Source organism: Mytilus galloprovincialis, chromosome 4 (genome assembly GCF_965363235.1).
Source record: "Mytilus galloprovincialis chromosome 4, xbMytGall1.hap1.1, whole genome shotgun sequence".
Lineage (NCBI taxonomy): Eukaryota > Metazoa > Mollusca > Bivalvia > Mytilida > Mytilidae > Mytilus > Mytilus galloprovincialis.
The window spans coordinates 16,657,949-16,802,127 of NC_134841.1; the positions used below are offsets into that span (position 1 = coordinate 16,657,949).

The following is a 144,179-nucleotide window of genomic DNA, read 5'->3' on the forward strand; positions in this document are numbered from 1 at the left end:
TAAAATAACCAAATACAGCTGGATGGTTCGTTAAACCAAAATAATAATTTAATGAATGAATTGGGGTGGAAAATACGTTGCGTTATATATCAATGGTAGCAGTTAAATGGAAGAATTAACGGATTTTGTTTTAAATATTAACATGCATAACATTGGCACTCATACCACATCTTCATATATATATATATATATAACTAGTTAGTATTACAAATTAAATTAATCTTAAAAAAAATATTATATATGTTGGTATAATAAGTCGGAAATGTTTGTTGATATTTCTATATAAGGCGCCGCAGTGCATATCTTTAAACTAAACCAAGTGAAGGAATCAAACATATAAGAGAAAAAAATAAACTTTTAAACTTCTGTATAATATCGATAGTTTACCTTTGCCGTACCTGGTAAAGTTTTCCTCAGTTCTTTTTCTAATTCCACAACTTCATTTTCATTTAATATTTGATAAATCATAATTCCTTCATGCAATACACATGTATAGTATGTCGATTATACCTGACGTAAAGGTATACAAATGTATTTGTATATATTTTTACCTGTTTTCACGTGACCAATATTTGATCTTCAATGGACCAGGTAGTATTTTTTAAGACGATCACATGTCCTTGCCATGTTCTGTTAGTGGACAGATTTAACAATTCGGTCACTGTACTGTAACGTAAACTTGACCCATTGATAGACCCTGTTTAAACAAGATAACTTTGTTTTTACTATCCTTTCCGAGTCCTGTGATATGACTCTGAATTTATAAACGAGGTACCCCCAATTTGTGTATAGGGTATCATTTTTGCATATGATTGTATACAGTTTGTTTTACATGTAAATATATATCGTGAACTGTTGTTTTTGTTTGTTTGATGATGAATCACTGAACATGCTAATTTACCTTTTTTTATAATATTTGTATAAGGAGATGCTTTTTTTCGGAAAAAATCTAGGGGCTAATTTCTATTTTTTTAAAGTTCAAATCAGGGCCAATTTCAGGGCAATAATTTCCATACTATAATTAATGATTATTATAGTGTAACAGCCTGATTTGTACTGTTAGAAGAAAATAATATTATGTCCTAAATTATGAATACTTATAAATTACAAGATTTTATCAAATTTCGCAAACGTTTAAAAGGAACTTCCAGACAAAAACAAAATTCGAATGAAAGGACAGCAATTCAATTATAGTTCAAGATCATTCGAGGCAAACGTTTACATAACATGTATAACATGTGCAATATTGAACAAGTTTTGTATTCAAATGCAATCAAGCATTTCCCTAAAGAATATTTTGATTATATGAATATCTGTTTAAAAATTTTGAAATGTAGTTTAAATATACCTCTATAAAAAAAAGCCTGTTCACTATTCCAAATTACTGTGTTCCATTTACTTTCCTATTTAGACCTTGTGAGAACAACACAAATATGGGAAAGTGTCCTTGGCTATTGTTATCACGAACAATAGGTATATACGTAAAGGAAAAGGATGTACTTTACATCAATGAATCAATGTTCCAAACAATGCCTTTAAATGCATGGAATTGTGGAAGTGCAGACAATGCAATCCGCGAAATAAACATTGTATTGCACATGATGTTTTATAACGTTTAGGGAAATTCATTGCATATCCAATCGGTCTTTTTAAAGTATACATGCTTACTTAAAAGTAAACCTAAACGCAAATTTAAAATAGGGTTTTCAGGTGGGGAACTGAGATCATCATCAAAAGAAACTAGATTTCAAGTATAATTTCCCGTTTCTCGTCGCATCATTGATTATTAATTTATTAATCAAATAGCTTGATTGATTGCCGTTCGTTAAGGTGGTATGGGAGTCTAAAATAAAGATGATAGAATTTGTTCATACTTTGCCAAAACGTAGTATCTATTGAATCAATGTTATGTTGAAAAAAATAATAAAAATGATAGGTCACCGCGCATTTTCTCAAGCTACAGGACGTGACAAAATGACACATTTTGTATGGATTATACAGGAAAAAAACACCATTTTGTGATTAGAAACTAAACAAAATGATAGAATTGTTAAATACTTCAGGAAAAGATAGCTTTCAGACAATGCTTTGAGAATATCAAAAGAAAAAATAGGGTCACCGTACGTTTTTTCCGGCTAAAATACAAAATAGGAAAATTCCATGTAGAATCCTTCAGAAAATGCACTGTTTTAGAGTTATTTCCCCTTAAAATGCCAATTTAAAAAAACAAAAAAAAAAAACAAAAAAAAAAAAACAAAAAAAAAAAAATAACCAACATTTGCAAAAATATTAATATGTAAAAGTTATATTCTCATAAATTGGTTCTTTTGAATGAAAATTCACATTAAATATCTGCATTCCTGCATCAAATTTTGCTAACTTAATAGAAAATCTGGACCTTTGATTCTCTGTTTTTTTTCAATCAAAGATGGAGGAAAACACTCATACCACCTTAAACGTCCAGCAGCGAATATTTCAACAATCTACAGGGTGAAATGTAAGGAAATTTGGAATGTCATTGAAATAAGGATATGTTGGTTCGGGTAGAAGTTTTCATAAACAAAAGGTTACCTTGGTCATTACAAGTGTTCGTGAGCAAACAGTGAACAACGCATTCTCCTAACAAGGACATTGAATTTAACGCCCTTATTATACTCGACTGAAAGTAAACACACATCCCTTGCATGACTGTATAAGTTTAAGGCTTAATGCAGGTAATCATATTTCTCTAACCTAGTCACCCCTGGATAAGACGAATAAGATTTATTGTAGTCAAAAGTCATTTGAGATATTCATTCAATTTATTTATTTAAATATGCATATTACACATTTTTACGTTGAGGAAATATAAATTAAAGTTATTGTAGTCAAAAGTCATTTGAGACATTCATTCAATATATTTATTTGAATATGCAAATTACACATTTTACGCTGAGGAAATGTGACAAAAATACAGTATCCTTTTAAAAAAAAACCCGCACCCCAAAAAATCATAATAATATTGAGAATGGAAATGGGGAATGTGTCAAAGAGACAAAAACCCGACCAAAAAGCAGACAACAGCCGAAGGTCATCAATGGGTCTTCAATACAGCGAGAAACTCCAGCACTCGGAGGAGTGCTTCAGTTGGTCCATAAACAAAAATTTATACTAGTTCAGTGATAATGGACGTCATACTAAACTCCGAAATATACACGATAACTAAAATTAAAAATCATACAAGATTAACAGAGGCCAGAGATTCATTCAGTATCCAAGATTTGAACATATTGTCTAAAATTGACCCTGCTTTGAAATAAAAACAAAAGAAACAAGCCTTACCTTTTCCGAAAAATGCATCTTCTTACAAATATTTAGATAAAAGCATGTTCGGTGGATTCATTATAAAACCAAAACAAAAGTGCAGTGATAATGAACTACTTGATTTCGATAGCATCACTTTTAACCTTAATTATTCTCAGTTTTGGTCTCTTTATTTACCCTATCGTCCAGTAATTTCAGTTGAAAACACAGACACTATTCTATCACATCTAATTTGAAGTAACAATAATCTGGTGTTGTATCGAAGTATGTTTATAAGAGGAATATAATTGAAAATGGACACGTAGAATGTGTCAAAGAGACAACAAACCGACCAAAGAGCAGAAAACCGCCCAAATGCATTTTTATTTCTTTTTACTTGTAGAGTAAATTTAAAAGTCACAGTACATTTCCCTTCAAAGCAGCACTTAATCGATTTTATCTATTTTATCTATATTCAGATGCATTTCTATATATACATATATAAATCTTATTTTGTGTTTTAGGGGGAGGGGATTATTTTTTTACTACCCAGTACTAGACCTTTTCAACAATTGTCTACACCTACAGTTGAACACGACTACGACAGGTAAGATGTGAGGGGTCATCTAAAAAATAAAAATTGAAAATAATAGTTTCGATCACTATTGATTTTATATTGACAACAAGTATATTGCCTTTCAAAAAGGGCTAGTCGTCTCTTAGCTGATGAAAATGGAAAGTGCTATCGCTTTGTAGATTAATTCATTTACTAGAATAGCCACGTGCATCAATCAACAAATTTTACCACACACGTGAGGTCACACGTTATGAAGTAGTATATATTATCGTTTAACGTTGTTGTGTACGAAACTCCAGAAGATTCGGCTATTTATAGAAAAAAGTAGAAAAAACGAAAAAATAGAAACGATTACAAAACCAAAGCTATGTCAAGCCAAAGAGAAATAGAGAAACAATTTCTGACCCCTTGACAACAATATAAAATATAGTAATGACAGTGTAACATATAAAATCAACGATATTTGATCAACACGAACCCAATTAAACTTCACTACTAAGAAATTTCCCGCTTCTTGTAAGAAACCCAGTGGTCAGTTAAAAGAACTGGGGAATGACTAGAAACGATAAAGTTACAACGTATTTTGTTTTTCTGGACACGTAAAATTATATCGGTCCATCAGTTCGTGAGGACGTCCATATAACTAGACGAAGGATAACCTAAGTCATTTGAGTCCAAATCCCTGCTTAGCACTGTCCAAAGACAACAAACTCTTCAGTAAATAACGTGTTGAAATATAAATTCCAAACGCAGGTATGTATATAATGCTTATATGATTTTACATCAGAAAGAGAGAAGTCAATAACAGTACCCCCCCCCTTTTCCCCAATTTATCAAGGAAATATATCAGCCTTGACAATGAAGCGGCGTAGTCCCTCGTTGATAAAAATTGGTTTTCCTTTGACCTTTCAAAACAATATCCCCCCCCCCCCAATTATTGAACTTTTTATATCGTGTAAAGTTGAGATCGGTTGGAAAACACCAACACGACCGTGTATACAAGAGTGTAACGGACGGACGACAGTCATGTAATTATTTTTCATAAGTTCTAATAAATTTTCAGATACAAATTTTATCGTTATTGGCATGCAGCATAATCTTAAACTTGATGAAAAAGATGATCAGGATGCGGAATGATTTCAGTATTTTTTTTAATCAATTCAACGTGAAATAACGTGTAAATACATACAATAAGTTTATGATATGACAGAGAAATATATCTATTTAATTTGTTTGTTTGGTATATCTTCTGTAGCTATATAAATGTATAACAGCCAAATCGAATTTATATACGTATAGTGATTAGCAGACCGTTTCTGTATTTGAGACGACCCCCTCCATTTTACCTGTATATGTATCACCTATGTAGTTCTATCATGTCTAGTACTAGTGACCATGTATATGTATCACCTATGTAGTTCTATCATGTCAAGTCCTAGTGACCATGTATATGTATCACCTATGTAGTTCTATCATGTCAAGTCCTAGTGACCATGTATATGTATCACCTATGTAGTTCTATCATGTCAATTCACGTCTTTCTATTTCATTATAGTGATATTGATATTTCATTTACGTATCTATATGATATAAAATATTAAATAACAATTCAAGTTTATCATTAAAATAGTCTTGGATAAAAGCAATTTGGGAAAATATATGATACATTTACAAAAGATAATAATTTTTCAGTGGGATATGAATTAATTAATTAAAGTACACAATTTGAGAATATTTGCCAAATCTGAACCAATGTTTTCACGATGTTTAAATGTTGTTTTTTTTTAATAACGTTACTTTTGACATGTACAGCATGTTATCGGTACAACCTTTTGATAAAGGCACTTTTGACATGTACAGCATGGTATCGGTACAACCTTTTGATAAAGGCACTTTTGACATGTACAGCATGGTATCGGAATAACCTGCTATATTTAGATATGAATCAACAAAGTAAAAATCCGTTACATTGACTGACATTACTTTTATCATTGCATATCTAATATTATCAGCAAACGTGTTTCTGTAAATTTACATTCTTAAAATCATTCTTCAAAGATTTTAAGTCTTACTGTTTACGTTAAAAGTGTCAGTATTTCTCTCATCAAAAAATACTGAAAACCCACCATGCAAAACTCAAAGCAGATTAAATCGGCCTAGTTACATGTAGCCTAAAAAATAACAAAACATCTGTCTTTGTGGCAACTGTAAATTACTCGAATACCAATATAATCAAACTTTGAAGATGCTAACTGAATAGTGAGACCAGGCAAGACAATGGACGATTGGAAAAATTAAGATATCACACAAAAAGAAGCCTTTGCGATACCAAGACAAAATGGAAATATAAACAAACTATAGTTCCCAACAACGAGGATAGAGGCCTCTTTTAAAAGGACAGGACATGGACTAAAATTTCCGCTATAAACGGGGGTATAACCATTACATCTTCTAAAGACAAGTGTTTAATAATCCTTGGCAAATGCTATGGGTATATGTCTCCTAAAGTAAAGAATCGTTGCTATGCATTTTGCCGGTGGGCTATTTTCTCTTTGGAGTGCAGTATTGGGATGTGTATATATATATATATATATAGTAGTGTGTATGGTTTTTTTTAACAGGTACATGCTAGCATCTAATAATCAACAATAAATATATAGTAGTAGTACAATAAATATTTATATAGCACAATAGAGACTAGATGAATAACAATGAGAGTAATAACTAATTGTATTAGAATCACGTTTAAAAATTCGAAATTTAAAAAATTTAGTGAAAGAATGTTATCAAAAAGCAATAAAGTATTTCGTATATTGGCACAGACTTTTTTTTTTTTTTTTTTACCAAAAAGGAGATACTAATATGACAATATATTCCTTCTTCTAAACGTTTACAGAATTTTGTGTTTGATATTTCATGTTCAAGCTAATTCATTCACATACATTTACCCTTTCATGCCTACATAAGCTTATAATAACATTTTAGCGGATTTTTGTCTGCAAGGACATGCCCAATATATATATGAAAAGTAACAATGGTAGTGATATCTATCATGCTGTTCTTTCATGTTTACGTGGATTCATTTGTTTCATTGGTAAAGGTTTTCTCTGAGGATCACGTAAACCTGTACGTTCCATTTCATGTACACGACGGTCATCTCTTTCAACATTCGCTCCACTGCTATACCAGTGTTTTCTTGGAATTTCTCTCGGCTCTCTGCGAATATCCCGTGGTTCTCTGTGCATTTCCCGAGGGTCTCTAGGATAAGTTTCGTATGAGGTATGTCTCCGTTGATAAGAATCATCAGCATAATAATCGCCTTCGTATTTTTTGGTATAAATGTCATGATGTGGTGCTTGTCTATTTGGAGAGAAAGAGCGAGGGTAGACTGTTGCTCGCCTTCCATTTGAATAAGATTTATTTGGGTCATACATATAACCTTGATGTCTTAACATAGGAGATGGTACATCCGGTGAAGCATAAACATTGTATTCACCGTTTTCTGCTTCTATAGTCACTTCAGTCCTTGGAATCATTCTATAAGTTTTATGGCAGTTAGCCAACACAGAATCAGGAATATCCCTGAACGACACATTTCCCTCTTTAATTCTAATGGACACCATTTTCCCATATTCTAGTGTTCCTTCTATTTTAAAGTTTGTTGGATATTGTCTTCTATTTGTTGTGTATTGTGGTCGGGGTCTGAACATTTCAGAAGGTGGTCCTGGTAGTCTTTCCCCGTTGGGACCATAGTAGAGGTGAGTTTCATTCCCTTGACCGCCATATGGTTGAGCCATCTGACCTTGTGGTGGCATTGGTGGTTGTTGGGCAGCCATGTTTGGACCCTGTGGTGGCATTGGTAGTTGTTGGGCAGCCATATTTGGAACAGTTGTGTATGAAGGATACGGTAAAACATTACTTTCATTAACTAGGTTTGACGTTGGACTATTTTGATATCCACGAGGACTCTGATTATAATACTGACCTACGTATCCACCATTTGAATGGTCCCTTGGGACGTTCTTTCCAACATTATATGAATACTCGGTGGGTCCAAACATCCGCGGTGGCACATCGGCCAAATTAGAACTCATGTAATTGTTTTTACCAACACCATAAGCAAATGCCGGAAGATCAATTATAGGTCTAGCACCAAATTTTGTGTTGACAACTGAACCGGTTTCACTTTGTGCTCGTGATACCGCCATGAATTAATATAATATCAGATGAATTATCTTATAATATTCCTAAACTGTTTTATATTTCACCATTTTTTACTGTCATTCACCACACTATGTTAATCCAAATGTTCACTTCCTATACTCCTCTCTTTTAAATGTCAAATCATAGTCACTTCAAAAACTTTTCCATTATAAGATGAGTAGGTATGACAGATTATCGTTTGACTTTGACATATATTTATACAAACTGCATTAACACATCCATTAAGTATCTTATAACTTTGGCCCCCACTTGGCTCACCTAGGTTTTAATCTGTCTTCATGAGCTCCCATTATTGACAAAGGAATATAAGATTTAAATCCGTTCTAATGAATTTCTTACTGTAAACAATCGAATAAGTTTGTCGTATTTCGATATTTTCACAGAAATTTGTACTTAAAACTATCCTTTTCTAATTTTTATCTATGTTTAGATCATATCCTTTTAAGCTCAATCATGATGGAGCTTGTTACTAAATAACAGGGTTATAAAATTCAAATATATGAATACAACTTATTCAATACAAAATAACTTGCACTGTATATATACATTAAGGCCCTTAGATTTAACTTCTTTCAATATTAAAATGGGAGTAAATATATTGTATTCATCATTTCTGTCAGTGCGGAAATCTATGTAATGGTATCCATGTAGAGATATGTAACGCTCCATGATTTCTTTATAATGGTATAGATATATTGATTGATTTTTATTTTCAATGAAATAGGGTCTCGGATTTCATAAAAGTACCGCATACTTTTGTAGAAAACATTGACAATTATTTAGCTAATTGAAATAGTTGACAGTGTTTGTTTGTAATAGAAGTTTGTAAAATCTATTTTATCATTGTATGTTACTGGGGATTTTTTATTTAAATTCTTCAGGTGTCTGTTTTATGTTATTTTTGTACACCAGTAATACCACGTTTATTGACGTCATGACTCTCTATGGTTGGTAAATTCAATGCTTAATATCATACCAGTTTATCTGTTAATTAATAAATTCCTTTTATGTCACTGTTTTACTTGGTTGTCAAAAATGTATCTGCACGTGTTAGTCTAGATGTATGTTACTTAACAATTAATATATATTTGAAGTGCAAGTAAAAGGCATAGCATGTGGTTTATTGTAGTTCTGAGGTAATAACTTGGTCTTATAATTTCACTTCAAAGTTGATAGATCGTTTAAACAATTGAAGCTTGATTATGTAATATGGACTATGTTTTTGAAAAACCATTACATAAAGTGTGTTGGGGAGTTAATGTAATGGAATTATTCTCCCTTCGTTTGATGTGTTTGAGCTTTTTATTTTGTCATTTGATTAAGGACTTTCCATTCTAATTTTTCCTCAGAGTTCATGCATTTCTTTTGTGATTTTACTTTTGTTTCTCCCCTCAGAGCGGTTGAATGTTTGTCTCCTGGTAAAACATAAATAAAACGATTTTTAGCAGAATTAATGTTTTCAAATCTTCATAATGATGGACTGTTTTACTTTATATTTCAGTTGATCATCGATCATTTGTACAATATTTTTTAAATGTACGCAGTGCCGCTAGTTAAGACGTAGTTTTGTATTGCAAATAGTTTGCAACATCGACGAAATTGTATTTACCGATATACATTTTTTTCTTGTCTGGTCTTTGATTTAATGTATATATCTTTCAGTACAGCGTCAGTAGTTGGTGATTTGCTTTCAATTTATTCATAGTTCATCACTGTCTAATTTACAGTCGAGAAATAAGCCGTTCTTGCATAAAAAAAAAATATGGAAATTCGGGTACTGATACAACAGTATTTCCAAATACCAATGATCTGTCGTTAATTATTCTTGATAAACATTTGAACAATAAAATGAATACAATTTTTATGACAACATTAATGCACAAAATACAGTGAAAACTATGGTATTTACCAGTGGAAGTGCACTTACGTTCGTTCAGTCGTTAAAATTCAATAAAGAAGTAAAATAATTGTCTCCAAATATCTTAGAGTAACATTTCTAACAATTCATGTTCCTGCAAATATCAATCGGTATACAGGTTGTATTTCTGTTAATATAGACAATGCAATATCCCATAGGAAATACTTTTTGCGGCTAAAACTGTGCGACTTTTATTATGTTGTTTCGTAAAAATATTATATCGTAGAATGGAAAGTTATCACCAGCCCAGTAATCAGCACTTCTGTGTTGAAGTGAGTTATCATTGATATGTTCATAATTATAAATTTACTGTTAACAAAATTTTGAATTTAAAAACTAAGGCTTTTCTACCTCAGGAATAGATTACCTTACGTAGCTGTGTTTGACAAATTTAAGTCCTCAATGCTCTTCAACTTCATATTTTATTTGGTCTTTTTAACTTTTTTTGTTTCGAGTGTCACTGATGAGTCTTTTGTAGACGAAACGCGCATCTGGCGTAAAAATGAAATTTCAATCCTGGTATCTATGATGAGTTTATTTATAAGCTTAACTATTTTATTCAAAGGTCAAAATATAGGGCTTTGCGGCACATTTTCAACATTTACATGCACCGAACTTGTTAGCGTTTAAATGTATACTAAAAATTTGTAATACCCCTACCTTCACTTTGATTACTTTAGAATTCCATTGTCACAGCATAAATATGTTTTTTTTATACGTGTAACATTCCCGAGATATGTCTCTATATGAGATGAAACATAGAGATCATATCTTGGAACCAGTACGTAAACAAATCAAACATATCTAACCAATAGAGGCGTCGTTTGAGAAACAGTTGTATTTAATACAAATTAGAGGAATAGGTAGCTATAAGACCATGTTTAATCCATCATTTTCTACATAAGAACATACCTGTTCTAAGTCAGGAATGTGATACTTGTTATCCATTCGTTTGTTGTGTTTGATGTTCTTATTTTGTCATTTTATTATATTAGGGAAAAAGTAAAATCACAAAAATACTAAGGAAAATTCAAAACGGAAAGTCCCTAATCAAATGGCAAATTCAAATGATAAAACACACCAACCAAATGGACAACAACTGTCATATTCCCGACTTGGTACAGGCATTTTCATATGTAGAAAATGGTGGATTGATACTGGTTTTATAGCGCTAAACCTCTCGCGTATATGAAACAAAGACGAAAGATTGTCAGAAGAACAGTCAAACTCATAGATTGAAAATAAACTGACAACGCCATGGCTAAAAATAAAAAGACAAACAGACAAATAATAGTACAGAAGACACAACATAAAAACTAAAGACTAAGTAACACGAACCCCATCAAAAAACGGGGGTGATCGCATATGCTTCGTAAGGATAAGCAGATCCTTCTCCACATGTGGCACTCGTCGTATGACAGTCGCATCAAATTCCATTATATTTCAACGATGCGTGAACTGATGCAGGCACGTTCCGTTTTGAATTTTCCTTGGAGTTCAGTATTTTTGTGATTTCACTTTTTACAACCAAAAAAAAAAAAAGATTTCTCCAAACTTTTATTTGTTTTGTGTTTGCACCTCTTACAAACCAGTTCTGTGTGCACTTTAAGGAACATTTTTCATACATTCATATATAACAACCTTTTCGTTTGGGTAAAGTAAATATAACTATACCAAATATATATATACTTATCTTTAATGGATCGTTGACAAATCTTACAACAAAGTTTTATCTTAATAATGTTAGTTTGAAAGGTTCGTGTTTTAAGTAATAATTTTTTTTTAAGATCAATAACTTATATCAATAAGCATAAGCGAAACAACACTGAGTAATACATCGAAATAATTCATCCAAAACTGTAAAAAATCTGTGATTTTATTTTTTTATTTTTAAGCTTCAAACATATTTCGCCAATTTAGATCTACAAAACGCCGAAGGCACCGAATTAAACATTAATCCCTTAAAAATAATACATTTTTCATATTTCAATATCAACAGAAGATATATATGCATATACAGTATGTCAATTAACCTGTTTTACATAATGAATAGAAAACAATGATACACAAAATCTGATAGTTCGATTCTTAGTTAATTATTTTATAACTCTTTTCTCCTTTAATGGAACTTGAAAATGTCCTGTTATGAATACCTTATTTTTAAACTACTGCAACAGATAAAACACTACCGTTGGCTCTCTATATCCTGTTCTGAAACATCATCCATTTCGAAACTGTTAGATCTTTTATCCGTATATTCATCTTCTCCTTTTAATATTTGAGTATATTCTCCTTTTAATATTTGAGGATATATACAATAATCGTCTCCTTCTGCCTCTATGGTGATTTTAACTTTTGGTACTATTCTATAAGTTCTTTTTAAATCAGACATTAAGAAATCTGGTATTTCACGAAATGAAATGTTTCCACGTTTAATATTAACCGAAACCATTCTCCCATATTCCAATATTGCTTCTATTGAAAAATCTGTTGGATAAACTTTTCTGTTACTGAGAGATTTTATCTGAGGTGGTCCGGGTAACTTTTCTCCGTTTGGTCCATAATAGTGATGGATTTCTTCTGGGCTAGAAATATATGTAGGTCCCGGATGAAATGAAGATGGTCGCGGCACAAACGCATTATAGATATTATTCGGATACACATAATCAGCAGGAACAACATTAGATGGTCTCAGATGTGGTTGTTGTGGTTTCATCATTTCTCTCTGAGAAAACGGTCGCACTGGTTCTGAATAGTAACTTGGAATAGATACAGAGTTACTGGTATACATGTTCTCACTACGATTTTTTAACATCATATCATCCACTGTGAAATGTGGAACGTATTGCGTAGATCCTCCCTCTCCCAGGACTGGTAAATCTATGATGGACCGGTCTCCGAATTTTGTATTTACTACTCCTCGCGAACTACTTCGTGTTGACATTTTTAGAAAACATTTTTGACTGAAATCCTACATTTATCTTTTAAATCTCACAGAAAGAAACTAAAAGATTACTGAGATATTGGTTTTGTTTTGTTTAAATTTCACATGATCAATAAATCAGTTTTATCTGTCATTTCAGACTACGTTCTTCATTTAATAAATTCTGTTTAACTATGGTTTTATCTCTTGTAGTCTCAAATGATCCAGTTATAAACAAAACACTGTGAAAATTAAAAATTACTCAGGTTTATAATTTATAATAATACGTATTTGTCTTCAGTTTACCGCCCAGTGATTGTTTTGTCTCGCTAATGCACGCCATGGTTGTCAGGAAATAATAGTACATCGAAACTAACTTAGGTCTTTTATGTGTATATCAACTGTATTTCAAAGAATGTTTCATAATTTAACTTGAAAGCATGTGAGAGGATTGATAGAATAATACCTTTTAGCTGTTTAATGTCTATTGTTACCTGTTACCTGTTACCTTCTGTAATTCCCTCCTCAATCAAGATATCCTGGAGGTCATCCAGTCACTATACAGTTAAAAAAAATTCTATCTACCATTGACAAATATCAAAAATGATAAACCCTAATCTAGTAAAAAAAAGGGCTAAATATAAATAAGGCACTAATTTGAAGAGCATAGAGGACTCAAAATTCTGAAAGGTATTGCGTGCCAAATGATACAGCTAAAGTGTTAAACATGCGACCAAGGTTGTCAGTTTTGTTCATCATTTTTTATCCTCTAGGTACTATCTGGGACTATTATACTAACAACAGATCGATCAGTTTCCAGTCCCGTTAATATAATAGTCACAGGTACTATTTAATGGTCTACGGAAAAAGGTGTAAAACAAAACAAACATTATTTCAAAAAGTCTTTTTATATCGAGAAGTTGGGATATTTTTATGTAGACCTCTGAACTAAAGTCTCCTTTGTGTCTTCTTCTTCTGTTTTTTCTTCTTTCAAGGAAGGAATCGAATTCATATAATTTGAATGTGTATGGTCCCGCGAAAACTCTGTACAGTACCGGGCAACACAGCAAGTCTTCTCAAATGTTTTTACATTTAAAACATTCGCCAATTTATAAACTATTAATACATGATGTGCTGATTACGTCAATCAGAATCTGCTTTCAGGGCACCTCTGAATCCATCTATCGTGTCAGCCGAGGTTGTTTTAACTGGTAGTTGATTCCTATCCCTGATTGTTTTTTGGAAGAATGACTATCCATAGGTTTCAGTTTTTTTTTTTTTTTTTTTTGTGGTAAAAGTGGCCTATACCTCTGTTCCGGCTGTCGTTGGGTATTATATATTGTTGTCTGTCTATATCTATTAGCTCGTGCTGGATTTTTTAAAAATAGCATACATAGTCTGTTGGTTTTCCTGCGTTCTTCCAAGCTTTCCCTCTGTAGTTGTTTAACCATGTGTGTTACACAGACAGGTGTTCGGTCTGAGTAGTTGTTATTGACAAATCTTTCTGTTGTTTTTTTTTTTTTTTTTAACTTTTTCTAATGATTTGATTTTTTTTTTTGCTGGATGGGTCCCAAACTAGCTGTGTCCATGTCAGGATAGGTTGTTGCTGATGGTAATGACTAAGTATTTACTGGTGCGTAAAAGCTCATTTGAGGAGTAGGGCTATCGTTGGCAAATAGTTTGGTTTCTGAAATTATTTGTTTTGACATAAAAACATTCAATACTGATATATACCGGTATATGAAAGAAAAATATAAAAAGAAATATTCCAAGGTCTGAAAATTGTAGCTGTAAGGCATGTTTACTAAGGTAATCCGGCAGTTTTTGATGATTTGACTGAAAACACAGACAATGAGACATGGCGTTAATTTAAAGACAGATTGATATATCTATGAACAGACTGTAGTAATTGAATCAATCGTAGATATACTTGCCCGACTGCTTAAAGAATGGAACTAAAAGGTAGAAACATGTAACTTAATCTTTGAATGTCAAATAGTTTGATGGTGTCTTTTCGTCCTATATTTCTTTTTTTTTTAAGTGCTAACACTAACTTCTCTTATATATCTATACTACAGAAGTTCTGTCAAGTTCACAGCTTCCTTTAATTCAGTCAGTTTGACGTTTGCATTCGATATATGACAAATAGGAATATATGATCGTAATCACTACTAGTGTATGGTAAGGAAGAGAGAAGAGGAAAAACCTCTCTAAACTTTTTGACAAAGCAAACAAAAGTAAAAGAGGACACTGACTTACTAGGCCAAATAATTATGACGTCTGGCAAGGCTATTTTAATTTTTTTTTTCTGGGACGCCTTCCTATGTCGTAGGAAGGCGTCCCAGAAAAAATTAAAATAGCCTTGCCAGACGTCATAATTATTTAGATTACAGACTTACTACTAGAGTTTTGCTTTTTAATCGTGCATGCATCCGATCAAATGAATCAATAACTATAACCTATTAGAATTTAAATGTTGTAGGCTTAAATAAGTAACAAGAAGTACGCAATTGTCCTATCCCTTTTAACTTACAAGAATCACTTGTATTTAAAAGTTGAATTTCAATGAAGAAAATTGAAATCACAGATTTCACTGTACTTATAACTGTATGCGGACTACTTGTATAGATCCGTAGACAGTCGGAAATTGGCTCTGTACTTAGTAGTTTAATTGAAGAAAACAATTTTATAACATATAATTAAAAAAAGATATAAAAATCTTTATAAATATAAAAAAGAAGATGTGGTATGATTGCCAATGAGACAACTATCCACAAAAGACCAAAATGACACAGACATTAACAACTATAGGTCACCGCAAGGCCTTCAACAATGAGCAAAGCCCATACCGCATAGTGAGCTATAATTAAAAGGCCCCGATAAGACAATGTAAAACAATTCAAACGAGAAAACCAACGGCCTTATTTATGTAAAAAAATGAAAGAAAAACAAATATGTAACACATAAACAAACGACAACCACTGAATTACAAAATCATTATTTTTTCATAGTTTTTAAAAGAAAAAAGGTGCCAATGTTAATATTATGAATAATCTAGAGAGAATCATTTCCCGCCAAATTTCTATTGACTTATATATCTAAAAACAAGCAGACGGACCTTCACTCCCGCCCCCTTCTGCTTTTTTAATTCCTGTATTCGTGCACTATCAATTAATAGTCTTTTAAAAGCTTGTTGTTTTGAAACAGAGAAGCGAACGTCCTTAAAATTGTTACAATGAAATGCGGAATCTGAACACCACCGATAAGTTCCGTTTATTATAATAGACAATTCAAACATTTAAAAGACTAAGATGTCAACCTGGTAACGGACGTAAACTAAAAAAGCTTGAACTAAAAAGAGATATTAAAATGTAGCTGATCTTCAGTGTATAATGCACATTTGTAAACAGCAGCGTGACCCAACATAGTTATCATTTAAAGGGGCATGTATGTTGAGACTGTAAATAAACGGGAAAAAACGTAAACAAAGTTTATATCCACTCTAGCGAGTCCACTGCATGTTTATTGAATGACGTGTTGACCATTTGCTAGTCGTTTTGTAGACTACAACGCTGTTAACCAACACTTTATTTTATATATGCAAATTAATGCACAGACCTACAAAAATATTGAAGTAACCCTAATCTGTATCCTAATCCCTTTTCCAAATCAAGCTGTGTCCCTGTGAGCATATCTTAAAGGCAAACACAGCCTGTGTGTACCCACATATTGATTAAGCTGAAAGACATAGAAACTTTCTGACAAAGATAATACTTCTTTTTATGCGTCCGATGTCTTACAGAAAAGAACAACAATTTACAGAAAAGAGCCGAAAAGGATAATTTTGTTTATCGAATGGGACTAGCAAATTGCAATTTTTTTGTTTATTAAAGGGAAATTGCAAATCATTAAAGTCTATAAATGAAAAGATATGTTCCACAAAAGTTTCTTATTATTATTGAAACTTATTGCGACAGGATTACTTAAGGTTTATTACCCTTTCTGTAGCCATACTAGTTAAGATAATTTCAAACTGAAATAGTATCAAAACAGCAAAGATTATATATATTATAGAGATGGGCCAATTTAAACTTATACCAAAGGGAAACACCGTGCAATGCATGATTATTTATTGTTGCATTGCAGTTCATAGAAAAAGGAGATTTTTTTGCAAATAAAACCAAGATTTTTGTTGAAAATCTACAGACTTGAATACAGATATTTTTTTTTTTACCAAGAATTATTAACAAAATTTAAATTTCATGTTTATATAGATATAAGAAGATGTAGTACAAGTGCAAATGAGACAACCCTCCATCCAAGTCCCAATTTATAAAATTTAACCATTATAGGTCATAGTACGGTCATCAACACAGAGCCTTGGCTTTTACCAAACAGCAAAATACACTACAACCATTCAATTTTGAAAACCAACGGTCTAATCTATGTAAAAACGAAAAATGCTTATAAACCACATCAACAAACGACAACTACTGAACATCAGATTCCTGACTTATGACAAATAATTGCAGCGGGTACCAAACCTTCCCACTTATCTGAAACAATAGTGTCACATCACAACACAAAAAGACGTACTATAATTAATTGAAATGGCTTAACTTAATCAATAGACATAATAGATTTGATTATAAAATAGATGTGTATGTTCATTTCGGTTCTTTTCTGTTAATCATTGCTCTTTTCTGTAAATCATTGGACCACTTTTACTGTTTAATTTATCAGACATCGCTTTACAATCAAATTTTAACCAAATCAACTTGTATAATATTCTGCTTCTAGTAGAAGCATATTCAATATTATATTGCATGTATAGAAATACATATTTGTAGGACAGAAATAACCCCACAATATTTCTTTTTGTTAAAAGTGTTATTTTGTATGTGCATATATATATTATCAATTTCTCATCATAATAATGGCGTTTTAATTGGATTCAATAAATAAGAGTGAGACTTGACCAATTGGAGATAATTATCCAGCAACCAAAGTTAACCAGTTTGATTTGTACAACAAGAAGCTGTATTTTTATATAAAGAATTTTAGATACATAATATTTTTGAAAATATTGAAACAAAACAAAAAAAACAGGTGCATGATTTAAGATAATTGAATTCCATGTTCATGCATTTTCTTGTAAAGGACATGGAAGTATCTTCCTTTCAGTTCAAGTTATAAACAGGATTAGGAAAAAGATTCATAGTATGCACTAATGACTACATGTAACTTAGTTATACATGTAGAGTGCTGTAAATAGACACTATTGTGATGTTTTTATAATGCCAAAAATGCCACACGGTTATAATTGCAATAATTAAAAGTCGCATTTTTAAAAAGTTATAATATGAATTGAACAGGATTTTTCTCAACATGGCAAACTTAAAAAAATCACATTTTAGTCTAAAATGACAAAATCGCAATAATAAATGCATGCAATAATTTCTGAATTTATAGTACTTGAAATGTTACTTTCTTTTACAGATACAATAAGAAGAGATGGCAACGTTTGCTGATGCTTCAAGCCTCAGTGGCACCTTTGACAGATCTGAGAAATTAAGAACTCCTGCATTATTTAGCTGTGCAGCAAGAGTTAAAATTCCTCAGTTGGGAGCAGAGGATTCACAATTGAGCTTGCAGTTACCTCCCAAGAAACAAGCTCAGACTTCAATAGTGTTTCGTTCTTTTAGTCAGCCAGAACCTGTAGATAGAAGATATTTAAAGAAAATTAGTTCTGATTTACATTTTGGCGAGGATGTTGTTAAAGACAGATGTTTCCATATGTTACCATATGACGAGAAGTACTTGTTTGAGGCTTTGTCATTGGATGGTATTGTTGAACCTCCAGGAAAAGCTAAAATTCCACCCGGTAGACATGATTCACGAGGTACTGATAATAGACACATGCCATGTAACCTAACAAAATCTACAAAATCTCATTTAAAACCTCTCAAGAGAAAGATTATGGAGAAAGCCAAACAAATGCATGACGATGCTATCCAGAGAGCTGCCATTGATGAAGAGAAAAGAAAAGCTGAGGCTATTCCTGAAGAAGAGGAAGAGCTTGAGGTCAAACAGAGTTTCTTTATCACAGAACCTCAATTACAGCCTCCACAACCAAGTTCTGTTAGATATGTACCTCCTCCTACTCATTGGGAGCTACCAAAAAAGGAAGAGGCGCAACCAGACAAAAAAGAGGTCAAACTACAACCAAAACCTAAACCTTCTACAAAATCAGTGATATCTAGAGTGAGTAAAGGAAGACATGTAGTTCCAGAGGAAAAGAAAGAAGATGATTGGGATGCCTATGTCTTGTCAAAATTAAGTAAAAATATAGCCCAAAAACTTGTGCATGAAGGTATAGCTGATCCAGAAAGGAAAGAAAGGTTATCCAAATTGTTGGAAGCTCAGTATGGAAAGGCTGATCTAAATAACTTCTTCTTAGATGAAAATGACTTGCTGGATGTACATGAAGAATTGGAAAAAAAGGAGAGGGAAAAAGAAAAAGAAAGTAAACCTAAAAAGAAATGGAAGAAAAAAGAAGCTTCGTAAGTTTAATAAGCCACATGTAGCTTTCTTATTGCGAAGTGAAGGTAATATATACATAATGCAATCTTGATCACGATAAACTGATTTTGTGACTTACAATGTAATTATCTCAAAAGAAAACCAGTGATAAGTGCTAACCTGAACAAATTTCTAACAATAAAATAGCTTTTTTAATGTTTTGTATGATGAATTATTGTTAAGTTTTGACTTTTCTTCACATGTATAATGATTATGTTTTTTTTAGAGTACTACAACGTGTATACAACATGCAGGAAGTTGAAAGAGAGGCCAATGATCCCTATTCTGATGATAACAAAGCTCCATTTTACAGACAGCCCATAGGTCTTAGAAGAGTTATCAAAGAAAGGGAAAAAGAGGAAGCAGGTATGTTTTTTATCAAAGTTAAATCAAAAACTTGATTGTTTTGAAAAAAATGCATGGAAGAAATTATTGGTTCTTTACCATTTTGTTTACTGCCAGTCAGTTCAAATTCTGTATAATTATAAAAAGTGTGCTAGCATTTCAATATGCATACTAAAAGCTAAAATGAGATCACACTCACAGAAACAGCCAAGCCTATTCATAAGTGAAGGTCCACTACCATCTCTATCAGCCCTTTTAGTTTAAACATATTTATTTATAGTGGATTGGGAAACAAGTTTTGCAACTTATATTAATCCCTTTCCACTTTGCGGGTGCCAGTGCCTTTGATTCCTTTGTTCTATCATATGACATTGAACTAGTATAATAGGGATGTAAAATTATTTTAAAATCTGTTGACTTTTTTTTACATGTCATGCTTAAAACTTTAAGAGGGTTTGAGGTTTACACAATTTTACATTCAAATTTAAACTACTAGAACTTTATTTTTTAAGGCTGTTATGAACTTTACTGTTATTCAGAAGAAATGTTTGTAATCCACTGCTATTTGAAGTAGCCTATAGCTGTTTTCGGGGACTGAAAATGACTGCTACAGCTTTCATGCTGAGATTTTCATTTTATATACCTGGGTACCAGTATTAATGAGGTAGTGCAGAAATTAGCATTGTAGAATTTAATTATGGGAAAAAGTCTCAAAATCTCTCTATTGGCCTGTAGGTTAAATTCTTATAGGCCCCTGAATATTTTTTTAATGCATGTGTTGTTTGGCTTTTAGAAAATTTGTCAACATTGTGATTTTAATTTCATATAAAAAGTTATATTATCTTCATTCTTCATTTTTGGGGGAAATGATAGTAATATACTTTTCCTGACTATTGCCATTTTCATTTCTTTTCAATATTCTGCAGAAATGTGAAGTTAAAATATAATTTGACATTTAATTGTGCTTCATTTACAAATAGCTGCCAGGGGTAATTAATGTGTTCAAATGATCCCTGTTGTGAAAAATTGCCCTTATGTACAAAGCTTCTAGTCCTTTATATGTTTAACATTAAGGAATATAATTTGCGTTTTAATTATGAAGAGTCTAAATTGTTCATTTATTTGAACAAAAACTAATTTTCTCATTAACAAATGTGTGTTTGAGTGACATATCAAGTGAATCCATATTGTAGCACAATGATTGCTTTCACATACATTTAATGATATTTGTTTCAACACAGAATCACTTGGAATAGGTATGAATGTGTACCTATTATCCATTGTGTATGATTGTTTCCAGCATTTTTATTTTTTTATTTTTGTGCTTTTATCCCTTTATTTAAGATAAATATACGTTATAATACCTATACAAGCCAACTAAATTTGTTTTTTGTTTGCTGTTACAAAAATGACCTATTCTCAAGACATTTTGTTTGCTGTTACAAAAATGACCTATTCTCATGACATTATGAAAAAATAGAACAAGAACATTGCATTAAAAAATCCTTTCAATATTTATTCGAAAACATATAAGAATAATCATGCAACCTTTCAGAATTTGGAGTTGAGTTACAGCAAACTAAAAATATATTTCACCATAGCCCAAGACAGATGTGTTGCCAGAATATATATCTTTAGTTAGTTCAGGCTTATTTTTACCTCATGCTTTATCACTGAATAGATGAAAACAAAATGAATCTGTTTTGCTAGATAGTTAATTTCAAAACATTAACAAGGTATCCAAATCAATGAAATAAGTCAAATTTGTTAAAAGTTAAAAAAAAAATCAGTTTTAAGTGCACAGTTTCATATTATAGTCTAACACATAGGAAGTACAAATTAATATAAACCACCAATGAGACAGTAATACAACAACAAAAATCCCAAAGACTTATTGAGATCATCTTTTATTATGTAGTGTGTGTAGCAAATGTAGTTGTGTTCCTATGTATTTATATGTTTATTTAGTATTATGCATTCCCTGACTATAGATATGTTGTTTAATGATATATAACTGTAGTACAAAAGTAGGTGTCTGGTGACAACAATCTTATTTGGTAGTTTAGCGATTATTTGGTTTTAGAACATATCTCATTTATTGTAACATATTAAGGGTTTGAATTTATTTTCAAGTTTCCAGGAATGATTGCTTATTTTATATTATATTTAGTGTACAGGCAAGCTGGTGGTTAGTATATAGATTGGACTATATGTCAACTAATATACCATGTATTTGAGGGACTAGAAGGTTGTGAGGGACTATTCGTCTTTTCACATGCTCACACTATATTTCATCACTTTCTACGATAGATGGGCAAAGTCATGAACCATTTATCTCATCTCTATTGTATTCTATTATCTCCCCTTAATTTTCCATGAAAAAATCATCAGATGACTTCTTTTTTTTCAAGCTTTGAGTTTAAAGGATTACTGGGTAAACAATTTTTTTTCACATATTAGTAATTTTAATGAAACAGTGGTTAATCACAACTTTTTATGTATATAGACCGTTCAGATTTAGTTTATATTTCGGTTTTATGGCAGATTTTAAACCATTCTGGTTCATTGTTGCGTTAATTTGTATATTGAACTTTGCCTTATAGTCCTTCATTTACACTAGAGGGTAGCAGTGTTAACAAGTCATCTTTTAATCTAGAAAATGACGATGTGAATAAGATTTAGTAATACAATGTTCATGTAGAATTGAAAAATAATACCTAAAATAAATTAAACTGTTTTTGATTGAAAGGCGCATGATTATGCTTCTTAATAATGTTATAATTATTTGCAGGAACAATAACTCATTTATAAAGACTTGGTTTTGGTGAAGTTTTTAACCAATGGTGTTGTAGGTGTTTGAAAAATAACTTTTGAAGTTTTTAGAAACAAATTGGGTCAGATTTGAATTTATAAAGCTTAAAATAAGTAGCAGGATAATTATTTCATACAGATTATTTTCCAATAGTAAGCCATTACATTTCATTGCATTACATTAACGTCTTCTGTCAGAGTTTTGGGGTCTTGGTTATGGTTACATTTCTCTCACTAATTCATTTTATTTCATGGAGAAACCATTTAGTAATTAAATGCAAAGTTTTACATATATATATATATATATATATATATATTCATTATTTTTTTTTATACTTTACATATTATATACATTCACTTATTTGATTGAGTAAGTAATTATTTATAACATGCAGTCAAGATTCCAATGATTCTCATTTTGTACTTTTATGTTTAAGGTGTTATAAATAGAACAGCTGATATTGAAATCCCTGAATACAAAGCCTCACCACCTCCAACAATTAGGGACCATGTCAATCCTAAAGTGGGAGATAAACTGTATGAGTCAGACAACAGATTTATACAGGAATGGCTGACAGGTTAGTATACAATCAGGAGTTGTACAATATACAATGTATATACCAATCTAAACGTCAGAAGTCAATTATACAGGGGAAAAAATGGAATGCTAGTTTAAACATATTTATTTATAGTGGATTGGGAAACAAGTTATTACAACTTATATTAATCCCTTTCCACTTTGCAGTGGCGAGTGCTGCCTTGTAGCGGCATTAGCTTTCTCTTTTTCAGAATCTACAAGGTTGTCTTTTAAGTGCAAGAGATATTGTTCTCTCTTAACACGGTCCAGCCATTTATCATCCCCTTCCGAAAGACTATCATCCTTTCTCAAGACCATACTCGCAAATGGTGTTGCTGAAATATTCTCCACAGAACGGGGATTTAACTTAGAACCATTGTGATTCCAATGCGCTGACCACTACATTGCAGCTCTCCGTGGAAGGTTGGCTAACATCTTTCCATACAGTCATGATATAAATTATACCATCCTTTAATAATCTTAAAACATCTAGAAAAACAATCTGAGACTAAGACAACCCATAAGACAGCCTGAGGCAACAAAATATTCAAAATTAGAAAATTAGAAATTAGAACACAACACTCAAGTCACATACATATCTTGAATAGTCTTTCTTAATAAAGATGTGAACCCAAAATTTAGACATAAATTAAATCAGTGATATTAATGTAAAGAAATGTTCTAACAGTTTGGACTACTATAAGCAACTTTGAACATTTCAACAAGTATTCAAATATAAAGTCTAAAACAACACAGCAACCTAAAGTAAAAGTCTTTTTTTTAAATGCAAAAATAGCTATTGATTTATAAATGGAAGGTCTTTTATCTCTGTGTGTAATTCAAGAAATCTTTAAATGAGTTTTAGTAAGAATGAAAGCAAATGATGGAGTTTCCTCCTCTTAATTGTTCATTTCTAGTTAATTTCTACCAAATTCAATCAAAAAGGAAAAGAAAGCATTGAACTTGAGTTTTGGTATTTCATGTTTTCACCACTGACTGATTCTAAGCCAGATTAACACTTAAAGCATGACATATAATTAAACATATAACTAAAGATTATTTGCATGGTCTTTCATGAGGGGGGTAGGACCTTTATCAGCACTCCGGGATTGGGTGTTTTTAAGCTCGGGATTTCGGGATCGACCCTTTCTGGATTTAGGAATTCTTTATTTTCGATTCATGATGTCAGGATTTATTTTTTTTTAAATTCGGGACCTCAGGATTTCATGTTTTTAAGCCAGAGATTTTAGGATCAGGACCCTCCTACCCCCTCTTTCATGGGGGTAGGGTTAAAGTTTATTAGGTCCTAAATTAAGAATTGTCCAAGATTTTAGAATTTTTAAAAAATCAAAAAAATCAGTTCTATAGTTTATATGAATTATAAAATGCAATTTCAGGAAACTTTACAGAAAATTGATTTATTATAGGTGCTGAGCAGGTTTACTCCAAAGATAAAGAGAAAATAGTCATGTCATCAACAAGCCATTACAAAAAGTTCTACAAGACTGATCGGCCAAAACCTGCAGACGGGTGGTATCCAATGGAAGAAAAGGAGACATACAGAACCCAGTCTCCCTCACCTACACCTAGAATGAAGAGGGTAGAGAAAGGATTCAAACGTTGGAAAGCTTTACCAGAACCAACAGTCAGTACCCATTAATTTGATTTTGCTATAATGTTGTATTTATTTTTTAGATATAATTGTTTATAAATGAAGAAAACAGATCTAGAGTAAAAGAAATTAGAAATATTAGGAGAAACTAGGCATAGGCTTCTTTGCATAAAACAAATTGAATGAAAAACTATCATATGATATAAAATATAACATCAAAATTCTGTGTTTATTAAAGTCAAGCTGAGTCATTTACTCTATCTTTGGGCTGGTTGAAGTAATTGAACTGAGCCCCAAAAGATGCTGATATTGGCCAGCATCATGCAGGTGAAGTGGGTACCAGTCAGGGGTCAAAATTAGCGCTAGTCCGGTGGTCCGGGACTAGTAAAATTTGCGTCGGACCAGTAGATTTTGTCAGCTGGTGGTCCGGCGGACCAGTAGAAATTTGTCGATAAAAATCACTGATTGCATTGCAATCTCTGTTTGTTTACAAAACAATTTAGGCCCTACCTGTGAAATCAATTACACGGTACTGGGGGGTATTACAATTGATCAAGTTAATTAATATCTCGGGTGAGCGTCCTTCACAACAATATAAAATGTGGAAATTTTTGGAAGGAGTTAAACCGCCGGACAAAAAAATTAAGATAACTGAAAATCAAAAGGAAGATCGAAATAAAGTATACGAAAGTGACAAAAGGAAACGCAAATACCAAAAATCATGGGAAAAAGATCGTGAATGGTTGCATTATATGAGTAAATCGGAATTTAATGAACTGTATAATATGTGAAAAATTTGCTGTGACAGACCTAGATAGGAAATGTATTTTCGTAACTGGATCGTCAAATTTCAGATTGGATTCTGAAAATCATTGAGATTACCAAAGCCTTTATCAAAATCAGAATAAAGACTTTTCCTTTGTTACTGTCTAACTTATGTAAACGAAGGCATCAAAATAAAATTAAACATCTGTCATTTATATTAGTGTTTGTCAAATTAATGTCATTTTTGCAGGACCAGTAGATTTGGAGCCGGACCCGTAGAGTTTTCAGTCCACTGGTCCGGCTGGCAAGTACACAAAAAAGCTTAAATTCGACCCCTGGTACCAGTACTATTTTTGTGTTCTTAACTCCTGTTCAGTTTGCAATTAGAATTGGTACAGCTCATTTCAATGCAAATTATTTGGTTTACCCCCACCCCATAGCTTATATAGTTAAAGTTTTGTCATTCTTATTTTAACAATTGCATATTACTATCAAATAACATACAGACGAGACATGATGGTTATATCTCTGTGTCATCTGCATATTGTAAATGCAGAACACCCAATACTGTTTTACACAGTTATTAAAAGTATAAAAGTTAAAAACTATATGACAAATATTTTCACAGTCTATGCATTTTGACTATAAAGAGTAAATGCTTTTCTCAATAGGATGGAGAAGCCACATCTATGATACCACCTGGATTTGATCCAGAATTTCACAGGTCTCCTGATCCTTCCACTAGACGTCTGACTAAGCAGAATGCTTCCTTAGTACAAGTCAGTAAGTAGTCACGCGCCACCTGTTAATTTAAAGAACATTATTAGTTTCATATAGAACTTGTTGTTAGATAGTCATAGATAGTTTATTGTTATTACTATAAGAAATAAGTACTAATTAAGAAAAATTGAAAAAACAAAAAAAGTGCTTAAATTAAAAAAAATGGATGATGATAATGAGCTCTGTATATTATTAAATTCAAGACTTGATCATGATTCAAATGAGGTATTAACTTAAATCTCTATATAAAACTGAAACTGAGAACTTTTATGATCCATTAAAATATTTATGATAATCATTGCTTGTTTCTGTTGTATACATAATGCATTTGCAAAGAACATATAGCATTTAACATTTTTGCATTTCATAAGAATTTCCAGAAATTTCAGACTCTGACAATATCATGTACAAACCACCAGAAAGGAAAAAGTCTGGTAAAATATTGTTTTGCTGCCATTCTTGTGGATATATCTTACTGACACAGTTGCCACTTTGTTACTGTTTTATTGGCAACTTTTTAAGTTACTGTTAGAATGAGCTACTTTTGTGGCTGCTATTCAGTTATCTTGTCAGAATGAAATATCTTTTCACTCTACAGACGCTTTTCTATTTTACTGTTTATTTTTGTATTTTTGCATGACTGTTTATCTACAGAGCTTGTTGTTTGTTTGAATTGTAGCTTTCATCTTCTATCTGAGGAATGATGGCAAATTTTTTGATGGTTGTATTTACAATCATAAATGCAAACACATATATATCATGTATATACAATGTATCTGCTAGAATCTTAATCGTTCAGCTTCAAGAGAGATTTTTCAGAAATCTACACTAAAACGTATCAATACACAAAACATATAAATTTGTTCACCACATAAGCTCAAATAGATTATGAATTCAATAAGCTTTATTTCCTACTTAATTTAAGAAAAGACATATTAGAATGTTGACTTTTTCATGTTTTGATAGGAGAGATATTCTAAAACATTTGCCTCATATTGAAAACGCAGTATATTTTTGCCATTTGGTGAAGAAAAGCATGACACTTTCCTTTGATAATTTTTTACCACTTAATTAACCCATAGTTTAAGAGGTCTGTTATTTATAAAAACAAACTGTGATATCACAATAGAATCAATTGTTAATTGTCTGTGACAATCAGAAAATACTTGCAATAGATGTGAAATTAATAAGTTGTGCTAAGAAAATGATAGAATTTTCTGTTTAGGCATGCAATCGTAAACAATTGAATTACACTATATTAGTCCCCAAATTGACATTGGTATTAAACTGTGTTGAATTTTTCACAATACAAATATTCTCATTTGATGTATTTTTAGGCATGCAATTGTAAACTTTAATTGAATTAAACTATATAGTCCCAAAATTGACATTGGTATTTGGCTTTTTGAATTTGTCTGAATACAAATATTTTTATATGTTTATACTGGATGATATAATTTAAGTTGATGAATGGAGACAGAGGTATCACCTGAGTGGACAGTTATTGGACAGTACTCCGGACGACTTGATTCGAGACATGGGCGACATCCAGTCACATGTCAGACTGCAGGCTATAGCTACACTAAGTAAAGTAGCAGAATACAAGGCTGCAACAGAAGATCCCTTTAATCTGGCCTTTAAAGACATACCATTAGACAATCCTTACTCTCGGAACATTCCAGAGAAGTTGTATGTAGCATTAGAGTGTCTGCTGGAGGATTCTAATGATAGAGTTAGGTGTGCTGCAGCTATAACTCTGTATTCATTGAATAGGCCATGTGATAAGGTAATGAATGGATCATTTATTTGTTCAATTCTCAAACAATCATTGAGATTTTTAAGGTTTATACATCTATACATTGTACCTATACCATAACAGTAAATTTTCTGTGAAGAATAGTTAAATACGATATAAATAAATGTTAAGAAAAAGTCACATTTGAAGGCTCATTTAAGGCTGATAGAGGAAATAATATTAATAACTTGCATACAAATGTGTCAATAACAGACAAATTTAACACTATCTGCTAAAAGATTGGGAATGTAGGTCAACAATTTTATAGAATTTTGCATAAGTACATAGATTTTTAACATGTAAACTAGTCTACCAGGTATATGAAAAGAACACTTTATGAATTGGTAAATCAAAAGCCCCTTTCTTGGATAACCTGGTTGAGGAATTATCAAAACCATAAATTTGAAAGCCTGTAATGTATTAGCTCTGAAAGAGCTATATGTGTATAACAAGTGGGACCTTAACAGAGTAGTTCCAACCAACTCGGTCAACTTTGCATATTGCAGCTGGAATCTAAATATTTTTTTTATTTATCAATAGAAAATAATAAGGCTGAAAAATTAATGGAATAATGATACCGTTATATATTTCTATTATGTGTTCATTTTCAGGCCAAAGACATCATGTATGGAGCAATGAAAGGAGAATCTCGTATAGATAGATGGGCTGCAGCTCAGTGTCTGTCTCACTCTGGTGTATGTAACTCACTGATAGTAGGGGAGATAATCCACCAGCTACTGACCACAGAGGACACAATTAAACATGAGAGAGCTATTTCTCTGCTTGGAAAACTAAGTATTTTCTCTGTAAGTGTTAAAGTTTAATTTGAGAGGGTTATATAAATACTTTGAAAATTTAGTATACTGCGTGTTTATGTGATGGTCAACCTTTTAAAAAAATTATGTATGTTGTGTTAGTGATAGTTAATTTTTAGGGTAATTAATATCTGCTAGAAAACCTAGTATATTCTGTTATTGATTGATAACAGTGTGATACCACAGCAGCACATATGGGCTATGTCCCAGCAAAAAATATTTTGTCAAAATAACGTCATAAAAAGTTAGTCAAAAGACCAATCACATAGGTTGTTCAAACCAATATTATTTTTATGCCCCACCTACGATAGTAGAAGGGCATTATGTTTTCTGGTCTGTGCCTCCGTCCGTCCTTGCGTCCATTCGTTTCAGGTTAAAGTTTTTGGTCAAGGTAGTTTTTGATGAAGTTGAAGTCCAATCAACTTGAAACTTAGTACATATGTTCCCCATGATATGATCTTATTAATTTTAATGGCAAATTATAGTTTTGACTCCAATTTCATGGTCCACTGAGCATAGAAAATGATAGTGCGAAGTTCAGGTTAAAGTTTTTGGTCAAGGTAGTTTTTGATGAAGTTAAAGTTACATAAACTTGAAACTTAGTACCCATGTTCCCTATGATATGATCTTTCTAATTTTAATTCCAAATTAAGTTTTGACCCCAATTTCACGGTCCACTGAACATAGAAAATGATATAGCGAGTTGGGCATCCATGTACTATGGACACATTCTTGTTCACATATATAAATATGAGAATATTTTGCATAAACATGAAATACAAAAATAGATATAATTCCTTGTTAATAAAAAAATGTGTTATCCTTGAATTGAAATATTTGTCATTTTAGATTCTAAGTTAAAATTAGAATGAATATATACAATGCTAAGATCATCACCTATAGCTTTTGCTATAGAAATGAAAAGTAAATACCATGAATTTATTTGAGAACAAAACTTGATACAGCAATGTGAATTCAAGTAAAATTCACTTACTGGGATCTTATTCAGCAAGAGTATGTAAACATTTTTAACCGGATTTTTGTGACAAAAATGTCGGTTATTGATTTGGGGATGTACGGCGGTCGGGCGGGCGGGCGGGCGGGCGGCAATCAAATATTGTCCGTGCATTAACTCATGAACCGTTCAACCAAAGCTTTTAAAATTTTAATATGACAACTAAATGAAGGTCAAGTTCAATAATGGCGATTTTGACTTTTACCGTTCAGGAGTTATGGTTCTTGAAAGATTGGAAAAATGAAGTTTCCAGTCATGTCCGTGCATTTACGCATGGACTGTTCTACCAAAGCTTCCTAAATTTTAATATGTTGTTACTGATGACAAAATGGAGGTCAAGTTCAATAATGACGATTTTGACTTTTACCGTTCAGGAGTTATGGTTCTTGAAAGATTGAAAAATGGAGTTTCCAGTCGTGTCCGTGCATTTACGCATGAACTGTTCTACCAAAGCTTCCCAAATTTTATTATGTTGTTACTGATGACAAAATAGAGGTCAAATTTAATAAAGACGATTTTGACCTTTACCGTTCAGGAGTTATGGTTCTTGAAAGATTGAAAAATGGTGTTTCCAGTCGTGTCGGTGCATTTTCTCATGAACCATTCAACCAAAGCTTTTGAAATTTTTATATGTTGTTACTGATGGCAAAATAGAGGTCAAGTTCAATAATGACGATTTTGACTTTTACCGTTCAGGAGTTATGGTTCTTGAAAGATTGTAAAATGGCGTTTCCATTCACGTTGTTGCATTTACTCATGAACCATTCAATCTAAGCTTTTCAAATTTTAATATGTTGATACTGATGACAAAATGGAGGTCAAATTTGATATTGAAGATTTTCACTTTCACCATTCATCAGTAATGGTTCTTGTGATATTTCCAGGACACAAATAAATATTAATAAATCCAGTTTGCTGTCGTTGTGACAGCCTCTTGTGTAAAAGCTATATCTCAGTCAGATAGATATTCTGCAACATAGTGTGTCACAACAATATTATATCAATCATTTCAATAAAAACATTGTTTTAAGCCATTCATATCATCTTTGTGAGTATAGGAATGAAGGGAATTACACAATTCTCTAACTTTAACATATTGATTGTGCATTCTACTTTCAGCCATTGGTACATGGAATGACAGCTGAATTATTAAACAGTTCAAGCTGGAGACACAAAGTGATAGCCTGCAAAATATTACCAACATTGCATGGTACAATTAATAAGGTATAAAGCTTTAGAAGTACTTTGTTTTTTTTTATTTTATTCTAAGGAATTAACAGATAATTTATGATAATTTATTCTCTGTTTTTATAAGAGGTTGTATTGCCAAAACTTTTATTGTTAATATTGTCTGTTGTCTGTTGTGGGATTTTGTCTTGTTCTATATTGGCTAATGGATTATTGACATTATTATAAATTCCTAGTAATGCATCTGCACTTGTTATTATTTGAGTTTTCAATCAGGACACATTTATTTATCAATTTGATAACAATCAACCCCTGTATGTAATTCAAAACAATTAAATTAAAAAAATACCTGTAAGATAAACTCTTGTTTCATCAGGAATTTCTGATTAGACAAAGGAAAAAATACCATTAAGAAATAATGACTTTGGCCATTGGCAAGTTCTATGAATTGAATTGGGACAGATACATTGACACATATGTTAAATTTTATTATTTAAAGCGTGAGGCATGCCGAACTTTTTAAATAATTAAAATTTAACTGTTGAGTGTGGAGAAATATTGTAATACACAAGTTACAATGTTGAAAGCTGTTTCTCTAATGATCTTTATCCTTCCTTTTCAAAGATTTAAGGAAAGTTGTGTACTTTTGTTTTGACATCATCAGGCATGGTCGCCTTTTTTCATGACGTCACAATTCAGAAGAAAACAAGAAAATTCAACGTTACAATTTAATTTCAACCAATCATTTGCCAAGAACAGATTTTTCACTAGTGAGGAGAAATATTTTTCTCACACCGGTCAGGAAATGTGAAAATAGCACAAACAATTAGAGAAATTCCCTTTTTAAACAATTTTCATATCATAACAACACTTGCTGAATGTTATAACCAGTTTCGATAGCTTGTTTATATGTATTTAATTTTGTAGGACATTACAAGTAAATTATCTGATTTAATGTGGAATGATTGGCACACTGATGTAAGGAAGAGTGCGGCTCAGTGTCTCGGTAAAACTAGTCATGGAAAGGAGGTTCATGACGACCTGAAGGAAAGACTCACTATAGATAATGAAGAAATTAGACTGGAGGCTGTCAACAAGATTGGACAGTTAGGTAGTAATAGGTTTTAAATGAAGGATAGACATCAAATGTGTCCGGGGAAATCTTCAGACTGATAAATATTTGCACACTGTGGAATTATTTTTATTCGTTGGATACCAATTCTTGTTGATTTCTTTGGTATAGGTTAACCACAAAATAAAACCTTCAACGAAGAACAAATTTTCAATTGACATTTGTGTTCATTTTGACAAAACCATGAAAATGCAATTTTCCCTCAATTCATGAAAATTGATATCCATCAAAATATATGAATCCACAGTAATTCCTTTAAATTATAGTCCTTTATAACTTGACTTTAAATCCATGCATGATATAAAAAAAAAAAAAACCTATATGACCAGACACATGGCATTTGCTCATTAAAGTAATTACAGAAAAAGAGAAATATTTAAGTTAAAGTTGTTTTTTTAAACATCTGTTATAAGATACACTGTACAAATGATTTATAAATTGACAATGGGAGCTTTTTTAATGTTGTAGATCAAATCCGTTTGTTGTATTTCCATTTTACTAATACTATATATTTTCTATGTTGTAGGTATAATGACAGCTAAGTTGTTACCGACTTTCCTGAAGTGTTTTGAGGATGACTATATATCTATTAGATCAGAAGTCTGTATAACATGTGGTAATATTGAACTTAGAGATGAAGTAGTGTTAGAGAAATTGATCCTTCTAGCGACCTTTGATCCCATCTGGAAGGTGAAAGCATTGGCATTCCAGGGTATGTACAACATATGATATTACACAGTTGATATATTTTAACATATTCTGTATCTTTAGAAATTAGAGTGATATTTTCAATGATAAGAAAAATTATATGTTATGGCATGAGCATTGTTACATAATGAAGATTCCCTCTATTACTGTAAACCAACTTATTTTGGCAAGCGATTTATATTCATGATTTTCATGAGAAGAAAAATAGGATGGAATGGACTAATCGCAAGATAAAGTATCCGTCAGAATAAGTTGGTTTACGGTAACTGCATACATTGAATATTTCAGTATTTTGAACTACTTAACACAAACTGTCTCTAAAAATAAACTTTATTTGTTAGATTAGTTTAAACAATATTTTATTCAAATAAATTGAATTGGATTGGGCAACAGTCATAGTCCATGTAAGCCCTCTCCACTTTAATTGTTGCAGCCTAAATACAAACAAATCAATTAAGCTTGCCAATTATTTTGATCCTCTTAATGTTATAATTTAATGAAAACAAAATGTATGTCTAGTATAATTTATGGTTATCCCTTTTTACTGCATTGCTTTGAACTCAAATTCAGAGGATATCATGTTTATTGAAAATTGTCTTGCAGCAGGCGATAGAAAAAATCAACAAATCTATATATGCTCCTTCACATTAGTCTATGGATTGTAAACATCAACAGGCTTTATGCATTAAGTAATTGTATAGATCTATTGTATACACAGTCAATTTATAGGTGGACTTTACAAAAACACACTGGCAGTATAAGTAGTTATTGGTAATCCCACAGTTCACAAGAATTCATGAAATCTTTGCTATTGCAGATATTCACTCTTCAATAGCAAATTTTCAATATGATCCTCACTTTGAAAGTACCAGACTGATCAAACAATAGGGTACATGTTACTGAAGGTTTCAATCCTATAATGAATCTGCTATGTAGGAGGTTTATAACTAGATAAAGTGTTGTTTGATGACCAATACTGAAGGTTTCAATCCTATAATGAATCTGCTATGTAGGAGGTTTATATCTAGATAAAGTGTTGTTTGATGACCAATACTGAAGGTTTCAATCCTATAATGAATCTGCTATGTAGGAGGTTTATATCTAGATAAAGTGTTGTTTGATGACCAATACTGAAGGTTTCAATCCTATAATGAATCTGCTATGTAGGAGGTTTATATCTAGATAAAGTGTTGTTTGATGACCAATACTGAAGGTTTCAATCCTATAATGAATCTGCTATGTAGGAGGTTTATATCTAGATAAAGTGTTGTTTGATGACCGATAAATCACCATACAAGTGTTTTCCAAGTCTTTCCATGTAGAAATTCCTCACCTTATGTTTTCTATATTGCATTATATTTCCTAACTCGAATATAAAACTCAAGTCAGTGTTTCCAAATTATTACTTACCAACTAATGAATTTTTGCAGCATATGTACTAACTCTCAGGGCAATATTTCTCTTTTATCCCCCACTTACAGGCCTTTCTGTTTTTATACGCCCGTCGTCTTTTAGACGGGACGTATTATGGTATACTGTTGTCCGTCCGTCCGTCCGTCGTCCACACTTCAGACAATAACTCAAAAACACTTTCACCAATTTCCATGAAACTTAAGTGAATTGTTTATATCTATTGACGTAAGCTCCCTTTCGTTTTTTTTTAATTTCAGATTTTAAGTTTTGGATTTATGGGGCTTTATTCATAAAAAAAGTGGGATTTTCAACACTTCGGACAATAACTCAAAAAGGCTTTCACCAATGTCCATGAAACTTTGGTGAATTGTTTATATCTATTGATGTAAGCTCCCTTTCAATTTTTATAAATTTCAGATTTTAAGTTTTGGATTTATGGGGCTTTATTCATAAAAAAAGGGGGATTTTCAACACTTTGGACAATAACTCAAAAAGGCTTTCACCAATGTCCATGAAACTTTGGTGAATTGTTTATATCTATTGATGTAAGCTCCCTTTCAATTTTTATAAATTTCAGATTTTAAGTTTTGGATTTATTGGGCTTTATTCATAAAAAAAGGGGGATTTTCAACACTTCGGACAATAACTCAAAAAGGCTTTCACCAATGTCCATGAAACTTTGGTGAATTGTTTATATCTATTGATGTAAGCTCCCTTTCAATTTTTATAAATTTCAGATTTTACATTTCCGTGTTATGAATTTTTATGCTTAAAAAAGGGGGGATTTTCCAATTTTGGGACAATAACTAACACTTTCACAAAATTTTATGCAACTTTGATAAATTGTTTATATCTATTGACATAAGCTCCCTTTCCATTTTTATGAATTTTAGATTTTACGTTTTTTTAAGTAATGAATTTTTATACTTAAAAAAGGGGGATTTTATGAAACTTTGGTGAATATATTAATGTAACATCCCTTTTGATTTGTATATATATTTCTAGTTGATCATATAAATTCATTTAAAGCATAAAAGACAAGTTAAAAGAGCAACGGACGTATCATGCGCTAAAGCGCAGCCCTTTATTCTGTTTGTCCGTCTGTCCCACTTCAGGTTAACGTTTTTAGTTGAGGTAGTTTTTGATGAAGTTGAAGTGCAATCAACCTGAAACCTTGTACACATGTTCCCTATGATATGATCTTTCTAATTTTAATGCCAAATTAGAGTTTTTACTCCACTTTTACAATCCATTGAACATAGAAATTGATAGTGCGAGTGGAACATCCTTGTACTATGGACACATTCTTGTTCATGTATATAATGCTTTGATATTTTTCTTTGTAGCCTTAGGCAATATTGGAGTCATATCAGAAGAAATTACCGAATGTTTATTATGGGCTGTCAGATATGAAGAGAAGGAAGCTGTCCGGGCTGAGGCATGTCATACTATTGCTGTATTAGAATTACAAACAGAAGAGGTTGCAGAAGTTCTTCAAGAAAGATTTTTAGTGGAATCAAGTCCAATAGTCAGAGAGTGAGTCATTCAGAATAATCATTAAAACAAAGATACTATTTATATGTAAAATAGTACCATTTGGTGTATGTAGGCAACATTTTTAACATTGATAATAATTGGGCATTTTTTAGCTGATACACTGAAAGAAATAAGAATGACTCATTTAACAAAATATAATTGCAAATTGTTTATAGAAAGAAATTACTAAAAATTAAACAAGTTAAAGTACAACCACTAAGTATTTGAGGTTAAATTACTGCAAATTTGAAAAATACTAAACAAAAAAGGCTAAGAGATAGGAAACGGCAGTGTAATACTGCATCTTGAAAGGGTTTTGTCAAGTAATATAGTGAAGAGAGTAAAATGAAGATAGGAAGATGAATATAAGTACAATATATATAGACTGTGAATTTACTTTTATGGACCTTAAATGTGGAATTGGTTTTACTGTGAGTTATCTGTTAAGAACCATTAGTGTGGTATTTGGTTTACAGGTTGTACCAATTTATAGTAACTAAATAAAAGTTTATATTTACAGTGAAATAGCGGCTACATTGAAGATGTTTGGTATTAGTGCTACTGAGGATATGGACATGGTTACACAAATAAAAAGTGAAGTCCGTAAACTATGTACACGTAACAATATTGCTAATCAAATTGTCTTAAATGAAAAAGATCAACAAAAAGAGGAAAATCTGGCTCGTATGATATATGAATCTGAGAAAGAAGTCAAGGTACACCATTACAGAATTCTCTATTGCTTCTTTCTGCACTTAACATTGTAGATAACTAATATTAACATTTTCCAAAATATGCATCAACCCTCACAGGTAAAATTGTTTAGTATTTCTCTATTTGAATATCATGCAATCTTTAGCAATTGATACGTTGAGCCAAAGTAATACAATCTTTTCTTGTCATGGTTTTGAATAGCCTCTATTTCCTCATATTCAAACCTATAATAATTTCAAAAGAAAACACCATACTATTCAACCTCTTAACATCATATTTACTAATCTTACATATTTGCATATTGATGAATTGTACTTCTTTACCTGTTTACTAATTGTAAACCTTTTTCACAAATATTACAATCTTACATCTTCAGATATGTATACTAAAAGTTCATTTTAAATATGCATATCCAGGTGTGTTGATAAGTCGTTATCCTAAGGCTATTTTTTTGTTATTTTTTCTGTAGACTTAGCTTTCATTTTTTATTACCATGCATTGTCAAACTTGGTAACTCGTAATTGTTTCTAAGTAACTCAATGTACGATGCTGTCCCATATTGAACCTTCTGACCTTTTTTTGTATAAAATTAAATTTCAATGGCGTCAAAATCATGTGATGTCAATTCGTTCTACCCAATCAAATTGCTCTACTGTCAATTAGGGGATTTTTCAGTCTACGGCAATTACATTATTTCTTTGTGGGATATTGCTTTAAAATAGTTTGCAATAATTTTGAGTTTTATTCAACAGGAAACCTCATTTTTTGCCATCCCTTACGACATCAATGAAATTTTGTATGAATATTTACCTACAGTCATGATGGTCAGAATATCGATCTTTTCATAATGAATAAAAAAAAAATTCTATGAAAAATAAATGTAAATTGTTTTTTATTAACCTTCTCTATATTCCTGTACAAAATTATGGCACGGACATCGTTTTTTCATATAGTTTTCCTTTCATTTTGGTTGGGCTTTTTTCGCGGGAAAATCGCAAAAGACGTAAGGAGCGTGTCATTTTAAAATTCCTAAAAATACGATTTGCTTGACCTGTGTTGCCTGCCACAAGACTGGTGACGCTGAATGGAATGTACACAAAGCAATGGAGGCCGGAAGTGGGATATTGTGAAGTTCTAGAATGTTTTTAGATATTCGGAAGTCAGGATTGAAACAGGCATTAGAAAATTGGCATTTTTTTAGCAATAATTGAGAACAACAATGAAAACTTACCTTTAGAAATGTTTTTTTATTCAAAAATGCACAAAAAACGTATTCTGCACTGTTTTTCTACGCCAGAAGTAGCATAGTGACGTCAATGCGTAGTTTCCCCGTGTGTTAAGTTCAAACACAAATACCTAACGAACTGACAAGATGAACGATTTTAGACTACGGTAGGATATACTAATTGTGTATCTAAGCATATCTATACTATTTTTTTTACAAATTTGCATATAAAACAATTTTATAAATTTGCATGTATACTAATTGTACATTTTTGCACATATATGCTAGTTGCACTTCTTTGCACAAATGATAATCATACTTTGTACATGCAGACTAATTTTACACCTTTGTATAATCACTGTACTAATATGTAGTAGTTTTTAGTTCACCTGGCCCGAAGGGCTTTTCCCATCACTTGGCGTCCGGCATCCGTCGTCCTGCGTCCGTCGTCCGGCTTTAACTTTTACAAAAATCTTCTCCTCTGAAACTACTGGGCCAAATTTACCCAAACTTGGCCACAATCATCATTGGGGTATTTAGTTTAAAAAATGTGTCCGGTGACCTGGTCAACCAACCAAGATGGCCGTCATGGCTAAAAATAGAATATAGGGGTAAAATGCAGTTTTTGTCTTATAACTCAAAAACCAAAGCATTTAGAGCAAATCTAACTCGGGGGTGAAATTGTTCATCAGGTCAAGATCTATCTGCCCTGAAATTTTCAGATGAATCGGACAACCCGTTGTTGGGTTGCTGCCCCTGAATTGGTAATTTTATGGAAATTTTACTGTTTTTGTTTATTATCTTGAATATTATTATAGATAGAGATAAACTGTAAACAGCAATAATGTTCAGCAAAGTAAGATCTTCAAATAAGTAAACATGACTGAAATGGTCAGTTGACCCCTTTAGGAGTTATTGCCCTTTATAGTCAATTTTAACCGTTGAGTAAATCTTAGTAATCTTTTACAAAAATCTTCTCCTCTGAAACTACTTGGCCAAATTAATCCAAGCTTGGCCACAATCATCATTGGGGTGTCTAGTTTAAAAAATGTGTCTGGTGACCTGGTCAACCAACCAAGATGGCCGCCATGGCTAAAAATAGAACATAGGGGTAAAATGCAGTTTTTGGCTTATAACTCAAAAACCAAAGCATTTAGAGCAAATCTAACTGAGGTAAAATTGTTTATCAGGTCAATTTCTATCTGCCCTGAAATTTTCAGATGAATTGGACAACCCATTGTTGGGTTGCTGCCCCTGAATTGGTAATTTTAAGGAAATTTTGCTGTTTTTGGTTATTATCTTGAATATTATTATAGATAGAGATAAACTGTGAACAGGAATAATGTTCAGCAAAGTAAGATTTACAAATAAGTCATGTTACCGAAATGGTCAGTTGACTCCTTTAGGAGTTATTGCCCTTTATAGTCAATTTTTAACCATTTTTTCGTAAATCTTAGTTATCTTTTACAAAAATCTTCTCCTCTGAAACTACTGGGCCAAATTAATCCAAACTTGGCCACAATCATCTTTGGGGTATCTAGTTTAAAAAATGTGTCCGACGACCCAGCCATCAAATGAAGATGGCCGCCACGGCTAAAAAAAGAAGATAGGGGTAAAATGCAGTTTTTGGCTTATAACTCAAAAACCAAAGCATTTAGAGCAAATCTGACGTGTGGTAAAATTGTTCATCAGGTGAAGATCTATCTGCCCTATTTTCAGATGAATCGGACAACCCATTGTTGGGTTGCTGCCCCTGAATCAGTAATTTAAAGGAAATTTTACTGTTTTTGTTTATTATCTTGAATATTATTATAGATAGAGATAAACTGTAAACAGCAATAATGTTCAGCAAAGTAAGATTTACAAATAAGTCAAACATGATCGAAATGGTCAATTGACCCCCTAAGGAGTTTTTGTCCTTTATAGTCAATTTTTAACAATTTTCATAAAATTTGTAAATTTTTATTAACATTTTCCACTGAAACTACTGGGCCAAGTTCATTATAGATAGAGATAATTGTAAGCAGCAAAACTGTTTAGTAAAGTAACATGTACAAATTAAACACATCACCATCACCAAAACACAATTTTGTCATGAATCCATCTGCTTCCTTTGTTTAATATTCACAAAGACCAAGGTGAGTGACACAGGCTCTTTAGAGCCTCTAGTTTGTATATACTATAATCCCACTTCTTTGCATATATCATAATCATACTATTTTACACAATATATATATATATATATATATACTACTCTAACATCTTTTTATATACACTAATCAAAATTCTTTGCACACATACTAACTGTTGCTTTCTTTTTTTTAACACAGCACTTTTTCCGTAAAAAGCACCCATATAATCATGCTAAGCTTAGAAATGCAGGACAAAAAAGAAAAGCTTGTCACTTCGCTATTAGCTATCATCATTTTCATATAACTTTATATTACACAATGTAAGTATAATTTGTAATTCATGTATAATTTAATTTTCATATATTAAAAAGAAAATAAGTCTTCTAAAAATATGTGTGTTTTCAATCAAACAGCTGATTGACTTAATCCTTAACATTTTCTCAGTGATGAAATTGAGTTATCTTTCTTGGACCAAAAAGTCTTGTAAGAACATTTTTCCATGGCACAAAACTTGACAAGAAGATCAAAGCATTCATGATTTAATAACATACTGTATGAATTTTAAGTGATCAATGCCTATTTATGAACATATTGTTATATAATTTTTCAGAATAATGATGTATCTACTGAATCCTTGAAAAGGCATTTGTAATATGACTATTTAACCAGAAATAAAATGTATAAAAACAATCTATCAATCAACCAACCAACTTCACAAGTTCACTTGTATATTTTTTGGGTCTAATACATGGCATAATCTATTATGTGATGTGTCATTTAGAATACTTTTCAACAGTCCTACAGTCATATATTAAGGGCTGATATAACATATGATAACTAATTTACCAAGTTATTCCCCTTGAACCTTTATCATATTTATGCAGCCACTTTTTATCTCTACATAACTCACTTTTTTTTAGTGAAGTTTACAATTTTCTTCAAAGCTTCAAGAACATAACCGTAAATATGATCTGCTCTATCTCTAACTTATTTCCACTCAAATTGATTTATTGTACATTTTTGTATTTCTATTTCATATTTTTCAACAAATTGATATCCATTCATGTATAGTTAGGTGTCAGACTACCAATTCACCCACTCCAATTTATAACATATATTAAAAAAAAGTATATTTTGAGCCTAAATAATTTGTCCATGAGTTAGAATTAAAATTTTAAGATTAACACACTATTATATATACTTAAAATATACAGAAAACTAGGAATTGTTTTATAAGCAGTATGTTGCCTTCCAAACGTTGGTGTTTTGCTACAAGACTTCAAACGTGGTTTGGAAATCATTTAATAGATACTTTTAAAAAGTTAACATAAGAAGCATTGATAGTTGGATTTAGTTTACTGACCTTAACCATCAGTTCATCATGATTATAAAGAAATTTCAAAATTATATTAAATATGCATTTGAATCAACCTTGTGAAATATTTTAACAGGAAAATGAAAAAGAGAAAGAACCCATCATGCAGAGAATCAGATCAATGTCTCAGGCCAGTAGTCGACCAGAAACACCGGCTCCCAAGATTGTCATTGAAACAGAAACTCCAGCCTCACCTGTACCCAGCAGAGAGGGAGCAGTATTTACACCTACTGCTGAGGAGGAGCTAGATACAATATTATCCAGGGAGGAGTCTACTGCCACACCAGATACAGTAACCACTACACCCGGCCTCAAATCACGCACGGAGAATGAGGAAGATGAAGATGAATCTAAATCGAGGTTGGAGAAGATTTCTGAACGAGCTGACAGTGGTAGTCAGTTATCACAGTCTCTTACTGAAGAGGAAGTCAAGCCAGTCAGTAGACCAGGGAGCAAGGTCAAGTTCTTAGAGGTCGAAGAAAAACCATTGACTGCACCATCTAAATCCAGTGGCATGGGTTTGGGTTCTGAAATCAGGGCTTTTAGTAGAGATGCTATAAAAGAACGTGAAAAAATCAATCGAGAGGCAAGGAACACATTTGCAGCATTTGATGAGAGGTATGCAGATTTAACTGGTGATTTGTTACTAGTAGACAATGCATACTTAGGGAAGCTACCCAGTGAAGAAAAAATAACTTCTGTATCCATTATAAATGAACCAACACCTACATATGAACTAAAAGCTACAGAAGGCCAGGCTGATGAAGTATTCCCTGTAGATGATGATTGATCAATAACAATATATAGTCTATATGTAAGCTTTTACAAGAAAACCAAGTGTTTGTTCAATGCTCAATTAAGTAACAAAGAAATGAAACCAGATTATACTTTTTGTATTTTGTGTGTAAATGTTAACTGGAATATATATTGTTATCTTATTTGATTTAACTAAAAAGAAAAATCTTAAACTCTTTATTTTGGTAATTTTCATTTGACTATTATTGTGATATGAATGCATTTAAGAAAGTATAAGAGTTTTACATTTTATTACTAAATATCTAGCAGCAAATTTTTGTAAGCACAAGCTAATAGATAGAGTCTTGGATTTAAGACTTTGGCCTTTTTCTGTAAGTTAAGTTTTTTCAATTATTGTTTTTATCAAAACAAACAAAACCTTAAACCTGCATTTATTTAGCAATAGTTTACATAGGAATGTGTTGTTCAAGAGGGTTAGTGTCATATAAACCAATATTGAAAGTTTTCAGTTAATACTCTTTTTGTTTAATAGTTCTGAAAACTACTTAATTGAAAAGCATCGTTTCATATTATTTCTTGAGACTAATGTTTAAAATGAGTGCCAACTTCTTCTCTGATAAACAACTGTCCTTATGAGAAAAAATGTAGCATTGATGAATACCTCATACCTGTTAAAAAATATAAAATCATTCATCTCAAAGAGGGGAGAAATATTTGTAAAAAGCTATTTCTCATCTTTAGAATTGATTTAGAGCAGTACAAATATACAGTATACGTATCTTTCTCACTTTTTCTGAGATCATATTTTAGTTGCTTAATTGTTGACAGAACACTGGAAACTGGAAACTATTAACTCATACTTTAATACAGTACTCTAAACGAATTTGTACTTAAATTTATTGTTTTCATGAATGAATATAATATGTTGATTGTATATTTTTAAATAGATAGTCAGTCACAAATGTAATGAAATTTGTAAAAAAACGAATGTATTTTTTTTCTCCCACAATGCATTACTACTAGTACATTTTGCCATTGAAAAAAGCCAGAAGAATATATATATTTGAAGACCATCTCAAATTGTGGACTTGTAAGTGTGTCTGACTTAGTCTGTCAGCAGTATACAACCAATTTCAATGTGTTTTTGTAAAGTTAATAACCAGATTTACTGTAAATTCCTATTAAGAAACACTGTTTTATATTGTTTGATCTGAAGTGTATTTAATTTTTTAATGAAATCCTAACCAAATGGTAAATATTTTAATTTTGTATTCTCTGTGATATTTTGCATCTGTGATATTGTAAATCTCATTTGAGTCATTAAATGAAGATTAAATATATTAATTGAGATAGTTTTTATTTCTTTGAGTATTTGGTTTATTTTTTTTCAGTAATACAACTAAAAGGTAAATAACATTGTGATTAGAAACCAGTAACATCACTAATGTTAATCAAAATAGACATCTAGAGGTTCAGCCTTAAACAGGCCTCCAAGTTCAGGACTAAGTTTAAATCAAAGACATGCTGTAGATAAATTCAACAGGCATGATGAAATATTTAAAACATACTCTAAATTATCAATAGAAAAAATAACATGAAAGAACAGTGACAACAACTGCCAAAGTTTCCAGTAATTAAAGTGGCTTTTGCTTTATTATTTCTACTTTTACTTTTTGGACACCATTATAGGTCAAAACACAGTCTTTAACACAGAGCCTTGGCACACACCGAACAGTAAGCTATAAAGGGCTACTTAAATGACTAGTGTAAAACCATTCAAACTGGAAAAACAACAGTCCACTCTTTTTAAATGAAGAAACGAGAAACACTTATGAACCATATCAACAAACGACAACTACTGAACATCAGGTTCCTGAGTTAGGACAAGTGCAAACAAATGCAGTGTTTACTCAAATTAACCATCACATTTGCAGAAATGAAACTTTTGGTGAAGGAGAAATATATTTTAGATCATTTTGAGCCAAAATTTACTTTGTCTATGAGTTCGCATTTAATATTGAGTGTTAATCCGCTCCAGTAAACTAATTTAAGAGAGGGTTATTTTTAGTAGTACTTGTTTTTTCTTACAAGACTTTAAAGGTAGGTTGAAAATTGACATGTAAAATGGTACATGTACAATTTAGGATATGCCTGGTTTCTATGTAGTAAAACTTGAGGTAAGATGTTAACCCTTTCCTCCATAATGAAGCTTTTTGACGCCACCCTCTTTACTCCATAATGACGCCTTTTGACGCCTGTGTAGTACCTCAGTTGAAACGCTTTGACTACAAAATGTCTGCATCAGACTTAAAAAAATTAGCATCCAATATGAAAAGGATATTCATAAGAATATCTGATTTGAATTTCATTGATGAAATATTCATTTTCACAATGCATTAATACTTTAAACCCGATGATTTTTTTTTTTTTTTTTTGTTAAAAAAATCCTATGCAAATCAAGTATGTAAGAAAATAAATTCCATGGAGGAAAGGGTTAAGAAAGCTGTGAAAATTGCAAAATTTGATTGAATAGATGGTGAATTTGAATGGTCTGACATCTATTTAATCACAAAAGAGTGAAGAATGATTTCCAATTAGACAATTATCCATCGTATACCAAATGACATGGATGTAAGCAGCAATATGTCCACACATAAACTAACATAAATTAACCACAACTGAGGGAGAAGTGCTCCATATAATGAAAGGAGATGTGCTAATACTTATACAACTATCAAACACCAATGACTTACTTACTATATGTAGTTCTCAATGAACAGACCTTATCACAAACATAACCATGTAAACTATGCAAAAGTTTCAATGTCATGATTTGACTCCACCAGAACACCTTAGTCACATGATGGAGCAGTCAAAAACAAAAGCTTGTATTTAATCTTGGGGTTGTCACTGTTAGTATGCATACTGCCAATCAATACTGTTCATTTAAGTTTGTTTACCTCTAACAAAACAGTTTGATCAAAATTCTAGGCAATTGCTTGATTGTGGTTTCTCCTTCTGAAATCCAGTAAATGTAATGGGACACCAGGAAATAATTTGTTCAAGTTTTCTCTTTCAAGGCAATAAATTGAGACATAATCATAACATTAATGTTTGATTTTATTAATGACAGATTGTAATAATAACATATACATAAACAAAAAATATCTATCAAGAATTATTAATCATTAAAAATTACGTAAATATGAATGGAATGTAAATATTCTGTTCAAGGACGGAACAATTCTATCAAGGACGGCATAGACAAAAATGGAATGTAGAAAAATACAAATTTATCAGCAGTTGGACTATCTCAATGTTATACAATGATGAGATCAACAACATAACTAACATACATAATATGAATGGATGGATCATAAATTCATGGAGAGAATGTGTTTAAAATTGCCTAGACATACATTGGGTAATGTTAAATTGCCTAGACATACATTGGGTAATGTTAAATTGCCTAGACATATATTGGGTTACATAGGTAGCCTCAAAAAAGATGATAGCTCATAAAGAGTTGTAGTGCACTCATACTTTCAATAAATTATAGATCTAGTTACGGTAGATTATTGCATATGAAAACTTCCTTCCATATCTGTGGTAAGAGAATGAACTAGATATCCAGGATATGACCAAGAACTCATGCGTCTCAAGTGCTGTATATTTAAAATCATAAATAAAATGGAAGGTGACAATTGATCCCTAAAGCATGCAATTGCTGTAAAACACTATACAAACCATTGACAGGATCTACTGAAGCAGCATAACACACACAAACCAATATTGCATATATTGAGTACATTTCTGAGTAGTCTAAATATTTTAACGGAGTAAATATATTGCAGATAGTATATAATAAAATCCTCAAAGGTATTGCTAAATGGTGAAGCATTTTGATAAACTTTTCTAATTGAATAAATTCATAATTTAATCTGCAGTATTAAGCTTATTTATCACAATACCAGTAATTGTATCATAGTATAAATAAACAAGAGGCTCTCAAGAGCCTGAATCGCTCACCTTAATTCATTTGGTTAAATCTCTCATCATTTAGCCTAAGTTTGGCTGAAATTGATACAGCAGTTTCAAAGGAGAAGATTTTTTAAAGTAAGTCAACATGATGAACAAATTGTGAAAAAAGTCTTTAAAGGGCAATAACTCCTTAAGGGGTCAATTGACAATTTTGGTCAAATTGACTTAATTGAAGATCTTACTTTGCTGAACATTATTGCTGTTTACAGTTTATTTCTATCTATAATTATATTCAAGATAATAAACAAAAACAGCAAAATTTCCTTAAAATTACCAATTCAGGGGCAGCAACCCAACAACGGGTTGTCTGATTCATCTGAAAATTTCAGGGCAGATAGATCTTGACCTGATAAACAATATTACCCCATGTCAGATTTGCTCTAAATGCTTTGGTTTTTGAGTTATAAGCCAAAAACTGCATTTGACCCCTATGTTCTATTTTTAGCAATGGCGACCATGTTTGTTGATAGATCATAACTTCGGATACAATTTACAAACTAGATACCCTAAGGAACATTCAATTAAAGTTTGGAAGTATTTGGCCCATTAGTTTCAGAGGAGAAGATTTTTGTAAAAGATTACTAAGATTTACGAAAAATGGTTAAAAATTGACTATAAAGGGCAATAACTCCTAAAGGGGTCAACTGACCATTTCCGTCATGTTGACTTATTTGTAAATCTTACTTTGCTGAACATTATTCCTGTTTACAGTTTATCTCTATCTATAATAATATTCAAGATAATAACCAAAAACAGCAAAATTTCCTTAAAATTACCAATTCAGGGGCAGCAACCCAACAACGGGTTGTCTGATTCATCTGAAAATTTCAGGGCAGATAGATCTTGACCTGATAAACAATTTTACCCCATGTCAGATTTGCTCTAAATGCTTTGGTTTTTGAGTTATAAGCCAAAAACTGCATTTGACCCCTATGTTCTATTTTTAGCAATGGCGACCATGTTTGTTGATAGATCAAAACTTCGGATACAATTTATAAATTAGATACCCTAAGGAACATTCAGTTAAAGTTTGAAAGTATTTTCAGAGGAGAAGATTCTTGAAATAGTTAAGACGACAGACGACGACAGACGACGGACGACAGACGTCGGACGACGACGGACGCCAAGTGATGGCATAAGCTCACTTGTCCCTTCGGGACAGGTGAGCTAAAAAAGCTACATAATAATTTTTGTACAAACATAGTAAAATAAAATATGATATTCTGAAGAAAAAATTTTTGGTTATTTTGGTTATTCGGTTATTTCACATTTGTGTGTTACTTTTACATACAAAGTTTCATTGAAAACAATTAAAATAAAAGCTTTGCAGCCGTTCATTACAATCATGCTCACTTGCAAATATTTGATAATTTTGCATTTTAACATTCATTAAAATGACCCCTGTGAACTTTTCCAAAAGGTGAAATGATAATTTTCTGGCACTTTATAAAGTGGTTCGACATGAAAGGTACTTTTTCAGGAATGAGTGATGGTATAAAGGAAACAATAACTGTTTAATCTAATTCAACACACCATTTCTTAAATAACACAATGTTTCACATTTTATGATAATTATGAATAAGCTCACTCACTTCTATTAAAATAGAAATTAATGATCATTCAAATACAACAATGTATTACAGACGAATAATTTAATAACAGTGCAATAGTAATTAATACCAGTAATAATTATTAACTAACACACAACAACTTGGACACAAATTCACTATTTTAACACATTTACTAAAAATATAATAAATTGCAAAGAATATTTGTCTAAACTGTGGTATAGGTGTAATATATCACTACTTAGTAATATTAATATTATATATGTCAAATATTAGGTCTACAAATGAAATTTGAAAACATAAAAAACAAAATTGTATTTATTTTAATCTTTCAATTTCATTTGAAAAATAGGAGATATAAGGTAAACATCAATGAAACAGCAACCCAAAAATATGAGAAAATAATATGTTCTATAAATATAGACAAGTGTTTTTAAAAATGTGTCGAGTCCTGAATCATCCAGGTGTCTAATAAAGATTTGATTCACATTGAATAAATTTATCAGACTCGCTCACGAATTAGTCAACACAAAATTCCCTATTACGGTACATGTACATAAGAAATGTAGCCTTAGTGGACAGATAGATCTTTTTTTCCCTCTAAAAAGACAATGCTGTCATGTGAAAATAAGAAGAAATTACTATAATGATTTATAATTTAATTCAAGAAGTTTTAGTCTCCTTTCTGCTTTTGTTTGTATAAACTTACAATGTTTAAATTAATATATGACCCCCAACTGTTTATGTCTGCAAGGGGTTGAGGTAAAAAAAAATATCAACATTTTTCTCCAATCACAAGATCAGATTAACAAATCAGGAAGTCCACACTAAACTATTTAAGTATTTGTATTCTTCATTTAATTATCTAAATAAGGAAAGAACGAAAAGACAAACAGGCTTTAATCTCACAATTTTTTTCTTAACATAAATCAATTATTCAGTTTAATTCAACAAAAATTCTTTTGACACCTAGTTGCTACACTCTAATGCCAGGTAGCTGCACTTCAGAAAATTAATTAAAAAAACCCCATTTCTGAACAATTAAATCTCCATGTGTAACTATATAATACAACCAAACATCATAGTTATTACATGTCTTACAGGATCACATGCTCTCTTAAGATAGAAATTTTTTTTTTAAATGTTGTAAAGGTCTTACATAGTTTTTCTTTTAATTTTGACTCTGTGAGAACTTTAGGAGGTCAAGGGTAAAAAATTATTTCCAGTTAAACTTGAAAGGTAAAGGACAAAATCAAACCAATATATGCAGGATTTGGTAAGGTTTCCAGTGTCTTGGTGATCAAATCACAACCCAGACCAGGATTTGGTAAGGTTTCAAGTGTCTTGGTGATCACAGAATTTGGTAAGGTTTCCAGTGTCTTGGTCATCACAACCCTACCATACATTTTTGATTTCTCAGTTAGCTTTTTTAAATTGTATATTCAATATATATTGCATACATACAACAACACACTGGATTAATATATACAGATCCGTTCCTTTTGTATTTGGGAATAAATTAAGTAAAACATTAAAACTATATTTATAGAGTGCAATGGTATGTACCACATTCATACCAGTGTTATACTACTTTAATAAAATTCTTTTGATACGATTTAATTTGTGCACAAGTTTATACAATTCTCTTTTTTTACATAATATGTTAATTTTAAAGTAGAAAATGTAAGTCAGATAATGCCATTTCTGTTTTTTCCCTTAAAAGATGATTTTTATTTGGATGCTTAACTGAAATGAATGCCAATTAATTAGAAACAGAAAGCATTGTTTTTGTTTTAAATAAATAATAACCTTAAAACGAAACGTTTTTTTCAATTGAAAATATTAAAAATTTTGGCTCATGACCTTGAACATAAAAAAGTTATATATATATATATATATATATATATCAGAATAAATACAAAATATTAAACATGGAAAACAATCTGAAAGGACCATGTTATATTCATCTTTAATGATTCAAATGGTAAACTATAAAATTTCATCCTTGCATATAAATTATTCATATTGTGCAAGTGGTAGTCATCCTGAATAGTTGTCAATAATGGAGTTATTTTACTTCCTGGATCCATTCATCTTTGAATTTGAATTAGCTACCTCAATGACTGAAAAAAGAAGCCGATTCAAAGAAATAAAAGTTCGATGACTCTGTGTTTGGCACTCCACTGCTGTTAGTATATATATTATATTGCAGTTTTACCCAATGTCAAATGCTAAATCAGGTCAGAAATCAGATTTTTATTCCTTTCAGTCCTTTATATTCAACATGTTCATCCAGAGAGCGCAATATACGCTGAAATAAAAAGAAAAATAATAATTGCATTTCCTGTCAGGACTTGTTCATTACAAAGTACTACTTGGTGGTTTTTAACGACCTTGACAGGCTGTTGAATAAGCCCTCCCACAGTCTGGTATAATACATTTCTGACCTTGAAAATAAATCCAACATGTGAATATACACAGACAAAAGTTGAATGAATACATATAAATAATAACTGTATTTGCAAATGGCATACATAGTATGTGTAAAGCAAATTATTAATCAAACAAGTCCTATTTTTGACATACTTTTACTTTATTTTTGTAATTCTAAAACTGCTTTAAATTATAAGAATCAAATTAATCTTTGACTTGAAATTATGACAAAAGAAATATATGATATTGCAAAAAATGATGAATTTGTTCAAACCAAATGACATCAATTGCTTCCGTGTATCTAGCTTGATAAACTGTCTATCTTTAGTACCTCTGAATTGATTGCAAAATTCTGTAGTCAGTATATTAGAGAAACCAATCTTTTATCCACTGGCATGGATTAATTGTCATCTAGCTTATGTTTGAAGACCATAATAGATATCAGAGTATGTTTGTATTGTCATCTAGCTTATGTTAGAAGACCATAATAGATATCAGAGTATGTTTGTATTGTCATCTAGCTTATGTTTGAAGACCATAATAGATATCAGAGTATGTTTGTTTTGTCATCTAGCTTATGTTAGAAGACCATAATAGATATCAGAGTATGTTTGTATTGTCATCTAGCTTATGTTAGAAGACCATAATAGATATCAGAGTATGTTTGTATTGTCATCTAGCTTATGTTTGAAGACCATAATAGATATCAGAGTATGTTTGTATTGTCATCTAGCTTATGTTTGAAGACCATAATAGATATCAGAGTATGTTTGTATTGTCATCTAGCTTATGTTTGAAGACCATAATAGATATCAGAGTATGTTTGTTTTGTCATCTAGCTTATGTTAGAAGACCATAATAGATATCAGAGTATGTTTGTATTGTCATCTAGCTTATGTTAGAAGACCATAATAGATATCAGAGTATGTTTGTATTGTCATCTAGCTTATGTTTGAAGACCATAATAGATATCAGAGTATGTTTGTATTGTCATCTAGCTTATGTTTGAAGACCATAATAGATATCAGAGTATGTTTGTATTGTCATCTAGCTTATGTTAGAAGACCATAATAGATATCAGAGTATGTTTGTATTGTCATCTAGCTTATGTTAGAAGACCATAATAGATATCAGAGTATGTTTGTATTGTCATCTAGCTTATGTTTGAAGACCATAATAGATATCAGAGTATGTTTGTATTGTCATCTAGCTTATGTTAGAAGACCATAATAGATATCAGAGTATGTTTGTTTTGTCATCTAGCTTATGTTAGAAGACCATAATAGATATCAGAGTATGTTTGTATTGTCATCTAGCTTATGTTAGAAGACCATAATAGATATCAGAGTATGTTTGTTTTGTCATCTAGCTTATGTTTGAAGACCATAATAGATATCAGAGTATGTTTGTATTGTCATCTAGCTTATGTTTGAAGACCATAATAGATATCAGAGTATGTTTGTATTGTCATCTAGCTTATGTTAGAAGACCATAATAGATATCAGAGTATGTTTGTATTGTCATCTAGCTTATGTTAGAAGACCATAATAGATATCAGAGTATGTTTGTATTGTCATCTAGCTTATGTTTGAAGACCATAATAGATATCAGAGTATGTTTGTATTGTCATCTAGCTTATGTTTGAAGACCATAATAGATATCAGAGTATGTTTGTATTGTCATCTAGCTTATGTTTGAAGACCATAATAGATATCAGAGTATGTTTGTATTGTCATCTAGCTTATGTTTGAAGACCATAATAGATATCAAAGTATGTTTGTATTGTCATCTAGCTTATGTTTGAAGACCATAATAGATATCAGAGTATGTTTGTATTGTCATCTAGCTTATGTTAGAAGACCATAATAGATATCAGAGTATGTTTGTATTGTCATCTAGCTTATGTTAGAAGACCATAATAGATATCAGAGTATGTTTGTATTGTCATCTAGCTTATGTTAGAAGACCATAATAGATATCAGAGTATGTTTGTATTGTCATCTAGCTTATGTTTGAAGACCATAATAGATATCAGAGTATGTTTGTATTGTCATCTAGCTTATGTTTGAAGACCATAATAGATATCAGAGTATGTTTGTATTGTCATCTAGCTTATGTTAGAAGACCATAATAGATATCAGAGTATGTTTGTATTGTCATCTAGCTTATGTTAGAAGACCATAATAGATATCAGAGTATGTTTGTATTGTCATCTAGCTTATGTTAGAAGACCATAATAGATATCAGAGTATGTTTGTTTTGTCATCTAGCTTATGTTAGAAGACCATAATAGATATCAGAGTATGTTTGTATTGTCATCTAGCTTATGTTAGAAGACCATAATAGATATCAGAGTATGTTTGTATTGTCATCTAGCTTATGTTAGAAGACCATAATAGATATCAGAGTATGTTTGTATTGTCATCTAGCTTATGTTAGAAGACCATAATAGATATCAGAGTATGTTTGTATTGTCATCTAGCTTATGTTTGAAGACCATAATAGATATCAGAGTATGTTTGTATTGTCATCTAGCTTATGTTTGAAGACCATAATAGATATCAGAGTATGTTTGTATTGTCATCTAGCTTATGTTTGAAGACCATAATAGATATCAGAGTATGTTTGTTTTGTCATCTAGCTTATGTTTGAAGACCATAATAGATATCAGAGTATGTTTGTATTGTCATCTAGCTTATGTTTGAAGACCATAATAGATATCAGAGTATGTTTGTTTTGTCATCTAGCTTATGTTTGAAGACCATAATAGATATCAGAGTATGTTTGTTTTGTCATCTAGCTTATGTTTGAAGACCATAATAGATATCAGAGTATGTTTGTATTGTCATCTAGCTTATGTTTGAAGACCATAATAGATATCAGAGTATGTTTGTATTGTCATCTAGCTTATGTTAGAAGACCATAATAGATATCAGAGTATGTTTGTATTGTCATCTAGCTTATGTTAGAAGACCATAATAGATATCAGAGTATGTTTGTATTGTCATCTAGCTTATGTTTGAAGACCATAATAGATATCAGAGTATGTTTGTATTGTTGTGTTTTGTAACCTTGCTTATTCCTGTCACAGTATTTCTTAATTCATTTGGTTTTTTTTTTTATTACTGAAGGTGTAATACCACCATTGATTTTCCCCTATTAGTCTTTCTTAAATTTGCACTTTTCAAAAAAATGTGTGATAATTTCTCGTTGCATTGAAGACCTGTTGGTGACCTTCTGCTGTTGTCTGCTCTATGGTCAGGTTGTTGTCTCTTTGGTACATTCCCCATTTCCATTCTCAATTTTACACTTTATCTTTGTTTCCAATAAAGAAATACTTGGCATGAGTAAAGTTTTATCTTGTCCAGTACTATAGAAAAATTTCACATAACATTTCATTGCATACAATAAAATAACCATCACTGGAAGTAAACCAATCAAATTTCTCCCCTTATCTAACCTGTGTACAAGGTTTAGGAACCATATGCATGTAACCTCAAGTTTACAAAATATTCTAAAGAAACCCCAAATAAAAAAATAATAGTGATTTGAAATACCCAAGACATATGTTTATGAAACAGTAATGTTTTACTGCAATAAAATGTAGGATTAATTACTTACAACTGTCATATACACGAGGGAATATTTTGTTTTGACCTATTTTCGTATACAACCGGAGGTGACGTACCATGATTTGGTGGTATAAACCTGAACAATTTTGTTAAGTTTTTAATAAAATTGAACCTAAATGCATATCTTTATAGTTTACATTCTATTAGCATACCCTTTTTTCCATTGCCTGTGCCATCTGATAAGCTGTTTTCCCATACTGAAAATGAAATGAGCCATCTATCATACGTGTGAAAATATATTACTCATAACATTGAAAACAAAAATATTTGTCATTTTTCATTTGTACATAAAGAACAATAAGAATGAGTGTAGTTAACATTATTTTTTATACTGAAATTGACAAAAAAAGTATGTAGAAGAATCTCTGGTTTCTAAATTTCACTTTCAGAATTCAGTGATCGGGAAGGACGTGCGCCCTGCGCCTATAGTGTATATTGACAAGAAATGGCGCATACAGTGACAAATGTAAGCGCCCACGTGGCACACGATATTTTCACTTCGTTTCGAAATGTTTAGATATCGTCAAATGAATTTCCGATCGTGTTCCGTGCCGCCATGTGTGTGTACACAACTGTGTAATGTTCCTCCAATAATAGGAGTACCTATATATTTTTGGGACATCTCGGGTGTTTCCCTATCATAATAGAACCATGCGATTTAACGTCTCGGTGTTTTCCTATCGTAATAATAGAACCTTGCGGTCTAACTGATAACCCGAAAAACGTAATTAACCAGCATTCATGATATATTTGTTTATAAACAACTTTAAATTTGTGAAATTTGGCTAGTACAGACGAGATTTAACTCTAATAATAATCTCATTTAGTTTAGCTTGTTATTATTTCGATTGAAGAACCCCAAGACTTTTTATGAATATAGTTTTTGTCACCATAAAAGACGCCTAACTGTCCTTGTCATTTTTTAGTCTTTGGCTCGTTTTCACATTTTGTAAACATGACTTTAGCAATTTGTTGTTATGTTCTATGAATTAATGGTACTCTATACTGTTATTCTTGTCACCGTGATGAAGTTATAATAATACAAGAAGTGCAGAGGAAATGCCTGAAATGTCCTCTGATACGGAACGTCTAGAATAAGTATGGTATCGACGAAGACCCAAATTTAATGTACAAAAAAAAACATGAACATGAACAAGGCAACAGTACCAGTTTAAACATTGTAAATAAAGGTTGACTTAAATATTGTTGGGGTTGGAAGAGGTTATTGTATATTCATTGAAATTGAAATTATAAAATCCCAGGAACAATATCCATGATTTTATTTAAAATCATAAAGGTAAGTATCAATACCTCTTTGCCAAAATATACTGATAATTTTTTTTTACAGAAGTCAATTAAAATGGCCCAGTCATTTGACAATATGGCCCATTATTTTTTAAAATGGCCCATTGAATTTATTTTTGAGGGGCCCTGGGCCCATAGTGAAAAAAAAAACCTTCCAGATCACTGAGAATTGGGCTAACAATGATAATACAGTAAAACCTGTATAAACCGGCCGGCTATGGGACTATGAAAATGGGCCGGTTTGGACGGTGAGCCGGTTTATTCAGGTTTCCGTTTTGACTGGAAGTTAATGACTTGTGACGTCCGATATTTTGCATGTAAAAGTTCTCTCTGATTGTAAATTATATCTGATAAATTAAAATACTTCACCTCGTTTTTCATTGTTTGCATTTGCATCATAATGCTCACGTTTTTTGAAGGGTCAGACGAGAGTTTCGATTTACTTCCATGAAACGTAATTTCGTCACTATCGAAACGTTGTCGTGCAGCGTACAATACCCATTGATTGTTGTCATCCCAGTGTTTTTCATTATCAAGGTCATTTGTTTAGGGGTTCACAACAGGGAATCCGTGACTTCGAAATTACGATGTAAATTTCTTACTCCGCGATTTAAATTTGTTTATTACAACGTAATTTCACTCCGAGATATATTCGCTGTGTCTTTTTTCTTTTAATTGACACGTTTATAATGTTTTAATAAATAATACAGCTCACTACTGTACGATTGTAAGTTCACAGTTTAACACCTGACTACTTGATTACCTGAAAAGCCATATTGTATAAACAAATATGTTTTGATTGCATATCGATCATTGAAATTAATTAGACAAACCGGTTTTGACAGGTAATAATTAATGTAATTAAAAGTATTAGAACTTCATAATTAGACCGGAATTCGGAACACACAGGGTCCGGTTTACAAAGGGTACTTTCACAAAGACTTTGAAGGGGAAAAATTGGGACTTTCATTTTCGGCCGGAATGGACAGGAAACCAGTTTATTCAGGGTCAGGTTTAATCAGGGTTTGACTGTATGTTTAAAAGTATTTTATAGAACAAACTTTTTGTGATTTAATATATGAAATTTGCTGACAATAAGGTTGTGTTTCAAAAACTGTCCTAGGTCGCTTTCATTCTGGAAAATTTGTATATTACTCCAACAGCTTAGCTTTGGTCTTCTTCCTAAATTGCTGTATGATTGAGAAGCAGCAAATGCCAATTTTTAAGTATTAGTTATGACTAATTGAAGGAATAAACCCGGATCTTCAGATGTTCAAGGTAAGTGTAAGGGTGTTCAAAATGGTGATGGCTATACAAGATGTCTACACATTTTTAAATGACCTAAAAAATCCTGTCGAAATTAAAACTTCCTATGCTTACCTCATTTTTGACTGTTAAGTCTGCATTCCTTTTTAGCAGTAGATCGACAAGTTCAAGATGACCGTTAATTATAGCTATCATCAATGCAGTTTTCCCATCTCTATCTTGTATATTTATGTCAGCACCCTTACTGAGTAGTGAATAGGCTACATCTCTCTTACCACTTACAGATGCTGGAAATTAAGAAAAAAGAATAGATATAGATGACCTTTAAGATCATATTAAAGTAAAGAAAGGCTGACCTGTATTTTATTAATTTTACATTTTGGACATTTTTTAATTAAAATTAAATATGCAGACAATTCAATTTACTGTGGATTCATTTTTATTCATTAGATACTAATTTTTGTGTATCGGTAGTCAACCACACATTAGAATGTTTATTGCGTAAAAATCAAGTGGAAAGGGAGGATTTAGTTCATCATAGGAATTGAAATTTAGATTAACAAATTGATGAATGCACAGATGTACACACTAGCCAAGGAACCTAATACTACAGCAACTGCATAAAGCTTGCAAAGCCTTTAAAGTTCCATATATAGAAAACTAATTTAGTAGTAGAGTGTGAATGCATTGGTTCCCAAGGATATTTCAAATCTTTTGTTTTCATATAAGAATTACTAATGTATAGTATTATCTTTATCATTATTGTCATTACAATTAATATAAAGTATTTCTTCAATAATAATTTCTGTGATCTTCAAGTTTTGACTACTAACCACATCTTAACAATGGTGTCCATCCACAATTATGATCTGGGATATTAACTTCAGCTCCATCCTGTATCATCCATTCTATTAAATAAGTATTTCCTCCATCAACTGCCCAATGTAATGAAGTAGATCCACCTCTGTCAAAATCCTCATATCTAGCCCCTGCTTCTCGTAAAATCTTCACAACTTTTAACTGACCAGCATAACTAGCTAACATAAGGCTGAAAAATATAAAATGACAAATTAATCAACAAATGAAGAAAGGAGTTATCTCCCTTATCATAGTTGCGTTTCAAATTAATTTATTTTAATTTTGGGCTTTTTATTATCTTCATATAAATATTTAATTTTCTTTCTTATAGTATTCTAGTTTGCAGTTCCGGAAAGTTAACTGTACGGTATGTCCTTTATGTCTGAAAATGTTATAAAAACCTGTGAAATCATAACTTAAAGGAAACCATTTTTTATCAAAGCTAGACATCTTGTCAGTCAAAGAAATACTGATACCATGGTTAATATAATAGAACTGATCACTTTTTGGGTATCTGAGACACTTGACCTTAGATTATGCAACAATTGAACAATTGTTGTCACATACAACAATCCCTTTTGCTTTGTGATGTCAGACTCTTTCTTATATGATGTCAAAATTTTACAGAAAACATCTGTTATGTCTAGTCACAGCAGATAATTAGTGATAATGTGTATTTATGTATACATCATCATAGAAACTTTCATTGATTTCATTACCAGTATTTACTTATACTTATCATTAATTACATAATTTACTTTAAAATTATCATTAATAACACTATTTACTTGAGAATAATCATTGATTTCAATATTTACTAAGAATGCATTATTTACTTAGTAATCATTATCATCATTGAACACTTTAATTACTTACGCTGTTTTCCCTGCATCATTTTTAGAATGGACATCAGCACCATTATTTAACAAACATTCTACAACTCTGAAAGAGAGTAATTATTCCTTATTATTCAGCACGTTGCAGCATATGTACATAAATACAGATAGAAATATGTTGTTAAGGGTCGATAATTTACTTCTTGATCTTATATTAATTTATTGATTGATTGAGTGTAAGTGTTTAACGCCACTTTCAGCACTTTTGGCTATATTGTGGTGGCAAGTTTTTGTTGACGAAGGAAGATGGGGTTCACTGAGGTTATCACAAACGTTGGGGAGGATTACTAGCAATTCTAGTTATTAAGATATCCAAATGCACATGCCAACTGACAGCATCAGTGTTGACAATCGTGTGATTACTGTAGATGAACTATTAAGATCACTTGGCCATCATTGGCCCTTAAATGGTTTTACTGTACGATCACTTGGTCATCATAGCCCCTTAAATGGTTTTACTGTAAGATCACTTGGTCATCAAAGCCCCTTAAATGGTTTTACTGAAGATCACTTGGACATCAAAGCCCTTTAAATGGTTTTACTGTAACTAAGATCACTTGGCCATCAAAGCCCCTTAAATGGTTTTACTGTAAGATCATATTTAAACCATCTGCAGCTATCCTGACTTTCCCAATTATAGTAAATTACATCAAATATTTGAAAAAGAACATTGTTTGGTAGAAAACATGATATGCATTGAAATAATTAATGTTTAAATATGGTAAAATAAACCAAGAAATTTGAAAATAATTTAGAAGTTTAAGGTTGCTTGGTAATTTTTTTTACTGAGTAACATACAGAAAATTTACAAATGTTATACATAGTCATGAACAGAAGATGTTGTATTTTGCCTCTCCCTTCTACTTACTCAATAAAACCTTTCTGTGATGCCTGCATCAAACCAGTAAAGCCATATTTATCTGGAACATCTATTTTCACATCTCTGCAAAAGGGAACAAAAAACAATCTTTTAAAATATATAAAATATAAAAACTAAACGACAAGCTGAACAACATAGGGTTGTCACTTGGCTGGAATTACTGTTACCTTGTTAATTAACTTTTTAAAATTGTGTATTATTGTCAATCTTCAACAACTGCTTATAAAATATTCTAAATGTCTGTTTCCTTTCCTATCAAATTATACATTCAGGAAAGAAAATCCTTACATGAATACAATTTGAAGTTCTTATTATTTGATCATATACTAATTGAAGCATTGCAGTACAAAGTATGATATTTTGAAGGAATTTTACTTGTCTAAAGGGGAAAAAATCTGCAATATTTACTCAACAAAACCAAAAATTATACAATGTAAATGTCTTCCTATGACATTACAATACAATCTAATTAAAATTAAATCCTTTAATTAAAGGATTTAATTTTAATTAGATTGATTACAATACATATATATATTTATTCTATTCCTAATTTATAGATTCAGCAATTATCCATAAAAAAAGGTCTGGGAAACTGATATTTCAAGGAATTTTCTATTTCCAATGGGCCACAACTTCTGTGACTTCTCATGATAAGACACTGTACCAAATAACCAATCAATAAAATAAAGCATTACAGGGAAAAAACTGAAAACTAGAGAGATAAACAAACTGACAGACTGACTGACAAACTGACTGACTGACTGACAAACTGACTGACTGACAAACTGACTGACTGACTGACTGACTGACATAGGCCAAAATTAGAGTCCAATTCGTCTTTGCTTGTATGGCTAGTAAAGCAACTAATAAAACGGAATTATTGAGGACTGATATCATCCATTCCTAAATCAATTTCTCTTAGATATACCTTAATGGATGCCCTCAGATGAACATTAAATAAGGTGACCAAAGTTTGACACTTCAGAATAGCAAAGCTGTCATTGACCTTTTGTCTGACTTACAAATCTTAGATCTCCCACACAGAGAAAGTTTATACAAATTATTGACCTGACATCTTCTTTTAATGACTAAAAAAGTGTAAAATCAATGGAGAATATTGTCAAAACACATCCATAAATTGATATTAGACTTCTCCTTAATACAGGACACGACCAGACATAAACAGTTGACGTTAATAAATTGTAAATAAAACTTGATCTTTGAGTAAAAAGTTTAATAGATAGATAATAATAAATAACTAAAAATAATAATTTCTGCTGCGTAAAAATCATGCTTTACAGTTTTCACCAATAAATATCTTGTAAAAGGACATGATAAAATATTCAATATTGTGTACTTTCACACTGTGAACAATTTGAATTATTAAGTTAGATTTAAGTGTATTGATACATTTGAGTATGAGTATGTTATTAACACCCATAAATATTTACGATGTTAGCCAATTCAAAATGTTAACTGAAAAATAATGTAGCATCCATTTATAGATTGTAATTCTACCATTAAGCAAGCTAACCAAATTATATATGATCCATTTCTAATGTCTAACCTACTAGAAATTCAAAGCTTTTCCAACTCACAAATTACTTTGAAATTTGCAGTTTAAACAAAATATCTTTTTAATGTTTAGGTACTTTTAAACTGGACATAATGTCTATATCAAAATTATGTTTGTCATACAAACACTCTTTCTCCTACTGTGTCAAAACATACAATCATTTTTTTTCTACCAAACAATTCTTGCCTTTAACAAAACTTAAATAACACTGTATTAACTTTTGTTAAGAAGCTCAACCAATGTAAAATCACAAAAACGGTTGAAACGTTAACTTTAACCAATGTAGTACTCACCTCCCTTGGTAAAATCTAATGTCAAATTTCAAAATGTTTTATATTTTCATCAAGACATTGTTCATTAGGTGGTGATTTTTTTACTTTTGTTTTGAAATGACTTTGATATTTTACTGTTTGTCAAATCTGTACAATAACAAACACAACTCATGTTACATATTTTTGCCACAACATATCAGCAAAATCCTTTGCTAAGTGAGTTTATTGTCTTAAAAGGTGAAACTTTTACCCAAAGTACCATGTATGCAAACTTCCTATAAGCTGTTGAAGACAGAGAGTGCAACCTACAACTGGCTTTCTAGCAGACGTAATGCCACTCTAACCAATGAAGATGATTGCATGCCAAGAAATCTGGGGTAAATGAAGTTCAAAGAAGGATTCATGACATTCCTTTATTTTTATCCCAATTTTGATGCTATATTTTACCGAATTTTCTTATTATTAATTGTTTTGCACATTCACTCTTGCACTCAGTGCAAATTGTTTGTGAACATTATAATTTGTAAAAATCCTATCAAAGTGTTGTGTTAATATTTTCAGAGACCAATGATATCTGTAGTAAGTATTCCACAAGCAGGAAAGTGTATTCAAGTTGATGTAAGATGAGAATTGCAACAGTTATATGTGATAAAAGATAGATTTTACTAAATATTTACTTTCTCCCTGATCTGTAAATCAAAAATGGCAATAACCAATGAAAACCTATTGTCTATTTCAGAATTGATATCAATACTTTGTCTGAATATTGAAAAACTGGAAAAATTGAAATAAATTGTAACAAAATATATAAGGGGTATCCTGTTGTTGATACTTTAAGGTGTTCGACAAAACATATGCCATGTAAAAAGATTTGTCACACTTAATTTTGCATTTGCTTTCAAAATCTTTTTTAAAGAATTACTGTGCTCTCAAATGAAATCTATGGTACTGATTTAACCAGGTTTTGTTTTTAAATTTTGATTCATTATTGTAACAAATAATTGTACTGAAATGGTGTTCTTCAATATTGTAAAATGTTCTTGTCTTCCGAATCTGAAGTTCAGATATTTATAAGGGGTATTAAGTCCATTTAATTTATAAAATCAGATTCAGTTTTCCCTCCAAAGTTATACTAAGTGAAAGAACACATTCTGAAGTATTGTTTTGTCTTTTATATGTTTTATTTGAATGAAAGCCCATAGTAAAGCTTACCCTGTGTCTAAAATCTTTTCAATTTCCTCTACATCCTTTCTCATAATAGCTCTATGTAAATGTTCACCTGTCAGTGGCTCCTCTGAAAAACAAACAATAAAAGTTAGAAGATAAGTTCCATCAATGCCATGAATTGTAAGGAGAAAAATAAGTCATCTTAAACCTCATCACACATCAAAATATGTCTCCTCTTAACCAAGTGTTCATGTTGTGTAGTACTATGATTGTCTGTGAGATGTTTTATTTTACAATAAAACTGTTTCAAACTTGTTAGTTTCCTATTGAGAGTAGCATATAATTTACTATCACTACAGACTCATCTTAGAGTGTTAAATTATCACATGTTATTTGGTGGGTTGCACTAGCTTTCATTGATAATTTAACATATACTAACCTTTTTCCATATTTTTATAAATTGACATGTCAAAATCCTCTTGCTAAAATTATAATAGTACTGTAGAGTGAAAATGATTTTTAAAACCTTAGATGATAAAACATGTTTTCTTAAATATAAAAAAATTATAAGCTAAATAATTCACTTTGGAATGTTTTCAAAAATATTAGGGAAAACGAGCTATTCAGATATAGACATATAAAGACACTACGGTACATAAAAACATTTGATCTAGTATTAGCTCATAATCTGAACAAATGTTGTCCAAACAAGTCTATAGCTAGGAATAAACACATCAGAATTAACATGATTAACTAATTAGATTAACAATGATTAATGGTAACTGGTACTATTCTACAAATTCAACAAATAACATTGAACAATTACCTAACATTGCTCAACTTTTTTTTATGATCATTCTTATAATAAAAGATTTGGACCAAATAAAATCATAAATTACAAAATCTTATCAACTTTGTATCTACTTTAATTAAAGCACTGTAAGACTTTTATTGAAACTTAATTTAAAATAAGTGCTTAAGTCCTTTGATATTATGACAAAAGATTTTAAAAATTTAATTTCAGTATTTTGTAAAGCCCAGGATAATAAGTGGCCATGAAAGTATGTTATGTAAACTTAAGGTGATTTTAGTAATATTTCCTAATATTAGTCTGTAAACAGTTAGTACTTCCTGAAATGCCAGATTTGTTGGAGCCATATATGATTTCATTAAATTAAGTTAGATTTTATTTTGGATTATCTATTCTTTTTTAAGATGTTTTATATTTAACAACATTCTCTTTGATGGTTGATGCATTCTAATATTATACCTATCTTATATTTCATCAGATAAGGACTTTATTTTGAGTCCTTATGCTAGCAAAATAATAAACTTTAATAAAGAGAACTGAATAATCTCTTTTAATTTGATTTTTCAAACTATGAACGAAGTTCTACATAATGTGTCAAGTTTTATTTATTACCAAAAGTGTAGAAAAATGAAGAATGTCTTAGTTGGGAACAATTTGACAAAGATACTTCAAAATTGGAAGAAATCCCACATTAAACTCTACATGTACCTCAGAGCTTTTTCAGTTGTTGGTTTGTAACTTTGTGTCGTATATTCTATCTCCTTTTTCTTGAGTATTACATGTAGTAAAGTGCTTGACATATATGAGATAGAAACTTTTGTTTTTCTTGAGTATTACATGTAGTAAAGTGCTTGACATATATGAGATAGAAACTTTTGTTTTGTTGAAAACCATAGTTTTGTTTTGTTTTATAGTGTCATTGGGTTGCTGTATCATTGATATTTTAATAACACACACTCCTTTTATTCATAATAATTGTAAAAAGTTCTTTGTTTTGAATGAAACAAGAATGTGTGAATAATACATGGATGCCAAACTGGAACTATTATTTTTTACTGTGTTAAGTGGACTGTGAAATTAAGGTCAAACTTCTAATTTGGCATTAAAATTAGAAAGAAAATTAGAAAGATCATATCATAGGGAACATGTGTAAAGTTTCAGGTTGTCTGTTGATTGAACCTCCAACTTAATCAAAAACTACCTTGACCAGAAACTTTAATCAGAAGCAGGACAGACTGACAAACAAACAAACGAACGGACAAACCGAAGAACAGACCTAAAACCATAATGCTCCTAAGTGGGGCATAATACTATGAGTTTTTCTATACTATGATTTGCAAGTATATAATATTTGTGAAATATCTAAACACATGTTGTACTTTTTGCACTTTATTGACTTAAAAACTTATATATACTGATTGAGATTCATGCAAATGTAAGAGTGATTCAAATCAGATTTTACATGGTTTTATATCATGGGGCAGAAAACAGAGAAAAGTGGCCCATGCATTTACACAATCAGATATTTCATTCATACAAGTTCATACTAAAGTGACCAGAGGAAAAGTGGCCCATGCATTTACACAATCAGATATTTCATTCATACAAGTTCATACTAAAGTGACCAGAGGAAAAGTGGCCCATGCATTTACACAATCAGATATTTCATTCATACAAGTTCATACTAAAGTGACCAGAGGAAAAGTGGCCCATGCATTTACACAATCAGATGTTTCATTCATACAAGTTCATACTAAAGTAACTAAGATATGTAAGTGAATTTAATTACTTTCTTCTTCATTATATCCCAATATTTGTATGGTAATCCTTGATATCAAAATTGACATATAAAGGATCATTATAATATATCTCACTAAGAATGTAGCCTGATGTCCTATATTTAGGACAACTTTATATGGCACTTCACGTTCTATAAACAGGTATAACCTATCACCTGTTAACTTGTCAACATAGAGAGAAGGGCCTATCACTGAGATATAAAAGGACTTTTAGAACCAAATTAATTGTCGATTCTACCCAAGACAACAACCATTAAAACCTGCTTTGATATACTTAATATCCCTGCTTATTACTGTATCTGTGTACTATTTTATTAAATGAATGTTAGAAACTTCCAATGTAAACAAACACATTGAAATCTAATTTAAATGGTCATATAATTTTCATTTTATGAGTGTTGTTAAGGTTAAAGGGATCATTAAGTTCTCATATACCTCACGTTTCATTGGCATGGTGCAATGAAAACAGATATGAAAATACCTTGAATAAAAGTAGGGAAATTAGTATCAGAAAAATTTTGTAGATTTATCTTTAAGTTGATTTTTCTTTTGCATACCTAGTGTCATTATCTGGCTTTTAAGCAGGTAAACAACAGGTAAAGTGACATTCCAAACCTGATTAATTTGTGTCTGATAATAACATTATTATAACACCCGCTTGTGAAGAATACCATAATCATCATATCAAATTACATGAAAATCAATGAAGAAAACAGATTGAATAGAACCTGATTATTTCCTTGGAACATAAATGGCCATTCTCATAAAATTCTATCAATTTTGTATAATTCTTTTTACAATTAGTTGATAGATGCATTTGTATTGTAGCTGTAATTAACGGACTTTTCTTGAGCATTTGTTTTTGATTTTGATCGTTATGATTTTCTGATAGTCACACTGCCATCCTATTTAAAGTCATAACATTCAGTTAGACCATAAAAAATATTTGATTTTACAATTAGATTCATTTTCCAAGGTTGTTCTACATAAAACTTTTAGATATTTCAGTGCAATTTACAAACATAATTGACATTTGCATTACAAGAACATCAACTTCAAGATAAATGTAGATCTCATGACAACAGTGCTATGTTACATTTAAGTTTTTACTCCCTATGTACTCTGACCAAAGGACATCTTTATTTGATAATGAATTCAAACTTACTGTTACAACAAATGTTAAAATTAAAATTAAAATTGACATAAAAACAAATAAAGGTTTAAGGACAGTGTCATGATTTGGTTGACTGTTGTGTTACAGATGACCATGGATATGCACCACTTGGCATAGCCACTACAAATAAACCATGTCTTTCTGTCCTCCATTGTAAGATCACTGATGTTACTTACAATGAGAAACACAACAGATACTCACAGTGCACCCTTCCTGTGTACATGAGATTACCCCTAGTTTTAGTGTGTTTTATGTTGTTTTATCAGTCACTGTGTACTGTTTTGTGGAATTTTTATTTGTGGTATTTTTTGTCGATTTTGATGTTACTAAAATTATCGTCTTATATTGCCCTCAGAGTATTTTCTCCCTCTTTTTTGTAATTTTCTCCCTAACAACATGCAAAAGCTTAATCTGATTTCAAATACATGTACATTAGTCGTTTAAAACATCACAGGTTCTTGAAATAGTATATATTATCAATGTTTGCACAAATGTTGGACAAAACACAAGATTGTCAAATGATTTAATTGCGACATTGAAATGACAAATCTTACTTGTTGTTGATACATTGACATGAGCACTCCATTCACTGTTTCCATAGTTATTCATAAATCGTATTCTATAATGGTATTCTGTCTGATGGTCCAGTCCTGTAACTGTATGTCGCTTACCATAACCTCTGTAAATATAAAACAATAAAATACAGTATTGTTTACATTAGTACATACATGTAACAAGAATTTCCCTTTCAGAGCCTCTGTAAATGTAGATATGGTTCCAACTAAATGTGTCAATACAACACAAATTGGCCCCTCTTGCAAAAGAAACTATGCAGAATAATGGTATGCTATTTGGTTGAGGCAAGGTAAACAGTGTGGAAACATTTAACTGCAAATTCAGCAATTTTTCCATTTAGAAAGGGGCATAACTCAAGAACAATGAAAGTGAGCTACCCAACTTTGAGCTTGATTTGTGTTTGGTGGTCATAAGCATTGTGTATGAAGTTTTTGTAACATTTGGTTGAGGCTAATTTAAGTTAGAGGACAGTAAATAATTTTGGGACATACACACAAGGTTGAAAATATAACATGAATGTCCCTATCTTTTAGTAGCTGGGGTAATCAAATATTTGATCAAGGAGTAAGAAAAAAATATATATCCAATTGAAAGTTTTTGTAATTTTACATGTAACCATATTAATGAAAATAATCCAGCTTTTGGTAACTCTAATGGAAAAAAATTAGAAATTGACAGTCAGGAAATAGTTCAGATGTGCTATTAGAATTCACTGCATGTATGAACTATATAACCATAGAAAGCACTGATGTTACATAATAGATTTAATACTTAATGCACTTTAAAAATATATTACATCTCTCATCTTCCATTAAAACTTGCATTTAACCTTGGTATCAGTCAAGCTGCATTATTCTTTTAATTGAATGTTTTTAAGTATGAAATTGATCAATAGGCCTTCATTGACTCTGCACCTAAAACATCACCTGCTAATGATGTTTCCAAGTTTGGAGACAATGAAAAGGAAATTTCACAAAATAACAAGATCTCTGTGTGGGGTATACGATCCTTATGATTTCTTATAAAAGATCGTCTATCAAATAAAGGCTCAAATGTTGAATATATCCAATCAATAATTTACAATGTGGATCTGCTGAACATTACAATAAATACTTACAATGGAATTGGTCACGTCAGAATGATTTGGTAAAATATAAAGTTAATGTTCCGTAGATCATAAAATAAAACGTGATACTCATCAAATTTTCTATCATGAATAGATAATTAAATATGAATTATTAATTAGCATGGTTTAAATATCTTTATTTTGTGTTAAGTACAACTATATATATGCAATCTAAATCACAGTCCAAATGGGATTTGAAAGTACAATGTAATATTTAAAAAAAAAATATCTCTTTAAACAGAATCATTTAAACCAACCTTGAGCAGCGTATTTTTTAAGAGCTAAAATTATGTCTGATGTTCATAAAAGGACAAGCTTCAATCAATAAAATGTATAAGTTAGGAAATATTAGCACGGCCAATACATAAACAAACTTAATAGTAGTTGGTGTCAACATTGGGTGTCAACTTTTTAGAGGTTCAAAAATTTCTTTTTCTTTGAATAATAAAGAAGGTGAATGATTTTCCAAACAGGATTTGACCCCCTAAAGCTCTAAATTTAATTTAAAATGTTTGAAGATCCATCTATCTTAGAATTAACAGAATGAATATAGATAATTGTCTGTTTTCTACAAATGTCTGTGTCTTTTATGGTCAAACTTTAAATACTCCAGCTGCTAAATCAGTATCCATTATAAAACTATCATGCTACATTCCAAACACTAGTTTACATGAACTACTTATTTTTATTCAATTCCATGTGAAACAATGAATCATTAATAGTATGAATTAAACCTAGAATAAATACAATTAAAAGAAAAAGTACTCTTTTACTAAAATAACCATAAGTAAATATGTCATGACAATAGGTAATTGGAAGAAATAATAAAACCCATTGTACTTTGTACTTTCTCATAAATTTTCAATAAATATCACCTTAAGCTGACTCTTGGTCAAAAGTACAAATACATATTTATATGATCAAACTGTGGCTGGTCAAATACTGGTCAAATATTGGAAAGTTTGTAACCATATGGTGGGTCCATTCATTTTCACATGATTTTATAGTGATTAAATATTAAAGAAGCAAGTAAAAAGCAATTAAACTATCTTAAGATCTACTTTATTTATCTTTGGTACAGAAAATTGATAAGGAATCAATTTACATGATTTCCTTTTCAATTAATTACAAGATATATTGGTTGAACTGATTGGTATCATGTTAATTAAATCAAGTATAAATCTTATTGCAACAACACATCAATAGTCTATAGCAACATGTAATATGTTAAATAATCATTCTTATAAACCACTTAATCTAAGTCTAAAAAAACAAGAGTGCACACACTGAAATGTCTGGCCTTCTTTACTAATCATTGATACTATGTTGATAGTCCTAAATATAAAGCTTTATTACAACTGTCACATAAACTTAACATTAACCAAACTAAACATTGACCAATGATCCATGAAAATGAGGGCAAGGTCAGATGAATTATGCCAGGCAGACATGTACAGCTAACAATGTTTCCATAAAACAAATATAGTTGACCTATTGCTTATAATTTAAGACAAGAGTGCACACCCTGAAATGTCTTGCCTTCAATACTAATCATTGATATTATGTTGATAGTCTTAAGTATAAAGCTAAGCTTTATTACAACTGTCACATAAACTTAACATTAACCAAGATAACTAAACAAAGACCAATGAACCTTGAAAATGAGGTCAAGGTCAGACGAACCATGCCAGGCAGACATGTACAGCTAACAATGCTTCTATACAACATATATAGTTGACCCATTACTTATAGTTTAAGAAAAATAGACCAAAACACAAAAACTTAACACTGTGCAATGAACCGTGAAAATGAGGTCATGGTCAAATAAAACCTGCGCAACTGACATAAAGATCATAAAATATTTCCATACACCAAATATAGTTGACCTATGGCATATACTATAGTATTAGATAAAAAGACCAAAACTCAAAAACTTAACTTTGACCACTGAACCATGAAAATGAGGTCAAGGTCACATGACATCTGCCCGCTAGACATGTACACCTTACAATCATTCCATACAACAAATATAGTAGACCTATTGCATATAATATGAGAAAAACAGACCAAAACACAAAAATTTAACTATAACCACTGAACCATGAAAATGAGGTCAAGGTCAGATGACACCTGCCAGTTGGACATGTACACCTTACAGTCCTTCCATACCCCGAATATACTAGCCGTATTGCTTATAGTATCTGAGATATGGACTTGACCACCAAAACTTAACCTTGTTCACTGATCCATGAAATGAGGTCGAGGTCAAGTGAAAACTGTCTGACAGACACGAGGACCTCGCAAGGTACGCACATATCAAATATAGTTATCCTATTACTTATAATAAGAGAGAATTCAACATTACAAAAAATTTGAACTTTTTTTTCAAGTGGTCACTGAACCATGAAAATGAGGTCAAGGACATTGGACATGTGACTGACGGAAACTTCGTAACATGAAGCATCTATATACAAAGTATGAAGCATCAAAGTCTTCCAACTTCTAAAATATAAAGCTTTTAAGAAGTGAGCTAACGCTGCCGCCGCCACCAGATCACTATCCCTATGTCGAGCTTTCTGCAACAAAAGTTGCAGGCTCGACAAAAAATAGACCAAAACACAAAAACTTAACACTGAGCAATGAACCGTGAAGACAAGGTCAAGGTCATATAAAACTTAAACAACTGACATATAGATCATAAAATATTTCCATACACCAAATATAGTTGACCTATGGCATATAGTATTAGATAAAAAGACCAAAACTCATAAACTTAACTTTGACCACTGAACCATGAAAATGAGGTCAGGGTCAGATGACATCTGCCTGCTAGACATGTACACCTTACAATCATTCCATACAACAAATATAGTAAACTTATTGCATAAAGTATGACAAAAACAGACCAAAACACAAAAACTTAACTAGATAACCACTGAACCATGAAAATGAGGTCAAGGTCAGATGACACCTGACAGTTTGACATGTACACCTTACAGTCCTTCCATTACACCCCATTTACTAGACCTATTGCTTATAGTATCTGAGATATAGACTTGACCACCAAAACTTAACCTTGTTCACTGATCCATGAAATGAGGTCGAGGTCAACTGAAAACTGTCTGACAGGCATAAGGACCTTGCAAGGTACGCACATACCAAATATAGTTACCCTATTACTTATAGTAAGAGAGAATTCAACATTACAAAAAATCTGAACTTTTTTTTCAAGTAGTCACTGAACCATGAATATGAGGTCAAGGACATTGGACATGTGACTGACGGAAACTTCGTAACATGAGGCATCTATATACGATGTATGAAGCATCCAGGTCTTCCACCTTCTAAAATATAAGGCTTTTAAGAAGTAAGCTAACGTTGCCGCCGCCGCCAGAGGATCACTAACCCTATGTCAAGCTTTTTGCAACTAAAGTTGCAGGCTCGACAATAAAAAGGACTTTTATTAAACAATGATGATTAAAATTACCACTCAGCAATGTTTTTAAACATATTTATTTATAGTGGAATTGGGAAACAAGTTATTGCAACCTATATTAATCCCTTTCCATTTTGCGGGTGTGAGTGAAACTATAACTTGATCCTTAACTCATCATGGTTAACTTAATACATGCCAAAAAGCAAAGATCTAAAGGTTTTTCTGTATAACAGTCTTTTACAACAATTTATCTTAGACAAAAAGCTTGTAATTTCTGCTAAAATTAGCAGAGCATAACGAGACTTGATCTGTAATTCACCAGGGTTAACTCGCATATATACCAAAAATAAGCCCAATATATGAAGGCTTTAGATAGAAATTGTGTATAGTAGTTTATTGCTGAATGACAGACCGCCAGATAGATGGAATGCCAGAATGATGGAATACCAGAATGACAGACAAGGGTAAAACAATATGACCCTGACATCTTCAGGACTATAAAAAAGGTATTTAAGAATTCAATATCCTAAAACACACTAATTTCTGCAGATGATATTTTTACTTCAACATTATTTTTCAGTACACCCAAAACTACATGTATATAGACAGGTAATCAGGCATTATATCTAAATTAATGTGTTATGCCAAGTAAGTTAGGATATTTGTACACCCCCCTTTTTTTAAATTTTGATTCCATTTGACCGAATTGACCAACCACTCAGTACATTTCAGAAAAACATAAAATACTGAAGGTAAATATTGGTATTGTGTTTATATGACGTATTTACAATCTTTATTTCACTGCTTCATAGGACATATTCCAAAGCTAAAAATATATGCTTACTTCTGTAGACCTCTAGACCTTATCAATATTAAAACAGGTTATCTTATATGTCTGAAAGATTATACCTTAACTATACATGCAAAATAGGAATTAGCATATTCTTTATGCCTCATTGAGGCATGTTATTCATTTAGAAAATAGACTGTTTTTCTGCAATCCTGCTCTGGTTAACCAATAGATTTCAAATAATGAAAATCTGCATCATTAATTTGATATGAAAAGATCATCTTCCAAAACAGTTTTGTTTATGATTGCATTGGTATTGGATATCCATTCAACTGTTTCCAAAAACTGAAAGTCGAAATCATAATCTGAAGTCAAGTGTACAGATTAAAACAGTATTGAAACTTTTAAAAGTACATGTATATATATATGATGTACATATATTGGAAATATTACCTTTAGCTTGAAATTTATTACTCTATTAAACTAAAAAAGATTTAATCATAGATATAATTCTATCATTCAACAAACTGTGAAAAGTATGCATAATATTTACTTATTGACTTTGCAGGGGCTTGCAGACCAACAGGAAGTTGTAAAACTGTGTTGAACATATATATATCTTAATCTTGAAAAATGATTTTTCATGTGAGATTCATATACCATATATACCTTGTTCCAACATGAATTTATTAGGTATGGAAGAATGTTAACATCAAATTAAAAAGAAACACTTTAAAAATATTTGTTGACAGAGTTATGTATCGCGGCTGTCGCCTGTATGAACTTTTGATAATATGATGCAAATATTGAAAACAAAATGAAAATATGTTTAACATGTAAACTATAAAAACTTATTTTCAGAGTTAAGTCCCAAACAAACTAGTTAAACGGCCTAGCCAAGATCAGATGTGCATTTCATATTGGGTCTATGTTATAGGCTTGTAAAGACAAGAAGATAAACTTTACATAAGTAATACATATTTGAACTGAAGAAGAGAATGATGGGTTTCACAATGAATATCAAATATCTTGTATAGGTGTAACCGTTTTGAAAAAAAACACTAAAATACACGCTGAAAATGGGCAAAATTTCACGTTATGTTGTTTCATTTAAAATTTCACTGTTTTTATCAATTGATAGTTAATAAGTGAACTTAATTTGAACTACATTATTGGTTCACTGTTATAGACAATTTATTCATCTTTCTTTTACTGGTTGTTGCAACAAAAAATCTTTAGTGGTTACAAAGTTATGACAAAAAGTTGAATACTATGCGCTTGTTATGCAATTTTGTACTTTTGTTTTTAGCTTGCTCAGTGTAGTGATAAAAGAGAAAAATAAATCAAATTTATGCTATTATGTGTTTTGTTTTCTCTTCCAGTATATACATTATCAAAAACTACCTCATTTATCAAAATTGCAGTACCCTAGCTGGAGATATATGCCATCAAAGTTGGATATACAAATAAAGTGAAAAAATGTCTTGTCCGTAGACATGCATTCTCTAGTAAACTGGAAGCATTATTACATTAATGTTGCATTGCTAAGTTCCTGTTCTTTTGTAGATATGAAAACACTACTAACATTTTTTTCTACCATGTATAAATAGAGGAAAAAATTCAAAAAAATGTCAGAATGTCTTGTCCGTAGACACATGTCTTGTCCGTAGACATGTCTTTTTATCAATATTGCTTGGCTTTATGGGTCTTAATTAGTCCTATGTGTTGTTTAAACTTAGAAATATCTTATATTTAATAAATAAATGGTAATTTAAGTGTTCTCAATTTTTGTAAAATTACTTTACAGGAGTGGATTTTAAAAAGTGTCAGATTATCAGTCATAAAAAACATACCTTATTTTACTTCAATATTGTTTATTCCAGTTGCTGCATACCTTAAAAGATTAACTAAATCAAATGAAGAAAAAGTATTTCTCTCTCTCTAACTTTATCTTTTGCATTTCAGTATTAACAGCAGATGAGGAAGTGTCTACGGACAAGACACTTGTACATAACAAGTATTAAATTCAATTATTTGTCTGCTATGGAACTTAAATCTTATTTATAGGTGATGAAAGTTATCTATTCAAATTAAAACTCAGTATTTTCAACATAAATATAGTCACAATTAATTCTAACAGATTTTTTTTTTAACTGAAATTGTCTTGTCCGTAGACATTACCACAATATATTTGTATCCAATTTCCTTGAGTTCAACCTAATTTGATAGGTAAAATGTATGTTATTTTTTCAAGAGAACACATTCAACTATGTCAAAATTGAGTGTTAATAAAAGTTTGATTGTTTTAAACAGTCAGATATATGGATTTCAGTTAAAAGAATGTGTCTTCATTTTGGCTTAATCAATAAATTATTGAGATATGTAAAGAATTATGGCTACATTTTTATATTTTCCAAAACTTAAAAAACACAGCTTAAAATTTAATTAGTAACTTTTAATCTTAACTTTAACAATCATCTTTGAAAGTCTTGTCCGTAGACATTATCAAAATGTATTTGTTTCCATTTTCCTCGAAGTTAAGCATCATTTGATAGATAAACCTGATAAAATGTATGTTTTTTTTTTTTCAAGAAAACCTTTCAGCTATATCAAAATTAGGTTTTAATAATGCATTTCATTAAATATGAATACAATGTCTTGTCCGTAGACAAAACATATAAATTGTATTGCTAAGTTTGATTGTTTATTGTAAGAATATGCATCAAGTTATTTTAATGTTCTATACACCAAAAGAAAGGTTTTTTTTGGAAGTTTTGTTATTTATAGATAAGTATAGATACAATTCTATCAGATAAGATTAATGATCAAAGAAAGCTACTGTTGTTTGAAATAACTGTGAGTTAAACATGTTCTTGACATTTTTTTTTCAATTAAAATGTTTGATATTCAATAATTCTAAACATATTTTGTTGTCTATGTCATTGACCAAAAATCTGACACTGGTGACCATGTCTTGAAGGCAACCATTAAAGAAAATTATACAGTTTTTAAACACCATTAATTTAATAAAAATATTAAATATTTCTTCCCAAAACTGCATGTAATTATATAAATGCTTCCAGTGTTAGCCTAACGATGGCAATTTTTCATAATTTAAACCATTTTTGAACCAAAATATCAAAAGAGTTTTACCCTGAGGTGATACTCATTTTTGACTTCAGGTGAAACACAAAATGCACATCTGATTGTGGCTAGGCCGAAAGATAAATTTTAAATATTGGAAAGAAACATAGAGTCTGCTTCACTAAAAAAACTTACAACTAAGATTGATTGTAAGTATATATACTGAATTTTTCATGATTTACGATCAATCTTAGTCTAAAAAGGCTTATAACTGTTTTTGTGTGATTCACTAGGTGTTGTAACATAACAACATTTCCCATTTAAAATTATCTATTTAGTCTTATTGCATGTATTTATCATTGTATTTACAGATAAATTATTTTAAGGCAAATCTGCACACAAATAATGCTGTAAAAAATTTAAAATAGGAGTCTTTATTTTTGTGACACTTTATCAAGTTGCAATTTTCACAACAGAAACAAAATATAAATGGGCCACGGGTAGCACATGGGTAACACAACTCTATCTAATGACAAATAGACAAAAACTCAAATCTAAGGAGGCTTTATAATTTACTTTCCAGAAAAAGATTATTGCTTTCAATTGCAACTCATTTGAACTGAAGCAATATAATTCACAACAAACATATATATACAATAGACCAGGATAAGTTACTATTACTCAATGAAATAGTGGAGATCCAAATAATAAACATGTTATTAGCAGTTGTATGTGTAGAATTGAATTTTCTGTAATTACTATGTAATTATGTAAACCTTAAACTTATTTCATCTAAAGGCAAAGGATTAGGGTTTGACACATGTAAAATGAGGGTAATTAATCGAGCAATCTCCTATGACCTTATAACCGTCTCTACTCCTTTACGGTTGTTCAAATACTTATACCTATATGTTTGATATTCGTCCTTAGATCTTTGTATTAAAATACATTATATTTAAGTAGTGGTTTACTATTCAGATCAAGGTTATTGATTATTATTGACAGAATAAAAATATGTATAAACTTAAATTGCGTATCAAAAAGAGCTGTCAAAAGGGTTATAACAATAGTATACAAACAGTCGATTTTGGATGACGCAGTTTCATAGGAATTGCCAACAACGATAATATACAGCCTATAGAACTATTGAATTTTTTTTTTAAAGTGTAATAAAAGCAGAACTTTCAAATAGCAAAGATCACTATAAAATCATATATACAACAAAAATATTGAAAATGACCTAATTTTTTTGGCTAACAACAATGATTCCAAAGCCACTTGAAAGTTCCACGGGAAAATATTTAATTGAGACTGCATGATAAATCACTTTCTAGATTCTCACTTTAATCAAATGTTCCACTTGAAAGACAAAGTAAAAGTTACTAAAAATAACTACACTCCAATGAAGTTGAACCTAATATTGATCACATGGTACAATGTATTAATGCATATTATTGACTAATTAATGTTCCTTTAAGATTTTAAAATGAGATATTACTTTTTGCTGTTTAATAAAAAAACAAATTTCAATATTCTTATAATAAAAGGCAGAAACACTACAATTGGTTATTTTAGGATTTTAGAATAATAATATTTCTAAACAGAGACTATTGGAATGGATTTTTTGGTGGTTTTTTTTTTTTTGTAGATCTAATATAAATATATTTAAGATAATTTTCAAGGTGTTCATTTAGGGCAATTTTTACACCTTTTTTTTTTTTTTTTTTTATCAATTTGCAGTTTGAGTTGTTTTTGCCATATTAGTAGATCTTACATAGCAAATAAAAAAAATTCACTTTCAATTTTCTAGATAAGTAGGATCCATATTTATTCATGATACCAATTTTCGTGAATTTCATGGCTAAAGATAAACCAGGAATTTAAATATTAAACAAAATACAAGTTGTTAAGAGAGAGTCATATCTCTTGCACTTAAAGACACCCTTGTAAATTTAGAAAAAGAGAAGTTAATGCCGCTAAAAGGCAGAAGTAGCACCTGCAAAGTAAAAGGGATTTATATAAGTTGCAATACCTTGTTTCCCAATCCACAATAAATAAATATGTTAACTTAACTAAACAATTTGTCTATATTTTTTTTTAAATAAATGAGGAATGTGTCCATGGGACACAGATGATGCCCCTGCTGGCATATAACCTTGTAAAGGGACATAACTAAAGAACGGTAATAATTATGATACTCAAATTCTAACTTGATATGAGGTATATGTGGTAATAAGCACTGTGTATAGGTTTCATAACATTTGGTTGAGGCAAACTTAAGCTAGAGAACAGAAGAAAAAAAAAATCAGCAATTTTTCCATTTGTGTAAAGGAGCATTACTTTAGAATTGTAAGAGTGGTGAGAGGTGCCACTGAAATTCTCAATTTTGTACTTAATCTGTGTTTTGTGGTATAAAACATTGTGTATTAGTTTCATAATATGTGGTAGAGGCAAAATAAAGTTAAGAGAACAGGAACCAATTTTGGGATGTACAGATGGACAGGGGTAAAACTTACTGCCCCCTCTGCAACAGTGGGGGCATAAAAAAATGGTTTAAAGGGCAATAATTCTTATGAGAAGTATCTGATAATTTAAATTGTGGGTTAAAATTAAGATGTTATATTTTCTTATTATCATTTTAGATTTATTTTTCTGTTCACTTAATTGTATCGTATATATAGCCCAACAATGTTAGAACTGCTGTCTGTTGACCCTTGTCACAATGACAAGACATATTAGAATGTATATATATATAGTTACATGTTCAATATTTACTTTTGTAGTTTCACATAAATATATTACTCGATCAGCCTTTGAGTCAAAATATAAGCTATTCTCTATCTTTCCAGGTTGCAAGTTTTACCGTTTTTAGCAAATTTGTATAAATATATGATCTATAAACAAGATAAAAATATGCTCTGTATAAAAATTTATAAGCATTATATGTATGCATGCTTTAAAGCTTAAAACCTTTATGAATTAGTCAAAGATTTTATTTCAATTATTTACACTGCACTTGAAACGGAACAAATACTCAGTGTACTAATATTAGTCCAGGGATCATATAACCTACTAACAATTAAACTTTATTGTGATATAGTATTAATTACAGATATAAATTCAAACAAACTCAATATCTTGGTAGATTCTAGATCTATAGCAATCTTTTTGAAGAATAGACATGCAGACATGAGGTAACCACTGTAAACAAATATTGACATGTGTATCCAACATGCAATAAAAGATATTTTTTAAATCATAATTACGCATTATAAAAGCAGCCGGAATTGTTATCTTCAATGAAACCCTACATATAAAGTATGATGGATTTTGATTGGTTGGTAGCCAGTGTATTTTTCATGTTTTTTATTTATTTATTCTAATGCATGTTTTTCATATCTGATTTTTTGCAGGAGTACTCAGGTCAAGGTCTGAAGCAATAGTAGAGGACCTTGACCTGATGTTAGGAGCATAAACATTTATATATAGCAGCTAGCCCCTGGTTCCATCCCGTTCCATTGTTTTGTACTGATTTATAGGACGTTTTTAATAAGAAAGTAGTGCATTTTTCATCAGTCAAAAGATTAGAGATGTCAATACTGAAGTATGTACTACAATATGTTTGGAGATGTTATTGAGTCTTTATAGTAAATTAGAGATTTTGCCTTAACACATTTAGCTAGGGCTTGTGAGTTTTCTATTCACATGCAAGTTTCAACAAAGAATAAGAGTGCTTAGGTGTACATGTTTCCTTAAAAATAAGATGTGTACAAGTTAAGCCAAGAATAAGACTTCTTACATGTACATTTAAGCCTAAGATTAAACTACTAACATGTATTATGTTCCCAAAGATTACACTGACTTACGTGTATATGTTTCCCCAAGAATTGTGTTTATCTTCTTCTTGTAAACAAATTTTAATTCTGCCAGCATCTTTAGTAGTACCATCATAGGCTTTGGCTAAGGCTTCTTCCCAATATAGTTCTATACTGTAATGTGTTACTTTACCTACAATAGGTGGTGGGGGTCTTGGTGGTTCTGCAAAACAAAATGTTTAAAGGAATTTTAAAATCACTGGTAACATTGATATTATATTATAATAAATTGTTACCCCTGGGGGGTACTGACTATCTTTCTGGGTATAACTGTGCCGACAGCACTTGCAAATTCATACCCTGTTCTAACCAGAAAACATTGAAAAACATACCCTGTTCTAGACACACTCAGAAAATGTATACCCTGTTCTAGACCATATAAAATAGATGCTGTTCTAGACCCGAGTTCTAGACTGTATCTTAAACAATTAAGGCGAAGTGTACGTAATTGCATGCCTCTAGCGGAATACGGGATTAAAAACGTTCGTCGTTAGTTAGGCAAGTTATCTCCCTTACTCCAAGAAAGGACACACAAAAGAGAAACTACTTTCTGCGGTCTATAATGAATCCAACAAACACTCCTATGCTGTCTTAAACCTCATAGAAATAATCTAAATAACTCCAATTACAAATCATTCTGTACGTTGTTCTGTGTGCAGCTTGACTTATTTAAAAACAGTTTTGTTTTTTTTTTGTTTTTAGACGCGTAGGAGAAGGCATTTCGTGTTTATGATATCAACAGAAAGAAATAAAGGCCTCACAACAAAATTATAAACAAATAAACAAATAAACATGTAACAATTTTCTTCTATTGATATCAAATTAATTATAATGAACCTGAATTGACCCAACAATTTCGTTTTAAAAAGCCGTAGTCTTGAACGGAAAACACAGTAGGCTACTCAACGTAAAGTTTTATAATAGGTTACAAATAATTAATGAAAGACGTGTGAATTTAATTGTTTAATTTAAAAGACTTTGAAATGTTCGTATTTTGTGCAATTGAAAATTTAAGGACATGATTTATATTCATATAAGATTTCAGACGATACCAAGAGAATAATTTGACTACTAGTGCAACACTTACAGGTCGGAAGAACAAATACGGAAAACAAACAAAAAATAAACAAATTAGGCCCCAAAAATTATTCAGTAACTTAAAAGTTGTCTCACTCTAACATTTATCTTAAAAGTAAGTAAAAATTATGTCATTCAACTCCCAGTTTTCAACTTTTTCTACGTGTGCAGAAAGTAAACAGGTGTCTTCTATACCTTCCGCAATTTATGGGAAAACTAAATCTAAATAAAGAACCATATTGAAATTGAAAGTACACATGTAAGATAAAATATAACATGTCATTTCTTCTTTCACAAATTCCAATTTCGAAGAGATATATAGCAAAATCTGTTTTCTTTTATTGTGTCTAGCTGTGTGCATCATTCAAAATTAGAGAATGTAATTTTGAAGTATCAAGTCTCAATTCAAGATTATAAATGAATAGAATATAGAATTACGGGGGAAAGGGGGGGTAGGACCTTTATCGGAACTCAGGGATCGGGTGAATTTAAGCTCGGGATTTCGGGATTGACCCTTTCGGGATCCGGGAATTCTATTTCCGAATTTCGGGTAGTCGGGATGTCGTGTTTTTAAGCCCGGGATTACGAGATCTGGATCCCTCCGCCCCCTTTCCCTCTTTTATGGTTAAAGAAAAGATGTCAGGGAAGTTTTGTAATACTTGCAACTGCAATTTAATATTTAGTGGAATGAGAGGTGAAATGTGTTCAGACTATTACATTTCGATTTTTTTTTAAAATTTAACCCAAGTTTATGGCAAGGTGTGTTTAACGACCTCGATGATTATCCATGAGGATCTCGCACTCGGTCAGCTATAGGTTTTCACCTAGTTCATGATCATACAAGAATTGAGAAGCCTGTGGTTTACTAGTCTTATAATATGAGACTTTGGAGTTCATATAATTTACATTCAACGTTTTTTATCGAATATTTCAAGTCTTTTTGACTATCAATGTTGAACCCCCCCCAAAAAAAAATAAAATTGATTGGATAAAATGAATGGATTACCGCCCCTATTTCAAACTAAAGTCCTATAAACTGACTAGTATTCGAATTTGTTAAAAGAAAAAATTGGTATCTCTCATTTGTTTCCACGAATTCCGAACAGCTAGAAATATATTCCCGAGTTTCAATTTGAGTAGCTCGAATAATTCAAGCCCTTTCCATGTCCGATTTTCTCCCACACGAGAAATGGAGTATTCGTACATTAGCTGAATAATACGACTGAATTATTCGGGTTACAATTTGTGTAAATCCCGAATGCACATAAAAGTAAAGGTCCAGCCCTACTTTCGGGAAAGGACTGTTGTAGATTTCAGATTGATTTCCAGAAATAAAAATCATACAAAAATGTTTCACGCAAATATTCGTCTTCAGACGTGTAAAGTTATACAACGGTTACTAGCCGGTCTGGATTGTGATAAAAAGAAGCGCATGCAATGCATAAAATATATAATGTTGTGGCTCAGCGATGTGTTGAATTATAGAGATGCTTATGCGGCACAAAGATAAGATTAATTTACCCAAATGTACTAAGAATTACCACACAACTTAAATTTGCTTAAATATTGATTTGTTATCCTGTGCCAGACAGATGGCTGATATTCTGAGAAGAGACCTTGATCATGTTGATGAAATGAAGTTTCATGGGAACAAAGATTTTGAAAACACGTCGCAGTGTTTAGATTTTAACAAAAATAAGGCACCAAGGTCGAAAATAGTTCTAGTTCATAATGAAGAAAATGTCAACCGTTTTCTAGCTTGGCGATCTTCGCACGCACCCGAATATAAAAGACAAATACAATACAATAGTACACAAGACGTAACATAAAGAACTAAAGACCGAGCAACACAAACTCCAACAAAACGGTATATATTTCATACAAGTATAGAACTATATGAAGCGTCGTAACTGTTGCGGCGACGTCAATAACGTTGTCGTTGTTTTTTGTTTTTTTACACTCAAGATTCAACTTTAACAGGGTATAGCTTGAAAAGTTGCTAAGGACTTTCTTTGCACCAATCGATTCCTCAGACATTTTAGAATCGTCTCATAAATTAAAAAAAAAATAGATTGTCTAATATAATAGAAAATCTTGGAAATGTAACAATTCCTGCCGAATTTCACGATTTTCCCTATATATCCTTTGTTATTTTGGTGTACGATGCTGTTAACTTCAACAGCTCGTATCTCAAAACCGAAAACGGTTACCCCCTTTTTTTATTTTATTTTCCGATTTATTTTTACAAGCAGAATCTACATGTAAAATTTTTAAAAAATCCATTGTGTAGTTTAATTACGTACACTTCGCCTTAAGTAAGCAAACCTGTTCTAGACAAATACTTTGTTTAAAAATAGACCCTCTACTCACCAGCAGGGCATGAAAAAGGGACCCTGTTCTAACCAGCAGGAAATGAAAAAGCGACCCTCTTTTGCGGCACACTCTTACCACTAAATATATAGGAAGAACCAACAACCCCCCCCCCCTGGGTTGTTACCCCATCTGTGATGAGATGGACCAGTAATTTCAATAAAGACAGACTAGGAATACTTCTGCTGTCAGGACTTAAAAAGAGCCACTTTTCTGTCAAGACTTCCATTGGCTACTTTGACAAAGCAACAGCCAAGGACAAGGGTAAATTAAATCAAGGTAATCAAGGATCATAAATATCCCAGTCATGTATTTTCATTGTAATAAATTCAAGATTTCTAATAAATCATGATAATAAAATAGCTTGATGTGGTACATTTTTTACTTTCTAATCTTTTCAACTGTTTTCTAGCATGGTTAGTATTGAAAAAGATATTTGATATAAAACTGATATCAAAACAATCATATATTGTCCCTTTCTGAAGTAAACTGTTGACACAGAGATATATCTCCCTGTCGGCAGAAAATTCAGAAAAAGACAATCTGATGGAAAGCAACATTGCACATTTACTGGTCCATGAAATGGTTGTCAAACTGAGGTGTAATGATAGTAATGCAACTTAAAAGATCATAAGTAATTCCCATCAAACTAATTTAAGCAGAAAACCTAATATTGAAAATTCCTTTACTATGACTTAGGGTCTGCCCCTTAATAGTTCTCTTTTATCTGATAGTAATGTTACTTTATAGAAATTATTGTTGATTTATTCCAACTAGTTCCTATCACTCTTTAGCCGAAAATATAACAATTAGTTATACTGGCTGTCATGGCTGTTGCTGCCAGAATAGAAACACCTATGTATAACCTTTCCAGACATTTGTCCAAGGTCAGACAAAAATACATAATAGTCCAATTCTTATAGCAGCTATACAACAAACAGGTCATAATAGTTAACATTCATTTGGTAGTAATAACTGAATAATTCTGACTCTCAATCAAAGAAATCCTCCAAAGAAATACAGATTTGGAGTTATTATCATATCAGCCACTCATAATAGGTAGAGCAACTGGAATGCTGCCACATCCTAAGTATTTCTTGATCTTAAATATAAAATAAAGAAATGTGGTATGATTGCCAATGACAAAAATTATTCATCAGAGACCAAACTGATGCAGATGTTAGCAACTATAGATCACTGTACATGCTGCATGGCCTTCAACAATGAGCATAAACCATACCACATAGAAAGCCATTTTTAAAAGACACTACATTGTAAGCCTAACATCTCAAACAAAATGTAAGCTTTATATATAGCTACATGCATGGGTCAAGGTTACAAAATATCGTGTTAAAAAGAAGGAAGCAATAAAAAATAACATGTATAATCTGCAGACAGAAAATTATAACTATGTTCTAAAAATATCCTAAGTATCATTATTTTGGTTACATATTCTTCTTTCTGGTTTTGGGGTTTGTATACCATATATAACTACCATGGTTATAAAAGGAGATTCTTGCTCATTGTCTGAAGCTAACAGTATGTTACGATCTGTTACTAAATATGCTTTGCCATATAATTTTTTTTGAAGGGATAACATTAAATTTGTTAAATAAGCTGGCTTTTTTTTTTTTATCTCAGTGTTGGTTTCTACACACTTATATGAAGGTACTTGCATGAATCATTTTATAAAAACATAGTAAAACATAATTACCAATCTGTGGAAAAGGGGTAAAAATGTTATTATTGATACAACTGTCTACAGCTAAAGATATAGTCTGTATATACTCTCCATTAGATTGTCTATTATTCCCATACTTATTGTCTTTAGAGCTTGTTCGTGAGTTGTCAGAACTTTTCCTACTATTTCGGAACGTTAGTCTACTGAGGCCACCCTGACCACGATCAACTGTTTGTGATACTGTTGGTATGCCTGTTACATTGTTATTTTGTTTGTTCTCTTCCTCAAGGTCACTGTCATCAAGGGACATACCATTATATATCACTGACATCATCATTTTATACAAATATGTATCAACAACAAATGTTCTTATGTATGTCCACTTTGAAATCAACTACAATTCAGATATGTCCCACCGGATATCAAAAACAATTCAGATATGTCCCACCGGATATCAAAAACAATTCAGATATGTCCCACCGGATATAAACAACAATTCAGACATGTCCCACCGGATATCAACAACAATTCAGATATGTCCCACTGGATATCAACAACAATTCAGATATGTCCCACTGGATATCAACAACAATTCAGATATGTCCCACTGGATATAAACAACAATTCAGATATGTCCCACTGGATATAAACAACAATTCAGATATGTCCCACTGGATATAAACAACAGTTCAGATATGTCCCACTGGATATCAACAACAATTCAGATATGTCCCACTGGATATCAACAACAATTCAGATATGTCCCACTGGATATAAACAACAATTCAGATATGTCCCACTGGATATAAACAACAATTCAGATATGTCCCACTGGATATAAACAACAATTCAGATATGTCCTACAAGACATCAACAACAATTCAGATATGTCCCACTGGATATCAACAACAATTCAGATATGTCCCACTGGATATAAACAACAATTCAGATATGTCCCACTGGATATAAACAACAATTCAGATATGTCCCACTGAATATCAACAACAATTCAGATATGTCCTACTGGATATCAACAACAATTCAGATATGTCCCACTGGATATCAACAACAATTCAGATATGTCCCACTGGATATCAACAACAATTCAGATATGTCCCACTGGATATAAACAACAATTCAGATATGTCCCACTGGATATAAACAACAATTCAGATATGTCCCACTGGATATAAACAACAATTCAGATATGTCCTACAAGACATCAACAACAATTCAGATATGTCCCACTGGATATCAACAACAATTCAGATATGTCCCACTGGATATAAACAACAATTCAGATATGTCCCACTGGATATAAACAACAATTCAGATATGTCCCACTGGATATAAACAACAATTCAGATATGTCCCACTGGATATAAACAACAATTCAGATATGTCCCACTGGATATCAACAACAATTCAGATATGTCCTACTGGATATAAACAACAATTCAGATATGTCCCACTGGATATCAACAACAATTCAGATATGTCCCACTGGATATAAACAACAATTCAGATATGTCCTACAAGACATCAACAACAATTCATATATATGTCCGACTGGAAATCAACAAATAATGCACCAATATGGCCCACTAGAAATCAACAGCAAATGCACTCATATGTCCGACTAGTAAGACGTAAATAATAAATGAAATAGATGGTGTTTCAACGTTCCAATGGCAAGATCTACAGGTATGGCACTGTAAATTTACACAAAATTAGCGACTCCTCAGCAGAAATAAAATTAAAAACTGCACTGACAACTAATCCAGATTAAAAACAGATATTGTATCCTTTTAAAACAAGATATTGTAAAGTGTATTCAATAAGTTTATAGCCAGGTATATATCCTCTAAACATCAATATTTCATTCCATTCCAAGTGTGTTTCGATATTAAAACCTTTCTATACATATTATATGGACCCAATGAAGTGTGTGGTGTGCTGTGTTTCAAAAGATCTCTGACAAGAATAAACAATTTGTATTTACATGTTACGTGGAAATTATAGGGGATTTCAAACAGGAACTTACAGACTGCATTACGTTAAATAGTCACATAAAAGATAAAGTAATACACAAGTCGTTCCTTTGTTTGAAAATACTAATAAAGGCTTTTTTTTTTGTTTAAATGGCAAAGGTATTAAAATTTTAACATGGGACACTGCTCAATGGTAATGAAAAAACAACGTCATTGATATCACCAATATATATCCTAAACTGCTTGCCACATTAAGATGATTAAAAATATTGATCTTACAATTTGCCAAAAATAAACATTCATTTTTAACTGGATATTACCTGTACTACCCAGCGAATCTTCAAGATCTTTAAAGTGCAAAGTACTCAGATGTTCTGATACGAAAGAATTTAAACCGTGTCCAAATCATTGCGGGGAATATATCTTTAATCAAAACCATGAAATTAGTTAAATTAGTTTTCATATTAATTTGTGTTTTATAATACATGTTTTTATACACATGATAATCAAAGATACTCAAAAATTTACCTTAATCTAACTTTAAAATTGAGAATGGAAATTAGGAATATGTCAACGAGTCCTGAAAGAGACAACAACCCGACCAAAGAGATGTATGTTTCCTCTTCTTATACAAACTTTCTACCTATTCTTGTATACACAGGTACATTTATGTATATGGTCCGAGACCACCATTGTCGTCCCTTGATTTTCGTTGTTCACAAATATAGTCCCTAGTGTTGACAGTGGGTTACTTGCCATTAATTTTTATACCCCTTCCAAATTTATTTCTCCATGTTTAATGCCTCAAATTGCAAGTAGGGGGTGAAATTACACTGTAAAAAAATTTGGATCCAGAATTTTAAAGAAAGTAGTGATTTGGTCCAGCTGAAAACTGTTTAAAATTAGCACTTTGGAAGCTGTCAAAAGATTTCAAGACGCCCTAAACATAAAATTGTCCATATTTTGAGTTAGAGACGATGAAGTTTTCTATAATTTTGATATAATTTGTCCCAAAAGTAGTACAACACACTGTAAAAGTTTCTTTGAGAAAGCGCAGGTGGGATTTTTTTTATTTTCATTTATGTTCTAAAAGAAATGCACTACAAAATAATTGTGGTCTCGGACCATATACATGATATATGTAGGGCAAGATTTTTTTCTTTTATTTCCAAACAAGAAAACATATACACCATGCAGAATTAAAAAAAAGACCACATAACCATGACTAATTATCCTTCACCATTGAAGCATAAAAATTGAGGCCAAGGTCATATTAACCCTGCTAGACATAAACCTTACATGGATTCCATACACCAACTTTATATATTAATCTATTGCTTTTTTTAATCTAAAAACATCAACCAATGAACCATGTAAATGAGGTCAAGGTCAGATGAAACCAGACAGACCTGAAGACAAGTACCAAATTGCTGTAAGTAACTGAAAAACAGACTAAACCACAAACTTGTATTTGTGACGTCCAATAAATCATGAAAATATTCATATCTAAAAACAGACAACACCAAAAACACATAACATTGACCCCTGAACCATGAAATTGAGGTCAAGGTCAGATGAAACCTGGCAATCTCGCATCAGACATGTACACCTTACAATTCTTCCATACACTAAATTGATTGACTTACAATGTATTGCTAATCATGCTTATTGCTTATAGAATCTGAGATATATACAGACTTGACCATGCATTTACTTAAGCTTGAAATCCATTAAATGAGGTAGAAGTCATGTGAACCTTCTCCGCCAGATATTTAGGCCTTGCAAGGATCCCATATATCCTGTACCAAATAATATGTTATCAGATTACTTATATAAATAATGAGTGATTATTTCACAGGAGAAAAAAAACATAACTTTTTTCAAGCAGTCTGACACTGAATTATGGAAAAAGAGATCAAGAGCAGGTGACATATGACAGACAGAACCCAGGTTCAAGGTATCAAGCATTCAGGTCATCAATATTTTGAAATAGAAAGCTTTATATAAATAGTTAAGAAGCTTCTGGGGATATTGCATTGATAGTATAAATCCCTAGGTCTCATATTCTGTAACTTTTATTGCAAGCGAGGCAACAATGTTTAATGGAAAATTCCATCAACATAACAACTTATACAATCATCAATTGTTGTGTATCTATTAACTATATATAGTAAATAATTAATGAAATTTTCTTAATATTAGAAAGTACATTTATATATTTCTGAAAGACTTTGATTCTCTTAGACATATTTTATTCAATGTTAATATAATACTTCAAAGTTGTACTAAATTGTAATAATAAACATGTTAGTTTTACATTTGTCTTTTCTTGATCTTTTATAGCTGACTATAGGGTATGGGCTTTTCTCATTGTTCAAGGACGACAGTGACCTTTAGTCAGTTAGTTTTTTGTGTCATTTGGTCTCTTGTGGAGAGTTTTCTCAGTGGCAATCATACCACATCTTCTTTTTTATATGATAAATTTCAAGAATCAATATTATATTATTATAAATTGTATTTGATGTCATGAATGTAGTTTTAATAACATGCTCTGAAATTGTATTTATTATTTACTAAATTGTATTATCATATACTTAGACTAAATAACATATGAATTTTACCGTATGATAATAGCATTAAATTAACGTATATTTCATATTTTTTCCAATTAGTGCTTAGCGGGCTGATATGAAAAGTTTATCACATGCTTCGATTGCCATGCGGCTCTTGGGCTGATATTGAACCTAAGGCTGATAATACATGCGATATGAAAAATGCCATGTAATAATCTGATACTATCTGATGCTTACTATTTTTTATTGTACTGTTATCTATTAATATTACAGTAATGTCAGTATTAGGTGTAATGCTTTTGGAATAAGAATATAATACTTTTTAAATAATAATATATTGTGAACAGATAGATCACTGGTAATTTTTTACACTTAAAGTCTACTAAACATTATATGCCTTTAATTAAATGAAGTGTGTATACAAATATTTAGTTACCATTAAAAAATGCATTGTGACGGATCACTTAACATGTTTGGCCTTTAAACATGTTAAATGAAATTGTCAATTGAAACTTAAAAGAAATAAAAAATAATATGTAACTTGTTAGTCACTGAATATTACCTTTCTTAATATGTTACTTATGTAAACAAAAAATATACACCCTTAAATGTGCTTTTTTGATCCGTTGATGTGTTAGTATCTCCAATTTCATTTATTTAAAGATCACATATATATACAATTCATATCTTACTAAAATCATTTACCATCTGATCAACAAAAGTAATAAAATATAATGCAAAAAGTTCAAATATGATTAAAATGAGAAGAAAACTTAATTGCTTGACTCCCATTGCTGTAGTTCAATCAATCCCCAAAAAAATCAAACCCCCCCTCCAAAAAAAAAAAAAAAAACAAACAAAAAAAACCCACTTTAATATTAAAACTAGAGGCTCTCAAGAGCCTGTGTCGCTCACCTGTTACTGTATTTACTGATGTCTGCCATCTTGGTTGGTAGGCAGGGTCATTAGACATTTTTTAAAAATAGATACCCTAGTAATGATTGTGGCCAAGTTTGGTTAAATTTGGCCCGTAGTTTTAGAAAAGAAGATTTTTGTACAAGTTACAAAAATGACGAAAAGTTGTTCAATATTGAATATAAAGGGCAATAACTCCTTAAGGAGTTCTCTGACAATTTTAAAATTTGATTATGTTGACTTATTTGTAGATCTTACTTTGCTGAACATTATTGCTGTTTACAGTTTATCTCTACATGTATCTATAATAGTATTCAAGATAATAACCAAAAACTGCCAAATTTCCTTAAAATTACCAATTCAGGGGCAGCAACCTAACAACCAGTTGTCCGATCCATCTGAAAATTTTAGGGCAGATAGATCTTGACCTGATAAACAATTACACCCCGTCAAATTTGCTCTAAATGCTTTGGTTTTTCAGTTATAAGCCAAAAACTGCATTTTACCCCTATGTTCTATTTTTAGCCGTGGCAGCCATCTTGGTTGGATGGCCCAGTCACCGGACACATTTTGTAAACTAGATATCCCAAAGATGATTGTTGCCAAGTTTGGTTAAATTTGGCCCAGTAGTTTCAGAGGAGAAGATTTTGGTAAAAGATTACTAAGATTTACGAAAAATGGTTAAAAATTGACTATAAAGGGCAATAACTCCTAAAGGGGTCAACTGACCATTTCAGTCAAGTTGACTTATTTGTAAATCTTACTTTGCTGAACATTATTGCTGTTTACAGTTTATCTCTATCTATGATAATATACAAGATAATAAGCAAAAACAGCCAAATTTCCTTAAAATGACCAATTCAGGGGCAGCAACCCAACAACGGGTTGTCCGATTCATCTGAAAATTTCAGGGCAGATTGATGTTGACCTGATGTCAGATTTGCTCTAAATGCTTTGGTTTTTGAGTTATTAGCCAAAAACTGCATTTTACCCCGGTGTTCTATTTTTAGCCATGGCAGCCATCTTGGTTTGATGGCCAGGTCATCGGACACATTTTTTAAACTAGATACCCCAAGGATGATTGTTGCCAAGTTTGGTTAAACTTAAACTTGGCCAAGTAGTTTCAGAGGAGAAGATTTTTGTAAAAGTTTATGGACGCCAGACGACGGACGCCAAGTGATGAGAAAAGCTCACTTGACCTTTCAGATCAGGTGAGCTAATAAGGAGAGTAATATGCTTGCCAACATGGTTCAGGTTCAAGTTCAATCCTTTCATTTTACATTTGATGAAATTCTGTAAACAAATGTACAAAAACTTCTGCATTATCAAAATCTATTGAGTCAAAGATGAATTATTTAACCTATTAAAAATATGATTTTATCAATGAAAGATGTTCAATGATGGCGACTAACACAATTTCACGAAAAATATGATCAAATCTGAAGTATGCACTTGTCCTTCAAGAAACTTTATCAAGTTTTCATCAATGTACATGCTATACAAGACTCAATCAAAATCAATATAAGAGGTTCTTTACAACATAATTAGATTACTACATGTACAATAACATTTAAGTATTACATTTTACTGCAACCAAAGGTACTGTAAAACATGTATACATGTGAATATATATACAAGGCAAAATCTTGTTTTCTATTTTCAAACCAGCTGTCTGCCTTTGCTTAAGCAAATTCACTTTCCCAGTTTCCTGTGTATTAGTTTCGTCTGAATAATTTCAATAAAAAAAAATGCTTTGCTGAGAGCAGTCTATAGGTATACCACCACAGAGGTTAAACCCTCAACAGTTGGGGCAAGTTTGGACACAATATTCAAGTTTGATACTGTCTGAATTTGGATTGTGATCAAATTTTTGACATAATATAGGTTTCTGACACAAAATAAATGAGGTCAAAGATCTTAAAAATCTATTGCATAATACTGTTAATACTGTGCAATTGAAGATTTCTTCTTGAAACTTTTAAAAAAATTAAAATTGGAAAAAAATTTAAGGAAAAAAAATTGGAAAAAAATCCTGTCAAATCTTTTTGACCACACCCCCCTGGAGTAATTACCGTCAAATTCAATCCAAACCTTCCCTTTGTGATATGGAACCGTGTAGTACAATTTTAGAGAGATCAATACACTTAATCACAAGTTATTGTCTGGAAACTAGAAAAATGCTTGTTTTTGGTCCCTTATTTGCCCCTAATTCCTGCATGTTTGAGGCAATTATCCCTCTACTAAATCCAAGCCTTCCCTTTGTGATAAGGAACCTTGAGATACAATTTCATTGATAACGTTACATAAGTTATTGTCCAGAAATTACAAAAATGCATGTTTTTGGCCCCTTTATGGCCACTAAATCCTGCACTGTTGGTACCATAACCCCCAAAATCAATCTCAACCTTCCTTAATAGTTATCCCATAAGGACGCGGTGTGTCAGTGTAAGATCACCCCGATGGCCGGAGGCCAGAGGGTGATCTAACACTGACACACCAAGTCCGACTGGGATAACTATTTTACATCCCAGCTGTTTTAGATTAGACGAAAAACCATTTACAATTCATAAAATCTAGTTTAGAACGCCACAGAACCATAACAATATACTTTATATATTACTATATGATGTATACCCTTTTTGACCCCCAAACACGATGAGTAGATATCAAACAATGTCAACTCGCCCCACTTGCCAATCGGCCCACGCTTTATCGCCACTTAATAAAAATATCGTCCCAATCTTGTTTACCGACTTGCCCCACTTTGAAAAAGTGTAAAATCAAATTGAACAATCAGTCTGAAAACTCACAAATTAACGTAAAAGGTTAAAACCCCACTGAATAAAGGTTTGACAACTCGCCCCACTAATAAAAATATCTTGCTTCCTTTAAGTATGTCAAATTACTATTATTTCGTATCAAGTCGTCCTGGTGTAGTGGTATGTGTCGTGGCTTGATATGCTAAAGGTCTGGAGTTCGAATCCCAGCATATCTACTGGATTTTTTCTACGTGAATTTTGATAGATAGTCTTTTCCGTAAAATTAATTATAAGTTTTATATTGGATTTGACATTCCCGCCAAAATGTTACAGAACAAAGGAAAGCATGCATAACAAAGAAACTCAAACTAGGGTGATCTGGCAGGGGTGATCCGGCTCAGATCACCCCTGTTAGAACAAAGGAGCTGGGATGTAATTTTGTGGTATTGAACCTTCTAGTAAAATTTTAAAGAGATCCATTCACTTTAACTTAAGTTATTGTCTGGAAACCAAATATCTCTTCCGACAAGAATGACGACGACACAGATGTCAACAACATCATAACATTGTCATGAATCATTGATTATAGTTATAAGAAACCCAAAACAAATTTGCAGTCGTATAAAAGTTGGACATCAAATGCAAAATAATCTTCAAGTACCAATTCATCAACTTTACAGTAATACCTCCCAAACTACCCTATAAACTGCAAAAATACTTCACTAGACCCTTAGGCTGTTGGTTTTTTCATTCTTTGATTTGTTTTACATTTGTCATGTCTGGGTCTGTTATAGCTGACTATGCGGTATGGGCTTTGCTCATTGTTGAAGGCCGTAAGGTGACCTTTATATATATAGTTGTTCATTTCTTTGTGATTTGGTCTCTGGTTGAAAGTTGTCTCATTGGCAATCATACCACATCTTCTTTTTTATATTGAAAGAGACTAAATGTACATAGTTGGTATATATACATGTATATATATATATATATGTATATTAAATTGCTGCCAATCTGAGATTCCAATAACTACATTAATTAATTTAATTATTTTGTTGAAACCTGATTCAATCACAAGAAATAAATTTAATTTCTACTTGGTCTACATACCTTTTTCTGTATTAGAAACACAACACTCAATTTAATTATTCAATTAACCATTTCAATTTTATACCTTTTTATTAGATGAACTGATAATGATCAATAATGTCGAATCAAACAATTGATTTAGTTTTTATAACACACTGTTTATTCCATTTGATATGTAAGGAGCACCCTGTATTATGTAGAAATAATGCTTCAAATCCTTCATAGTATGTTTAATTAAATGTTTAATTATGGCCATCATCTATAATTAATTTATTACAAACTCCTCAACGATTGAAAACAAAGTGGTTAAGACATAAAGGATAAATGACGATGTATGCTAGCACTTAATTAAACTTGTAAAACTATAAACAATTTTTATTTAAAACGGTTATATATATGCAGTTAAAATTTCATCAGTTTAACATTTGTCATAGTTCCTGCAAATAACCAAATTGTAAAAATTCTTCTTATATGATTGATAAGTCATGAGCATGATGCATGAGCATGGTGCATGAGCATGGTGCATGAGCATGGTGCATGAGCATGATGATTTTTTTCTAGTGGAGATTTAATAATCATATAACCAGATCTACTGAAAACTACAAAATTACAAATGTATAGATCTACAATGTAATACATGCAGTGGTGGAAATTTTTATAAGTGGGGGCAACCACCTGCCATAAGAGGGACCATGCTCCAGTCATGCCTCAGTTAGTCTCTAATTAATCAACATTTTTTTCTCACAAAAAAGGGGGTCCCCTGGATTCTTCCTAAATTAACCTCTGAAAGGCACATTAAAAGGGATAGCATGAGTTGTTCAAAAACACTGCATAGTACAACACACCATATCACAACAACCACTAATATCCTAGTCCTCAGGGAAAAAAATGACAACAATTTGTAGCACACATGTGTTAACATGTATACTGTTATTCTTATTCTATACATTGTAGATTTATGAACAATAAATTCTTTGACACACTTCTTAAAACCCCCCTTCAATTTCAAGTACATCCAAATATAATAATATTTTGTTTTGAATTTATACCATTAGCTATGATTTATATATCTATTCAATCTGTTAACTTGTGTGAAAAAAACTAAATACTGGCATTTAAAGTGAAACTTATCATCAGAAATTTAAAAGCTGTATGGTTTGAACATTTCACCCCTGTAAATAACGCACTAAAATACTGTCCTTCTACATGTACATTTGTACATATATCTATTTGTACCAGTATTTAACTATACTGTATATATAAATATTTTTACATTGTACATATACATATATAGCTTGTTTGAAATGTTGATCTTCAGTTTATTCTGTCAATTGTAATATCCCCCTGTTTAAAACACATAAAAGATTGCTTTCCCAAAATATATAGATTTTTTTTAAATTACATTAAATAAACTTTGTCTACAGCTTCAATAATTTATAAGTGACTGTATCATTTATGCATGTTTGTGTTAGTGATCATGAGTCTTCATGGTCTTGAATTTCAGCAGAACCTAATATAAATGTAATAGAAAAACAAAGAATATAACGGATCCATGACACAAAAATTAGTACATATATACATGTTCATGCTGCACAGCAAAAAACACACAAAACGCAAATAAATATTGATCCTGACCTCATAAATTGTATATTCAATACAATTTCTAAGATATTTCACTTTAATATTATCTTTAACTTTACCTGCATGTAAAGTACACAATGTACAACATTTTCATATTGACAGTACATGTTCAATATTTGTTAGATGTACATGTACATGTGTAGGAGTCCGATGGTTACGCTAAAGTAATCGAATGCATTGATCAGCCAAAAAAAGAGGGGGTTCCAACCCCCGGAAACCCCCCCCCCCTGGATCCACCACTGAGTGTATAATCAAAGACATATATAACATCATACATGGTTGTCATATATGTCTCTGATAAAATATACATAGCAAAATATCAAAATTATCAATTAACTTTAACATTGTTTAAGGGATATAACTCTCAAAATATCGATTAATTTAATTACGCTCATAATTGACGATTTAAAAAAAATGAACTTTTATAAATAATATCTGGGAACAGTATATCTTAACAATATGTTCCTGATAATCATGATAATATTGATGATGAGATGGTGGTCTTTTAAAAGACAATCAGATAAATAACGATGTAAATAAAAGTTTAAATAACATCAGGAACATATATATATTAGATATACTGTTCCCAGATAACATGCAATGCAACATTATTCTTTTATTTTAGTTTTTTTGATTATTTCCATTATTTTAAAGTTTATTATTTATGTCTTAATCATGATTTATGAATATAATTTAATAAAGTGAAAATTCAAACACCTATAGCCCTAGGCATAGGGCACATCCACTCTAGTCTACAATTCAAAATGTATACACTATCATTAATATTATTTCAATCTGGAAATTGTGTCAATATATATATATGTTCCTGTTTCAATATTACTTATTATTTACAAGTAAAATTAAACAACATCAATTATTTATAAAAAAAAAAAATAATAATAATATGCAAAAAATTATCCAAAAAAGAACCTTCAGAGAAAAACCGATTTTTGTAATCCTTTTCAGAGACTGTTTTTATAATTCAGTAAGATTTTTTCTTACATAGCTTATTCATCTACTGTTTACTCAACATTGCAAAACGTTTTAAAACACTTCGATGCAGTAATTTCCAACTGTAGATAAAAGTTTACCATAATTTGGGATAAACTTGAAGTTGTAATTTCAAGACGGTGCATTTACTTACCAGTCATTTTTTATATCCTTCGACTCAAATTATTATATTAACTGCAAAGCTTAATGCCTTTGAATAATGTATCCTTTTCTAAGTTAACAGGTTAATAGCAGACGTATCTGAGTGAATGGCAACATGTTTCTCTAAATTCCATAAACAAATAACTCTTTTCTGTGGGAGGTATTTTCAGTCGATTTACAAATCAACCAATCGAATACATTCTATAGTTGGCGGGAAATTTAAAAAGAATAAATGACCGAGCACACTGTATATAGTGCCTATATATAGTTGTTTCTTTTACTTTTTATATCATTTTCAAATAATATCACTGGTTATAATCTCCTGTGAGACCAAATGTATATATATATCAGTTACAATAAATCTTATCACTATTTGTCAACCACTAGACATCATAAAAGTTCCCTGTAAAATTTTGATGTCATAATAGAACATATCTGGTGTCACAATGGAAAAGTGATTTTTGTATGACGTCAAGAGATCACGCCAGACAGATTCTCAGGTCAAGTGGGAATTCAAAATAGCGATAAGGTGTATTTAAGTATCAAAAACATGTAAAAGAAGAGGGACGAAAGATACCAAAGGGCCAGTCAAACTCATAAATCTAAAACAAACTGACAACGCCATGGCTAAAAATGAAAAAGACAAACAGAAAAACAATAGTAAACATGACACAACATAGAAAACTAAAGAATAAACAACACCAACCCCACCAAAAACTAGGGGTGATCTCAGGTGCTCCGGAAGGGTAAGCAGATCCTGCTCCATATATGGCACCCGTCGTGTTGCTTTATGTGATTACAAAATTTTAATCCGGTAAATAGTCTAATTCGGTAGGTCACATTCATGAAAGGGAAGGGAATTGCAGTTACGACGTAAGGAACATATCCGATATCATTTGTGAAACGGTTATTCCATAACGGTCAACCAACTCGTGATGGCGTCCGTAAAATTTACGAAGGGATGATTTCAACTTCACTATTTGGAACTCTTGGTTTAATAGCTTCCTTGTAAGCAGCAACCCTTCTATCAAGAAAATCATGATAGGAAATGCAAGCATGGGAATATTATATCAATTGGGAGATATATACCCCGTATGCAGGTGCTGCTGGAATGTTGCTACTTAGAAATGGAAAGTTCATAATTGGAAAGCTGAAATCATCTCTTTTGTCGTAAAGTTTTGTTTTCAACCGACCCTCATTGTCAATTTCTAGATGTAAGTCAAGATATGAAGCCGACTTAACTGTATCTGTAGTATCCTTTATCTCTAGTTCGATGGGTTAGATGCGTTTCACATAGTCACCAAATTTTGAATTGTTTAGTGAAAGAACATCATCTATATAGCGGAAAGTAGAGTTAAGGGATATTGCTATTAACTTCTTATCTTTCTTCCTAAGAAGTTCCTGCATGAAGTCAGCCTCATAATAATAAAGAAACAAGTCGGCAAGTAGAGGGGCACAGTTTGTTCCCATTGGAATGCCGCCAGTCTGTTGAAAAACACGTCCTCCGAATGTAACAAATATGTTGTCAATCAAGAAATCAAGCATCTTGATAATATCAGTTTCAGAGAATTTTTTGTTTGAATCAGAGTGATTCTTTACAAAGTAGGATTCATCCCTCCCTAAGACAAGATACTTGTATCTACGTTGGCCATTCTTTTTTATGAAGCAAAGTAATACCAACTCTTTCAATTTGTCTTTTAGTTTGGAATGTGGAATACTTGTGTAAAGAGTAGAAAAGTCAAATGTTTTAATACTGTTACAAGATGAAAGAGAGTTAGATTGTATGTACTCTAAAAGATCTTTGGAATTTTTAAGTATCCACATCTGATTCACGCCACCTCTAGAATAGGCAGTTTCACAATAACTTTGAAGCCCGTCTTTGATTGCTGATAAAATAGATGTTAATAATTTAGAAAGAGGTTTCGTGGAGCACTTGGAAGACCCAGCAATATTGTTGTTTGTAAGAACACTTATGTAGTTTAGGTATCCAATACAGTGATGGAAGATCCAGTTCTTCATCTTTGGTTGAAATTCCAAAGGAACATAGAACAGACCTATGATTATCCAGGATTTCTTCTTTGGTAAGTGTCGTGAGGTTATATGTTGAGTTTCCAAGTGAATTGTCAATACCTAATTCGTTTATCAAGCAGTTAATGTAATGACTTTTACACACAAAAACGATGTTATTTGGGGCTTTATCTGCGGGGACAACAACATATTTTTCATGGAGTTCGGATAGGTCTTTTGCAACATTTGAGTCTTTAAAGATTGACGTAGCATGGGCATTGATGGACTCATTCAGTTTCTTAATTCTGATTTGTATCAACGACCTCACTGCCTTAATCCATTCGGAAAGAGTGTCTACATTTTCCTTCTCGCGCTTAGCCCATTGCCTGGCATAATCCTCGACTGAATCCATCAAAATTTTAAAGTTGTATTTCCAATTGATGGATTTAGGCTCACGATATTTCAATGTAATACGTCTCTGGTAAAATGCTTTTATTTAAATTTTGAAACTTATAAAATAAGAAAAATACTCCAAAGATTAAGGAATTAAGACCTTTTTAGCAAAATTGGACGCTAGACCTAAAATTTTACATCAAATGAATATTAAATTGTATAAGGAAGCAAACACTTTATATGTATTGTCATCAGCCACATCAGCATTTTTAATGAACTTCTGTGGTACATGTCCTGTATAAAGGCAACAATCAGAAATATAGCTCATAATATTTATATTATGTCAGTTCTGCCAACTTTTCATGAAGCAAATGCGTGAGATTTGTCCAAAATTGAAAAGATCAAAGAGAAAAAACAATAGATCAAAGGAAAATGCAGCCATAAAAGCATGAACATGCATGAGACTTGGCAGCCCTGTTATGTACTTGTGTAACCTGTTTTATTCAATAATAAAACTTTAGCATAATTGCAGCACTTTGCTCTTAATTTCATAAAAATATGTTCATTCTATTTCTGGAAAAAAAGTTGATTTGATTATATTTAACATACAAATAAAGGAACTCATGATAGACACCAGGACTAAAATTTTACACTTACGCCAGACATGCGTTTCGTCTACAAAAGACTCATCAGTGGCGCTCGAATCAAAAAATGTTTAAAAGGCTAAATAAAGTACAAAGTTGAAGAGAATTGAGGACCAAAAATTCTTAAAGTTTCCAAAAAATTCCTAAAATGATAAGACATTTGCCAAATGGTGGCATTTTACTTTCATTATTTCTCGTTTTATCCTTGAACATCATGTTGGATGGCAAGTAGGAATGTTTGACACATTTTACTCATGCAAAATTTATTTAAAAAAAACATATTCCTCAGTTAGGCATGTTAACATATTACCCGGTAGTAATTTAGATAATTTTTGGTGTGTAAAGGGAGGGAACTTTTTTTTTTGTATGATAAACATGCCTGCACAATTATAAGTTTTCTTCACATTCCATCATGTAATTCCCTTATTCATAAAAAAAAAAAAAAAAATGTATTGTCAATTGAGGTGTACAGTTGTTCTCTCTTAGATGTACAGTACACGAAGGATCTTCTTTGTTTCATCTTTATAAGGAATAATAGTATTAAAACAAGATGTGGTTTTATTGCCAATGAGACAACTTTTCACCTGAGACCAAATGACATAGAATTTAGCATCTTTAGGTTACCAGAACGATAAAAAATGACTATCAAATCCACTAAAAACTCGAATTTGTGAACCACACAATAAAATTCAAAGTGGATTTTTTTTTTAAAGAAAAGCTATCACCACGTGTACATCATTCTTTACCTGTATTAGATTTTAGTCAAGTTTAGTCAAATATTAGAGTCGAGCTCTCCTGCTAGTAATTTGGCTAAATAGACCACTGCTGAGAAATATAACAAAAGCCATCCAAAGGATGACATAAGGCGGTCAAAGTTATTTCAAAGGAGTCGATTATGTTAAACTACAACAGTTCAGATTGCCTTTGAAGCTAATACTGTTGGCTTTGCTGTGTTTAAGACCCATCTGCAGATGTCTGCTCTTTGGTTGGGGTTTTGTCTCTTCGGCATATTCCCCCATTTCCATTCTAAACTTTATGTAGGTTCACACCTTTTTTAAAATGCATTGATGGACCGACAGCATAATCAATAAACTTCATATCCTTAGAACTCAATTTTGACCACTTAAATATGAAATGTATTTCAAGTCTAACTATCAAGTTACCATGTTCAAGCTACCCATCAGAATGTAAAATACCTGTAACTTTTCAATTGTCTTGTATTTTTTGATAATTTTTAGGTGTTTTTGATTGCATTACTTTTTACAAAAATTCAAATCATTGTTAACCATTGATTCATTCTGTTATGATAGCTATTTTAATGCAAAACTAAATGAAGTGACAACTTTGGCGCCTTTCTTTTTATTTACCAACATCTGTATTAAGTCAAACAATACTTGTATTTGGATTAGAAACCACCAGATACCTGAGAAGAAAGTAAGGATCAGGACAAATGTTTTTATTCATAATAAAAAAATTTGTAAGGGTTCCACGGAACCCAGTGTCTCGCCTACTTTTGCTGTTAATCGCAGACTCAACAAAAATGAAGAAAACATCAATAAAAATTTCCCTCTCTATACTGTCTTTTGATTGAAAGAAGCTTCCAAGTTTGGTAAAAAATCCAGGATAGTTTATGAATCTAATAAATGTTTTATAAACTTTAACTGCAGACTGTATGTAATGTTAACTGGAAGAAAAACTAAGTCCATTTCTAAGTAAAATACGGAAAAAGTGAATTTTTTTTTTACAAAATTTACTTCTCAATAATATCTTATGATCAGAAACAAGCTTTTGTCTAAGTTTGGTAGAAATCCAGGATAGTTTAAGAACATTATAAAAATTTTCAAAAACTTAAACCACAGAGTGAATGTTTTGTTTCTGGCAAAAAAACTAAGTCCATTTATAAGTAAAATACGGAAAAGTGGAAATTTATTTTTACAAAATTTTCTTCTTGATACTATCTTATGATCATAAACAAGCTTCTGTCCAAGTTTGGTACAAATCAAGGATAGTTTATGAAAGTTATTAAAATTTTAAAAACTTTAACCACAGAGTGAATGTAATGTTTCCTCGCAGAAAAACTAAGTCCATTTATAAGTAAAATACGGAAAAAATGGAATTTTATTTTTACAAAATTTACTTCTGGATACTTTCTGATGATCATAAACAAGCTTCTGTCCAAGTTTGGTAGAAATTCAGTATAGTTTAAGAAAGTTATTAAAATTTCAAAAACTTTAACCACAGAGTGAATATTTGTGGACGCCGCCGACGACGACGACGCCGGAATGTAGGATCGCTTAGTCTCGCTTTTTCGACTAAAGTCGAAGGCTCGACAAAAATTAGAAGATGTTGTATGATTGCCAATGAGACAACCCTCCACAAGGGTGATGACTTAGAAATTAACAACTATAGGTCGCCCTTCGGCCTTAGATAAGTTCATATGTAGTTGCTTTGTGTTGGTGAGATTCATTTTGTTTTTTAAATCTGTCTTTCCATTGAAAATAAATTGGGAATGTGTCCAACTGTCCATGGGACATAAATGATGCCCCTGCTTGCATATAACATTATAAAGAGACATAAATTAAGGATGGTAAAATTGACACTACCCAAATTTGTACTTTATCTAAGTTTTGTTGCAACTAGTATTGTGTATTAATTTCATAACATTTGCTTGAGGCAAACTTAAGTTAAAAATTAAAAACCAAATAATCAGCATTTTTTCCATTTGTAAAGGGGTATATCTCAACAATGTTCAGGAAAAGTGAGGCTGCCAAAATTCAAACTTGACCTGTGTATTGTGGTATAAGCATTGTGTATAAGTTTCATCACATTTCATGACCTGTTGCAGTAATCGTTGCACATAAGTTTCGTAACATTTTGGGTGAGAAAGGAAACAAAAATTTCTGAAATTTTTCAATTTGTAAAGGGCATAACTCTAAAATGATAAAAGCTACCCTACCCAAACTCAAACTTGATCTGTGTTTTGTGTTAATAAGCATTGTGAATATAATTCAAAGCATTTTTCAAAGTACATACACCTTATTTTAGATTGGAATTTTGGTATGCTTATTGTCATTTGATAAAGAAGTCCAGTTTTTTTATAGTTTCAAAATGTTACTGATAGATTCCTTCCTGGTTTTCCTACTACATGTTTTATGTCATGCCACCTTGTCATTTTAGAAGGATAGATTACAGTCTTGGTGTTTATGTCTTGTTTCAATTGGATATGGATATAAAACAAAACATAAACTTTAAAAAATTTATTCAACTTGAAAGTTTAATGACCATGATAGTTGTGATGTACATGTATGATGAAAATGTATGCAATGACTTGTTACAACTGTTTTTAAATTTGTAAACTGTCTCATTATCTGTTGTAAAATTATAATGTTAAAACAATGGTAAGTTATAATATATCATTACTCAAAACAAATTCAATTTAAAAGAAATCCTCTGATATTTTTGATAAATCAAACTGTTGGAACAGTACTGAGAATAAGAATTTAAATAACAAAACATTTTTAGTCTACCTTTTTCCTTCCATAACTGGAAAATATTACAAGGAATCACTGATAAACATTTATAAAACTATCACCAGACGTACCTATGATTAATTACCTTAGTAGGAAGTATTTTCTTGTTAGAACTGTTCAAATAATAGACAACTGTTTTACAAATACCCTAATTATACTTTAATCTTAGAATTTTATTATGGATACTTTTCCATTTACACAGAGCAATAAACTTCATTGACAATTTCAATATCTTTCATTAAAGCATTACAGAATTTCTTTGTTATTTCATGTTTTTTTTCTCAATTTCACAGTAAATGGGTAATAAAAAATTTAATTATTGCAACAAATGTGAAATGTTTTGCTAAAATACCAGTAACAAAAAGAACTAAGTTTTTATCAACAATTGTCTCTCATTATCATAATAGTTATCTCCCTTGATTATAGTGACAACCCATGAAGTTATACATTGCAAGTTTATCTTGTAATTCGCCTATGCAGCAATTGATAAATAATTTGTGAAACTCAGTCATAAAGGAGTAGGTTCTATAAGGCCCTAAAATGGCCCTCTTTTTTACCTTAAATTTTAAATTAGAATTTATTGACCAATATCACAATGACTAAATAGGAAATGATCCCTTTTTTTGAAAATTTACGTTCCTGCGTTCTACTGATGATGTCAAAAACAGTATTCATTTCTATTTTCTATGAAAATCAATGAAAATTGGTAAATTTTGCATTGATTATTGGACAGGAAACATAGAGCGCATACGTCGACAAAAAAGATCTTTGAACACATTGTTTATAATGATATTTTGAATGGATAACTTGAATATTAAGTTTACCGATGCCTGCGCTCTATGTTTGCTGGTCCTAAATTTGGTTGAAATCTGGCCAATTTTGTCATATTTCGTCAAACTCTCTTATTTTGACCTACTTTGGATATAAAAATCAACGCTTTAGAATAAAACTTTGACACAAAGAGTTCTAGTTTACTTTCTCACATGTCTTTGAGACAACTTAAAACATATTTTATCTTGTACCATTCAATTTTATAATCGGGGCCAAATATGGCCCTTACCGAACTTACTCCTTTATGATATTACTATAGAAAACACTTCAATATATAATTTAGAGATTGGTTTGAAATGTTTTATGCAGTAGTAAGTGTTTAATAATCCTGTTTCACCTATTCTTTCAATGTAATCAGGACTTGGAATATCAAATTTATTTTCTTTATCTTCTGTAAGTATGAAAGAAAACTTCATTATAAATATTATGATTAAACCGGTAATCTTATTTTTTAACACAAAACATGTCTCACTACTTGGCTGGTCTTTAGACTCCTAATACAAGGGATAGAGAATAATTATGTGATTTGTACAAAACTTTCAAATTATCAAAATAAAAACCTCTAATTAAATGTGCACATCAAGTCTTAACAAGATGCCTGTACTATTGTTAATAGAAGTTTATTGCTCTGGCATCTACCATATCTTAAAAAAATAAACTTGGGCATTAAGCTATTTTACTTATCATTAAAATTGACCGTTTCTAGGTCTGTCTTATATACAAAATAAAATTTCAAAATTAAAAACAAACTGTTAACAAATACTAATAAAACAACTGACCACATGATGTTAATGTACTGTTTAATCATTTGAAAAACTGCTTCATTTAGAAATATCTTTTTTTCTTAGAATAAAAGCAATGTTATTATCCAATTTACTAAAATTCCATTTTTTTGGTTTGTTTATCAAATTGTATCCAAGAATAAGAAATTGAAATAAATTTTAAAATCAAAGTTCTTATAAACTTTTGATGATTGAATCACTAGTTTTGTTTTTCAAAATTTTATTCAAAATTGTAACTCTATATCATACTCTTTGATTTCATACATGCATGTGTCAGTCCCTGAACGAAAACACTAATCATTTGGTAAAAAATAAACCTCATTTCAGAAACCTGAATACATTTTTTATATACATACAATGTATATGAAAAGAATCATTTAATTTATTGTTAAATAATTGTAAATAACTATCTAAAACTTTACTTCCAAATATGATTAAAAACAGAATTAATTTTGCATTAAGCGTTAAAATAATCTTTGATGTACACTATTGAGACTTTGTCCTCTAATTCACATACATAAATTAAAAAAAAAATATCTTACAAAATTCCACTAACAATTTGTTTTTTCATCCTATCTGTGGAGAAATCAAACGTTAATTTATTCTTCAAAAAAAGAAAAGAAATTACTTAATTATTTTTCATAGTTTCTTTCATTTATCTTCTGTTTCAACATTTAACAAAGCTCAAAGTTGACTTCATTATTGTGATGTATGATGCATATCTTATAAATACAAAAAGAACATCAGCAATTAATTTTTCAATAACACTATTACACTTCGTCACATGTACCATAATTGTAGAATGCAATTAAATGCTTTTATTGAATAATTATACTATAAATCAATTCAACATTTAACAAGAATTCTTTGAATTAGGAAAACATTTGAAAAACTGGAATTATGTGATATAGTGATCACTGGTACACCTGCTTACAGCATACTAAGAACAGAAAACGTTCATACTGTCAAAATCATGCTTGTACAGTATATATAATTAGGTTAATGAAAATAGATTTTAATTTAAAAGGAAAAGTGTAGTTAACATGATTTTTTCTAAAATCAAGGGCAAGATTTTTGGTAAAAGCAGTTGATTAAAGTTAATTGTTTACAACCTTTTAGGTAACAGGAACATACTTTAATATGGATGATCTCACAGATTTTTTATTGCAATTTAGCTTGCTGCTAGGGCAAGAGGAACACTATCTTCACTTTAACCTGAGAATGTACTATAAATTTCCAATGCAAATATGTTTGTTTAGTCATCCATGAAATTTGTTTCAAAAATATAATTTGGTATATAAATTTTAAATTTCACATCATAATGAATAAAAGTACTAAATTTCAGGTTGATATGACAAAATTTGTTGTTACTAATTGTCTCAACCACAAACTTGACTATCATACAGAGTAAACTAACGAACAGATTCAAAAAAACATAATGCCTCCTACTAAAGCAGGCAGGACAAAAAAGTTAACAAAACTATAACATAATTAAACATAGCACCTTTGTTGTATAAAATCAACAGAACACAGAGAAATAAACAGGAAAACTAATAACTGATATGTTTGATTGTCAATACATGGTTATAGATAGTGATACAATATATTTATTGCCATTAATAAAAAACATTCTGAGGCAATCAAGATGTCTTAAATCTAGTCACTGTTTCCCTAAGTAGTCGTATACTTGTGTAATATCAGAGCAAACATATGTACATTAACACAAAATAATTAAAATCTTTGTGAAATGATACCCTCATTTTTTTCAATGTCACATGACATCAATCCTAGTTGCATCAGTCCTCAAGGTATCTAGGGATACTTTATTTGTTTACTCAGCATTATATAAACCTTCATACAACGCTTTGCCTCTTGAAAATTGTAAATATCATCAATGTTGCTGCTATATCACATGGAGAAACTTCCCTGACTAGATAGTTCAACTTATTTATTTCTTAACCCTGCAAAAAGAAAGGAATAATATAGAGATTATGATAAGTAATGAAGCTAGATTTCCCCCTGTATGTACCTCTGCTTTGAAACAATGCAATATATATAATAGTATCACAACAGCCGAACAAGAGGCAAACTTGTGATCACTCACCTGGTTAAAAAAATCTACACTTTGATAATAAGGACTTGTTCTTATATTGTAGTTACACAACTGTCTCAGGTTAGAAAGAAGGTTGGTGCCTTCAAACTAGTCCAACCCCGCAACAATCTGTATGTGCCTATCCTAAGTCAGTGATCTGTAATTCAGTGGTTGTTGTTTGTTGCTGTATATATACCATGTTTGTTTTAATCCATTATTTTGTACATAAATCAAGCCATTAGTTTTCTCTTTTGAATTTTATCAATTTGTCATTTCTGAGCCTTTCATTGCTGACTTTGTATGCGGTATGAGTTTTGCTGATTCTGGAAGACCTTATACATAATATTTATACTGACCTCAAATTGTTAATTTCTGTGTCATTGTTCTCTAGTTAACGAGTTGTCTCATTGGAAATCATACCCTATCTTCTAACTTTTATTGAGATGAACCTAATGTAAACCTACCATATTATTTAATCAGTGAGATTTCAGCTTCTTAGATTTGTTGTATTCTAAAGGTGACTGCCTTGCTCTTTTCATTACACTTTGAGTATTGGGACTAGCAATTGCTTCGTTTCTTCCAGAGCTTTCTTTGTTCACACTAGGAATAAACTGTTCTAGATGTTTCTTTTTGTCTGGAGAATTATTATCACTTCTTCCTGCACCAAACAACTGTAATGCTAAATTATTCTTTTTTGAATTGTGACTGGATTTGTTACCAGACTTTTTTGAATGTTTTGATTTTTTAGCTTTGTTAGATCTTGAGGATTTTAATTTAGTCTTGGAATTGGATTGCGGATGACCGAGTGATGTTTCAGTTGTTTTAAATGATTTGCTACTTTGCTCAGAAAATTTGTCAATTTGTTCACTATTTCTTTCACTATTTGGAATGTTTTCAGGTAGATGAAGTTTTCCTAGAAATGCAAAAATCATATTCCTCTTCTTCTTGTCTGTTTGACTTCCAAACAAACCTGAAAAAAACAAATCTTTTATAAACTTGATATACCATTAAAACCTGTAAGTCTTTTATAGGCACTAGTTTAAGTATAAATAATCTTGTTTAATAAACTCACTATAAAGATCTGTCTACATTGATCTATTGTTACTGTTGTACTAATATAAATATCAGATAGTAGCATATCTAACCTTAGATGACACGAGATACAAATATATACAGTACCAGTACAGTTACCTATAGTTGTTAATTTCTGTGTCATTTGGACTCTTGCGAACAGTTGTCACATTGGCAAACATACCACATCTTATTTTCATACACTCAGCTTTTAATAGTCTAATTAATTATTCTCAAGACTCTGGACAGTTAAATTTCAAATTCAAATAATAACTGAGAGCTGATCAATATAATATCACCAAAGAAACATTGACGGTTGTAGTACAAGTTAATAATTTTTCTGATAGTTTGCAAAATTTATGTTATACATGTTATATGGAAAATTTGTGTTATTTCCTTTTAATTTGATTACGCCTGTTTTCATGCTGTCACCATGGTAAATTTAATTATGTAACAAATGAATATCTTATAAATCTTCAACATGATCAAGTACATTAAGCATATATGTATATCTATGTACATGATGTAGTAATATTGAAATACTATTAGGACAGACAATTCGATAGTTTTTTAGAGCAACACGTTAGAAGAAATGCAAATTTCTTATTTGTATAATTTAAAATATTTATAGAACTAAACAAGAATGTGTCCCAAGTACACGGATGCCCCACTCGCATTATCATTTTCTATGTTCAATGGACCGTGAAATTGGGGAAAAAACTCTAATTTGGCATTAAAATTAAAAATATCATATCATAGGGAACATGTTAATTTATTTTTTAATAAGTTTCAAGTGGATTGGACTTCAACTTCATCAAAAACTACCTTGACTAAAAACTTTAATCTGAAGGAGGACGAACGGACGGAAGAACAGACGGATGAACAGACAGACAAACGAACGAACGGACCCACAGACCAGAAAAACATAATGCCCCTCTACTATCGCAGGTGGGGCATAAAAATATACTCTGCCTCCAAAAATGGTTATCTGTACCAGTAAATCAAATTTACTTGTACAAGTATTACCCCTGACTGACCTTCAGCAATAACATTGTTAATTACCTGGATATGTCTCCTTTGCATCAGGTTTTAACCTTATCCTGACTTTCCAGTACCCTGTACTTGTGTCCTTATATGGTTCAATAGTCATGTGACTCTCTACCTCATCAAGAAATTTACATATCCTGTCTCTGCTCTCTTCATTAGAAAATTCACTTGTAAATGTATTCTCAGCTTTTGTACTAAGCGCTACCTTGTCAATGTTTGAATTTTCATCAGCAAATGTACACAACTCAATATGTTCTTTACTTTCATACAAATCTGGTACTGGATCAAAATAAGTAAACTCATTCTCTGGAATTGATTTGTCTATTTTTGATTGATCAACTTCTTCATATTTTAAAGTCTCATTATTTTGCTGATCAGTGGAGACATCAGCATCTTCATTTCCTGCCATTGTTTGTTCATTTTCTGTTTCATCTGTGATCACTTCAGCCAGGGAAGCTAACAAATCCAAAGGATGATCTCCCAACTCAGACAATTTTTTAACTTTGGCATGATTCATATCAATTTCACCCGATTTCTTAAATACAGGCGAGTTCGACGATGATGTTTTTTTGAGTTTTGAAATAGGAGAATTCTGACAAGATCCACTTTTGGGTTTTGTTGGGCTTAATGTTTGAGCTCTTTTCTCCCTTTCTTCAGACTGGTCACTTTGACAATTTTTGTCCTCTATATGAGCAGAGAACAAGTTTTGTAATGTACTGTGTCCAACATTTTCCCTCAATTCAAATTTCTGAATGGGATCAATATTTTGAGCTTCTGATGAATGCATGGTACGGATAGTTGATACTGTTTTATCAATAGTAGTGTCAGAGTATTTTTGAGTCTCCTCAATATCACCTATTGAATTACTCACTTTCTGCCATTCCGAATTATCTCCCCTTGATAAAATCTGACCTTGCTTTGAGGCTGATAGATTGATTGGCATTTCTGTCTCATTTCTAAGTTGCAAACTTAACTCTGTTTCTGAGCTAGAAATATGTGAATTTTCTCTGTATGTTGTGTCAGTTTGATTTGTAGGAACAACATCGGGTGAATTAGTTTTTTCAAAATCTTCAAACTGTTGGTATAATCTACTGAGAGGTGAAGTGCTGCCTGTTAATGGATGCTCGTCACTATTATCCATCATTTCTACAACAACGTTACCCTGTGATGATGGTGTTTCAAACATATTACTTATACTCCCATCCAAATCTATGCCAGATAAAATACGAGATTCTGTTCTTGGAGTTATCCCTACGTTTTCTATCTCAACATTTGATCTTCCTTGACGTTTAGGGCTTAATTGAAAATGGTTTACAAGACTGTCTACAGCATCCTGAGTCTCATCAGAATCACATATTTCAGGAGTTGCAATGCTGGTTGTATTAGTTGAAATTATTTCAGAATTTTCTAGTTCTGGAGTTGCAATAATGGTTGTATTAGTTGAAATTATTTCAGAATCTTCTAGTTCTATTTCTTTCTTTCGCCTCCTGCTTGAAGCCTTAGATTTTGATTTTTTATTATTAGGGGTTTTCTTTGTTGCAACTGTCAACATGACACGATCATCTTTCACAGTTATTTTGATATTTTCAGTGTCAGACTTTTTGTTTTGGCCTTTTTTCAAACTTCCATCAAAACTATATGGCTTTTCTGCTGGTTTCACTCTAAAAGTTGGAGTTTTTCCTGGTACATACTTAGCATCTTTTATATTTTTCTTCTTTGAATCCAATTTAGTTTCAGGAATTGTTTCCTCTTGCAAATAATTGTTCTTTGTTAAGAAATTAATTGCACTTTTTTTATCTTCAAAAACATATGTTTCTTCATCTTTGTTTGTCTTGTTGGTCTTTGGAGTTTTACTCGATTTACTTTTTTTCTCCCTAAATAAGTTATGATCAGACAAAGAATCTTCCATAGGTTTTTCAAAAACAAATGCAGACTCATTCAGCTTTTCAGGGGTTTCATAACCAACAACTTGTTTGGTTGACAGTTCAAATGATTTTAGCGTTGGTTTTTGTTTAGATTTACTTAAATTTGGAGTTTTAGATCGAACTGAACTTGTTTTCATACTCGTTTTCTTCATCACTACCTCAAATGTTTTAGGATCCATTGTATATACATCATTGTCAGATTGGTGATCATCCCTACCAAAGATATTTGTCACAAAATCTTCACTGAAATTTACTGTAGCAAAGCAAGTATATAATTCTGAATTGAAACCAGGGGAGCATTTTCCCATACAACATACACATCTTAAGGTAGCAATGTCAATCCACATGGTGTTTGCAACACTGTAATCTGGTGTATTTAAATAACTGTTCAGTATACTTGGTGCAAGGCGAGGTCGTTGGCGTAGAGCACCAAGACGAGCTTGAAGTACCTGTAACTTTATCACCTGATTTTGACATAGTTCTTTAAAAGAGACATAAATTCTATTATCCATTTTAAATGCTACAAATCTAAAACCTCCTACTTTAATAAATCCAACAGAAAAACATTTTGACTCACTTTCTCCGATCTTGGTTTCTTTATTTAGTTTTACATACTCCTCTGGTTCTTTGCTATAAAGAATTATTCCTCCACAATTTCCACAGCGCACATGTCTTTGTAATACCTTCTTATAATAGTTACCATTAGCAATCTCTTTTATTTTGTTGTCAAATCCTGGTTTGTCTCCTTCATACATGACAATGAACTGAGCCATCTGACGAAGTGTGTTTAATGATACAGCCACCGAGTACCGACATGTTGGACCAATACAATTCCGTTGCTGCAGATAACCAATTTCCTGTGTTGTCAAAGTGCACTGTTCAACATCTTCCTTTCTCTTAAGAAAACCTATCAAGTCAGACTCATACTGAGGCATCATTTTTTCGATGATCTCACCTACGGCAATGTATCCTTTTTTCTGATTGTGAAATATTCCAGCAAACTCTCTGTTACCAATGACAACAATAGCAATTTGTGGAAGGAAATATAACTGACCTCTACACAACCAAATTTGTTCTACTGCAACAAGTTTATCAATAAAGTCACATTTACAATGTGGAGGATAACTTGAAAAATCAGGTTCACTACTTGTAATACAAGCATTAACTTGACCTATTGCATGCTCTGGTACTTTTTCTGACTTGTCTAAGTCTGGTTGAATGAGTTGTGATATTGTACTCAGATTGATCTGTTCTGTCAGATTTGGAGCGGTATATTGTTGTTGTTGTTGTGGTTCACTTTCAATGTATTGTGGTAAATCTATCAATGTCTCTCTCTGTTGAGTGCTGTCAACGACTACTGACACAGATACATCAGATATAAGATTTGTAAACTCCTCTACTTCACGATCGTTCAAAGAGTTTAATGAATCTAACACATCACTATCCTGTTTATGTGGATGTAACATAGCATTTGATTGACAGGGTGTGATTTGTTGTAAGTAATTGTGTCCAGACTGTTGTAAGCTGAGTGGATCCATTTGAGATGTTGTTGGTGATTCTGTCGTAGAATCTGGCAAATTACAAGTCTGGTTCACCATAGAGGAGGTAGTTTTAGTTGGATTAAAAAATGTTGTAGTGGGAAGAAGGTGTGTCAGATCCATTCTTTTATATTTCTATAGCCACCTGCAATTTAAACTATTATTTTTAGAGGGGCATTAACTAAGAGATGATTTATACAAAAAATATATATGTATTTGTTTTTGTTAAATCAATATATATAACGAAAGTGAAATAATGGAAATAAATATTAGCTTTTAGCAGATAGTATGGTTCAATTTTGTCAAAAAAAAGCTAAGAAATATTGCTGATGAATTATTCACTTGCAAGTGAATAATTCACCGCCTTCATTGAATCTGTATTCATGTGATCCTCCCAAAAAAAAATCTTCTTAATAAAGGTGAAAAGGATGATAAACATACTTTTTTTTACCTACAATTTGAAATCAAACAGACCTAGAAAATTCCATTTTCGTATTTCCATCTTTTGACTACAGATCATATAATTTTTGGACAGGTTATATTACATACTTTTTGGTAGGAAATTCAGGTATTCAGTCATGCAAGAGTCATCAAAAGAAGTTGAATCTAATATATAATCAGTGCAATTTTGGTGGGCAAGTTTACTTTTTTCCAATGAATTTGTCATGTACATGTATATAAAACATAAAACAGTAAAATTTTCCCCAAAATTAAATGATTGAAAACTTTATTTTACTTCTTTACCTCACTCTTACTTGAATTGACTGAGTACCAGGATGTTCTACTACAGAGTACATGTACATGATATAGGTAACCTGTTTAAAAAATTATAAATTCCAGAGTAAAAGTTCGGTCATATGACAAAAAGTAAATGGTTGCTATCAAATATATTTGTGTTAATATTAGGTGATATGGCTGTAGACATTTTGATGGATTATCATTGATAATTACATAGTGTCTCAACAAAAATACACACAAAATAAGCTGATAAATATAATATCATATCCATGCAGAGTTATTTTTTTTTTTTTTTGGGGGGGGGGGGGGGGATTTTGTAATTTGGATATACATTTTACTATGTTATAAACCAACATGGCCACCAAGGCTAAAACTAGAAAAAAAGGTGTAAAATGGAAATATTAATTTTTATTTTGGAAACAATTAAAGATACAAAGATCTGTCAGAACAGAGATGTACAGAATGTCAATCTTAACTAAATTCTCACATGACTGCTTATATGATGCATGTTAGAAATACTGCCCTAAATTTGTGATTTTTTTTCCAATTTTCCAAGAACTTATAATATTGTTTGAAAAAGGTAATTTAACTTGAGAAACTACTTCACAAACTGCTTTATAGGGTATCCTTCATTGAATAAACTGAAACTCACTGCAACTACCAGTATATGTAAAAATGTTTCAGGCTCAAAACAAGCCATATAATACATATCAGAAGTTTATGATAAAAGAAGAGGAATCAAGGAACTTATATTGAGCACACTCAATGAGTAAAGTTTAATTTAATATATAAATAAAGAAAAAGAGATGTGTGGCAATGTGGCATACATGTACATCAAAAAGTCATCCAATTCAATGGACCAACAGTAATTGCATACTAAATTTTGTTGATTTTTCCAAAATTACTGGAAATAGCTTACACAAATCTTGCTTCATAGAGTCTTGTCTTTTTTTTATTATTAAACATACATTGTTAACTGAAATTGTTTGCACCTGTCCTAAGTCAGGAATCTGATGTTCAGTAGTTTTGGTTTGTTGATGTGGTGTATAAGTGTTTCTCATTTCTTATTTTTTATATAAATTAGACTGTTGGTTTTCCCGTTTGAATGGTTTTACACAAGTAATTTTTTTGGACTTTCATAGTTTGCTGTTCGGTGTGAGCCAAGGCTCTGTGTTGAAGACTGTACTTTGATATATAATGTTTCCTTAATAAATTGAAACATGGATGGAGAGTTGTCTCATTGGCTCTCATAGCACATCTTCTTATATCTATTGTGTACAACTAGAAGTGTTCAAAAAGAAAAAAATAAGAAGTGATATTTTTAAGATATATCTACCATTTTTACTAAATGACATACCTCTAGGTAAGTAAAATTTATCAGAGTCTGATGTTCACAATCTTTTCGTAATCTGAATTCTGTCACATAATCCATCACTAAAAAATATTAAAAATATAAACAAATTATGCTATTTTCCTATCTTAATCATAAAAAACTTACATTACCAGTAGTAGCTTCTTTGTAATTTTGACATTAATCATATATCAATAGATTAGAAAGATCATATCATAGGGAACATATGTGTACTAAGTCTCAGGTTGATTGGACTTTGACAACCTTGACCACAAAAAGTTAAACCTGAAGCCAGCATTATCATTTTCCATGTTCAGCAGTGAACCTTGAAATTTTTGTTAAAACTCTAATTTGGCATTAAAATTAGAAAGATCATGACATAGGAAACAAGTGTACTTAAGTTTCATCGTAGATTGGACTTTAACTTCTTCAAAAACTAACTTGACCAAAATTGGCAAAAACTTAAACCTGAAGCAGGACAGATGAACAAATGAACTAACAGATGCACAGAACAAAACCCAAATTGCCCTTAAGCGTGGTGTAAAAATAACTCGTTTACAATGGACAGATAATTGCTGATAATTAATTATTTTATTTACTATATTACATGGTTGATACCACTGCTAATGGTCTGTTAGTCACAGAGAGTATCACCAGTTTAGTAGCCAGTGCTTCAGTTGAAATTAGTAAAGTCAAAGTTGTATGGACCAAGCAAAAGTATCTAACTTTATAGTCCAAATAAATATGAAGTCTTGGAAGGCTATTTTAAATTTTTGCTTTGACACCTTCCTGCCATGATGTAAAGCGTTAAAGAAAAAAATAAATAGCCTTTCACGAGGCATAATTATTTGGACTATAGTCAGTAGTGACAGTATCCTTGTGTGATGTGTTTTTGTACTAATAGTAATAACAATTTTCGCAGCTTATGATATTCACTGTTGAGTTTTATTTAGGTGTGTACTCAAATTTTAAAAGCATGTTCTGTCGAATGTTTTTAGGTATTTAGATTTTTTAGTCAAGGCTTACTACGATTTTTTACTGTTTCCGATTATTTTGCGATTTACGTATGTCAAAATACGGCGTCATATGTTTTCGTATGAAGTAATCAAAGAGCAGATTGCTCTGAGGGATTCGATTGCCATTCTTTTCATTGACACGTGTATACATGTAGCTAGTTAATATTATTTTCAAAACTAATTCAACTGCACATGTAAAATGTAATTTACGTAATCTGAATAGTTACAAAATAGCCAATCCCGGTTAAAAGTGTATTAACATTGTACTTAGGCCTATTGTGTTTTAATTTTGTACTATCAATTCAAAGTTTATTTCCACAGCAGTCACTGAGACTCGGAGTGAGAGAAGTATTTCACTTCGTATCTAATCACCTATTTTCCTACGTTAATTCTAGGAGGAACCCCATTCCTAACTCTTTAAATATTTAATTTCCTTTGGGTCAGTGATCATGACTCCTTTCTGTATACACATTCCTCGGTTTAAATTGCGATCCTTTTTAATATAATACGACGTTTATCGACAGAACGAGTTAATTTTTCTCAACGTGTTGTTGTTTTGATTCAGAATTCACGGAAGTGACTTCCCGAAGGCAGACAACTAGAAACGATAATATGGAAGACTCCATTTCGCCTGAAGGGGTGTTGGTAAACCTTTACGATGTGGGCTACATTTATTTTAATTTAAATGATGCATATGATTTAAAATTATGCAACAACAATAACCCTCAAAAGCAGACATACATAGAAAGGATCGCATGAGTTATAAATTAATCAATTGAGTGGGGAATCCAAAGCAACCATTTAACCTAGTACCCCTTGAAGTCAAGAAAACTATATGCATGGACATTATTACCTAGACAAACCCTGTAGTAAAAACGTATATTAAACCTAAATGGTTCTCTATTTTTTATGGAAGTACAATATCAAATATCAGTTTAATAATGGTGACATATAAGTTTAACTCCACTTCAGTTCTTATTTGACAGAAATAGATTATCGGAATTCAGAGAACTGTTGCATTTTTATCACAACTGGGGAATCCCCTCTGACGTGTTTCTAAATTTATAAAAACACTAAATATAAATACTGCTTGATTCTGATTTTCCGTGTTGTTAAAAACCAGGGATCTCCATGGCCTGTTTAACGATGGAGCCCCGCCATCGTTCAAATGTCTTGCGCCATCGTCAAATGACTCGCGCCATCGTTAAATTGTCTTGCGCCATCGTTAAATTGTCTTCCGCCATCGTTCAAAACTTCATCGTTTTTTGTAGCCCGACGCCATTTTTTTATCAATTATAATCAAATGCATGTAATTGCATAACCCTTAGGCTTTTTATGTTATAATCCAATACAGTTCTAACGCCTGAGGGATATCCGGATTAAGATCGCTAATTACTTGTACCTGAGCTTGTACAGGTAGATCAACAAACCAGACAGGAGAATACTATCTGAGGATACACGATCCATTGTCAAAGTAATCAACTAAGTTTCAGCAAATGATTATGATCATTTAGATTAAATAAATAAATTAATAAATTAATCCAGTTACAAAGAAAACAGTTTAACAAGTCGAACACGTGCTTTATTTTGACTTACGCAATCAGCATCCCCCTTTTTTAAGAAGTACAAAATAAGACGCAAAACAGTAAATATTATTACATCGCAAATAACTCGAGTACTGCTGTAACGATAATTTAGAATTACTTTAACAGTTTAAAAGTAAAAACTTAAATATTTCCTGTAAAGAAATATCGTATCTAAATTCCGAATTCATTTCGTATATTACAATCAAATTGATACATCCGCGTTTCCGGTTTCTATTCAGACTCGAAAGATGCATGTTGCACAGCATCAATTTTTCCAGATAAAGTCATTAAAAACCTTTTCATTTGTAAACGTTTGCTTTACAAATCTCTTTAACCTTTTACATAACCCGTACGAATTGTTTTGTTGTTGCTGCAAATCAGCCATACCGGTAATGGGCTCTGAATTTGACAGTGTCCACGAAAAATAAGCTCCACATCAGATGATTTTTAACCCCCATAACAATTACCAAAAATAAAAGAAATCTGCTTGGGGACCTTCATGACAGCTTTTGGTCATTCTCGACTAAGGGGGGACCATGAAGACTTGGCATTTGAATGGTTAAAAACGGCAATAAATGAAAATATTGATACTTCTAATTCTATAATGAAAATTCAAATAAATATAATTTAAATAAGCAATGAATTAGCATGTTCACCATCTTTGTATGGAGGGATAAAATACTTCCGATCGCGCTACACTGTACAGCGTAGACAAGGTTTGTAATGGTGAAAGTTCCTCCATGGTTCAATTTTCATCCATGGAGATCCCTGAAAAACACGCATATAAGTCAAGGGAAATATCAAACATGAAGATTATGAAAAGAACATTATAGGAAAGTTGTTTAAGTTCAATCCCTTTGTTTATTTTTACCTTTTAAACCAAGACAATCATAAGAATCTGAGATGGTCCTCAATGTTTAGAATAAAACGGTTGACGTGAAGGCATTGTCCTGAGCCACTGGTATAAGTCTACAGATTGCTTGAAAGCAATCATATCCCAAAAACTGGATCAGTATATATACGAACAGGAAATGAATACAAAATCCGGAAATGGGTATTTTCTAAAGTCATGGTTCTGGTAATTGCTTGAATCATAAAAAAAATTATTTAATTTTTTTCAGAACCAAAATTAACTTGTAAATAGTTTTTGGTTGAGTTTCATGTGCTGAAATTGTAACATTGTGATATTTTTCAGATTGGCACTTGGTGTTTACAAAAGACATTATTTTTTGGAATTTACAATGCAATTTTCAAAATTTATGATTAAATGTAAATACATGTAGCTAAGACAGTTTTCATCTTTATGTATTAATGATGTTTATAAAGAATTGTCAATAAAATATTGAATGAATGGAGTTTGAACAACCATTTTATATAAGAACCCCATTAATTTTAACTCGCTGGTTTGCAGGGATGGGGTAATTGAAAATGTAATGGTAATTAAGTGTAATGCATTACAATTTTCCATGTAACCGCTAGCTTTATGCCGAAAATCGCCAACCAGTAATGTGTAAATTGGGTAAAAACATATCTGACTGTCAAAAACAACAATGGCTGCCATCATTGGTACAACTGGAAATGTAAATAAAACCGGATCAGATTCTGGGAACGGATGAGGATAATTCCGGGTTTGCCGATTAAATACAAAAAATGAATAAAAATCCAAGCAGATCACAAAATTCAGCTATGAAATATAAACACTAGAATTGAAAACCAAAAGATATATGAAAAAGAAAGAAGAAACAGGAAATAATATTTTATACAGAAACTCTAAATTATGTTTAATTCACCAACATTGTCAAAATCCAATAAAATGGGACATTACTCTTCACTGAAATGCATTCAAGCAATTGTGCACAACTTTCATAACAATATACCCTCTTGTTACATCATTTTGTTTTTGTGCATTTTGGGGAGGAGTAGGGCACAGCAAAGTCATATGTTTGTTGTTTTTTGTCGGATAATATACAATTAGATGTAAAAAAAAAATTGGTCTGGTAAAGCTAGGATGCTTACCAGACCGAATGTCCTGTAAAAATAAAATTCATTCGTGTAGTCTGCATTTGGTTTCCCATGCAATTTTCCATTTGGTTTCCCATATCGCCAATTTATCTAGATCTTTTAGTAGGTTGTTGGAATCTTTGTTGTTTGATATTGTAAGGTAGGCTATATGGTGTCATCAACAAATAGAGTGATAGTAGATTTAATTCCATCAGGAATGTTGTTGATGTAAAACAGAAATAGCGAAGGCCCAAGGACTGAGCCTTGAGGTACCCCAGATTCTACATCAATATGTGATGAGCTCTCTCCATCCACTACTTACTGCTTGTGTCCGATGTGATTGGAAGCAATTCTAGTGATGCATATTTTTTTACATTAAATAAAAATGGCTTAACAGTTCAGTTTTATCACATTTGTTCTACCGTCTTTCAATGCGACTTTGAATGTGTTTTAAAGAATCTGGGTCTGTTACCTGTTTTAAATATGTCAAGTTGAAGTGTTGTTGTTGTTTTCGAATATAGAAACCGAAAACCCCGTCACAATATAGGCTTGTGCAATCAAAATCCATGAAATATGGATGCTACGAAAATTATGATATACAAGACCATATGACACAATGATGCATTTACATGTAAATGATGTACAGTATGATGATGATTCTGATTCTGATGAATCTGTATACAAACTGTCAATAATTTGTATGGGGTGCCGTCATGACGTCTTGTGTAAATAGGTTATTGAACATTTTTCTATTAGTTATTTAGTTTAAAGAAATCACTTATACAGCATACATTTTGTTAATTATACGGACTTTGGCCGTTACGGCGTTAAGTCTTTAGTTTAGGAATAGGATGCTGATGCAGCAGATATAGAAAAGACATATCTCCATCCCCCTTTTTTCCTTTCTGAGTGAAATATTCAATTTGTGATAACGTTAATCTTTTTTAGTACTGTGCATACATTTTATAAGCTTTCAAATTGATGCTGTGTACAGTCAAACCATTTTAAAAACATGCTTGTTTACAAAATTTCCCTCCATAATGGCTATGAATAACAGAAAGAGTTGATCGGAATCTAGACAACTCGTCCCAATGGAAAATCGCCCAACATCAAATCGTCCCACTTTTCATCAACTCGACTGCACACTGGTTTACAAACTCGTCCCATTTATGCAATTCCGTTAGATTTACTCGTGCCAACTCGCCTTAAAATTGGTAACATCCCAATGATGATATATAATAAAGGTCTGTCAACTCGCCTGACTTGAATGAATACTTATCTACACAGAATACAAAATAATCACTAGTGACATTAATAAACATGTTAAAATAGAAAATTTGAGATTTAATGATGATTGAAATTAAGTGATGTTTCACTTCTTAGAATATAGTTGTAGACACGTTTATTTATTATGAAATTAAGCCCTAGCAATGACAAAAAAAATATTGATTCCATGCAGATTGTCCCCATTCCTTACATGTTTTTTTAATCTCGAAATTTCAACTTTTAAAATCTCAAAAATTTCTACTTAAAAGTTAAAATTATGAATTTTGAATTCTAGAACTTTCTACTTTTTCCAAGTATTTAAATTTACAATTTGGAGTTTAGTATGGTGTTCATTATCACTGAACCAGTATATATTTGTTTAGGGGCCAGCTGAAGGACGCCTCCGGGTGCGAGAATTTCTCGTTGCATTGAAGACCTGTTGGTGACCTTCTGCTGTTGTCTGCTCTATGGTCGGGCTGTTGTCTCTTTGGTGAACTTGGTAGATATCCTTTGGACATTGATATTAAAATAAAAATAGTGTCATATTGGTGTAAGTTATTATCCGCTAAAGAGACTAAGCTATCTTCTATCGCATATAGACTATTAAAAACACTATTTACTGTGAATAATGTATGTACATTTTTTGTGAGTAAAGTTAAAAATATTTTGGATGAATGTGGTTTTTCAAATATTTGGATTTCTCAATGTTTTGGTAATGATATATGGTTAAAAAATGCACTTAAGTTGCGATTACAAGACCATTATAAACAGTTGTGGAATACGCAATTACAAGAGTCTACAAAAGCAGTAAATTATAAAATTTTTAAGTTAGAATTGAAGTTTGAAAAATATTTTGATATCTTGGATATGCACGAAAGTATTATTTTATGTAGATATAGAACCACAAACCACAGACTCCCAATAGAGACAGGGAGGTGGAATAATGTTAATAGAAATGATAGAAAATGTCATCTTTGTAATATTGGTAGTATTGGGGACGAATTACATTATCTGCTAGAATGTCCATTTTTTAACGACAGCAGAAAATTATACCTTGATAAATATTATTTGGCTCGTGTTAATACACTAAAATTTGGAAAACTGATGAGCAAAGTAAACAAAAAGTCAGAGTTAAAAAGATTATGTAAGCTTATAAAGTGTATAAATAAACATGTGGGTCCTCCTGGCTAAAATGTATATTATTTTGAAACCACTGTATTTTATATATGTTTTGTAAATAGATGCACATTCATGTACATATTTTGCACTCTCTCTGTACCTATGTATCTGCAATGGTTATGAGAATAAAGATGATGATGGCACATTCCCCATTTCCATTCTCAATTTTAAACCGTTTGATGTTAGCATACAAACACAGTTACTAAAATATAAGAAGGAGGACTGGAGACATGGATGCAAGTTATTAAAGCGTCATCCACGCATTTTGGCAATTTATATTCAGAAATTGGTTTTGTTCTTAAATTATGATATGGATAAGCATTTAAAATTGAAAGGTTTAATTCGAGAATAACATGCATGTTGACAGAATAAAATGTTGTTTTCTCATATTCCATGTTTTAGTTTCCTCGACACTGTCATAGAATCATTTAGCATGCCATGTTTTAAATTATGGTTGGTGTTGAAGGCCTGTTTGGTTTCCAAAAAGCAAGTCACTGACTTTGCCTCGTTTAAACAATGGTGAAATCGAGTGGCAAATATGTCATGCATCTTCAGGACGACTCATGAGCTGCTCTGTTTTCTTATTTTGGAATTTTGAAATGTTGATTCTTTTTCAAGGAACATTGATAAATTCTATAAGTTGGCATTCGTATGACACAACTATTAACCCTTGTCTTTATAATTAGACTGTTGAATAAAAGTATGGTTAAGTATAGGTGTTTCAGAATAACAGGGTTGTCTTGTTACACATATCTTAAGTCCAGAGTTGAAGTAGATATTTGTACGTGAAACATATTTCGTTTATTCGTCCGCAAAAACAGATTTTTTTATTAAAAATTACCTCTTTAAAATGGTTAAGTTTAATTATTAAAAAATGCTTATCAAGTTTATGATGTTTATGGTTCTCCGCTTGCTGATATTTATAAATGACTGTGAATGTGATAAACGAACGTATAAAAACTGAGGAAAAGCCGAAATTTTCAGTTTGAAAAAGTCAAAATTTCGAGATTTTAAAAGTTGAAATTTTGAGTTTACAAAAAGTCGAAACTTCGACTTACACAGCCAAATATTATCAAAGTCATATCATATACTATACAACCCCGTTACACAGGCAAATATTATCAAGCCAAATATTGCAAATATAATACTAAAATAAGGCTTGCGCATAGTTATATACTTTAATTCAGTCACGGACCCGCGATATACGTGTGTGTTCTAGTCATATACTATACAACCCCGTTACACAGCCAAATATTATCAGTCATATCATATACTATACAACCCCGTTACACAGCCAAATATTATCAGTCATATCATATACTATACAACCCCGTTACACAGTCAAATATTATCAAAGTCATATCATATACTATACAATCCCGTTACACAGCCAAATATTATCAGTCATATCATATACTATACAATCCCGTTACACAGCCAAATATTATCAGTCATATCATATACTATACAACCCCGTTACACAGTCAAATATTATCAGTCATATCATATACTATACAACCCCGTTACACAGTCAAATATTATCAAAGTCATATCATATACTATACAACCCCGTTACACAGCCAAATATTATCAAAGTCATAACATATACTATACAACCCCGTTGTCATATCATATACTATACAGCATGCAAAATAGAAATATATGAAGTAATAACAATCATACTTAGATGTCATAGCTCATAGGTCCTTAAATTTTTTTTGACAATTTGCTGTATATGGATTTCAAATTGTCAAAAAATATCATAAGGACCTATATATGAGGCTACGGTTTCGCAGTTACAATCATACTAAGACATAATACACATGTTTGAATTGAAGGATTTAAATTTGTAAAAATTCTTATCATTAAATAATGTTTACAAGAAAATATAGCAAAACTGCATGCACCTGTAATATCTAATTCCCGAAATGCACTTCTGTATAGAAATTCGTTATACTCTTATATGTCAGAGCTTTCTTACAAATTGACGAAAGGTACGAACGAACGTAAAGGGAGCACGTATTTCATTTCTACAATAACAGTTAAAAGAGTCTTTGTTTCATCCAGTAAAACAGCTTTCTTTTCTAAATCAAGTTTATTAAAAAAAAACAATATCGCAAATAATACACGATTTTAATATAATCAAACAGAGAAAAATAGGGTCAAATACACTTACTTCCGATACGTTACTTACGTAAACCACGAGTACACACATTTCCGCGGGAATTATTTAAGCACGAGTTTCACGATTAACATTTCAATGACATTACTGAAGTACGTTAGTCTAAATTTAACGACAAGATTCATATTTATTTTTATTTGTTACAGTACACTTTCAGCAAATTGTCAAAGTGGAATATCGAGATTTGCTAAAAAATGATGCTACAATGTTTTTAAAAAGTAATGTTGAATAAATCTAGAAAAAAAAAGACTTTTTTTATCAAGAAAATAAATCTACAATTCTCCACCAAATAGATATGGATTCTATAATGACGATTTAGGAGTACACACGTTTGGAAGATAGACGCGAAGTTGTTACCTATCGTCCAGTGGCTAATATTTCATGAATGTTCAGGACTATAGGCAAAACGCAGTTATACGCTAAAATAACCGTTCCATTGCTCTGGTGTATCATATATACACATTTTAGGGGGGGGGGAGCATTAATATTACCAGGGGAGAGGCGATGATTTAAAAGTTATGAAACGAGCATCAGTGTATGGCATAGTATGAAGATCATCTTTTTTCTACATTTTCATTTTATTATTTTGAGCGTTGCAAATTTTGAATTAAGGAAGTATTCGTGTTTCTGTTAGGGGAGGAAACAATGTATTTGCTTTGACATTTTCTTAGGACAAAATTGCTTTGACATTTTCTTATGTTAAACAGTGCAACATTGTAATATTTAGTCATTTTTTTTGTCTGACTACTCTATATTTAGAATATTTTGTAGTGTTATCTCCTCCGACCTGGTGGTATCAATAATCAGATTCTAACCTACCGTCAGGGGTCGAAATTGGCGCTGGTCCGGTGGTCCGAGACCAGTAGAATTTGTGTCGGACCAGTAGATTTTGTCAGCTGGTGGTCCGGCGGACCAGTAGAAATTTTTCGTTAAAATCAATGATTGCATCTCTATCTCGGTTTTTTTACAAAAAAAATAAACCTGAGAAATTATTTTTAGGGTATTGGGGGTGCTATTTTTGGAATAAAGAAGAGGAAAGCAGTTGAGGAAAATAAACTAAACATCTGTCATATCTTTTAGTGGTTATCAAATGAATGTCATTTTTGCAGGACCAGTAAATTTTGAGCCGGACCAGTAGATCTAAAGTCCACTGGTCCGGCTGGCCAGTACACTAAAAAGCTTAAATTCGCCTACCGTACGTCCCGAAATCCTAAATATATCTCAAGAAAAATCCAATTTAATAAGTGTCGTTGCATGCACGATAATTGTCCGAAGTTCCACGACTATTATTTAAATATGTAAAAATAAAGGATCCCTAAAACGAGTCTTACGTATGATTCGTCAAGCATACGTACCTTTCGTCAATTTGTAAGAAAGCTCTATATGTACGAACTCGTGAGTCAACACAGGTCCGAATTTTAATCAGATTGACCAAACAATATTAACTACATTATACATGTATTCGTTTACTATCCTTTTTATTTAATTTCATCAACTTACTTTGAATGATATTTTTATTAAACTGCAATATGTCAAACATAATTGAAACCTAAAATAAATCGACACAATAACAAAAGAATATATATCAAATGTGTAACCTATTCAATTTATCTCGGAACACTATGAATGCTATTATCTTTATATTTTAATCAAGTCGTCTTGAATCAAAGAATTTTTTTCCTGAAGGAATAAATAATTCAGACTTTATTAAGCATATAACGTATGATCAATGAATTCAATTTAAAACATTTCCTAAATATCAAATGTAAACGGTAAAGCAATGCAGGAGGCCATCTTTTATGTTGTTGATAACAAATCTCCTTGAGTCATGCTAGGATGAAAACCACGAATTGGTAAATCTAAATAGCATGAGAGTTTGAAGTTCTTATTTTTAAAATGGCGAGTCAAATTTAACAGTTTTGTGTCTCCTTTCATTTTATGGACTGTTTAAGTACGTTTTTTTGTTTGTTTCTGGATATATCCAAAATCTATTGTTCTGTTTAGTTGTATGTGTTCGTGTTTAGCTCATCTTGAAAGCGGTTTGTATTTGATTGTTAACCTCGTCTTGAAAACTGATCGCGTTTAGCTCGTGAAAACTGTTAGTTTATAGATCGTCTTAAAAACTGTTAGTTTATAGATCGTCTTATATCTTTATAAAAGCTTTTCGTGTGTAGCTCGTCTTTGCAGCTTTCGTTCAGCAGCTAAAAATGAATCCTGACGATAAAACATCATTGAAGGACAAACGAATATTTTCGAGACATAAAAGTGAAAATTCTATTCTATGGCGACACTTAGCAGATAGGAATATTATAAAGAACTCACAAACTCATAGCCTTACTCGGTGGCACAGTAGCAATAGGATTAATACTGAAGAAGGACTAAGACAACACATTATGACCAAGGTCAGTAGCGACAGTGAACTGAATGTTACAGATTCACGTCGGAAATGCTTACCACCTATAACACTTCCACCGATATACTTAAGTAAAGGTGCTCCCATTAAATACAATGAATCTAAAATGGCAAACAAAGGATCGCTTTCTCCAAAGGATTGGGAAGAACTTCACAACTGTAGATATCTAAGACCAGCATTACCAAAATATAGACTTCCGGGATTAACAAATGATGAAAACAGCACAGAGAATATTGATGACTGAATGTTAAGTGGAAAGACATTAATTCACACTTTTTTTCTTTTATGTTATTGATAAATTGTAAAGAAGGTAAAATATTTAGTCTTATTCTCTGTCTTCTTCCTGTTTAACGTACATTTGAATATGATAATCATGATACAGAATTTTGTTTGTCTATCAAATTATCACAATTTTTTTGGTATAATCTTTCCCTTGCTAATTATAAATACTTGGGATTGTGTCATTAAGAAATAATAATAATCGGGGGGTTCACTGTGGCTTTCCATACCAATGCCCATGCAGTTTATCTGAGTTCACTGTACATTTGAAACGTCTCATTCTTCTGTCGAGTTTTGCCACAGTATGTTCTGATGACGATCTGATGTTTATGGTCGCTGCTGTTTAAGATATGACATCTTGTAGGGCAACAAATAATATACAGATTCTACTCGATTTTTGTGAAATTGTATTTATTATTTCCGTAGATAAAAAATAAAATTGAGAAAGGAAATGGGGAATGTGTCAAAGCGACAACAACCCGACCATAGAGCAGACAACAGCCGAAGGCCACCAATGGGTCTTCAATGTAGCGAGAATTCCCCCACCCGTAGGTGTCCTTCAGCTGGCCCCTAAATATATGTATACTAGTACTGTGATAATGGACGTCATAATAAACTCCGAATTATACACAAGAAACTAAAATAAAAAATCATACAAGACTAACAGAGGCTCCGGACTTGGGACAGGCGCAAAATTGCGGCGGGTTAAACATGTTTATGAGATCTCAACCCTCCCCCTATACCTCTAGCCAATGTAGAAAAGTAAACGCATAACAATACGCACATTAAAATTCAGTTCAAGAGAACTCCGAGTCCAATGTCGAAAGATTTAACAAAAGAAAATAAATAAAATGATGTTCCTTTACGAACCTATGTGACGGATTATTCATTATCCTGAACGAGATTAGAGATGTGTCAAGTTACTATAGAGGCATTTGTGACGAAATAAATCATACGATTAACGACTTCTAAATATGTGATATAATGTATACATGATTCATAATTTTTTTTATGAAATATACAACACCTTTACTAAGAATATAAACGAAAATTCAAATTATATTTTTAGTTATATTATTCAAATCAAGATAGGCATGAACAAAATAAATATTTACATCATTCTTAAGACATATAAGTTGTATGCATATTATTATCACATACATGTAGCTTCTTAGTAAACAGTACACAAAGTAAAGAAATGGAGCACATTGACATCTCTTTGGTAAAGATCCTTATTGATGGGATTTAATATGCGGGTGATTGGTGAATAAATACTGACCCGACATAATTCTTACGTTCAGTCAAAGCCCCTTGTTAGAAGAGGACTAACCTGTCGAACATTTGTCCTCAATTGAAAAAAAAGCTATGTTATTTACCTTCATTAGGAACGCTCTAACCCAAAATTATTTGAAGGTTCTGCAGCTGACCTTTTACAAGGTTAGATGATTTAATAAAACCGAACAGAACCTTTTCAAAGTGGCTGTCCAAATCCGACAACCTTTATCATTGTTTGTCTCTAGTAGTGAAAACCAACTGCCTATATATTTGATGAGCCATAAGATTAAAAATCATGGAAAGTATATATGTGACTGTCTGTTGTCAAAACCCTAAAAAAAATACCACTTTCATCAACCATCAATTGAAGTAAAATCTAATTTTAAGAACTTGACCAAAGGTGAAAATTCGAAGGAAACATACGCCGTAAATATAAAGTACAAGGAAACTGAAAAAAAGCAGAGAAACCTATAATGCAAAGTTAAAACAAAGATTAAGATTAACTCGGGTGCTCCAAAAGGCTTATAATTGTTTTTTTCATTGACGTCAGTCAAGATATGAAGCAGAATGAACTATCATGAAAACAATATCTGTAATACCCTTAAATAACGTTCAATTGATGCAATTAATAATCACCAATGCATGCACAAATTTAGGAATACGACAGTTATTTCCCGATTTTGACTTTTGTAAGGATCTTTCCGTTTCTTGGAGTTCGTTTTTTTAAATTTTGCTTCTTATAGATTGAGAGCGTCAAAGGCGATTATCTGAATTAACCTATTCGGAACGCTCGAACTTGAATAAAGACAACAGTAGTATACCGCTGTTCGAAATTCATAAATCGAATGAGAAAAAAACAAAACAAATCCGGGTAACAAACTAAAACTGAGGGAAACACATAAAATATTATAGAACTACGATACAACAAAAACACAACACTAAAATGTAGCACATAACACACACACAGAAACGAACTACAATATAACAATGGCCATTTTCATGACTTTGTACAGGACATTTTAAGAAAAAAATGGTGGGTTGAACCTGGTTTTGTGGCTAGCCAAACCTCCCGCTTTTATGGCAATGTTAAATATGACATTAAAATTACAACATTACATGACAGGACTACAATACAAATAAATGGGAGAACATATAGGACAGAGAAACACACAAATAATAGCTATCAAAAGGTACCAGGTGTCTAATTTAATACACCAGACGCACGTTTCGTCTATACAAGATTAATCAGTGACGCCCAGATAAAAAAAGTTCCGAAGCCAAAACAAGTAAAATTGAAGAAAATTGAGGTCCAAAAGCTCCAAAAACTTGTGCCCAACACGGCTAAGGTTTTTGTATGAGATAAGAACATCCCCAGTTTTTAGAATAATTCATACCTTTTCAAACAGTAAATTTATAAAAATGACTATATAATAGATATACATTATAAAACCGAAGTGGTGACTAACTACAGAATAAAAAGGAATACATAAAACAACCTAAACCAGCATATAAAAAGTCACAGCCGACTTAGCCGAAAAGATCGACGCACAAAGTAACGTCACATTTAAATTTCTTAAACATTTGAATGACCCCACAGATGCATAAATACGCTGAAACGCACGGAGCTTTATAACAAAATAAAGAACCTAAACTTATAGAAGAGCCAAATTCATATAGTAACACATAGACACGCAATTATCTATACAGGGGGTCGGGAAGTTAAGGGATAATGGTAGCTTCTTTTCTTCAGGTTCAATTCGAGCATTAAACATAGTAGTTCTCCATGTCATTTTTGTTGTAAGTAGTCTACTCCAACCATTGATAAAGTATATGGCAACATGAGTTTATATCACCGCGCTGAAGTACGTCCATTATTCATAGTTCATTATTCATTATTCAATAATGAATAATGAAATAGTTCACTATTCACTATTCAATATTGAAAAATGAATAATGAATAATGAAATGGTTTATGTTTCATTATTCAAATTGAAGCGGTGAATAGTGAAAAAAATATAAAATAAAATGACTGTGACACTATAGCTATATTTTGATTCGAAATGACCATAAGACGGTTTACGGAGGACCTAAATGCCACAATATGCATCAAAATGAGGAAATAAAAAAAAGGAGATGTGGTATGATTGCCAATGAGACAAATATCCAGAAAGACCACAATGACACAGACATCAAGAACTATAGCTCACCGTACAGCCTTTAACAATGAACAAAGCCCTTACCGCATAGTCAGCTATTAAAGATTCCGCAACGATTATTAGAAGACCTAAATGCCAAAATACACCCGAAAAAAAAAGAAATAGCCAATTTTGAATAATGAAATGGATATTTTGAATAATGGAATGGAGTGCGGCGACCCTTTAGCCCCTATTATGGATAAACCTTTTATCTCATTCGAAAGCTGATTACAAGACGAACAAAATGTATATAGTCAATATGTTCCGCAACGAATATTAGAAGACCTAAATGCCAAAATACGCGTGAAAATTAAGAAATAGCCAAGTTTGAATATAAATGAAATGGATATTTTGAATAATGGAATGGACTGCTGCGACCCTTTAGCCCCTAATTATAGATAAGCCTTATACCTCATTCGAAAGCTGATTACAAGAGAAACAACATGTTTATAGTCAATATGTTCCGCAACGAATATTAGAAGACCTAAATGCCGAAATACGCGTGAAAATTAAGAAATAGCCAATTTTGAATAATGAAATGGATATTTTGAATAATGGAATTGACTGCAGCGACCCTTTAGCCCCTGATTATAGATAAATCTTATACCTCATTCGAAAGCTGATTACAAGAGGAACAAAATGTATATAGTCAATATGTTCCGCAACGAATATTAGAAGACCTAATTGCCAAAATACGCGTGAAAATTCAGAAAAAGTCAATTTTGAATAATGAAATGGATATTTTGAATAATGTAAATGGACTGCGGCAACCTTTTAGCCCCTAATTATAGATAAATCTTATACCTCATACGAAAGCTGATTACAAGATGAACAAAATGTATATAGTCAATATGTTCGGCAAAGAATATTAGAAGACCTAAATGCCAAAATATGCGTGAAAATTAAGAAATAGCCAATTTTGAATAATGAAATGGAAATTTTGAATAATGAAATGGACTGGCAGGACCCTTCAGCCCCTAATAACAGATATGTATTATACCTCAATCGAAAGCTTATCAAAAGAGGAACAAAATGTATCAAGTCAACTTGTTCCGCAACGCATATTACAGGAGTAACGCAGAACTTAAATATCGAAATACGCGTGAACATTGAGAAATAGCCAATTTTGAATAATGAAATGGAAATTTTGAATAATGGAATGGACTGACAGGACCCTTTAGCCCCTAATTACAAATATATATTATACCTCGATCGAAAGCTTATTAATAGAGGAACAAAATGTATATAGTCAATATGTTTTGCAACGCATATTAGAGGAGTAACGAAGGACTTAAATATCGAAATACGCGTGAACATTGAGAAACAGCCAAATTTGAATAATGAAATGGAAATTTTGAATCATGGAATGGACTGCTATGACACTTCAGCCCCTAATAACATATATATATTATACCTCAATCGAAAGCTTATCAAGAGAGAAACAAAAGTTATATAGTCAATATGTTTCAGAACGCATATTAGAGGAGTAACGAAGGACTGAAATATCGAAATACGCGTCAACATTGAGAAACAGCCAATTTTGAATAATGAAATGGACTGGCAGGACCCTTCTGCCCCTAATTACAAATATATATTATACCTCGATCGAAAGCTTATCAAGAGAGGAACAAAAAGAATAGTCAATATGTTCCGCAACGAATATTAGAAGACCTAAATGCCGAAATACGCGTGAAAATTAAGAAATAGCCAATTTTGAATAATGAAATGGATATTTTGAATAATGGGATGGACTGCAGCGACCCTTTAGCCCCTATTATAGATAAACCTTATACCTCATTCGAAAGCTGATTACAAGACGAACAAAATGTATATAGTCAATATGTTCCGCAACGAATATTAGAAGACCTAAATGCCAAAATACGCGTGAAAATTAAGAAATAGCCAATTTTGAATAATGAAATGGATATTTTGAATAATGGAATGGACTGCAGCGACCCTTTAGCCCTATTATAGATAAACCTTATACCTCATTCGAAAGCTGATTAGAAGAGGAACAAAATGTATATAGTCAATATGTTCCGCAACGAATATTAGAAGACCTAAATGCCAAAATACGCGTGAAAATTAAGAAATAGCCAATTTTGAATAATGAAATGGATATTTTGAATAATGGAATGGAGTGCGGCGACCCTTTAGTCCCTAATCATAGATAAACCTTATACCTCATTCGAAAGCTGATTACAAGAGGAACAACATGCTTATAATCAATATGTTCCGCAACGAATATTAGAAGACCTAAACGCCAAAATACGCGTGAAAATTAAGAAATAGCCAATTTTGAATAATGAAATGGATATTTTGAATAATGGAATGGACTGCGGCGACCCTTTAGCCCCTAATAATAGATAAATCTTATACCTCATTCGAAAGCTGATTACAAGAGGAACAAAATGGGTATAGTCAATATGTTCCGCAACGAATATTAGAAGACCTAATTGCCAAAATACGCGTGAAAATTAAGAAAAAGTCAATTTTGAATAATGAAATGGATATTTTGAATAATGGAATGGACTGCGGCGACCCTTCAGCCCTAATCATAGATAAACCTTATACCTCATTCGAAAGCTGATTACAAGACGAACAACATGCTTATAGTCAATATGTTCCGTAACGAATATTAGAAGACCTAAATGCCAAAATACGCGTGAAAATTAAGAAATAGCCAATTTTGAATAATGAAATGGATATTTCGAATAATGGAATGGACTGCGGCGACCTTTCAGCCCCTTATCATAGATAAACCTTATACCTCATTCGAAAGCTGATTACAAGAGGAACAAAATGTATATAGTCAATATGTTCCGCAACGAATATTAGAAGACCTAAACGCCAAAATATGCGTGAAAATTAAGAAATAGCCAATTTTGAATAATGAAATGGATATTTTGAATAATGGAATGGAGTGCGGCGACCCTTTAGCCCCTAATTATAGATAAACCTTTTACCTCATTCGAAAGCTGATTACAAGACGAACAAATTGTATATAGTCAATATGTTCCGCAACGAATATTAGAAGACCTAATTGCCAAAATACGCGTGAAAATTAAGAAATAGTCAATTTTGAATAATGAAATTGATATTTTGAATAGCGGCGACCCTTTAGCCCCTAATTATAGATAAATCTTATACCTCATACGAAAGCTGATTACAAGAGGAACAAAATGTATATAGTCAATATGTTCGGCAAAGAATATTAGAAGACCTAAATGCCAAAATATGCGCGAAAATTAAGAAAAAGTCAATTTTAAATAATGAAATGGAAATTTTGAATAATGAAATGGACTGGCAGGACCCTTCAGCCCCTAATAACAGATATGTATTATACCTCAATCGAAAGCTTATCAAAAGAGGAACAAAATGTATCAAGTCAACTTGTTCCGCAACGCATATTACAGAAGTAACGCAGAACTTAAATATCGAAATACGCGTGAACATTGAGAAATAGCCAATTTTGAATAATGAAATGGAAATTTTGAATAATGGAATGGACTGACAGGACCCTTTAGCCCCTAATTACAAATATATATTATACCTCGATCGAAAGCTTATTAATAGAGGAACAAAATGTATATAGTCAATATGTTTTGCACCGCATATTTGAGGAGTAACGAAGGACTTAAATATCGAAATACGCGTGAACATTGAGAAACAGCCAATTTTGAATAATGAAATGGAAATTTTGAATCATGGAATGGACTGCTATGACACTTCAGCCCCTAATAACGTATATATATTATACCTCAATCGAAAGCTTATCAAGAGAGAAACAAAAGGTATATAGTCAATATGTTCCACAATGCATATTACAGGAGTAACGAAGGACTTAAATATCGAAATACGCGTCAACATTGAGAAATAGCCAATTTTGAATAATGAAATAGAAATCTTGAATAATGGAATGGACTGGCAGGACCCTTCAGCCCCTAATTACAAATATATATTATACCTCGATCGAAAGCTTATCAAGAGAGGAACAAAAAGTATATAGTCAATATGTTCAGCAACGCATATTAGAGGAGTAACGAAGGACTTAAATATCGAAATACACGTCAACATTGAGTAACAGCCAATTTTGAATAATTAAAAGGAAATTTTGAATAATGGAATGGACTGGCAGGACTCTTCAGCCCCTAATTACAAATATATATTATACCTCGATCGAAAGCTTACTAATAGAGGAACAAAATGTATATAGTCAATATGTTCCGCAACGCATATTACAGGAGTAACGACGGACTTATATGTCGAAATAATAGATGAATAAATTGAGAAAAAACAGTATGTGCCGCAATGACCATTTGAGGGGTTACGATGGACCTAAATGCCAAAATTCGTGTGAAAAATAAGAAACAGTCAATTTTGAATAATGAAATGGATATTTTGAATAATGGAATGGAATGCTGTGACCCTTCAGTCCTTTACTACCTGATACCTCATTCGGAAGCTTATAAAGAGAGGAACAAATGGTAAATAGTCAATTTATTCCGCGGAGTAACGAAGGACTTAAATATCGAAATACGCGTCAACATTGAGAAATAGCCAATTTTGAATAATGAAATAGAAATCTTGAATAATGGAATGGACTGGCAGGACCCTTCAGCCCCTAATTACAAATATATATTATACCTCGATCGAAAGCTTATCAAGAGAGGAACAAAAAGTATATAGTCAATATGTTCAGCAACGCATATTAGAGGAGTAACGAAGGACTTAAATATCGAAATACACGTCAACATTGAGTAACAGCCAATTTTGAATAATTAAAAGGAAATTTTGAATAATGGAAAGGACTGGCAGGACTCTTCAGCCCATAATTACAAATATATATTATACCTCGATCGAAAGCTTACTAATAGAGGAACAAAATGTATATAGTCAATATGTTCCGCAACGCATATTACAGGAGTAACGACGGACTTATATGTCGAAATAATAGATGAATAAATTGAGAAAAAAACAGTATGTGCCGCAATGACCATTTGAGGGGTTACGATGGACCTAAATGCCAAAATTCGTGTGAAAAATAAGAAACAGTCAATTTTGAATAATGAAATGGATATTTTGAATAATGGAATGGAATGCTGTGACCCTTCAGTCCTTTACTACCTGATACCTCATTCGGAAGCTTATAAAGAGAGGAACAAATGGTAAATAGTCAATTTATTCCGCGGAGTAACGAAGGACTTAAACATCGAAATACGCGTGAACATTTTGAGGGAAATATCTGCTGGGACAAGACCGAGAAATCCGAAAATCTTGCACGCTCGTTGATGAGGTTAAGAGGGGAAAACGTGGTTGATTGGGACTGAAGGGAACAAAGTGGGGGTTGGGGTCTCGGGAAAATGTATCTTTGTGGAAGAAAGAAAACACACCAAGAAAAAAAACACAGATAGTAAACACAATGGATTGTAAGATTACAAATATGTCTGATCAGAGAGGGAATATGGCGCAAGAGGTAGAAATTTTGGATAATACTGATGAGGAAACTCTCAAATGGCGAGAAGTAGGTCATGACTCACCCTGGATTGTCAAAGACATTAAAGATGTTGACACGAAATGTGGGTTCGCATAAATTATAACCTTGTGCTGGAAAGGGAAATATCCGCACTTGGGGATGTGAAAGACTAAACAAACAGCTGACCACCGTCGGGGCAAAGAGAGAGACCGATGGAGCTGTACAAATCGTGAGCTATGGGATGAAAAAAAACCAGGCGCACCGGCTATGATTACCACGACTTTTACATTTTTGATAAGGACGGTATGATTGAAAGTGTTAGGATATGTTGTTTAAGCCTGAAAATAGGGTCTAAAACCATTGAATTGGGGATGGTGGGAAAAACCATAAAGGAACATTTTGACAGATCCTCGCTGAAATTGGACACGGGTTACTGCAGCTGATCTTTATGGTCATAGTAGTTTTTGAGGCAGGTGACGACTTTCCCAAACTCGGCATCATAGATATGTTCAACCAAGGACTTTTTGGACTGGGGCAATCGCAAGGTATCGTGGTGTTTTTTTTTTTTTTTTTTTTTGGTTACATGCCTAGAAATTCGTGTGAGATCCATTTACGGTGGTAGCATTCAAGCAAGCTAGAAACCGCAGAGGAAGGGTGGCTTTAACACCTGTACCGGTCAAAGCTGAACCCAGGGTACTGCTGGTTAACACCAAACTAACCACAGAACAAGCACCCAGTGCTACAGATACACCTTTGTCCAGACGTTTATAGGCATTCAAAGTAGTTTGATACCATCAAATTTCTGCATCGAGTTGATTCGACACACACTGACTATAGTCTGTCGGTACCAAGAATCTAAATCGTTCATTTATTTTATAGGAGCATACCGAGGAAAGGAATGTTTTTGAAGGGACTGTAAGCATCTAAATATAAGATCAGAACGGCTCCGTCGTGGAATTGCTGACCACGCTCCAAGTAAAGTCTATAGCCATAGGTAATCCGGGCGTTTGAGGATTTGAGGTAGAAACCGTTGCCATTTGGATTCACTGTGCAAACGCAAGAAGATGAAAACGGATAGTGAGATGTTCACCTCTGAGATCGATCAGCCTACCGCATTGATCGTTGAGATATGTTTGCATGCGATTGCTGGTTCGCAAGATCACTGCTAAGTATACTACCTATAGGTGCTTGGGGGTTTGAATGATTTTCATAACAGGACCGTCTGCGAGAAAAAGCTGTAGATTGAAGACTGCTGTGTACCATTTACATAACTTCATGGTTAATATCACTATTCACCAGAATGCTGTTGATTCTGATGATATTTACAATGTGCTTCCCTTCTGTATAACCGTTTGTGATCATACCGAACGTGTAAATCTGCCACTTGAATCCAAGGACGGTGTCAATTGATGTTATTGACAACTTTGAAGTCTACTTGATATAGTTTGGCGAGGGTCAGCGTTGCCTTTAGGGTCGCCCGGTTGGCATCGATGATGATTTCCGTATTGTGTTTGGTGAGCCGTAGCTGTCGCTGGATTTCATTGTTGATGTCCTCGATGTCATAGGAACCTGTCCTCAGTGCGATGGAAAACCAGTTGGCACCATCATCGGGAGAGTACCTGTATGCATATGAATGTTAGGGATGGAATTATTGGTTTTCAGGTTTACCAATGCCATCTCGTCTTGGATTCCTTGAGTAAGGATTTGGCTATCGTTTCCAGAAACGATGAAGGAAAACCCATGCTTGGTGTTGGTGATTTTAGCAATATGCTGCAACAATGTGTTATCCATTTATTTATGGTACACTATTGTCACATATTTTTGCTTCCACTCTTCGATACCGTCATACTTCTCAGTTGTTTAATTACCTTTACCACGATCGCATATACTTCGGTAGGGCGGATGGCAAAGAGGAGTTACTTGTGGGTGAATTTTATTCATTTTTTTACTTTTTGTACACGACGTTCATCTTCTGACCATCGGATTCAAACTGCAGGATTCTGTCTGAAATCACAAGTGAAAATGCCTCGGTGTTTGTAGGTACTTTGGGCCCGAACTCGATCAGGATCTGAAAGTCAACTGTCGACTCTTTCAACCGCTTAAACAGGTGACTCACATCAATGACAAACAGTGGATACAGATCGACGAAATCGGAGGGGTTAATGTTGCAGTTGCTGATAAAACAGTCCATGTTGACGTAATTAGAACTCTGCGACATTCTTATACACTCTAACGATCTTGGTTTGTGTGAAACTGGCATTGAAGTCTACCGCTGGGTAGCGTTCTGCGTTGAGAGTGACGTAGATAGTTCGCAACCAGCAGTGGTTGAACACGGCTTCATTTTGAGTCCGATCGTACTTTTACCGGTCTGAAAGGCAACGATGATGTATCTCGGTTTCTCCCGACCACTCTTGGCAGACAAACGCCAGTGGAACTGTAAGGTTTAGGTAACACTTGTAGAATCACACTGTCGTATTCGGAAACCACAATCGATCTTACTCTTGCTTTGGATGGTCTTTTACAACCGCAGTTTTTTTTCGGAAAGAAGGAAGGACGTGAGGAACAAACCAAGAGATCTTACTCAGGTTGATTTTCACTGAGTCCTCAGGTTGATTTTCGCCACGTCGTTGACAGCAGCAGCAGAAAGGCATTGTCGTCCGAGTCGCGCACGAGTGACAATTGGTGCTTGCATTGAATCCATACATAATCTTGTTGTAAAAGCCGAAAATATGTCTCAGGGGTATGGAATGAAAACGATCCTTTTATTGGCGGACTTGGTGATAATATACTCATGACGTGCTGCAAACCCTGTGTTTTCGGCCTTGGCTTCGGTAGATGAATCTTTGTTGAGACCTTGGGATTTGGAGAAATTGTTGGGATAAAACAACATTCCGAGCATAGTGATAGCAACGACTGGGTCGTTGATATGTTCGATCAGCTGGCCTGAGAGCTTGCATTAATTGTAACTGATAGTCTTGAAGAGATACATTATTCCATTGTGAATGAGAGACACTAGATCTGCATTAGCATACGAACTACCGTGGTTCTTTTACAATCGCTCCTCTCCCAAGAGATAACTTTCAGCCGGATGGAGGAACAAGTGTTGATTCGGATCTCACCTGGATTATTCAGGCTGGCACCAGCTTCAGTTTCGTATTCGTGAACCTTATATTCTTGGAGACTTTCGTCGAAGGTCAACCCTTCGGTGATTATAAGGATGTTGGACATTATGTATTCATTTATAGCGCTGCACAAAGTCGTGGATGGTAGCAATACCAGAACCGGAGATCAGGTTGTTCAACTGGGTTTGCTGCGGTTTGCTGCTTTGAACATTGGACTGTTGAGTGGACATGCTGCGTTTTCGGGGGCGGGTCACTTTATGAACCACATGGTCGACGGCTTTGGGGCCCCTTTTTCAACACCTCTCAAGGTTGCATTGGTGTTTGCACTCACGGACTTACTTCCTATGGTTTTGGTGGCAGAGGAAGTAAACATGCGTCCAGCCAAACTGGCGATTATGTCAAACAATCCTCTACCACCGTATGCGTACTTACAGGCGTAACCTTTCTTGATTTGCAACATTTACTTATAGGGTACTATGATGAAGCGCCATATATTCTTCGATGCTGATATATCTACCCTTTTTCATAGCATGGATAATCGACACAATTTCGTTGCGCACACCATTATTTCCTGCTCGGTATGCTGCAGCACATAGTTCCAAGCGATCGAGAAGCTGCTTAAAGTTGAAAAAAAATACGGTTTGCAGCTTATACTTCTGGTAGATGTGGGACACGATCCCCTTCCACTTGTAATTCTTATTCGCCTTTGGGGTTCTTGAATTGAAAGATGGAATTGCCTTTATACATTGCACCGGAACTTTTCAGGATCTCTGCATAGTCGTCCAGGTCGTCGTGCTCGAACGATTTTGGTTTCTTTTTCACCATGACTTCCCAGAGGGCAAGGATTCCTTTGTACTTCACACAATACATGAACAAATTATCTCCGTCAAAAGTAACTGGTGAGCTTCCGATGAAGAAACCATCGTTTTCAGATCGCAATCCAAAGGTGTGGTCGGCGGATGTAGTCTTACTGAGCTGCAAATGTTGCTGTGCTCGAGCTCCGAGGACGGTTTCTGTAGGTGGTGCAATGAGTAGTGAGTCGGCAAACTTGGGCGGTGGAGGAGGGAGGGCTGGCACTGTTGCAGGAAGGTCTGCGATCTTTTTGGTGATCTGTGAAGCTGCCTCTCGCTAAGCCTTGCACAGGCTTGTACACCTTGTAAACGAGGGACGAAAGATACCAATGGGACAGTCAAACTCATAAATCTAAATCAAACTGACAACGCCATGGCTAAAAATGAAAAAGATAAACAAACAACAGCACACATGACACAACATAGAAAACTTAAGAATAAACAACACGAACCCCACCAAAAAAACTAGGGGTGATCTCAGGTGCTCCGGAAGGGTAAGCAGATCCTTCTCCATATGTGGCACCCGTCGTGTTGCTTATGTGATAACAAATCCGGTAAATAGTCTAATTCGGTAAGTCACATTCATGAAAGGGAAGGGGATTTTAGTTACAACGTAAGGAACATATCCGATATCATTTTAAACGGTTATTCCATAACAGTCAACCAACTCGTGTAAAGGTCCCGGCTAAGTTCAATGTTGTTGAGGCGATGCTGCATATTACAGGCTTGAATCTTCCGTTCGGTGTCTTTTAACTCCCCGACAAGTGCCTCACGCTGCTTAGGGTCCCTAAGTTGGTGTGAACGCCCCTAATCAATGAGTTGCGCATAAAGGTATTACACAGCTGATACAGATCCCTTTTCTTCAAAAGATTCAAGTGTAATGGGTATGTGCACTGGTGGCCTCGAATCGTCTTGACAGGGCACTTGGGTTGAGAAAATCGCTCCACCTTAACATAATGGTGGAGTTCCATGCGTTGAAATCACCTCCACAGCTTTAGATCGGTCTAATGATCACGCAACTGCATTTTCAACATGGAACCCACTCAAAATTGCATTTGCAGGGCAATTCGAACTTGCAGGGCTGGGGTTCCTCTGTGTCCAGATATTCTTCATACTTCAGTTCCATAAAGAAATCTTCGGGCTGATCCATAATAATTCTTTATCTTATACCTCAAAGAATTCATTTAATTTGCATATTTTCCATTTGCCTTGGTACTTGTAAAATCGATGGATACAAATCCATAGGGCTTGGACCCTCAATGCTTAGACGTAGACGTACAATCGATTGTAGTCGGAGCCATCCATCGCGCAGGAATAGGTTGTTCAGCAGCGTCGTCTTACTACAGTCCGACTTCCCAATGATCAACCGTCTTATCGATCGATGAAGTAGGCGGTAGTGATTACTCCTTGTGGGGGGCGTTGGCACTGTAGGAAATGTCTTCAACGTTCATTTATTAAAATAAAATAACTAGACTTAGCAAGCGACTTCCCGATAGTATCCGAAGGCTTGGTCAAAACCCATTAATCAAGTTGACCAGGCAGCATGTCACCACGATCTTTGTTATTCCCAGCAAAAGGATGCAACCGCACACAACACCATCTGTGACGAAGCTATGCTAACCTCGCTTAACACCATTCCCAACTCTACCACACACGAACGCTTGGACTGCAGCATCGTCGGACCCATAATAGGTACCAAAGTCTGGATGTTAAAAAACTGTTCGCTGGACCGATGAACTAGCTGAGGAGTTGCACAAACCAGTTCGACGCTAGTTTGTTTCATAAACGCTGTGTAGCGGTGGGTGGTGTGGATGAGACCTGGGCGGCCGACCTTGTTGATATGAGTGACTTCTCCAGGGACAACAAGGGAAATAAATTTACCCGGAGCATTATCGATGTCTTCTCGAAATATGGCTGGCTGATACCACTCAAGAACAAGAAGGGGGTGACGGTGCGGGATGCCTTCCAAGCGGTGTGCCCAAGAAGCTATGTACAGACTAAGGCACTGAGTTTTACAACAAACATGTAAATCAGCTGCTTCAAAAGCATAGTATCGATATCTACTCCACCGGGAACGGAGAGAAGTCGAGTATTGTCAAACGTTGGAACCGCACCATGAAAGAGAAAATGTTCAAATACTTTTCAGCAAACTCCACACGCACCTATATCGATGTCATGGACGATCTTGTTCGCCAGTGCAATACCACCAAGCACCACTATCAAGATGGCCCCTGTTGCCGCAAGTCCTAAGGAGCATAAAAACAGGTTGTATTGGAACCTTAACGGCAGCATACCTCCCATTAAACCACCTCGATTTTCCAAATCACCAAGAAGAAAGGTACATTCGAGAAGAGATACACCCCGCTTGACCGAAGAAGTATTCCCCATTTCCCTAGTTTTGTCAGAGGTCCACCGGGCAATCTTTTCTACGATCTTTTCATCTATCTCCTCAAGGGTTTTAACCAAGTCCGTGGCCGCGATGAAAATCTAGTTTCCAGAGTGAAAGTATCTCTCGTTCTCATCATCCTCCTTACCTGTTGGATTAATCTTTTCAAAGGCACAGTGCATGATCACATTGGTTTGCCCCTTACAATGCCCAATCTTCTATAAGTTCCATCCGTGACACCCGAGAGACCTAAATGGAAGTCTGCACATCCATGTTATGATGGGGGTCATATTCCAGGTAGTAAAAACATCTTTAAAGGCTTTCTTCGGCGAATGTACCTCAATTTTATCCCCCAATGGCTTTCCTATCTTCCCCAATCTTTTCCTGCACCTTCTTTAGCAATCGATCTATCGACAGCTTGCTAACCCCTTTCAACCCAAGTTGTTTTGTCTGGGTGATAATCTCCTTCCTCGTGTGGGGTTTGGGACGACGATGAAATCTAAGATTTGTCTTCGTTTCTATCACCTCTCAACAAACTGATCTTTCCTTAACCGGGAATACCCTCGAAGGTGGTTCATTTTGGTTATACCTCTCAGGGCGTTGACGTTTTCAACTACTAACTCCGTGTTCACTATTAGATCCATGTCTTTATCCTAACAATAAAAAAAATCAATTTATGTCACTCCAAAACCACCATCCCCAATTCACTGGTTTTCAGACCCATATTTCGGGCCTACAAAACAAATCCTTACGCTCTCGATCCTACAATCCTTATAAAAAATAAAAAAGTCGTGAAACGTACCCGTTGCGTCTGGATTTTTTAATCCCATAGCTCACAAATTGCACAACTCCATCGGTCTCTCTCTTTACCAAGACGGTAGTAAGCTGCTTGTTTAATCTCTCACATTACCATGTGCGAATAGTTTCCCCTTTCGAGCACAAGGTAATAATTTTGCAGACCTTTACTTCGTGTCAACATCTTTAATGTCTTTGACAATCCAGGTTGAGTCCTGCACTACTCCTTGCCATTTGAGAATTTTCTCATCATTGCAGCGCTGTTCTCGATTGGCCTTAACAGCGTCCACTTTTTTCAGAATTTCTACCTCTTGCGCCGTATTCTATCTCTGATCAGACATATTTGTAATCGTAAAATCCATCGTGTTTATTCTATCTGTGAATTTTTATTGTCGAGCATGCAACTTTTGTTGCAGAAAGCTCGACATAGGGATAGTGATCCGGCTGCGGCGGTGTTAGCTTACTTCTTAAAAGCTTTATATTTTAGAAGGTAGAAGACCTGGATGTTTCATACTTTATATATAGATGCCTCATGTTACGAACTTTCCATCAGTCACATATCCAATGTCATTGACCTCAGTTTCATGGTTCAGTGACTACTTGAAAAAAAAGTTAAGATTTTTTGTAATGTTAAATTCTTTCGTATTATTAGTAATAAGATAACTATATTTGGTATGTGCATACTTTGCAAGGTCCTCATGCCCGTCAGACAGTTTTCACTTGACCTCGACCTCATTTCATGGATCAGTGAACAAGGTTAAGTTTTGGTGGTCAAGTCCATATCTCAGATACTATAAGCAATAGGTCTAGCATATTTCGTGTATGGAGGGACTGTAAGATGTACATGTCCAACTGACAGGTGTCATCTGACCTTGACCTCATTTTCATGGTTCAGTGGTTTAGTGGTTATAGTTAAGTTTTTGTGTTTTGGTTTCTTTTTCTTATACTATATGCAATAGGTCTACTATATTCGGTGTATGGAATGATTGTAAGGTGTTCATGTCTAGCTGACAGGTGTCATTTGACCTTGACCTCATTTTCATGGTTCAGTGGTCAAAGTTAAGTTTTTGAGTTTTGGCCTATTTTTCTAATACTATATGCAATAGGTCTACTATATTTGGTGTATGGAATGATTGTAAGGTGTTCATGTCTAGCTGACAGGTGTCATTTGACCTTGACCTCATTTGCATGGTTCAGTGGTCAAAGTTAAGTTTTTGAGTTTTGGCCTATTTTTCTAATACTATATGCAACAAGTTTACTATATTTGGTGTATGGAATGATTGTAAGGTGTACATGTCTAGCTGACAGGTGCCATCTGACCTTGACCTCATTTTCATGGTTCAGTGGTCAAAGTTAAGTTTTTTGAATTTTGGTCTATTTTTCTAGTACTATATGCAATAGGTCTACTATATTTGGTGTATGGAATGGTTGTAAGGTGTACATGTCTAACTGACAGGTGTCATCTGACCTTGACCTAATTTGCATGGTTCAGTGGTCAAAGTTAAGTTTTTGAGTTTTGGTCTATTTTTTGTAATACTATATGCATTAGGTCAACAATATTTGGTGTATGGAAATTATTTACATAATGATCTATAATATGTCAGTCGTGCAGGTTTTATTTGACCTTGACCTCATATTCACGGTTTATTGCTAAGTGTTATATGTTTGTGTTTGGTCTGTTTTTCTTAATTTATAAGCAAAAGGTCAACTATATTTGTTGTATTGAAGAATTGTTAGATGTACATGTCTGCCTGGCATGGTTCATCTGATCTTGACCTTATTTTCATTGTTAATTCATCAATTTTTCATTTTCTTGGTTTATGTTGAGTTTATTTGACAATTGTAATAAAGCTTTTAATTATATAGAATAATATGACTAAGCTACTTAATGAAAACGGATCTTTTAATCGCATATCTTTTGGGGATGCCCTCTGAAACTCGGTCATCCGTTCTTCTCTAGCACACGGATGTGCCGTATGGCTACCGCCATCCGTTTCTAGTCAACATATACTTGAAACATGACAATATAAAACCGCCAAACTAATTTTTAATACTAAGATGAATATTCCTAAAGCTGCTTTATTCCTAGATTTGGGATGGGAGCCAATAAACGATTTTCTTGATAGACAAAGGGTGTCTTATTTTGCGAGGATTCAAGGCCTTGACTCGAGTAAACTATGCCGAATTGTATTTGAAGA

The 144,179-nt window shown here is 32.3% G+C and overlaps 4 protein-coding genes across 12 annotated transcripts in view; 1 reads left to right on the forward strand and 3 right to left on the reverse strand.

Annotated features, from left to right (window-relative positions):
• The window catches only part of LOC143071492 (glycine N-acyltransferase-like protein 3), a 9,507-nt gene extending 8,963 nt beyond the window's left edge, over window positions 1-544 (reverse strand). Inside the window, exon 1 of the mRNA XM_076245820.1 lies at window positions 388-544. Coding sequence (XP_076101935.1) covers window positions 388-468 — 81 coding nt within the window. The 5' untranslated portion in view covers window positions 469-544. The remainder of the gene's footprint in view (window positions 1-387) is intronic.
• A 15,677-nt stretch (window positions 545-16,221) lies between these two features.
• Window positions 16,222-43,548, forward strand: LOC143071493 (uncharacterized). 5 transcript variants are annotated; one of them, XM_076245822.1, is made up of 16 exons: window positions 16,222-16,371; window positions 18,424-19,487; window positions 19,733-19,872; window positions 20,832-20,840; window positions 23,100-23,240; window positions 24,667-24,884; window positions 26,288-26,399; window positions 26,768-26,830; window positions 27,860-28,182; window positions 28,803-28,997; window positions 31,141-31,245; window positions 32,137-32,320; window positions 32,868-33,053; window positions 35,809-35,998; window positions 36,519-36,714; window positions 41,521-43,548. In XM_076245822.1, the coding sequence occupies exons 2-16, from the start codon at window positions 18,439-18,441 to the stop codon at window positions 42,232-42,234; spliced, it is 3,825 nt and encodes a 1,274-aa protein (XP_076101937.1). In that variant the 5' UTR covers window positions 16,222-16,371; window positions 18,424-18,438; the 3' UTR covers window positions 42,235-43,548. The 5 variants fall into 5 exon arrangements, with proteins under 5 accessions (XP_076101937.1, XP_076101936.1, XP_076101940.1 ...); XM_076245821.1 differs by lacking the exon at window positions 20,832-20,840 and adding an exon at window positions 21,093-21,107; XM_076245825.1 differs by lacking the exons at window positions 20,832-20,840; window positions 26,768-26,830 and adding an exon at window positions 22,022-22,039.
• A 3,759-nt stretch (window positions 43,549-47,307) lies between these two features.
• LOC143071494 (fibronectin type 3 and ankyrin repeat domains protein 1-like) lies at window positions 47,308-96,161 on the reverse strand. 3 transcript variants are annotated; one of them, XM_076245827.1, is made up of 11 exons: window positions 83,927-84,386; window positions 78,757-78,928; window positions 66,433-66,557; window positions 62,140-62,221; window positions 60,949-60,963; window positions 59,068-59,142; window positions 58,180-58,245; window positions 57,279-57,493; window positions 56,560-56,732; window positions 54,027-54,071; window positions 47,308-50,120 (listed from the first exon to the last, which is right to left on the reverse strand). In XM_076245827.1, exons 1-11 carry the CDS (start codon window positions 84,228-84,230, stop codon window positions 50,058-50,060), a joined length of 1,335 nt encoding a protein of 444 aa, XP_076101942.1. In that variant the 5' UTR covers window positions 84,231-84,386; the 3' UTR covers window positions 47,308-50,057. The 3 variants fall into 3 exon arrangements, with proteins under 3 accessions (XP_076101942.1, XP_076101943.1, XP_076101944.1); XM_076245829.1 differs by lacking the exon at window positions 83,927-84,386 and adding an exon at window positions 96,003-96,161 and having other exon boundaries at window positions 47,309-50,120; XM_076245828.1 differs by lacking the exon at window positions 60,949-60,963.
• A 6,135-nt stretch (window positions 96,162-102,296) lies between these two features.
• On the reverse strand, window positions 102,297-119,630 carry LOC143071495 (uncharacterized). 3 transcript variants are annotated; one of them, XM_076245832.1, is made up of 6 exons: window positions 119,523-119,619; window positions 113,966-114,042; window positions 112,615-112,685; window positions 108,423-112,015; window positions 106,754-107,259; window positions 102,297-106,158 (listed from the first exon to the last, which is right to left on the reverse strand). In XM_076245832.1, the coding sequence occupies exons 4-5, from the start codon at window positions 111,991-111,993 to the stop codon at window positions 106,766-106,768; spliced, it is 4,065 nt and encodes a 1,354-aa protein (XP_076101947.1). In that variant the 5' UTR covers window positions 111,994-112,015; window positions 112,615-112,685; window positions 113,966-114,042; window positions 119,523-119,619; the 3' UTR covers window positions 102,297-106,158; window positions 106,754-106,765. The 3 variants fall into 3 exon arrangements, with proteins under 3 accessions (XP_076101947.1, XP_076101946.1, XP_076101945.1); XM_076245831.1 differs by lacking the exon at window positions 112,615-112,685 and having other exon boundaries at window positions 119,555-119,630; XM_076245830.1 differs by lacking the exon at window positions 112,615-112,685.
• Window positions 119,631-144,179: the final 24,549 nt, after the last annotated feature.

Excerpts from the sequence above, each read along its gene's own strand:
- LOC143071493 (XM_076245821.1), top strand. The coding sequence starts at position 18,439 with ATGGCAACGTTTGCTGATGCTTCAAGCCTCAGTGGCACCTTTGACAGA. Across the intron at positions 28,183-28,802 it reads TGAATAGGCCATGTGATAAG|GCCAAAGACATCATGTATGG; the intron begins GTAATGAATGGA and ends GTTCATTTTCAG. Across the intron at positions 33,054-35,808 it reads GAAAGCATTGGCATTCCAGG|CCTTAGGCAATATTGGAGTC; the intron begins GTATGTACAACA and ends TTTTCTTTGTAG.
- LOC143071495 (XM_076245831.1), bottom strand. The coding sequence starts at position 111,993 with ATGGATCTGACACACCTTCTTCCCACTACAACATTTTTTAATCCAACT. Across the intron at positions 107,260-108,422 it reads TGCAAAGGAGACATATCCAG|GTTTGTTTGGAAGTCAAACA; the intron begins GTAATTAACAAT and ends TGTTTTTTTCAG.
- LOC143071494 (XM_076245827.1), bottom strand. The coding sequence starts at position 84,230 with ATGATGATGTCAGTGATATATAATGGTATGTCCCTTGATGACAGTGAC. Across the intron at positions 54,072-56,559 it reads ACTTAACAGTCAAAAATGAG|TATGGGAAAACAGCTTATCA; the intron begins GTAAGCATAGGA and ends TTTCATTTTCAG. Across the intron at positions 50,121-54,026 it reads CACAGGCAATGGAAAAAAGG|CGTATATTGCGCTCTCTGGA; the intron begins GTATGCTAATAG and ends TTTTTATTTCAG.